General features: G+C 40.3%; 16 protein-coding genes across 18 annotated transcripts in view; 8 read left to right on the forward strand and 8 right to left on the reverse strand.

Moving 5' to 3' along the window:
- Positions 1-2,410, forward strand: part of prkcab (protein kinase C, alpha, b) — a 90,603-nt gene extending 88,193 nt beyond the window's left edge. For both annotated transcript variants that reach the window (XM_030789861.1, XM_030789862.1), the window contains 2 exons: positions 698-838; positions 2,246-2,410. In XM_030789861.1, coding sequence (XP_030645721.1) covers positions 698-838; positions 2,246-2,410 — 306 coding nt within the window. The remainder of the gene's footprint in view (positions 1-697; positions 839-2,245) is intronic.
- Positions 2,411-12,363: 9,953 nt separating this feature from the next.
- cacng5b (calcium channel, voltage-dependent, gamma subunit 5b) lies at positions 12,364-15,615 on the forward strand. Its single transcript, XM_030790726.1, has 5 exons — positions 12,364-12,559; positions 13,797-13,883; positions 14,719-14,859; positions 15,016-15,161; positions 15,358-15,615. The coding sequence occupies exons 1-5, from the start codon at positions 12,364-12,366 to the stop codon at positions 15,613-15,615; spliced, it is 828 nt and encodes a 275-aa protein (XP_030646586.1).
- A 3,330-nt stretch (positions 15,616-18,945) lies between these two features.
- Positions 18,946-39,766, reverse strand: cyth3b (cytohesin 3b). Of its 2 annotated transcripts, XM_030789944.1 has the most exons (14): positions 39,745-39,766; positions 29,846-29,928; positions 29,322-29,386; positions 28,449-28,515; positions 28,110-28,228; positions 27,518-27,598; positions 26,973-27,085; positions 25,637-25,785; positions 24,862-24,973; positions 23,981-23,983; positions 21,376-21,452; positions 20,881-20,952; positions 20,613-20,767; positions 18,946-19,061 (listed from the first exon to the last, which is right to left on the reverse strand). In XM_030789944.1, the coding sequence occupies exons 1-14, from the start codon at positions 39,764-39,766 to the stop codon at positions 18,989-18,991; spliced, it is 1,191 nt and encodes a 396-aa protein (XP_030645804.1). In that variant the 3' UTR covers positions 18,946-18,988. The 2 variants fall into 2 exon arrangements, with proteins under 2 accessions (XP_030645804.1, XP_030645803.1); XM_030789943.1 differs by lacking the exon at positions 23,981-23,983.
- An 8,403-nt stretch (positions 39,767-48,169) lies between these two features.
- On the reverse strand, positions 48,170-49,667 carry smim10l3 (small integral membrane protein 10 like 3). The gene is made up of 2 exons (XM_030790861.1): positions 49,346-49,667; positions 48,170-48,827 (listed from the first exon to the last, which is right to left on the reverse strand). Exons 1-2 carry the CDS (start codon positions 49,523-49,525, stop codon positions 48,807-48,809), a joined length of 201 nt encoding a protein of 66 aa, XP_030646721.1. The 5' UTR covers positions 49,526-49,667; the 3' UTR covers positions 48,170-48,806.
- Positions 49,668-50,403: 736 nt separating this feature from the next.
- rac1b (Rac family small GTPase 1b) lies at positions 50,404-55,574 on the forward strand. The gene is made up of 6 exons (XM_030789797.1): positions 50,404-50,710; positions 52,409-52,480; positions 52,903-53,020; positions 53,194-53,256; positions 53,372-53,531; positions 53,935-55,574. Exons 1-6 carry the CDS (start codon positions 50,676-50,678, stop codon positions 54,063-54,065), a joined length of 579 nt encoding a protein of 192 aa, XP_030645657.1. The 5' UTR covers positions 50,404-50,675; the 3' UTR covers positions 54,066-55,574.
- A 411-nt stretch (positions 55,575-55,985) lies between these two features.
- whr1 (winged helix repair factor 1) lies at positions 55,986-57,611 on the reverse strand. Its single transcript, XM_030790813.1, has 6 exons — positions 57,312-57,611; positions 57,002-57,147; positions 56,635-56,870; positions 56,407-56,504; positions 56,158-56,305; positions 55,986-56,059 (listed from the first exon to the last, which is right to left on the reverse strand). Exons 1-6 carry the CDS (start codon positions 57,415-57,417, stop codon positions 56,014-56,016), a joined length of 780 nt encoding a protein of 259 aa, XP_030646673.1. The 5' UTR covers positions 57,418-57,611; the 3' UTR covers positions 55,986-56,013.
- A 2,859-nt stretch (positions 57,612-60,470) lies between these two features.
- Positions 60,471-62,957, forward strand: LOC115826005 (5-hydroxytryptamine receptor 3A-like). The gene is made up of 7 exons (XM_030789691.1): positions 60,471-60,540; positions 60,719-60,815; positions 60,922-61,091; positions 61,228-61,349; positions 61,907-62,117; positions 62,264-62,422; positions 62,566-62,957. Exons 1-7 carry the CDS (start codon positions 60,471-60,473, stop codon positions 62,955-62,957), a joined length of 1,221 nt encoding a protein of 406 aa, XP_030645551.1.
- Positions 62,958-63,536: 579 nt separating this feature from the next.
- Positions 63,537-71,308, reverse strand: LOC115826006 (exocyst complex component 7-like). Its single transcript, XM_030789692.1, has 14 exons — positions 71,261-71,308; positions 70,964-71,029; positions 70,422-70,606; positions 70,171-70,276; positions 69,635-69,848; positions 68,019-68,164; positions 67,406-67,504; positions 67,247-67,309; positions 65,920-65,983; positions 65,433-65,553; positions 64,928-64,991; positions 64,797-64,841; positions 64,151-64,284; positions 63,537-63,639 (listed from the first exon to the last, which is right to left on the reverse strand). The coding sequence occupies exons 1-14, from the start codon at positions 71,306-71,308 to the stop codon at positions 63,537-63,539; spliced, it is 1,458 nt and encodes a 485-aa protein (XP_030645552.1).
- A 358-nt stretch (positions 71,309-71,666) lies between these two features.
- On the reverse strand, positions 71,667-73,981 carry zgc:112148 (Golgi apparatus membrane protein TVP23 homolog B). Its single transcript, XM_030790217.1, has 7 exons — positions 73,944-73,981; positions 73,415-73,476; positions 73,092-73,236; positions 72,795-72,884; positions 72,458-72,583; positions 72,161-72,289; positions 71,667-72,063 (listed from the first exon to the last, which is right to left on the reverse strand). Exons 1-7 carry the CDS (start codon positions 73,953-73,955, stop codon positions 72,037-72,039), a joined length of 591 nt encoding a protein of 196 aa, XP_030646077.1. The 5' UTR covers positions 73,956-73,981; the 3' UTR covers positions 71,667-72,036.
- Positions 73,982-74,463: 482 nt separating this feature from the next.
- Positions 74,464-75,867, forward strand: amn (amnion associated transmembrane protein). The gene has a single exon (XM_030790986.1). It carries the CDS (start codon positions 74,464-74,466, stop codon positions 75,865-75,867), a length of 1,404 nt encoding a protein of 467 aa, XP_030646846.1.
- A 366-nt stretch (positions 75,868-76,233) lies between these two features.
- Positions 76,234-79,039, reverse strand: LOC115826228 (tripartite motif-containing protein 16). The gene is made up of 6 exons (XM_030789965.1): positions 78,606-79,039; positions 78,124-78,219; positions 77,580-77,813; positions 77,075-77,246; positions 76,886-76,981; positions 76,234-76,781 (listed from the first exon to the last, which is right to left on the reverse strand). Exons 1-6 carry the CDS (start codon positions 79,002-79,004, stop codon positions 76,240-76,242), a joined length of 1,539 nt encoding a protein of 512 aa, XP_030645825.1. The 5' UTR covers positions 79,005-79,039; the 3' UTR covers positions 76,234-76,239.
- A 2,857-nt stretch (positions 79,040-81,896) lies between these two features.
- ush1ga (Usher syndrome 1Ga (autosomal recessive)) lies at positions 81,897-87,403 on the reverse strand. Its single transcript, XM_030789966.1, has 3 exons — positions 87,240-87,403; positions 83,040-83,487; positions 81,897-82,703 (listed from the first exon to the last, which is right to left on the reverse strand). Exons 1-3 carry the CDS (start codon positions 87,401-87,403, stop codon positions 81,897-81,899), a joined length of 1,419 nt encoding a protein of 472 aa, XP_030645826.1.
- A 2,098-nt stretch (positions 87,404-89,501) lies between these two features.
- On the forward strand, positions 89,502-92,269 carry otop2 (otopetrin 2). The gene is made up of 6 exons (XM_030789693.1): positions 89,502-89,916; positions 90,107-90,243; positions 90,362-90,420; positions 90,773-90,903; positions 91,095-91,948; positions 92,099-92,269. The coding sequence occupies exons 1-6, from the start codon at positions 89,502-89,504 to the stop codon at positions 92,267-92,269; spliced, it is 1,767 nt and encodes a 588-aa protein (XP_030645553.1).
- Positions 92,270-94,633: 2,364 nt separating this feature from the next.
- hid1a (HID1 domain containing a) lies at positions 94,634-103,835 on the reverse strand. The gene is made up of 19 exons (XM_030789964.1): positions 103,759-103,835; positions 102,572-102,721; positions 101,731-101,901; positions 101,056-101,178; positions 100,319-100,425; positions 99,899-100,015; positions 99,584-99,791; positions 99,399-99,455; positions 99,149-99,289; positions 98,968-99,058; positions 98,572-98,723; positions 98,360-98,438; positions 97,997-98,161; positions 95,910-96,137; positions 95,678-95,829; positions 95,410-95,496; positions 95,220-95,311; positions 94,876-95,034; positions 94,634-94,697 (listed from the first exon to the last, which is right to left on the reverse strand). The coding sequence occupies exons 1-19, from the start codon at positions 103,822-103,824 to the stop codon at positions 94,634-94,636; spliced, it is 2,409 nt and encodes an 802-aa protein (XP_030645824.1). The 5' UTR covers positions 103,825-103,835.
- A 1,537-nt stretch (positions 103,836-105,372) lies between these two features.
- On the forward strand, positions 105,373-106,642 carry LOC115826230 (protein FAM104A). Its single transcript, XM_030789967.1, has 3 exons — positions 105,373-105,569; positions 105,766-105,880; positions 106,185-106,642. Exons 1-3 carry the CDS (start codon positions 105,553-105,555, stop codon positions 106,434-106,436), a joined length of 384 nt encoding a protein of 127 aa, XP_030645827.1. The 5' UTR covers positions 105,373-105,552; the 3' UTR covers positions 106,437-106,642.
- Positions 106,643-131,231: 24,589 nt separating this feature from the next.
- Positions 131,232-140,190, forward strand: part of bahcc1a (BAH domain and coiled-coil containing 1a) — a 56,336-nt gene continuing 47,377 nt past the window's right edge. Inside the window, exon 1 of the mRNA XM_030789963.1 lies at positions 131,232-131,403. Coding sequence (XP_030645823.1) covers positions 131,232-131,403 — 172 coding nt within the window. The remainder of the gene's footprint in view (positions 131,404-140,190) is intronic.

A 140,190-nucleotide genomic window follows, 5' to 3' on the forward strand; every position in this document is an offset into this window, starting at 1 on the left:
GTATTAGATTCAGCTTTCACACAGACCAAAAAGAAAAAAAGAGAGAAAAAGGAGGGAAAAAAGAAGGACAGTCTGGCTAATATTCATAAAACTTTTCAGTTATTCACAGGGGAAATGAGATTTCAATTTCAATTTACTGATAGGATTCCGTTTCATTTCAGAGGCCCCCGATGAACAGATATGAGATTTTAATAACACTGTCAGTTCAGTTAGCTGAAATGTCATCCTCAATAATGCTGTTGACACAGCTGAAAGGATCTCTCACAGTTTGCGCCATCGTTGTCAAACGAGGCAGCTGGGTTAGTTTTTTCCAAGCCTTTTTAGACGCACTGTAATATGGCCATTAGGTGAGTAATATCAGAGAATATTGACAAGAAAAAAGATTTACAAAATTGAACTAACTTACCCGCCTTGATAACTTCATGACACAAGTGTATTCTTTATGATTAAATAAACATCAAGTGAGTATAAGAGGCGAAGACAGAAAGGATATAATGGTCTCTCTCTTTCTCTTTCTCTTTCTCTCCTTTTCTTTTTTTTTCTTCTTCTTTTTTTTTGTTGCACCATAAACTCCTCAAACTCCTCCAACCATTATGCATGTATATATATATATATATATATATATATAAACACGAATATATACGGGCATAAACACAAATGCACACATACTTACACAAACACGCACACACACACACAGCTGATGACTAAGCACCCTTCTAAACGGTTGGGCTGTGGTCCAGAGGGTGAGAGGGACATCAGAGATCAAGCTTTCTTCCGTCGGATCGACTGGGAGAGACTCCAGAACCGCGAGATTCAGCCACCATTCAAACCCAAAGTGGTGAGTGTGTGTGTCTGTGCGTGTGTGTGTGTTTGAGTTAGTGTTAGTGCATAGACACGGAAGCATTTTCCATTAACAAAGCTGTGTGGATTAGTCAGAATTTAATTTGATTGACTATTTTTAAAATAGTCATTCAAATTTGATTGGATCTGAGTCATCATTCCGAAGACATTTTCAGTTCCCTATTGCATTTTTCCCCCCTGCTCTTGACTTGTTGCTTACATTATTCTGGGCTCAAGCAAAGACTCCCATGTGTGTTTTTAAACTCTTTTTGTGTATCTGATTTTAATGAGTTTCCAGTGAAGGGAGGTATAATTGCCCTCATCATTTTCAGAGACGAATGTCTTAAGACAGTAATCACTGTGGGGTAAGAAAGAATAAAAATAAAAAGGGCTATTCTCAGGAAAGGAAAATTTCTCATTGATGTGGATTAACAAGTGTTTCCTATGTCAGACCTACAACATCTTATCCATTCAAAGTGTAACTCAGGGTATAAGAATGACATCGTAGGTTGTACTTTTTGTATTTGAAGTTGTTTGTGAACATGAGGAATTTAAGTTTGCGAGCACATACATGGGTTTCTCTGATATCTTCCTCTGTACTCTTCTTGTTTTTTTTCACCTTTCCCCTCTGCTTTCGTCTCATTCTCTTGCTGTGGTCTATAATACACATCTAAAATAAGTAAGAAGACTCTCAGCTAAAAATAAATACAGACACACAAAATAAAGCTACTGTCATTACGTATCAGTCAGAGTGACTTGACTGACTTACTGAAAGCTGGCCATTGTAGAGTAGTACCTGGGGCCATAGCACTGTACACAAAGTGCTCCTAAGAGAGAGCTGAATGAGGCTTCCTTACACCAGCACCAGTGAGGATCTGATTCAATTTGCCCTCAGCCAACCTGACCTAAATGAGAAAAAAATACATAGGCTATTTAGAAACCTTCTGATGTTTCTGTATCAAATCCTGCTGCCCTATGGTGTGCACTTCCTCTTTCTCTGTCTCTCTCTCACACTGTGTGTGTGCGTGTGTGTGTGTGTGTGTATGTGCGTCTGATTCATCCCCTTCTGAGGCCACCCTGGCAAGTATGGGTCTGTGTGTATGGAATGGGAGGTTTAAAGACTCTGTGCTCTGCCTATGCAGGGGGTTTCTGTGCACTCCTCTGAAAGGGGTCCCAGCCGTGCACGGCAGGCCTGAAGCCATCGTCACAGCTGCTCCAAGCTTCAAAGACAGTCCTAAATATAACTCTTTATACATGAGCCTCACACAACCACTCCATTCACTGAATACACCTTCTATGTATAGTACATGGGCTTCTTACGTCAGCGTTGAAAGACAAAGACCTCAATGACAGGTATTCTCTCACAAATTCACTGTGTAACTGTGTTTTTTTGCTTTATTCACAGTGCGGGAAAGGAGCGGAAAACTTCGATAAGTTCTTCACACGTACGCAGCCCATGTTAACGCCCCCAGACCAACTGGTTATCGCCAACATTGACCAGAGCGAATTTGCCGGCTTCTCCTTCGTCAACCCTCAATTCCTTCACCCCTCTCTACACAGCGTGGTATGAGGAGACTGATGAAAGGTTGAAGGAGAAAACAAGAGTGCACTGGGATGCCCCAAACCCACCAAAAAACCAACCCAAAATCCCCCAAACCAGTCTGTGAACTCTCTCTCTCTCTAAATGTGTTTTAATTCCTTTTATCTGAACATATCTAAACGGAAGGAGACCAGGAATAGGCCTGTGTGGTTGGTCTGTTTAACAAAAACTTGCTCCCTGATATAGATGTATAGCACAAAAAATTCTGAGAATTCGAGCCAAATTGCATCAACACGTTCCTAAAAAAAAGAAAAACCTGAGACAGTTGCTTCGTTGTCCGTATTTTTTATAGATATATATATTGTCCCTCTGAACTTATTCCTCACACAGACATACTGGTGTGAGAGAGTCTCTGCCCCACTGATCCACCTGAGAGTGTTGCTTTCAGTGCGTGTTCAGACATGAGAGAGGTCTCCTCTCCCAGAGCCTGTATTCTATGTGTGAAGCATTCTGATACCAGTCTTTGTGCCCTCCTCTCTTTGTCTCTCCTATATACTGCCATTTCTAAACATACTAGACATGAAGATGTATTGATATACATATATCTATATATATTTATAAAATGAAAAATGGAATATCTGTTGTAATAGGAGTGCCAAAAAAAAAATACAGCATTGAAAGATTTTATATCTATCTCTGTATGCATATATTGGTTTCATAATTAAAACTCTGTAGGATTCCCTTTCTCCTGACTTGGAACCATTTGGCTTGCTTTTGCAGTTTGAGCAGGAAAATTCTTATCTGTCGTGGGATTAGTCACTGATTGTTAGTTTTGGATTTAAGTGGTTGTAAAGACCTAAAGACTATGTGAATAATAAGTGAAACCAGTTTGGAGGTGTAAACAGTAATGAAAAAAACAAGGCAAGAAATGAAAAGGTAATTTGTAATCCGGCATCGGAAGAGGCAGGACTCAGCGGTCCTTTCCATAAAATTTGGGCCCTTTAAGAGTGTTTAAATGGCACGTGGATGAAAAGGTTTTATCACATTGTTTAACAAACAGCGTGCATGTATATACTTAATAAAGAGTACAATCGTTAAAAAAAAAAAAAATTCTGTTTTGCATCTGATGGCCTTTAAACAAAGAGAATATCTTCACAGTTGCTGCGGAGCGAGAGCTGTCGTTAGACGTCAGAATGAAAGTGGATCTTTCTGTTTGAAATAATGCTAGTGCTGGTCCCAGATGCACAATGCAATGCTGTGTTGCATGTTAATTTCCAAGTGTACATTACAGTAGGATAACCGGTAGGTAGGTAGATCCTTTCGCTATCTAAAACCACTCTGGTGTTCTGAGACCAAGTGTTACATTATTTTCGGTCGTACATTCCGTCTTATGCTGTACGTTTGAAAGTTCTTTTCAAACAAATTGGTTGCATTTTTTTTTTTCTTGTTGATTTTAGTTTTAAAATATGTTCTGTTTTGTTTTCCTCTTATGTTTCGCTCTGTACCTTCTTCTCATATCAGTTAATATGTTTACTGTTAAACGTACACTATATTCATCTTTTTGTAAATACTGAAGAGGTTGTTTCAAAAAAACTTAAGTAACTGGCAGATTTTATACCAGGAACTGAATGTGCTTTTACTAACTTAGATGGTTGAAGATTTCTACATGTTTAGATGATCCCAAATGAAGATTAGTTTGGCAAAATATTTGATAGCTTTGGTATCAGCAAACTTGTAATATGTATTTCATGTATATCTAACCGCTACTTGTCTCTTTTTATTTATAATGTAATATTACTTCAGAAACAGTATCTAGGGTTGACTGTGATGTTTGAGTTGATTGAATGCATTCTTGCCTAGATCCTATCAGTGATTTGACATATATCTGTTTTGTTTTTTTGTTTTTTTGGGGTTTTTTTTTTGCTTTCACTGTGTGCATGTAAGGGTAGGCAACACAAAGCATGCAAAACCGTGTTGCATGATACAAAGATCCCGGGTCTCTTGCATGGAGTTACTGTGTCACGCCAAGTCAGATGCCTGTCCTGCCTTGATCTTTTGATCCGTTGCATTGTCATTTTTGTTCCCATTTCACGATTTCCTCAGATTGATGGATGGATGGAGAATTCGACTGAAAAATAGGCACACTCGATTTCCACACAGTGTTGCTGGTTTACCAGATTATCCTTCATTTTCAAATCTTAAAAATGTCCGTCTTCTATTGTGCCAAAAATCACACATGTTCTAAAGTATTACTACCAATGCTAGCATATAGATGAGCTATATTATGATATTCTCAGTCTGAAACAAAAGCCACTTTCATGATTCATCCCTTGAAATACCTCAGACAGACTAAAGGTCACACGCATGGTCTTTCCATTCCAGCGTTCTTCACTCGTGCCAAATCCATCAGTGGAATTTAAACTAATATAACAATCAGGTGCTCTATCAATGGATTTGGTCATTCTATAGAGTTAAAAGAAATGTATCAAAAGAGGATGTTTTTCTAGGTCTATTTTATGTCAGGATTTTGACAGGATTTTTTCTTAATTGAAAGAAAGCTACATTAGGTATAATTTTTCATATATTTTTCGAGGGCAAATTAAACCTGAGATGACTTAAGTTCAGAATTGCATTCTTCACAATGTATGATGAAGTCTGTCAGAAGAATTCTACTAAAATAGAGCAGGAGGGGGTCGTATGTATTTATATAACAGCCTTGCATCCTCTGCTCATGTCTGTACAAAGTGTCTCACATTGAGAGTCTATGGGAATTGTTCAAATGTGTAGGAGCATCTCAGATAATGAATGCCTACAGAGTCGTTGGGTGAGTGAGTATTTTAAGTTGATGAGAGATTAATTTAGAGTGATATATTACAGGGGGGGAAAATATTTCAAGCGCTGTTCCAAAAACCTTCCCAGTACACATTTCAGAGTCTACGTTTATAGAATTTAAAAGATTATCATCTTAAACGGGATGAATTTGATCAAACATACTCCTGATGTTATGAACTGGTACGTGGAGTCTAAGAGAAGTCAATGGGTTAGTTCATATCATGCCACTTTCTCTCTCATTGCTTTTCTTCACCAGGTTTTGCAAGAGTATGTCTCTGTGTTTGTTGTAAAAGATACTGTGTATAAATAAATGTATGAAAATGGTTCTATTGTCTGTCTGCGTTCATTTAGACCCTTTGTTTCAACAGGTTTGTCCTTCCTGAAGTTTGTGTTTCCATTGGACTATTTTTTAAGTCAAAGTCACAGACAGCCTGTGATCGTAAGACAGTCTGAGGAAAGGCTCCATAATGAGAAGGCAGATGTCTTTTTTAGAAAAACTGACTCCATTTTACGTCCATTTCACTTTTTTTTTTTACTTTGTTTTACCTCATGCATTCTTGATGTGGCCCCTGGCCTATGCTGAAAGTGGCAGTTGTCTGTCTTTTGTAAAGTCTCTCTCTGTTAAAAACAATTTCTTCATCCTCTTTATGTACTTTACATCTTGATTTTTTTTTTTTTTTCTTAAGCTTAGTTTTAAGCCAAATCAGTTCCCTGTCATTTTAGAATGGGTCTTTTTTTTTTTTTTATCCCTGTCTGAGAAAACTGCTCAGCATTCATGGCGCTAGTGCAAGCATTAACAGAGCAGAATGGGAGACAGAGCTTAAAGTGAGTTTTAATATCAGCCTCCAGAGCAGACAATCAGTCTTCCCCCTATCTGCCCTCTTGCACTCCAATTATTCTTGATTCAGAACTGCGCAGAAATATTGATCCTATGAGAAGGTTTTTAACCACTGAATATAAACCAGACTTTTTATTTTAATTCTTCGTAGGCTAGTGGTAACGTTTCCAGTCCAGACCTACGATGTTGCTTGTCGAGGACAAGGATCATCAATGACGAGAATGTTGTGGAGGGCAACCATTCACCATCTTTATCATTCATAACCCAAACCATTATAACATCAATACTCTATCGATCTCCTGTGTCACTGTGTATTTATCTTGCTCTTATCCTCCCTTTTCATGTCCTTTTCAGGGTTGATAAGTCTTCAGTGACCTGAGTGCATGATAGTTCAGTGATGCTCAGAGGATTGGTATAGCTGACTGTAATACCCAGCTGATCCGTCCAAATATTAGACTGGAACATACGACTGGGTAATGCTTGTTTCTCTCAACCATAGCTACTCACCAAAGCACATCAGTGATTTTTTTCTTTTTCTTTTTTTTTTTTTACACTTTAATAATTATAATAATAACAATAATAATGATAATAATAGTAATAATACTAATACATTTTATTTATAGAGCACTTTTCAAGGTACTCAACGACACTTTACATGCAAAATAATCATAAGAAACAATGCAATAAAAAAAATATATAACGCTCAACATTAATCACACATCAAAAACAGTTCTGAAGAGATGTGTTTTGAGAGGTGATTTGATCATGGACAGATTGGTAAAGTCTGGGATGTGTTTGGGGAGGGAATTCCAGAGGGAGGGAGAAACTATGGAGAAAGCTCTGTTGACCCAGGTCCTGTATGGTACCGACAGGAGTTTGGCATCAGGGGAGCGGATGGTTCAAGAAGGAGTGTGAAGATGGAGCAGGTTGGTGAAGTAGAAGGGGGCCTGGTTAATGGAGGGCTTTGTAAGTGAAGGGAAGAACTTTGAAATGTATCTGTTGAGAGACAGGAAGCCAGTGAAGCTTCTTGTGGACAGGGGTGATGTGGTCACGGGAGCAGGACTGAGTGAGCAGGCGTACAGCAGAGTTCTGGATGTACTGGAGTTTTGTTTAGGACTTTGGATGATGTACCATAAATGGACAGAGGCAATTTAGTTTGAGGAAATTGGCTCGCATCCGTGATTTAATATCAGTGATGCAGCTGATCAGAGTGGAGTGGGTTGCAGTGGTGATGGATTTGGTAGAGATGTAGAGCTGGACGTCGTCAGCATAGTAGTGGAAGTGGAGACCATGACGATGTTTGATGTTACCAAGGAGGAGCATGTAGAGGATGAGTAGAGGAGGACCAAGCACCAAACCCTGGGGGATGCCTTGGGACAAAGAAGCAATGGAGGAGGTGCAGTTGTTGATGCTAATGAACTGTTGTCTATTTGTAAGATATGATCTTAGCCAGGATAGGGCAGTACCAGTGATGTTAAGTGATTTTGGCCAGCTGATTTTGACTGAAGTGCCTAAGTGAACAATGGAAAATGCTAGTTATGAGTAGGGCAGTGGAAACCATGAACATCATAACATAAAAGTAAAGATGTATCAAAATGTTTCTGTTGTTTGGTTTCTTTTTGAGAATGTTAATGTGTTCATTTCTGCAATTAAGAAAATGCATAACATCATTCATATTTTAACACTGTCAGGTGTTCTGTTAATATTAGCCACGTGTCAGTATTCTTGTTAAAAGACTTTAGACCATCTCAGTACATGGCAGCATAGTGCTTGCAACATCTGAGAGCACTTAGAGCCTCCTGTCTCTGTGTTGTTTTCAGAATTCACCAATAGCAAAAAAAAAAAAAAAAAAGAAAGAAAACAGAGACACTGCTAAATGGAAATGTTCACTCCAAAAAAATACCAGGTTGTTCCTTGGACAAAACCAAACTATTTTCTTGTATTTTCAGACCACATATAGTTTTCACGCAGTGGGTCCACATCAAGAAAATCTACCATTTTTGAACAAAACATTCAGTTGATAATGCTAGCTAGACGAGATCTGCTGGAGCATGACAAGCTATTCTGATGAAGTATGACAATGGAGAAGAATGGACAACTGGGGAGGCAATTGGTAGAAAAATGTAGATTACAGTTTCTGATCCCTTTTAAGTGAAACACACCTGTATCTACAATCCGTACTTAAAATGAAAGCTATGCAGTCTTTTTTTTTTTTTGGTCAGTGTTTTCTATGAACATCTGTTTAGCTTGCTAATTTACACATGTTCAGTTAACGCGTGGACAGTAAAATTAAATTTAACTCAGCATTGTCCAGCACCAATCAGACAGAGACAGTAGAAATGCTCTAACAGAAATCTTTTGAGAACTTTTAGCATAAATTCTATCGCAATAGTTTATCCTTATGTTATCTGTTTTAGATCTAATAGCCCTCAAGCTCCATGTGCATAACTTTACCTACCAGATGTCCCTTTCCACCAAGGCAGCAAGCTACCTCAAAAGAAACTATGAAGACAATGTGGTTCACATAGCATTATACATCTAACTTTGGAAAGATCTAATTTGCCTTATCAGTTCTCAGTTGAACTCTCACTTGATTAGACCAAAAGATTTAGGAGGTGCAAATTGAAATGTTTAGTGAACCAGAGAATGCCATGGAGAGTCCAATTATCCAAAGCAGCTTAGCTATTCACATTTAAGACCCAGCCAATACAGATTTAAGATTCTATTCTAAATGTCCCTTTATTAATTAGAAAGGGAAGGTCTTTGGTAGTTTTTCTAGATGTACTGATGCTATAAAACAGTTATTGAATAGAACATTTATATTCATCGGCCAAACCAATGATTACTGCAGCTAATGTAATTCTACAAGTGTTTAAAATTTACATGTGTCGACTTGGTGCATGAATGGGGTTTAGAAAATTTGATTTATAATGCCAGTCTTGAACATATTATGTGAGGCACTGTCAGCCTTCTCTAACAACATACTGTAACACGCGTACCATGTGACAAGTTCCGAGACGTGATTTAGGCTCTAGGCGTCCGTAGAGCGCTGCGTGCCACAGCACTAAGAAGGGAGAGCGAAGTACCGAACGTATTCTCTGAGCATAAAATGAGGCTTTTAAAAATCTTTATGTCGCGAAGCCGCTTGGTCTGACAAGGATCCTTCACAGACAGCGCACCTGCATGCCAATTGGAACGCGCTCTTCGCTTTGGCACTTTGAAAAAAAAATAACGTTCGACACGGCAAATCTGGTTCCATTCAACATCTGGAGGAGCCACTGAGCGCGGCTACAGTTGACGGACTTTGCATCTGCTTGTCAAAGGTAAAAAGAAATCGTGAGAGTGTATGAACGGAGAATAGCCTTCTTTTGTACGCATTTATTGGATGCCACATGTAGTTCATTTCACGGACAACTCTTCTTATAACTCAGGTAAAAGTCAGGTTATAACGTCTGTAAAAGCTACATAATTACTCTTTTGAAAATGTGATATTTTTTAGAGAAAGAAAGAGATTCGGGACGACTGAGCTGTGTATACATGTCTCAGGAACTACGCAACTGTATATATGATATGCATTTTAATGCACGCACGGACGCACGCACTAGAATGGGTCAAACAATAAGAATATTAATGAGCAATATAGTTATGAAGGAGAAACAGTTTCTTAATGAGAATAAAATAAACAAAAGGGGGGAAAAACGCTGTTGAACAACAGTTACTCAGTCCAGAGGAAAGGTTTGGTCAAAACTATATCCTACAAATTATCATCAGGGAATGCACTACCTGATGACTTTTATTCTTTTCGATCCGTGGCATACGTTCATCTATCCGCTGTCTCTTCTGTCTAAAAAAAAAAGCCTCTTTTTGGCACCATTTCAAAGGACCCTTACGCTCTTCTGACCATTACCAAATGTACACACTGAGCCAGTATTTATCTCTCATGAATACGTATATGGCATAAGCTTTACATTCATCTGTTTAAGCTGTTTTATGCAGGTTTCATATACATTCTACCTGTACTTTGAATAGGTTCTTCTCTTGTTACATACTGCGAGAGGAGAATACCATGGCTCTTCCCCTTGAGTTTATGTCAAAGTCACTCGGCATCATTCAACGCTTTCAATCATTTCCTTATTCAGAGATTCTGTATTGAAATGATCAGTGATAAACATTGGCATTTCATAGTTACATCTCCAGTATTTATTTTGGAAACCAGTTGTATCATCAATAATATTATCCCTTCCTTTGGTACCAGTAATATCAGTAAGTGTCAGTAAATACAGTAAATAGGAGGGAAAGCGTAGGGACAACAAGAGAAATAGAAAAGAAGGGAAAAATAGAGAAGGCAGGGTAATGCACCCGTCACACATAAGATGGATAAAGGAGTGGAAATGTGTGATACAAGAATATTTAAATTATAATTAATGGAAAAGACATGTAGATCACAGTAGAAATTCTCTCTTCCATTAGGTTATGATGGTCCTCGCTGTGTCTCAATCAGTAAATCAGTGTATCTTTTCTCTCTCCTTCTCTCTGTGGAGTAGTATTGTCTTATCATGATACACTGAAGAATTCCTCCCCATTCACATCTTTCATTTAAAATGCACATGCAAACCTTAGCAGGTTACTGGTTATGTCCCGGAATATAGCAGACATGATGTGCGTGAAAAGCACTCCACCTAGATAAATGCAGCAAACTCCGATTAAAGCGCTTCACAGTCTAATCCCAGTTAAAAAGCTCTGTCAGTCTCTGTTGGTGCCCCCTAGTGTGACATTTCAGTGGCCATCACTTGGGATCGTAACAGTGAGGAAGTGAGTCCATAATCTTTCTGCTCAGTGAGGAACGCGTGCTCACCGCGTTGATTAACCAGAGAGAGGAGAGGAGTACCCCTCATTAAAGATCATGAATTATTCAGCTTTAGTTAGCATAACTCTCTTTCCTTCTCTCTCTCGCTCTCGCTCTCTCTCTCTCTCACACACACACACACACACACACACACACACACACACACACACACACAGGTAAGAGTGCATTAACATCATGTGGCAGCTCACAGTTATTATCACTGTGGAGGAGTGAATCATACATGCAAACACACTCACAACTCTACAAATTTACTTGTTCACACTCTGTAAATGTCAAAGCTACTGCGTAAGTGTGGTAATGGTGTGAGGCAGAATGATTTACCTGAGAATTCAGGAGAGGATTTAATAATGTTGAGATAAAACTGTACTTGCATCATTTGAAGCTCTAAAAGGCAGACAGTGCTGGTTTTTTTTTTTTGTTTGTTTGTCTTTTGTTTTTTGAGACTGGAAATAAGTGATTGCAATTTTTTCTTTTTTTTTTTTTTGAGAAATTGTTCTAGAGGGCTTGTGTGCAACACAATCAAACTCACTGCATCAACATTCTCCCTGTAACCTCGTACTGGCACAATTAAATAATGCACAGTTGTTGAAAAATAGACTTGATTGCGACACAGACAATTTTAAAATTGCTTCATTCAGTTAGATAGAGAATGTAAAGAGCTATCGATCTGTTTGGTCTGTAGAGCGTCTGCAGGTGGTTTCTCTGTTTTTCCTTTTTTTTTCTTTTCTCTTTTTTTTTTTTTTTGGAAAAAAGGGAGTTGTTATTGCTGTGCCCAATCAATGCGCTTGCACTAAGTTGAATAGAGTACGTGTTGTTTGTTTATCTGAGAAGCTAGCTCTTTATGCTGTAGCCATTAATAAAGTCTTTCAGGGTAGAAAAGAGGCACGTACAGAACACCAGCACATGTTACCACCCAGATGCACTATAGAAAATCAGAGGGCTTCATTATTGCCCACTCGGCTGGCTGTGCCTGTTTGTGTGTGTTTGTGTGTTAGAGTGCATATGTGTATCAGAGCAGTGGAGAGAGATAGAAGAAAAAGAAAGGGGGGGCGGGGGGGGGGGGGCAGGGGCTTTGCTGCTGCTGAGTTTTCCGTTTCCTCCCTCACATGAATAGGGACCCTAAATGCAAAAGCCCCCGCTGCTCTGACATTGTCAGCTCTTCCTGTATTGTTTGGACCACATCTGTGCAGCGCTGTGTGCACAGCTCCTCAACTCAGCACGAATCACAAACAGGATATGCATTTCTATGTGTCTCACATCTTTATGATCCAATATATATGACTCATCATCCAGTCTGAAAAAGAACCAATTCAGTTCTCTTGCCCTTTCAAACCAGTCCGTCTAAAAGCGCTGTGGATACTCAATTATATAAAACAATTAAGGATTGCTGTGTACGTTTCAGGTTGTATCCGTAGAGAGGGCGCCCCCTGCTGGATTCTGATTGTTATGAGCACGTGTGGGAGAAAGGCTTTGACCCTACTGAGCAGTGTGTTTGCGGTGTGTGGCCTGGGTTTACTGGGCATCGCCGTCAGCACTGACTACTGGCTGTACCTGGAGGAAGGGGTCATTCAGCCGCTGAACCAGAGCACCGATATACGTATGTCCCTCCATTCTGGGCTCTGGAGGGTCTGTTTCCTGGCAGGTGAGCTCTTGGACATTTCCATCAATCTGCTGTGTGTTCGTATCTTTAGAATATAACCGACCGACTGTGGCAGATGAGCATTGTTGTATTGTAGTGAGTAGTTTGTCCTGTGTCCAGTGTGTTTTCGGTGTACTCAACTGTGCTTCCTTTTTTAACTTCATTTGAATTAATAGAGTGTGCTCCTTTCTATCCTATTCTATTCTATTCTATTCTATTCTATTCCAATCTGATCCTTCACTCTGGCCATTACTTAAAATATCTTCCAGATGTAACTGCTATACAAGCTTTAATATTCCACAAAGATGTAAAAATGTTCTAACTTCATCCAAATCCCAGCCTCTGACATTGCCATGGTGATAGCTGTCAGAGATCAGGATGCAGCGAGTGCATGTAAGACCACAGTGCTAATGAAGGGTTGTCTTCTAGTCTTCTGTTGTTGCTAAAGAGAGAGAGCTTTAGAGGGAGGGCATGATCACATCTCCTGTCATGTCTGCGTGTGGAGGCGGGGGATTGATTATCATGCTATATTGTGAACTGTTACAGCTCTGATATTAAAATAAATAAATAAATAAATAAAAAGCCGTGAATACACACAGGTTGCCTCAGTGCTTAAACATATTGTGGACTGAACTGTGTAAATTTGATTATGGGGGGGATGGATTAGGCTCTGTAGGAGTTGAAGACACACATTAGCTGTCTGTGATGATGAGATTGTGTGAGAGTGAGCGTGTTTGCACATTTTCTCTAACTGTTAGCGCAGGTACACTAGCTGTAGATTATTTCTCAGGAATGTATTAAGGAAATTACTGTTTTTAACACGAGTGTCTTGTGTCATGTGTATTGTGTGAAGTGTGTATGTGTGCTTTTATGCATATGTCCAGATTCCAATGTGCGTGCGCGTGTGTGTGTGTGTGAGCGTGTGTGTATCTCTCTCTCTCTCTCTCTCTCTCTCTCACTCTCTCTCTCTCTCTCACTCTGTGTGTGTGTGTGTATGTGTGTGTGTGCGCGCGCACGTGTGTGTGTGTGTGAGCGTGTGTGTATCTCTCTCTCTCTCTCTCTCACTCTCTCTCTCTCTCTCACTCTGTGAGTGTGTGTGTATGTGTGTGTGTGTATGTGTGCTTGTGTGTGTGAAGTTGTTATCATTCTCTGATGATCCTGTGGGTGTTGGCTCATACTGACTGTATCTGTTTTTGTGACTCAGTGTGAGTGTAACTCTGATCATCTCTCTCTCTAACAGGAGAGGAGACAGGACGTTGTTTCACCATAGAATATGTCATGCCCCTCAACATGCAGCTGACTAGTGAATCCACCGTCAGCATGCTGAGTGAGTTACCACATCAATTCACACCAAGAAGCCAATTAAAAAGTAGTCAGATTTCATACTGCCTGCAGTGAGAGAATGGAGCAAAAACTTGGGTGGACTTGATATTGATTTTTGTGGTCGTCATTAATTTTAGGACGAAAAAACCTGACCTGTCTGAGTCTAAGACAGATAGAAAGCTTTAGAATCTGGAGTCTTACATCTCTTTTGAACATGACTAAGTATTGTCCTCTTGTGGCCAAAAAGCAAAGCACACTTCAATTTTTCTCCCCAAATGACTTTTTATGAAAGTGAAAACCAACTCAAAAGAGTGAAAGAATGAAAATAACCCAAAATATAATAACTGGAGGGAGCTCTCTGACTTCAGTTTCTTAAACACTTAACTTTTGCCCTTGGAACTTTTTTTTTAAATTAAACTCTGTAATAAATCAGTCCCTTGGAATTAAATATGCCACTCTAATTAATTAGAGATGAGTCACTACCTCTGCTGTTTTCATACTTACTCAAAAGACGATCAAGTCAAAGTAGTATTGAATTTATCTGTGTACTAAGGAAAAGCTTTATTGCCTTACTCAAAGCTTTATTGAACAATGACTTTGTCAAAGCTTTATTGATCATCCTTTTGGGGTGCATTTGTATTTGGGGGCTCTCTGTTCTGTCAAACTCCACAACCATATTTTTCTTCGCAATACTTTCAGTTGTTTAGGGTTTAAATGTTGTATCCCATGACGCCACTTCATTAATTTCATTCAAAATATTGTTATACAGACTTCAAAATAAGGGTCTTCTAGATACCTGGAAGTTGACCTCTGTGACCGCTGTTTACCTCTTTACCCAGAAATGATCCGATCTGCCACGCCCTTTCCTCTGGTCAGTCTTTTCTTCATGTTTATTGGCTTTGTGCTCAACAATATAGGGCACGTACGCCCTCACCGCACTATCCTGGCTTTTGTTTCTGGAATCTTCTTCATCCTCTCAGGTACTCCTCATCCTCATACTGCCTCAGTAATGTGACAAATCTTGCCCCTGTCCACTGTTCTCTCTTATCCCCCTTCTTTCTCTCTCTCTCTCTCTCTCTCTCTCTCTCTCTCTCTCTCTCTTTCTGTCTCTCTGTCTCTCTGTCTCTCTCTAACAGGTCTGTCTCTGGTAGTTGGCCTGGTTCTCTACATATCCAGTATTAATGATGAAATGTTGAACAGGACCAAAACCAGTGAGGCCTTTTTCAGCTATAAATATGGCTGGTCCTTTGCATTCGCTGCCATTTCATTTCTGCTCACTGAGGTAAGAGTAAATTCTGTCACCGTCATATCCTCCCATGGTAGTTTCTTACTAGAAATGTAAAAACTATATTTTACGATGTAAAAACTATATTTTAACCTGAATCTAATGGGAAAGAAGATCAATTAAAAGTGTTAAAATCCATGAGCTTAATTTCTTTTGCTCTCACAGTGATACTTCGTGTCCTCTCTTTTCCCAGAGTGCAGGGGTAATGTCCGTTTATCTGTTCATGAAGCGTTATACTGCGGAGGAGATGTATCAGCCCCACCCCAGTTTTTACCGACCGCGCCTCAGTAACTGCTCCGACTACTCCGGTCAGTTCCTTCACCCAGAGGCCTGGACGCGGGGTCGCAGCCCCTCTGACATCTCCAGTGACACCTCCCTGCAGATGAGTGCCAGCTACCCTGCACTGCTCAAGTGTCCGGACTACGATCAGGTGTCCTCTTCCCCCTGCTGAGAGGCTGAAGACGGTTTTGATTGGGGCTGTAGCTAGAATGACTGGGGTCACGGTACGGGTTAAAGAGGATCTCTTTTGCCTTATGGAAGAGGAATGTGTTGGGAGTCTATAGTTTTTCTTTAGCGTTCAGTGGTATTGCAGTGTGTTCAGTTTGGATTGGTTAAAGCTCGTGGTGTCACATTTTCCAGCAGGTGGCAGCAAAGTGTTTTGTAACATACTGATTCAATTTTGTCAATTTATATATTTAAATAAACGGGCACACAAAATCTTAAGAGTGACAGAGATGCGTGCATTTTATCCTGACATACGGAGCTGGGTGATTAAAGCAACTGTTAATCTTCATGATAATTATTTAAGAAGACAATAAATCAAGTACGTTAAAATATCATTGTTTTTAATCTGAGATAATATATCATGTACTAGCCTGTTAGAGAGACTGTGCTTAAATAGTGTAAATATGAGCTTTTGATTGAGGGTCTTACCTCATTACATAATCGGTGAGAGATTAGGGATTGATTACGTATTCGGAGCGGAACGGATTATGTTTGGTAATAGTTTATCCTGCTAGTGGTGTCTGAGCTGTCAATGTAAATAACTTTGGCCTTAAGTGCTGAAAACATTGCGATACATATAGTCATTTAAAATATCTCACATCCTCAGAATTCAGGAGGAAGTCATTGCTTAGGGGATTTTCTATAAAGTTATCTGGACGGTTATGTCATTCTAATATGTTCATGTAGCATGTGCTTTTCAGTGACTGTTAAAACGTTGAGATAACTTCTACAAATCTATCATATACACTCACAGCAGGGTCACAATGGGTCTGAGTGAATGCCCATTCATGTGTGCAGTACCTTTAGCCCTTTTCGATAGAAAATCACCCAGAATGCCACACAACAGTGCACATGTTGAAAACTGTACATGATATTAATAAAATGTGATATTGCATAGAAATAAAACGTGATCATAGACGCTCTATGAGTGTAGGTGTTACCGGTGCTCGTAATGCTTTGTGAGGTATGGACATTTACTGTCTTAAGTTCTGCTTTCAACACAACTTCTCTGTGCTGATACTTATCTAGGTCACGTTGCTTCTTTATCTTGGTACTTATGTGATCTATGCCAAAACTACGTCTAGCAAAGGGAATCTATTTACGTCTGTGTCTAGTGTGCATACTTCAAAGTTGAAAAAATGTTGCGTGTCTAAAATATTGCTTTTGTCGTTTCTTTTTCATAATTGTTGTATATTTTGTAAATGTATTTGGTAAATATGATACATGGTCCATCTTATGAGCTGTTGTATGAACAGTTTTGTATCTACAGTCATTTTCATTCATTACATACGACGGTATGTATAACATACACATATTTTTGAGAATAAATATGGTATCATACCTGACGTGTGTTTTCATCATGACGCTAATGAGAGACAGATCATGCTAACAATGCTCACTGTCGGAGCTCTTGTATGGTTTCAAGGAAAAACAGGTTTTGACAGATCAGTAGCTTTGGCCATGATTTAACCAGAACCTGTTTGTGCCTTTTATCTACAAGATCAAAAGAGCTCTCCCCCAAGTAAGATTGGAAATTTTTCATTTATAACCGCTAGGGGGAGCAGTCTTGCCTTAACGTTCATCAATAGCCCACTTCTCTCCTGTTTCTCTAGGCATATTCTCATAGATTTTTACCTTTCTCACATATAAGCCTTAAACTGTATATGTGTCAATCAAACTGTATTTACACTAAATCACAAACAGGAGATTGTGATGCACAGTGTGTAAAAAATGCACCCAACAGCCAGTATGTATGCCTTATGAATGCTTTATGCAATTATACTTGGTGTACAAGATAACCAATAGCTTTTACAGACATATAAAAGTTAATGTATAGCCCTATAGGGCGCTTGAAGGTAATATTCTGCCCTTGGTCAGGGACTTTATTTTACAATCACATATAAACCGCCACTGGTTACGAAGAGAAAAATAAATACATCACTTTATCCATTCTAAATCGCCGCCATCATGGTCAGTATCACCCTCATCTTCATCATCATTGTCATCAAACTATCTGTTGGAAATGAAACTTCCCTGACAGTATATTACCTCGGTAATGTTTAAGGCTCGTGATGTGAAGACCCCAAACTTACAGTTATACACACTGTAACCAGTAGGCTTATATGCTGTAGATAATACATACACAAAAAGACAAATGTTTTACATTATTTACACATAACTTAACTCTATAGTTTAACAATTATGGATAGAATATAACCATTTCACAGAGAAAATAAATATAAAAAAGATATTCAATTATATTTGTAAGGGAACACAAAAGCAAGCAATATTTTTTAGGGTTTTGTTTTGTTTGTTTGTTTGTTTTTTGATAACAGAAAAATGCATACATATCACATCAAACACACAGACCCTAACTGTAGATGTCGTTGTCTACGCGTCAGAGCTTTTAATGAAAGAGAAAAAGCTTACATTGCCTGGTACCCTCTGATAACTAAAATTTTAAAAGGGTGCATATTATAGTTCCTCTGGCTAGATTATCTGTTCAAACAATTGTATGAAATCAGTCCAGCTGACTCAAGACTGCCACATAGTGTTCAAATCATCTTTACATTTACATTTATTCAAGCTTTTTTTTTTTCTTTTTCTATTTTTATGCTGTAGCTTTACAGAACAACTGGCACCAGTGAAGAAACATCTAGCACCATAGTGAGATGATGGTATTGTTCGTTTAATGCAGCCATGACACGGCAGCGGCAACCTTGGCCTCCAATCAGAGCTGGAAGCCCGCTGCTCTTTTCAGCCTTTAATGAGCATGAATAGACCTTAATACATTTGAATGTAATGGTTTTCATCGCTTAGGTCTGTAAAAAGAAAAAAGAGTCGCAATGCGTCATCTTCGACCGTCACGTGACTGATCCACGAATACGTACTCACACCCATGCAAGTGCAAAAGAACGAGCGCAGCTGTGCTTTTCACCTCATAGAAAACACACACGGGGAGGAAAAGAAAGCGAGAGGGGAGAATGGGAGGAGGGGGGGGGCTATAAACATAAAGGGGTATGGGGGGGGGTGTAAGAAAACACATGGAAATAATCTGAAGTGCTATGGGAGAAAAGAGGAACGGAGTCCCGTGTGTCACAGTTATCTTTTCTCTGCCCGTAGCTCAGTGTCGTCCCACAAGTCCCACAGCGGATGTGGGCGTTTGGGGGTCTGAAGGGGTCTCCCAGGACAGTGTGTGTGTGTGTGCGTGTGTGTGTGTGTGTGTGTGTATGTGTGTGCGTGTGCGTGTGTATGTCAGCACGCACGCAAGACCTGGCAGGCGGAGTCAGGAAGGTCAATGCAGGAGGGGTAAGGATCTCTCACTTCTTGTTGGCGATGCGTCTCTTTCTGGTGGCCAGCATGTCGTAGAAGGGATCCCGGCTGATGCTGGCTCTGGAGAACCCAATTAAAGAGAAATGAAATAAATAATGAGCAAGAAGGGAAACTTCAGCATCTTTGATATGGAAATGTGAGCACATTTATACAAACCCCTGCCTTAACTAGATCAAAAAGAAGTTTGTTCAGTGACCTAGTTTGGTTTCCATGGTTTCTGAAGCAAACCCCCCACCCGCTCAACATTGCCCCCCCCCCTTTTCTCCGCCTCTGGTCCCTCCCTATGAGTTTGTGTAGAATTTTTCTCTAAACTCCAAATATCTGCCAAAATGCAAACTCTCACCTATTGAAGACTGCCCTGGTTTATGTGTTTGAATTTATGACTAAAAAAAAAAAAGAAATTCATACCTCTGAATAAATATTCATTTTATAACTGTGGAACAGCTCTGGAGAAGAGAGAATGCTCACTACAAAGAGACTGAGTCACAAGCTCTCTGGAGCTGCTTCAGAGTGCGGTTTCACGGGCAAAAATCCTGTTAGCTTGAAGCACACAGAGAGGAGAGCGCAACCCCCCACTGCGGATTTCTCTCACTCGTTTTGCATCCCTCCTTTTACAGGACAAGGGATGAGAAGGCTGGGGAAGGGTGAGAAATTTCAAAAATCATCCACTTCGGAAGTTTTAAGACCCATTTGCAAAGTCTCCCAAACCAGAGCACCTAATGTTTGGGGCGAGACAATGCAAAGCATGATGTCTCAAAGTCGCGCGTAAGCACGCGTGTTCAGAGGAACGTTTAGTTTCCAGTGTGATACTTAGGAAAACATTTATATGAACATATCAGACCAATTCAAGCAGAACACCGCGCTAGCTATGCGGCTGAAATAGTCGTTCACAATCAGCATCCAAATGATTATGAAGCTTTGTGTTAGGACTTTGTTTCTTATGAAAGGCACGTACATACGCAGAAGTGACAAAATGAGTGCTGTTTGTTTCAAGGTCATAACACACGAACACAGATATAGTGGGAGTGTAACCGTTGCCTTTTGGGTGTCGTTGGGCACGATTTCGATAAAAAAAAAAACCCTTTTCATCTGACCGAGTGCTCCCGCGTTTCTCTGAGAGAGAGATAACACGCGCGCCGAGAGCCGTTAGCTCCAGCTAGATTAGGGGGAAAATGGCGGTCGGGCTTGGGTCGGTTCGGCGTCGCCTCTCCTGCTTCTGTTGGCAGCGCTAGCTCCCTGCCCAGGGGGGGACTATAAGCAGAGACTAATCCGTCCGATCACGCTGCACCGTGAAAACGTGGAGCGTGAGGAGGAGGGAGAACCGTGTTCCAGATATGTGATGAGACTGCTGTTTCCACAGCGGAGAGATGTGTGCTGAACCAGCATCCACGCCAGCTCTGATAAAGTCATCCTAAACTTCAACGACGCAAACTGACACCAGAACCTCACGCCGCACCGTACAACGACGTCTAACTCTCATGCACGCTTAATACGATTATTGCACGGCAGAATGAGTCATCGCAGTGGTCCATAAGTAGGACATCAGATAAGAGCATAAAGAGTACGTTTGCTTTAAGAGGAAGCCCGACGTGCTTGGGCAGAGAGCCTTACTTGATTGATTTGATCCATTCTTCTTTCTCCTCTGGTGTTGGAGCCGATATCCTGTAGACTACGTGGTTCCCCTCCACCACCCGACCGTCGGCCTCCGTTTTACACGCCTTGATAACCTGGCCTTTGTGGTTCGGGTTGTAGAGCTCAAAACAGTTCTGGTTGAGAGAAAGAAGGAGGAAGAGGACTGCATTACGGCTCAAGAGGCATGTGGTACGGTGCATATTTTTGAGGGTTTGAGAAAGAATGAAATACATCATGAATAACTCACAGGTTTCCTTGGCTCCTCCACTTCTCTGATACTGAGGTTCTCCAAAGGAATGATCCCACGTGGCTCCTTGTCCTGTGATGGATGACAAGAGGTCGACTTTAAGTCGGAATACATCCCGAATACAGTCTCTGTGGCCGAGTACCTCAACACCACACATGGCTTTTTAACAAGTAACACAAGTGCTGAGCAAATGATACTGCCAGTAGAGAAAAAAAACTTTTTAGAGCAGTACAGCTTTTGTGCGTATAAGGCTTTACATGCACTTATAATTTTTTATAACAAGGTTTGTTATTAGCAAGTATAACTTTGTAATGCTCCTTTATTGAGTTATCACCTTAACTTATAAACGAAAAAACAGTGAGGTCATTCAAACTTGTGAATGCAGATTTAAGTATTAACAACCATTTAAATTGGAGCTACAGTTATAGGCATGGCTCAATGTAGAGAAGCTGTTAAAAAATTTCAAAGATGAAATAAAACATCACAAGTACTTACTGTTGTGTATTCAAAATAATACAAGCAGTTGTCAGTCAAAATAAACCATCTTCTCTTCCAGGTTTTCACTCTTCCTCCTGAAGAGGATGGAAAGAATACACTTGCATTACTGAAAAAGTCACATACTCACTGACAGAAGTTCAAACATTACAAAAGCACAGATGGTCAACAGCAATAGACTATAACCAATGCTAATACATGATACTGCATAGGCAAGTCCACAGAAATTAGCATTAGCATTTTCTTATTCTCCTACAGATGAACTTCCTAAAATTGTATTGACTCCTGTCAGAGAGAAAATGTGTCATTTTAAAATGCATGAGAAAGCAATTACAAAGCAGTATGAGATTCCAAGAGCCTGAGAGACCCATCCACTAAGAACCAAACATGGCACCTCCAGTTCACAAATTATATACGTATGGAAAACAATATCTTTCATTCTATGTTCCAGTGTATGGTGTGTACCAAATACACAGAGTGGGCATGTGCAAAGTACAACTCAAAATGTGTTTAGCAAAATTCCACTCCAGGGCACACAAGCAAAAAACAGAAATGGCTTGCAGTCATGCTGCTGCAATGGGAGGACTTTGTTTGGAGATGTCAAAGTGAACTTGGATCACAAAGCGAACCTGGCTGGTTGTCTTACTAGAAGCAGCAATGCAGATGAAGCTGACCCCCAGCTCTGTAAGCAGCATGATGCTCTGGTTATGCCCAAATGGTATGGTGTTTTCCATTACAAATGGAAAGAGCTTACGAAAGCTGTTAAATTAATGTGGGAATTTGGAATCATGATCAAATAGAACAGCACCTTTATAGACCTTGTCTCAACTTGACCCATAGAAAATCTATTAACCATTAACAACCATTGCCACACCCAGTTCCGTAAAACAGTCACACACACATATACACACACACACCAATTCACACTCACACAAAGAGAGAGACAAGCCCAATTCATCACTGCATATTTACTGTGTACCAAAGAGGCGCACTAACTCATCATGAGCCGTATTTGCCATCGTGGCATTTTTAGTGCTGATAACTGGAGTAAAGCTGTCTCTGGCCTGTTTGTGCTCAGTTCCTCTTATAAACTGCAGTTGGGGCAACACTGCTGCAGGCTTCTCTCTCCCACTCACTTTTTTGTTCATTTCATTGAAGCCACAGTCCCAGAGCAGCCTGGGTAAACACAGCAAAACGCTCACCATTAGGTACCAAAGCATTATACATACGGAGAAGAGCTGGAGCCACAGCACAAATTATCACTAATCCAGTAATAACCTATTAAACGAATCATTTACACCGAGATTTAGGGCCAAAGCACATCAAATCACCATGGTGGTATGGTGGAAAGGAGGAAGTACAAGAAATACACCAAACCGGGGGGGGGGGCAAAAGAAAGCTGCCATGGGACGTGAAAACTGCACAGAGTTGCGGAGGTGAAAGTTTAAAGCCACGCTTTCAGGTAGAACAGGAAGGATTCCACAGTGAGAGCATCCCCACAGCTCAGGGCCAGTCATCGTGACACACTACCGGTAATTAATGTTGGGCAATCCAGCTCTCATGCTGTACCCTGTTTGTTCACATGCCCGCAGGACAGAGAAATAAGCTCAATAAGTGTAGCCGTTTGAGTGATCCATTACTGTTTGACTCCTCTGATGTGAAAAGCCCTTGCCATGACTGTCCAGTGAGTGGTTTCTTGGATATGAATGCTAACATTGTGATAGGACTCCTCTGGAGCTACTCACTTCACTTCGCAAAGATGAACTATGGAATGCCTGAGTTGGCTGATTTTACATGTCTTGGTTGGTTTGACTTGGCTGGTTTAATCAGCGGTTTGGGAAGGGGTTTCTTTATATTCACTGAATGATGAAGATATGTCTAGCTGTTTTACCCTTCTTCTTACTGACAATACACATACTCACATTAGCTGTTCTGCATTTCTTTTCACCAATTATTTCCACTCGAGACTACCAACATTTAATGTGCATTCATGCTAGTATGTCCTTCAGGGTTTACTTTTCGTGGGTCAAATTAAAATCATTACAGTAAAGAACCCCCTGCTGTAAAGTCCCTAAGGGAAAGCAAGGTACAACAATGTAATCATTCTCTGTATTACACACATAAAGGCCTTCAGTGTGTGTGTGTGTGTGTGTGTGTATGTATGTGAGTGTGTGTGTGTGTATGTGTGTGAGTGTGTGTGTGTGTGTGTGTGCGTGTGCATGCATGTGCGTATGCGTGCATGTGTGTGTGTGCGTGTGCATGTGTGTGTGTGTGTGTGCATGTGTGTGTGTGTGCATGTGTGTGTGTGTGTGTACAAGACTACAGAGACATTACATCGTGCAAGAGGAATGTTCTGGTCTGAGCCAAACAATATGAGCGAGGTGTGAGACACACGTGCAGCCAGCAGACCCCTGACCTCTGACCCTGACAGGCAACTGGGGGTGAGGGCACTACGCAGTTCTTTTTTACTGGTCCATGGGAAGAAAAAAAAAGAAAGAAAGCTGGCAAAAGCAGTGCTCGTCTGAAACGAGAGGAAGGAATGACAAGGCCAGCCGATGGGAGGTGGAGGCAGGGGTGGATGATGGTGCTGTCCAGCATTACCTACCTCCTGGCGCAGAATAAGTAGAAACAGCCAGTCACAGAACAGAAAGATGAAGTCATAGGGCACAGGGTATAAGGAAAACAAGAAGGAACATTTAACGACAATACAGCAAGCCAAGCCAGCCCAACCATACAAACAAAACACACCACAGCTAGAACTGAAATTACAAACACACAATGTCGGGGGGGGGAGTGGAGGGGCGCACGGGGGGTAGGGGCGCCATTAACAACACATGTAAACACATCATTAACCCAAACAGAGCAACCATGCAATATGCATAAAATCTACTGGAAAGGCGCTTGGATACTGTAGTCCGAAACCATTAAATAAACACGTCTGACAGATCACCGCTAGGACTGTGATGCTCTGCTTTGGTCATGCATAACTCTAGGAGGGATGACATTTGAAGACCTCCGACAACCAGCGAGAGAGATGCTAAAACAAGTTTACAGGCGATAATTCAAAAACACACTTTAAAAATGTCTCTCATCTGGAACTCAACATTCGGGTTGCAAATTCACCTGTACAATATTTAAGCAAAGTCCCTATCTGCCAAGCCATCAACAGTTTTTTTTCTTATATTAATTTTGCATTCAATTTCAAAATGATTTACAGCAAGAATGTTTCATGGAGTGAAGAAAAGCATTACTGTCACAGTTTACAGTCACACCACCCTCTGAGTGAGAAAACCCACTGCTTTCCTCCGGTGTTCAGCCGTGCTAATGATACCGCGCTCCATCTTTAGAGCGAGAAACACAACGGATGGAGCGAGGGACAGACATAAAGTGAGAAAACTGAGAGAAAAAAAAAGCCAGAAAAGAAGCAGAGGATGTGAAATGTTCAAGGTGACGTTATCTGTTGCTTTCTCCACTCTCACCACTGACCTAGCTTCAGCAGCCAGCCCTCCCTGTCCGGATTGAAGAAGGTGTGGGTGAGGTCGTTACCGTCGTCCTCCGGGATTTTAAAGGGTTCGCTCTTAATGCTCTCGTACAAATTCTATTTTAAAAAAAAAAAAAGTCACAGAGAAAGGACAAACGGAGAGAACTCACATTAGTGCTCATCACACTTGCAAATGAGTACACACACTTATGTCTTCAAATATTTATCACACTCCTATGGCTTCTGGTGCATAAAACATGACCTACTCAAGAGTCTATTTTCAATGCCCTTAAATGGAACATGAGTCAAATGAGCACAGACTCTGAGGTCCCACCATCCGAGACTAAGCACAGCATTCCGAGGGAGGAGCTGATAGTCCCGTAATTCACCTATCAAAGATCGATCTCGAGTAAAAAGTGCCCTTCGAAATGACAAACGTGTTACACGTTGTAACGGGACCGTACTTAGAACGCTTTGAGAGCGCCCTGGTAAAAGAGTGAGCGGGCATCACAATCTTCAAATATTCTAATGATGTTGGGAGAAATGTTATTCTGAAACTTTCCATTCTCAATATTCTCAATGTTCTGGGCATTTTCCCAGAGCTGAAAATTATTAGCTGGAAAGTCCCAAAACTTTAAGATGCCTGCAGCCAAATGAACTCTGAATACTTCAAACTAATGAAGGCTCCTCTGAAGGGGAAGGAAGCAATGAAGAGAAGAACGTGCTGTTAGCATTCTTTGCGAGCTGGATTCAGAGACGGTCAATGCTATGAGGTCATACCCTGAGCAGTTCCTCAGGCAGGTCTCCTCCGTCGTTTATTCCTCTGTTCATGGAGATGAAGCGCTCGACGGCGGGCTTGTCCCGGACGTTTGGGTTGTGCAGGCTGGTGTTGAGCATGATGATGGCGAAGGACAGGACGTAGCATGTGTCTGAAACAGAGAAAGAGAGAAAGAAACGTGCTTTCTTTGGCTCTGAATGAACCAGATGACCGATGCCACAGTCAGGTGGTTATGCTCTGTCGACACAGTACTCAGCTCATATCTACCTGATACGTTATTCTTACCCTACTGTTCAAATAGTAGCAGCTTTCCCATGCCTGGAAACTGGGACATGAAGCGTATTTATGTAAAACAACATGCTGTGGTATGGCTAGCAAATACATCTCATGTCATTTGTTTAGTGCTGTAATAAACATGTCAAGGGGGTGTGTGTGTGTGTGCGAGTGTGTGTGTGTGTGTGTGTGTGTGTGTGTGTTGTGTGTGTTTATGTGACCTGGTGTAGTGCTTCTGTGCTGACAGGAGAGTGGGCGCTGACACTCTGGAGTGAGGAGTGAAGGTAGGCGGAAAAAGGAAAACATGCTCTCTCTTGTTTATAATGGCTCTAACACAGGAAAGAGAGGCATTTCATGTTGTAAATAAATCAATGCACTGTACTCTTCACAAATACACTGTCTCTCCCTCTAGGTGCATATATGTGTGTGTCAGTGTGTGTGTGTGTGTAACAGCTTGGTGTCTTCCAGGCTCGCTCTCTCTCTCTCTCTCTCTCTCTCTCTCTTGCTCTCTCTCTCTCTCTCTCTCTCTCTGCACATTGTCCTTCCCTGCCTGTCTAAGAGCTTAAAAATTTAACATGGATATCACCGAGTGAATGTGTGCATTTATATATCAGTGTGTGTACATGCGTTTGCGTGTGTGTTTGCATACATGATCCGTGCACAAAGACAATTAACCAGTCTTCCACACGCATAGTGGGAAAAGCATGCGACACATGCATGTGTGGCATGTGAATGCAGCGGCAAATCTACCACTGAGCAATCAATTTCATTATCCTAGACGCCACAAGGCAATTAAAGAGAACAGATCTGTCAACAGGAGCCATATTCAGCTGAACAGACAGCCTTTGGAAAGAGCTGAGTAAGGAATGATAACAACACAGGACCATACAAATCAGCCGTATTCTTTACATTTAGAGGAGGATAAACAGGGCATTTATATGACCTTAACCCAATATAGCTGCGGCCAATGGGATCTGGCATTGGTCAGATAAGACAGAGCTAAGTGAGATGCTCGTAGCTCATTAGAGTGGCGTCCGCCCATCCCTTATCGTTAAAGCATCTGACCTGTAGACTGGAAGACTCCTGGGTTGCACTGGCAGTATCGTGAAGCAAACGCTTCCATCATACGATCGATCTTCTGGGCCTCACCAGGGAGTCTGAAGCTCCACAGAAACTGTCTGTGCAGGGAAACATGGGCGACAAACACCAGGTATCATTGTAAACTGAATCATCCATAGCGTGCTAGGAGTTAAGGGGTGGGGTAATTATGACTGGGCAAAAACCAAGACTTTTGTAACGTGTTTTACGCAAACTAAATTCAAATTAATTTAGCAGAAGTTTCTCAGACAATGGTTATTCATACACCTGAACCAAATTGCAAACTAAAACTGAATCTCCAGTCAAAATCCAATTTAGCCTAGGTCTAGTCTAATGAAGTAGTCAATGTCTAATTAGCCAGTATGGTAAAATCCTTTTTTTAAATCCTCATCACAATCAACATCATTTAAATGTTGCATGTTTGTTAAAATGTCCGTAAGACACGTGACATTCACTGAATCTCTACTCTAAATGAAGTTCTCGAAATGGAAAATATTCAGAACCATATTCACCTCAGCGCTTGGACGAGATTGAGATCTGCAAATTCGTGAAGTTCCACAAAAGCTTGGAGAACTTTGATGTTGAAATCATCCCTGAGGACAAAACAAAAAAACAAAACAAAACAAAAAAAAAAACAAATAAAACTTTCAACATGCTTTTCTTTCCAAATTTAATTGATCATTTATCTTCTCAAACAAGAACCAAAAACACCACTGACATCACGATCCTACTAACAGAGACTGTCTTTCAACAAAAGATACTGTGTAAACTAGACTTTATAGGCAAAGATCCAAACCACAGACACGGAACGAGTGAATGAGAGATGTTTGCACTCAGAACTATGCAGTATGAACGCTTGTTGTTTTGACAGTTATGTCCCATGAGGTGATTCTTTGTGCTTCAGGAAGATAAGAAACACATGTTGTGCAGGGAACTTTTTTTTTTTTTCACTGTCATGCAGTCCCGTCGTTATACTGCTCAATAAATTCAGACAATCAATTTCCGGAGGATTCCACAGTCTGATGCCCTGAATGCACGTCCTGTAGGAGGGATGGACAGAAAAAAAGCGCAAAATACAACCGAGGGGGATAAAGGAAAGTTTACCGTTCTCCTAAATAATCTCCAATGACTGTTTTGTTCAAGCCCTCTCCTTTGTAGAGAAACTGTGCTATATCTTCAGGAGTGTTCTGCAAGAGGTCATTCTCCAGAAGAAACTGGATTCCCTAAAAGTAGTTCAGGACAAGGTTATTTTGGGATATTGTAAAGAGAGTTTCAGGTTCATGTTTTAAATAAACGGGCGAATACAGAGTTACTATCATATCAACATAATTCCATATTCATGTTGCTTCTAGAAGCTTCCACTTGACTGAATACCATGTCTCAATGCTCTCATTATTCAAAATTTGTGAATTTATCAGAGAAATTTGTAAACGCTGTTCTTGCCTTTTTGGGATCCATGTTGAATTTCTTTCTACCCATTGCAATCTGCTTATTTCTCTGTGTCGTTTTGCTGTAATTTGACATTAAAAAGGAAAAGTTACAATCAAACACTGTTAAGTTAAATGAATCATTTCACATCGTTACATAAAGCAGAATCAGTTCAACAAATGGGTTACATGCTTCCAGCTGCTTAAAGCAAGCACATTAAAAAACACCATTGTGTTAAACCACCTTAGAATTAGAATGATTTAAGTTACTTTACATCTATTTCATAATGGGTTTATCATTCAAATTACACTTAAAGTACAATTTCATTTCAATCTTTAGGAACTACTTTTGAAGTTGTTTCCCACATATAGTCAGAGAGTACTAGCTACTGGTTATAATTTAGCAAAAAGTGCTATAATCCATTTTCAATTTTTTTTCCAGAGAAACTGCTTGAAAATACCTAAGCCTTCATGATCACAGAATAAGAGATGAATCAAAATAACACAGCAGCTTTACATTTTTAACCCACATTGACCTTATTTTCATCAACTGTGTATATAGCATGAAAAACATAGACATGCCTCTCCTCAACTGGCTTATAACTTAACAGCTGCCCTGACACAAACAGGACATACTCCCTCTTCCTCTCCAATAGCAATCTCTATCAGAGCAAATGACATACTGCCAATGCCTGAGTTAGCCAGGTTTACAGTCTGAATGCTCGTCAAAGCTAAAGGAAAGCATTCAGTAAATCAGGTGTGCCACTGAGCGGGAAACACTGTCTTTAAATGGGCCGTTAGCAAAAGCTAACACATTTCTGCGCTGGTTTTTCAACGTCCTGTGTGCTGTGCTGTCGGCCTAGCGAAAAAACGACAATGGTAAAGTCACCTCTCCCCGACGCAGGTCAGCTGTTCAATCTCTGTCATCACTTCCGCAATCTCAAATTTCAACCTCTGCCAAAGACAAAAGGAAAAATGGCTTATCTGAGCTGTCAGATTTTCATATTGAATGTTGTGTAAGTGTGACACCATAGTATGAAGGAGATGAGGCACCAAATACCTTTTTTTTTTAACATCAGTGAGCGTTTTTTTAATATCAGTGAGCGTTTTTTTTTTAATATCAGTGTCCTGTGCTCTTGATTTTGCCTTACAGCTATAAAAAAATGATCTTGGATTCATGAATCTATCCCTTAAATATGTTGATTCAATAAACTAATCAAAGGCAAATATATATATACCAACAACAACCCATATACAGAAGAACGTTTACGAACTGTGGGGGGGGGAGCAACAGAAATGTAGAGAAAGGAGGAGAAACAGAGAGATCGGGGCAGGGAGAGAGAGAGTTAAAAGAGTGAGAAAGAGAGATGTGAGCAGAAAATTTAAATAGCGCGTTGTTATTCTTAAACTCACCTCAATGTCATCCAGCAACTCTTTTTTCCTGCGTCGTATGTTCGACAGTTCATCTCTCTCCTCTAAGGAAAGGTCCTCAGGAACTGAAAAACACCACAGGAAGGATGGCTTTAAATATAAATGTATAGGCTGAAGATTCACTTTGTCATGATACAGGCTTTCAAGAGTTCATTCTGGCAGTGATGAGAACTCCTCTGGTACATTTATATCACCATTAAAACAACAAAGATCATTCCAGATTCAATTAACTTGAGAAGAGGTGTTTTCATTCCCATCAATTTTACAGGCCTCCTGTTTTCCATACACATCTGGTAAAATGAATAGAACATTACATTTTATTCAGTCACAAGTCTTCAAGCTGGGTCATCTTCTACATTTGCAGTTATTTCCACCATGCAGATAAACTGGCTGTCTGCCAAGTTTGTTTTTTTTTGTTTTTTTTTTCACAGGACAGGATATTGAGTGCACGGTTCGTGTAAAGCTCACGGAGCGAACACAGACATATCTTTATATCTCAGACAAGACCCCCCCCCCCCCTCCTTCCCTCCCTCCCTCCCTCCCTCCCTCCCTCGCCCTCTCTCACACTCTGTAACTATGACACAGCTGTCATACAGAACAAGAGAAACCTCTGCACTAGGCTCCCTCAAGATGGTTCAGACCTTCTACATCAGGCGGAGGAAGTAGGTCACTTTTACATTTAGCTATGGCAGATTTCTCTTCTCCTCTGCCTCATGTATCCATTGCCTTGGAAGCAAAGTCCCAGCTGAATCACTCCACTAAGCTGCTTTACAACTCATCTTTTTTTTTTTTTTTCTTCCGTCGTCAATAACGAGGGAGCTTTTTTTGGCAAAACATTATGACACAGATATGGAACCATTAATTCCAGCATGATAAGCTTTTCAAAAGCTGTGAATCCAGGACACACATCCAATGCACCGAACAGACGAGAAACAGAACATCTGATGAACTTCCTGCGAAATGAATTCGGCACAAAATGAACGTATCGATCCAAAAGAAAGAAAAAAAAAGCTGACCGGACTTCCGGTCAGCGTAGCTGTCCCATAGTGGCCTGTGGATACTGAATGGACTCAGCGAATAAAGCACCAATTGTTATATTGTCTCCCTTACCCTCAGGCAACCTACGTCTGCTGGGCACAGCGATGTGCAAACCCTCCTACACCATCCTAAAGAATTCACTGGCCAAAAGAATGACTTAAATGTCAATGACTACCAGCCACTCACAACCCTCCTTCTGTTTGTTTGCAAGCACACAAGCAAAGGAGACGCAGGGGAAATTTGATGTCATTGTGTGTGGGCCATCTAATGCGCTAAAAATGACCAGAGTAAACAAAGTGAAAAGGGCAGACTAGTGGACACTGACGCTGAACTGCCCACAAAAACGTCAGTAATAATCTGCCGCGCCATTACCTCATACCTCACGGCGCACGTACATTAGAGCCCCAATCATAGAGACCGCTTAGGGTACGCATCATTCGTTTCGGGTAAAGAGGAACCAGACCGGAGCAGACGACAGAGAGCGACCGGATTTAAGATCCACGCCTCAGAATGTCCCCCCCCCCCCTTTGCGCACAGCTGATCTACGCTCTGATATGTCACAATCAAATCAGCGTGGCCCTGTGAGATTACCAAACTCGCCACTGATAAATCCACAGTCCAGACTTCGGGAAAACAACATGCAAATCGTTTCTTTCATCCACCTAGCCGTTCTCTCTGTAACCGTAAGACTTTAAAAGCAGATGGAAATACACTGTGAAAAGGTGAAATTATTCCTCTCAGGACTTAATCGGAATCTCACCAAAAGAATTTCCGACTTCTTACGGCTTAGCTCTGCTGACTGAGTCGGCTTGAACCAAGAGCCATGTCTTGTGACTGTTTAGGCTGCTTAAAGCTTGCATAATGCATTCCTGGCTTTGGGTGCTGATATTTAATTCCAAGCCTTGCTCAGTGGCACTAAAACACCTTAGCATGTCAATCTCTGAAGCAAGAACCGACAAGGACAGTGATGGAGACCACAAATAATATAGACAAGCATTGACAAATCACTTCTACCGCTAATTATTACGTCAGCTTCAAATAATTATCATGTCGCCTTTGATGGCATGTCCTGTTGCACAAAGCCGAGTCAGACATACTAAGTTAAGCATGCTAAGGAGGAGTGGGAGCAAACTAGGAGATTTAGAGGTTTGAGGTTTAGATGAAAAGGAGCGGAGCCCTGAGCAGACACAGGTAACAGGCAGCGAGGAGAGTTCTGACAGACTTCCCGGTATCCCAAAGCTTTCCCTAATATGACAATGGAAAAGGTGTCTAATCTGCACTGATTAGTATGACATGCTCCTTGTTACAATAGTAACCATACAAACATAGGCAGGGCTAGATAGAGTCCAAGTCACCACCGCATTACACAAGTGGACAGGCTCATACAAGATGCTGACCTTCCAATGCCTCCACTTATGAAACTCCCAAATACCGCACAATCACTACATTAACTTAACAGAACAGAGTAGTAGTTTTTGTCAGTATCTATAAACATAATACATACCAAAGCTTCCAGTTCATTTATGGCTGTTCTGTCTGGGCTGCATGGTGGATGCTCCATTCAGTGAAAACCATGAGGAACAGCTATAAAACTGCCCTTGACATTGCCCTGATTTTGGCAGATATGTTACCCTCAGAGGTGAAGGTGTCATTAGGTGAGATTTGAATGTTTTTCCTTCACACACCACCTCCTCGACTCCTCTGGTGTGACGCCGCTGTCAAAAGGGCACTGAGTTTGCATAGTTTGCATACCTGCGGCGACTCCTAAGTCAGGTAAAACCGGTCTCTCTGTCTCCATCCTGGAGCAAAATATAGCTACTCATAAAATAAATGTTACATCCAAAAACATTCAAGGTTACGTTTGTTCTGATGTGGATCAGGGGTCCCATTAGAGGCCCAATTGGAGATTTTAATAAGCTTAGTGCCCAGACAGTGAAGACAGTGCACATTCAATGGGCAGCAAGGCCACCAAAATGATCTCACAGAAACGAGGAAAGGGCCTAAAGTCCTATAACTTTAATGAGTCCTAAGTAGTCCCTAAAGTTACGCTTCACTGGAAGCCAGGGGTTAGCAGACCGTTCCGTGCCTCAGTCTACTAGACTTATCACAACTTTACGAGATAGTGTCAGTCTTATATCTGCTCCCGTTTAAGCATGTCATAGTTTTCATAACTTTTTGAATTTTCTCATTTTGTTTTAGCAGTAGCAGCATTACGTCATACGAAAAAAATCGTGAACCATGCTTAGCTACAATGGATTTGTTTATTCAGCATTTAGCACAGTCCATCTGTTTCTGATGCAGGATGTGGCATGGTAACTATTTTAAGCTGCTTCATACCATACCGTGAACTTATTGAAAAGAGAAGACGCGCTTTTGAAGATGCACATGAGCCTAGCCATTATTACAAGACGTCTGCAGAACGCATTAGTCTGGAAAAGTCATCCGACAAGAAAAACTTGTTATTGTACTTTGACTTACCCTTCCCCCCCCCCTCTCCCCCACCCTTATTAAAAACAGATTTTTTTTCTTAAGGAATATCAATGGCATGATTTTGAGGATTTGTAGTCTAACTGATTTTAACCACAGAGAGTAACAGTTATTTCAACCAGGGTGAAGGGCAAATATTTTTTTTGTGAATATGGTGGTAATATTCAATGGTATGTAATTCCATAGGTCTATATCCTTGTTATGTCTACAACTACCACTTAATAAATTCTTGAAATGTGTCTGATCTTATTCTAGTTTTAAAATGTCAAAATAAAACAGAGAAGCCCATATTGTTCATGTAGTCCAGTCCAAGGAACTGAATCCAAGTTCTCTATACCGAGAGTTCCCACTCACCAGTAATCAGACACAAAGCCCTATTCATGTAGGGCTGATTTCACACATATACAGACACACACACACACACGCACACACACACGCACACGTATGCACGCCTGTGCCCACTGCTAATATGAATTTAAAGGAAAAGCTTCCTCTTCCTTTTCAGATGAAAAAAGAAAAAATCCCAAACGGATCTATTTTTAGTTCATCGTGTGTCATGCTCCCTTTACAAATTAGATTAGTAGTTTTGGCAGAAGCGCTTTGCTGTTTTTCTTTTTCTCTTAATTAGAAGGCTGACTGCAATAAGGTCACATTTGATTTCTCGTGTTGACTTTACTCTCACTTGTAACTAATTTCCTGCCACAATATTAATAATGACAACTACCAGTGTCACTATATAGCACATATTTTCCTCAACATACCGTCATGATCATTATCATTCAGCTTGGCCTGAGGAGAGGGTCTTATCTGATCATGCTAACATCTATCCAAAAACTTTGCATGAGGGAAAAGAACAAACAAGCAACTTTTCTAGCTTTGAAAGACAAAGTCTTACTGTGTGGATAGGATGGAAACTATGAAATTGGATAAAGTATGCTGGTTCAGCCAGAGAATTTCTCTTAAAAGTACATCAGCCAATGTCTGATTCAAATGGAAGGAAGGCAGCAACATATTGACCAATGGTAACAACAACAAAAAAAAAAACCCTCAAGCTGCAGCATAGGGTTTCAAATCTTCAGTCTGGCTTATCCACGGCCAGAGAGAGAGAGAGACAGAGACAGAGACAGAGAGAGAGAGACAGACAGACAGACAGAGAGAGAGACAGAGAGGTTTTTTGATAAGATGCTGAATTTATCAAGGATACGGAAAGAGAGAGGACTCAAATTGTTTTGAACTACACCACTCTGAGATCCCCCGTTCGATGACTCATTCAGGAAATTAGTTTAGAGCCTGATTCCAGCCGTCTGATAGAGAGGCGTGTATGAGCCAAAGAGGGCCGCTGCAGCCCTGACAGGGCTGTTTATATTGGACCTGGCCAGGCCAGACACCGCATCTGGGAATGAGCAGTGGAGAGGAGGGGGCTGCCCCTCGTCAAGTACTGCTCCACACTCTTTGTTGTATGTGAAAAGAGAGCAACATGGGGAAAAAATTTGAAAATGAAGCAATGATTGCTTTATTATGGATAGAACGTAGGCGTTGAAACTCAGGCATCCGGTCCCCTTCGGGTCTTCATTGTTTCTCAAGACATTTTCTAATTATTGTCTTACTTGCTAGGGGGACTTTGTGGATACTTAAGCATAGAACTCCTCCGCGTGTTTTCCTGAAATTTCTCAGGGACTCCAGATGTAGTGACACACCATGTGAAGACCAGTGTTACTGTGTAGTCCAGCTGCGAGGACGTGAGGGATGCCACGTTGATTGTAAGCAAAAGAAACACTGAACCAGTTTGGTTTATATTTTAAGTGGGATATGTTGCGGCTGGAAGAAAAAACCTGAGACGCTGAAAGACAACGTGTTAATTGCTGTGTGACAGCAAAATTAATCATACATACCAGACACCGTGTGACATATTTCTAACCCCCCCCCCCCCACATGGAATTAATGTGACAATCACACATCACCAGCCACTTTTACATCCTTTTTAAAGCATTACTGCTAATTTTAATGCGGGATGATATGCATATCTTTGTTTTATATGCAAGCCTTATGGCTTATAACAGAAGAGTTTATAACAGAACAGTCAATGTGTAGACTGAAATAGCAGTCATAGGGTGCTCATATGGACTTTGGTGATTTTTGAGGGTTTAGATCAGACAGTAAAATAAAGTGGTAACAGACCTCGTTAGCTATACAGAGAATTGACAGACTGTCAACGTCCCCAACCTTTTAAATTGCGTTCCATCCCTAAAATAAGAGAGGTTTCATCTCCCCTGTGTTGCTTAGGATCCCACAAATAGCTTGACCAATCAGCAGAAGTAATTTCATACTGCAAGGATCCCATTTGTCATTTTCAATAAAAGCCTGATATGGAAAATGAAAGCAGTGTAGTTTTACATTCAAGACGTAAAAATGCCAGCACCAATTAATCAGGTGAACAGAATGAAGTAAAATAAATCAAGCAATTGATTTTCCTTTCTCTTTTTTTATTTTCATATTACCGAAAGCAACGATTTCTCAGGATCAGGAGGACTGAAACGTTCTGCTATTTTGACAAAGCAAATCAAAAAATGACGGTTCTTCATATACACTGTGAACACTGCAGTTAGTATTGTAACAAATCTTTTGCTTCCAGACTATTATTCTTCTGTTTAGGTGTCATTATTTAAGCTCTGTCTGTAAACATAACTATAGACCTCTGTGACAACAGGGCTTACGACAGTTTATACATTACAGAGAAAATTACAATATGGTATCCAGACTGTAATCCCTTAAAGGTTAACTTATTGATTTCACACCCACATAAACACATGTGCAATAATTGTGCATTGATATTTATGGGATTAGGCCATTGTCAGCCACGGGACTAGCGCCAAATGCTTGAGTGGACAGGCCAATGTGATGTGACAAAGGTGAAACTCATGATTAACTTACTGTACAAACAGAGCCTCCAAACTCTGTTTGCAACCCCCGACGCCCTAAGGCCAAACTGACAATGTTCTTCTAGAGCTGTGTCCCACTTAACTGTATACACCTTACAATAGCCATCAGTCCTGTGTGTTATTCAAGTCTGTGAATTCACTAAGAATGAATGTCTTTCAGTCACGGCCTTGGTGTGTTTGACTTTTTCTGTATCCATTATGACTCTGAGAATGTCACTCTACTACCTCATCACTCACTTTGACAGCACATCAGTTGAAACGACCTAACCCTGGTAAAGTTAAAAAATAAGAAAAATATTCTCTATAAACCAGAATGCTTATCAACTCACTGATACATTTTTTTTTCATTTTCAAGAGAGTACAGAAGGATCTGAAAAGAAAAGATGATATAGATCTTATATTTTTTTCAGGTTTGACAGTCAACAAGAGGACAGGTAATGTTCTCTTTCGATCCCTTTCAATAAACTACCTCCACTCATTGGACACTGACAGCTAGAGAAGCACCGTCTCTTTAATCCATTGATTGTCATCCATCCCTCAAAGTTTATCTCACCCGTTTGTTGGAGTCAAGCCACGGCTTCCAGCGGCCCATAATCCTCCCTACACACCCCCACTGAGATTAAGCGCCATCTCATCCCAGCCCGCCAGAGTAGGAAAAACGTGAGACACACACAGCTGTGCGGTGATCCCCTCCACTAACCTACTTTGAGTGGTACTATATAGAACGTGACTGCAGTGTCCGTTTGGCTTAAAGCAAACACACGCACGCACACAGACACCCACAAACAGACACCCACGTACACACACACACACACACACACACACACACATCTGGCGGTTTATATGGAGCTTTTTGTTGAATGACTGACCTGGAGTTGGATACAGAGCATTTGTGCCAACACATAAATCTACATACTACAGGAGAATTGCTGCTGAAACAATAATTGTCTAATTATTATAATAAGATGTCTCAGCGGATCTCTCTCTCTCTCTCTCTCTCTCTCCCTCTCTCTCCCTCTATCGTGCATTGTCAACAGAAACTACATGACATGAAACAAACAGAATCAAACACTGACATACAAGCCCAAAACGTTGCATGGAGCACACTACACATTGGAGTAACTATGACTCTTCATCCATTTATGATAAAGAATCAGTCATATCATTTGCATTAAGACTGTTGTCTAATTAGTGGCATTTCTTAACAGACTGACTTTGTATGTAACTTTTTAACTTTTTATATATAAACTTGTATGAGCCTTACAGTTTTTTACATGTCTTACATTGGGTAAATTGTTTCCGAATGAAACAGATAAGGAGAGAACACATATTGCAATGTGGCCATATTCACTTAGTCTACCCTCACTGATGTTTAGACAGGCAGATGGCATCTTCTACAAACTTTCAGAATTAATCATTTTCTAAGGAGTTCTTTTTATTTTATAGTAACGTGATCATTTGAATAACCTTTTCGTGAGGATAGAGATAGGAAATTCTTGTACAAAGCCAATGACTGAGTGGAACCAAATGTCCCAGGACTGGGGATACACCTTTTTCCTGCATCTTCAGCAGGTTGGACAATTCGTGATTGGTTACATAACTGTCTGTACCCTGCCTTTTCCCCTAACCTCCACCTCCTCTTCCCTTTCCCAAAAGCCAATGAAAAGAATCCCTCAGAGATAAGAAAAAAAAAGAGAGAGAGAGAGAGAGAGAGAGAGAGAGAAGGAAAAACAGACAGGGGTGAGTGTCTCTTTGCAAAGAATTCTTTTTACCACATGACCTTCCACTCTAGAGACTATACACAGGGACTGACTTCCCTTTATTACCGACCAAAAAATAGCCTTCAGTTTGACTCACACCTAAAATTGCCAAATCTGGAGGACCATTTGACTGAATGTGTTTCCACTTTAGTCCTTCTCAGCTTTTCATCCTGTATTTTGCATTTCTAATTGAAACAGACACCAGGTCGAATATTTCAAAGAACTTAAAAAAAAAAACCCACTCAAAAATCAGAAGCAACGAAGCTACAGTTGTACAAAAAAAAAAAAGGTTGCAAAAGCCTTTTACGAAGGGAAAGGAAAACATCTCGTTAGTCCAGAACTCACAAAAAATGAGCCCCATGTGTGTGGGTTTACGCTGAAGAACAGAGCTTTCATTTATGAGGAGAGTGGGCTACTTTTGCTGCCTTGATCAAGTCACTGTGCACATACTTTCAGTTCTACTACCTCAAAGGTAAATGCTTTAAAATCGAGTACTGTGTAGGACTTAGGTTTTCAACCCGTTCTCTGTTACCACTTAAGGTCATTGGTTATTACTCTGTAATCCTAGATGACCTTTGCACAACAAGGACTGGTTCATGAGGTCAACTTTCAAATCAGTGTCTTGTCCTAATAAGACCACTCCAAAACAGTGCTTGTCATTGTACTCCACAACATTTTACTATACAATAGTGAAACTGTGTAGGAGTCAAAACAAAGGTAGATTCACAGTTATGGAGATGATTCATTGTTGGGTGATTTGAAGTATCTCCACTATGCAAAGCTGGCTAAAGCGCTTCACACTGCAGACAGCATCGACTGGTCTGGCTGGTAGCCCTCCAGCTGTAAAGTGGGTTGGCCAGTTCACACACTGCTGTTACTGACGCTTCACCTCACACCAATTAAATTCCCAATAGCAAATGCTGTCCTGAACATCACCTCACTGTAGTTTAACCCACTGAAACGACTTTCTTTCAGTTTTGTCAGGGTTTAAATGTCTAATGAATGACAAATATGATATGCAAAAACAAAACACAACTGTTCATTTCTCTTAAAAAGAATCTTAGTTTTGTGAGGACATGACGCATGACCAGTACATCTAATCAGTACAGGACCAGCCCTCCTCAACAGCACCCAAGATGGCTATCTCTTTATGCCTTCAAAAAGATTTCACCCTAAACGGAAAAGTGGGTCATTACATTTGTTAAAGTAACAAAAACTGAACAAACAGCCACACACAACTCCAGAGATGAGTTCAGCATGAGATGGCATCCCCTTCTAAAAACAGAATAATCCAAACATTTACACGGCTCACACTTCACTCTATAAGACATGGACCTGGGAAAAAAAAACATATTTCTTTCACCTATTAGGCAATCTGCATTAAAGCACAACCGTGAGGGTGAGCAAAGGATGAAAAGTAAAGTAGACGGTTTTCCTTGTGAATACATGTTGTGGTCTGTGGCAGGCATAGGGTGCAACAGCAACCATATGTCGAATGTTTTGGGTCAGTACATCACCACCATTGCACCACATCAAAGTCCATCTCTGTTTCATATCACAAATGACACGGTATTTTTAATTGCCTTATTCGACAATAATGTTTTTGTTTCCGTTAATAATAACTACTGCCTTTTCCCACTGCGTCGATACAATCTACGCCTTCCGTCTTCAGCTTGCATTTCCTGTGAGAATGAGTTTTCTTGTTGAATGTACATGCTCAGCAGAGTTATATCTGATCTGGTTACTTATGACTCTCTGCTGGTTGAATGAATTAAACAAATACTGACCATTTGTCACCTGTCACAGTTCCACATGAGCAAATCAATAACTTATGAGTAACGAACATTGTTGTGGTCAATAGCACAAAATCCACGGCTTGGCCTCTCTGGTCACCGGTCACGAGAAAACATCAAAATCTCCTGTAGCTGAGTGTTCTATCTCTGAATCCCAACTGACAGCCAGCATAATCTTCTATCAAACCCCATGCAGGGGGGAGCACACCATTGATTACTGTACTACAGCAGGGAGTCCGTCAGCTACATTAGACGCGGTATGTCATAGACCAGAGCTGACTGAGAGCGGTCTCTCCCCATCACAGAGAAACTAATCCAGCCTGGCTGCAGTGCCATGGCTACAGTGGTTAGCATCATCCCAGGCCTGATCTCCCATTGTGACAGACCACACAATTCAAAGTCACCCCACACTGTGTGTCTGACTGAGAGACAGCGTAGGACATAATTCAAACCCCGAGGAGGAACCGGTAATGGGGCGATGATCACGTGTGATGATTTCGTGCATAGGTTTTTACAGTGTAACATCTTTTTAGATTGCATCAACTGGTTTTCAGCTGTTTGAGGGCCAATGGTAAATTCAAGGTGATATTTGAGTGAGACAGATTTACTACAGTTGACTCACAGTAAAGTGTCATCTCTACAGCTGTTTCTGACTCTTGTCATACTGCCCTTAAGGGCCAAGAGAGAATAGACAGTCTCCACTGGTGGGCATCACAAGACCATATGCCAGTCTGCGCTAACATTTCCATTCACTTAAACAGAGGGGTACAATGAGACCACTGTGCTTGCTCCACCAGAACAAAAATATACATAGTGTAGCTGCAAGCAGAAAGCATGAAGTCAGAGGGAATCACACCACACAAGGCATATCCAAATATCTTCAAATCAGGATTCAGGGGCATTAGATACAGTGGGAACTAAAAACGTATGCAAATTCGTTTCTGTAAGAGTTCATATATAGTGCTTCTTCTTTACCACAGCTCACAGAATTTGAAAAACAAGACACTCACACAGAAACTATATATGCATCACACTCTGAGCAAAGAAGAAGGATGAAACAAGTCCCAGCTCTCGCTTTCACACAAAATATTATCGGCAAGCAGTCAGATTTTCTGAAATTGTGCCAACTCACAGTCCTTACATAGCTGAATACTGTCTAGAGAGCTAAATAACTTGTCTTTAACTGGCTCTGTATCGTAACACTTAATTAATTGCATACTTCAACTCTGCTCCTTCACTTTCCGGTCGTACCTGTTGCAAATTAAACTAAATACAGCAGTGAGTTTACCTGCAGTTGCCTTCAAATATTGTGGTAAGGCTGACTATGGTGAATGATCAACAATCTGATTGCTTATGCTATGCAAACAGTCAAAAGATAAAATTTAGGTCATCAAACATTCTGTCTTGCACCTCACAAACACCTCAAGCACACAACTTATCATTACTGGTTTCTGTGATTGTTATAGGGAAGAGATGTTTCCGCAGCGAAAGTGTAGCTTCACTTTTGCTTATAAGATCAGAGGCCATGCACTTTTTCATGTTTTTGCTAAAATAATGTGCAACAGTATGAGTGTAGCAATACATGGGACCAGGATCAACACAGAAACGTAGGAAAACTTAACAAGAATAGTAGAGATTCTAGTGCACGTGATTTTTTTTTTTATCGAAACAAGACACTATAGCAATATACATACATATATATTAGTATCTAATAATTTGTCACATACTACAGCCAACTTTAATGCAACATGGACCACCAAGGGTATCCCTCTCAAAGCCTGTACAGTCCCCATTCACAATCTGTCATAATTAGCTCTCCAGGCAGACCCAACAAATACATATAAATGTAGGCCTCCACAATTTTCTACAATAGTAAAACATCACGTGAACCACCATTGAAATATCAAACGTTGATGTGATCGTTCAATTTAAGCTCAATTTTTGCATATTTGTTGCACTATATGAGTACACATTTAGCCTGTGTGTTAAAAACGCAAAATACTGTGGTGTCTTACCTTGATTATCCTCGTCCATCGTTTCTGTTCAATGCAAAACGTTCAGTCGTATGAAAATGACGAAGTATGACTGAAATGCCCCGTGCACAAATATTGTTTTTTGGACTGATGGTTTATATTGACGGCTGCATTTAGAGATGGGTTGTCACAGACAGATGCGGCCAGTCTCTCGGAATACTCTGAGCGTGAACTGATAATGTGTCACGTGGCTGTTCTCGTATTTATCCTACATTAATGCATTTCTGAAACCACAGCAGGGCACGCTATAATGCCGTTCTTTCCAAGTCCTCAATATCATCCGACGAAATTTACGTCCTCTCTATCCGTGCTGACACTCGCATCTGTGCGTCGCCGCTGCCCCAGACAGACAGCTTCCACCACACGTCATCACATTCTGCCCCGCCCTTACGCGACCACCACTACCTGCTATCACGTGACTTAACGCTGTTTAATATTGAGTTACAGCCAAAAGATTTATTATTGTTTTCCTTTTTTTCCAATAAAAGAACAGATGGATCAGACTTGCATATTTACTGTACAGAAGAAATATGCGTATCCTCGAGGTGCACCGCTTAATATAATCAATAAAATCTAAACAAACTGCTCAGATAACTTCAAAATATTTTAAAACCCATTGTTTTAAGGTTTGTACCGCCAAATCTTGGTGTGAGCGCGAATGGGTGCGTGAAAGTGAAGAGTGAGAGATGATCGAAAGTGAACTAGAGGCTGTTGTTTGAAGTAAGTTAACTATACAGTCGAAGACTCTGACCACTCAGTAGAAGAAAACGTAACATCACAGAGGTCCATTGCTCTTCTGGAGAAGACAAATCGCGTAAGAAAGTTATGCCTACAGGCGTGCATGAAAAGAACGAAAATATGAGCTCGAAGCTGATGGCAGTTGGTGAAGGGCAAACACTATGCCTGTGTTTCTACACACGGATTCAATTATGGCATTCCTGCCTCACAGGCAAGGGGGGCTACCCTTTTCTCCTTTACACATTACTCCAATACACAAGTATGAAAACGACCGTATTGATATCATCCTTCACTTTATTTATTTATTTATTTATCAATATCTATTCGAATCTCCACGGAAAGCATTACCTTGTCCAGTGTTTGCATATTTATGAACAGACAACAAACAGACGTACAAACAACATTAATGCATTTTGAAATTAAAATGTGTCTGTGCCAAATGCTGCATGTTATTTTCCCCGTTTACTGAGTATACATTGTGAATGAAATCTGAAACAGATGTAAAACTGCGAGTGCTGAGAAAGTCCAACTCAAAAATACCTTTGACTCAAAATCTGCTTGCAATGATCGTCCTTAATTCTGCAGATTAAATGAAAGGGATAGTCAAATTATCAAAGTGACATCAGCATAATTACACTGTAATAACACTAAGATTCAGTTTATTACCACAGAGACTTCAGTGATATATCTCCAAGAACTGTGTTGTATGCCTGCCAACCAATGAAGTTAAAACATCTTTTACATCCAGACTTTTACTCGCCTTCGCAGTTATGAACTGGATACAGACTGACATTTAGAAATATTTGTTTTTATTTCAGTTCAGCATTAGATGAAATCCAAAATCGTGGTTGATCCAGATGTTGAATTATAGAAATGTTTCTACTGATTATTTTCTCCAAAAATGGAGAAAAGGTCTCCAGACTAGATCCTGTGAGACTGTGAAATATGTGTGTGTTGGTGTGTAGAGTGGGAGTTTTATGGGCAGAGAGTGAACGAGGGGGGAACACATGGGGAGTTGGGGGGGCCTCCAGTTTGGGGGAGGATTTCCTGTTCTGGGAGCAGATGTCCAATCCAGTCCAGGAAACCCACTGTTTTCTTAGTTTTCACTGCTCAGTTTATTGGGTGGGATACTTTATACAAAAAAAAAAAAAAAAAAGGCAGATTCAACCGGAGAAAGTCTTAGCAAGCTCTTACTTGAATATCACAAAGCTCCACGCAGAAAATAGGTCATATGCTTAATCTTGGTACAAATGTGAATGGACATATAGACCCTGCACAACTGTCCATTTCTCTCAGCCATGCACAGCTTTTGGTGAAGTGATGCATGATTGATTAAGACTCTCTAATTGCATCAAATGAAATGTACATCCCTCTCTCTCTCTTTCTTGCTCTCTCTCTCTCCCTCCCTCTGTCTCTCTCTCTCTCTCACACACACACACACACACTCACACATGCACTTATTGAGTCTTGCTGTCCATTTATCTTGCTAAGAAAATGTATTCATAAGGTATACCATTAAATATCTCTTTACAGAAGGCTAAGTCATTGATAAGATGAAGAAGCCATTTGAATATAAAGACTAAACTCATCTAGTTAAGGAGCTTTCATGCTCTATATGATCTTGAAAAGATTTGCTGTTACAGCTAGTATTAACATTTCAGATGATGACTACAATCATCCTGTCAATGGAAATAAAACCTATTGTTATCTTTTTAGAGATTCTTCATCGTGAGCTATATTGTTAGCCCCACAAGGCTGACCTTAAAGCAAAAAGCAAAATGCATATTTGTGCATTTTCTGTATGGCTGGCTGAAGCTATGCCAGGATGCACTTAGTGTCCCACCGGAGGCGGGTTCCCCCAGGGTAGCATATGTCTGGCAGATTATGGCATCAGTCAGAAGAGATGGCAGCATGCTGACCGAGTTCACGTGGCCTGATTGAGCAGTCAGATAACCAAATTTTTATATGCTCCAGTCTCCCCATCCAACCCAGAGGCCAGGTTACCCTTCCCCCAGCCCAAAAGCAATAGGCCACCTCTGGAATCAACCACACAAAAGAAACCACAACCCCATTTCAAACAGAATGCATGGCAAATTCTGGCAATATGTTTTAATAGATCATTTCATTTTTGATGCTATGAGACACTGCCTTAAAAGCAAATTCTAAAAGTAGCCTGAGAGTATCAATTCATATCAATTCAGTACTGTACAGTCAGTACCAAACATCAAATGAAGGGATAATTCCTGTAAACATCGTTTTATGTCTTTCACCAGCATGGAAACGTTGTCCATTCAATAAAGTTCATCTCAATTTAGATCCTCCAGAACAACAGATATATCTTTGATAGTATAGACCCAGTCCCATGAATGTCAGTTAAGAGTGTATGGAGCAGAAAAATATGACCAAGAGTTTCATCCAATTCCCCATGTCAGACACATTTATTTAGAGTGTGAACCTCCTCTGTGAGAAGGAGGAAAAAGGGTGCGAGGGGAGCATCCTGTTACGATATGAGAGCTGAGGGATGGGACAGCCCAGGGTCAGAGGAAGCAATGCGCTTCAGGACATCCTCTCTAAACATTTTTCATTTTCAACCAACTCAACCACCATTTCCATTTTAAAACTGACTGGAATGGGCCCTCTGCTTTCTCAGTGGCTCGGGCCATAAGAGAACGGCGATGAGGGGTTTCCAGTTTACCGGTAAACGTGGGCTTTTAGGTTACCAACCAAACACCCATCAGAGAGATTTGAATAAGAGTGTAGATACTCAGGGATTCTTTGTCTTATTTGAGCCTCTGCAGCAATCTATCAGTACTGTTACACCATCTCTATCAAAATCCTGAAAATAGCTCTCTTTTTTTTTTTTTGATAGAGGCTAATAAAGATGCAGTCTTACTACAAAAACTCATATCTCATATACAATATCAAACAAACAAACAAAATTATTTCCCCCTGAGTCAAAATGCATTTTTTCTGTCCACATACAGTATTTGTGTCTGTCTGATCTATTAATATCTGAGGAAACTGTGGAACCACATCATAACCAGATGATGCAGTTTGTCTGTGCATAGAGCTCAGACCATATGAGTCACCTTTACATTTGACAGCGCGTCTACTCATGTGGCTGAGCCGTGTTAAACTGTGTAACTGACAAATGCCCTCCAGAAGTGCCTATATTCAGAACATAAGCCACAGATGACTGGGTGCACGGCACAGCAGCAAAATCAAGTAATTGTGTGATTGTACCTAAAATGGACTATTGTGTTATTGTGACGTTTGTTGTGGCAATAAGTGGAATTTTCGAAAACAGTGTGTTACCATTGGTTAAGACACTGGTATGGTAAGGAGTATTTAGGAGGATGTAGAAATGAACAGAATCTTTTGTTGAAGTGCAAGTAATCTTGGTTCCGTTGATGATAAGACATGCGAGTGTTTTCAGCACCCAGTTACCTTCTGTCACATTCACCAGCAGTAGATATTTACTGTTTTGTACTCTGAGATCTGTCAGAAATGTTTAGAGAGACAGATATTTCTACTTCTATGTTAAGCTGGTTGTTGAAGTCAACATAATCCAAGGGATCATGGGAAATTTTTAGCTTAAACTGATGCACTGCGACCTCAGTAAATGGATTCGGGCATGATTACATTTTCTGTGATTAATACATTTCATCATGGATTGAGTCAACGTTGTGAGTATTATTTTTCAAAAAAAAAAAGTTCTCTCCCTTTCTCTCTCACATTAAAAAAAAAAAAAAGAATAAATGTCTGATACCACCAAATCCTGCATCAAATTGTAGCCTAATCCCATACATTTGTGTTTGTTTTAAAATTGGTGTTAAAATAATGTTGTCAAGGGGCTGAAGACAATGTAATGACCGTGAAATCATAACCACTTATTACATTACATACATGGAAGTTCACTTGACACAGCCTCAAATGACTCATGTTCTCCATAAAAAAGGTCAATTATCACACCGCTGTGGACATGGAGAGACAGCATATGGATACTTACTGTAGTGTGCACATACTCTTGCACACAAGATGCACCTGTGTGCCTCTGAGAATCCACACGTTAAAAATGCATCACTCAGCTCCTATTTTTTACCAGGAGGCATGAGTAAACAAAGCAAACACATTCTGTGTTACAACTGAAAACAGCTCTGCGTAGCAAAGATAATCTCTCCATTTCAGCCCTCTATTTTAAGAGTAAATGTTGGCTTGTTGTAGAAGATAAAGTAGATAAAATATCTTATCCATAATTTATCTCTCTGTTTCTACCATTCCCAGTTTTAACCCTATTAAGCCATTTTTATTTGGTAAATCGCCTCACATATAAATCCTCTTTTTGAGAAGGAGCAGAAAAATGTGCATGTGTGGTGGGGGCTGTCATACGGAGCATTAGAGAGTTGCCTTAGCAACACATTATTCTATAGTAGCATGTTATTTAAAACGCTGGTTATGGGGTTGCTGTATATGTCAAGTTCAGAGTGTAATTGTCAGCAGTTTGTAATACTCAAGGAAGAGTGAGGAAGCAGGAGAGAAACGGGTGATCCACAATTTAAAATCCACCTAAATCACACTTTTAAAAACAAATTAGAGCACAATGGTCAATTCTAAGGGAAAGCAGAAGATGACGTAACACTGAGCTGGACTGGGGTTACTCTAACATCCTGCTTATACACCTTGTCAAATTGATGCATTTTTGTTGAATGAATGTGTAAACAGTGCAAGTAGATGTAATAATTACGTGAAATAAAACATACAGAACTAGGCCTTGCATTCTAGCAATCATCAGAATATTTTCTCTACACTGCCTCTTTGTCCTTCCCTGCTAGTGCTGTCATTTAATAGGGTTGTTTCAGGGGTGTGCCACTACTCCCCCCATGTGGCCAAACATGGAATCACAGCTGAGCAATTGTTCTCAAACAAAGGACAAGATTTCACCATTTGTTATCAACTCTGACAATGTGTCCCACACATCAGAAAAGTTCCTACCCTCTGCTTGTGGCCCTTATGCATGGATGAATGTCTGATTAGAGACAGGGATAGGGTTGGGGGTAGAGTTTAGGTTTACAGTTCACTACTATAGTAAACTAGCCAAAAAAAATGGACTTTTCAGCATGTTAACATATTTACAGGTATGATTTTTTTCCCCCTCCAAGTAACATTTTATTGTCTCAAAGCTTGAAGTATATTACATTCATCATATCTTCTACTCAAAGAATATTTAATAAAATCCACAGATTTATTGGGCCTACTGAAAAAAAACACAGATAAGAAGAAATCATACAATACACAAAATAGTTGACAAATTTATAAGGTTTTGTAAGGGTTTTAAAATGTAACATTAACCACTATGTTGGCTTTGATGTCATGGCAACTGCAAGGGTCTGTCATGTCAAAAATATAAATTATATATTTCATTACTGAGCCTCTTGCTTGCATGTCAGGAAACATACAACACAATGAGAACCAGACTACATGCCCAGTCAGGGTGACATTCCATACATAGTCAACATAATTTAAGCAAGGTTGAGAAACCAGCTGAACATAGGTGACCAGAAAAAAAAAACCTTGTACCTTGAGGTGTTTGTTTTCCTTACAAAATTAATAATTAACATTGTACATAACCCCACTCACAGATCCTGCTAAATGCTCCCCTAGAGAGCAGCTGAGGAGCCGTGAATATGTCCAGAAATCTCCAGAAAATTCTATAAACTTTAATGCTCCAGTTTGTCCCCTTAGAGATAAGAACAAAGGAAAGAGCATCATTATTTTCCAGATCTGAAAATTCCAAAAGCATGCCATGAACCTTCATTTCTTCAGCTCAGTCCTGGTAGGGAATCTGTCAGCTTCTCTGCCCACGACACTTCATGAAAATCCAGTTTCACTAGAGTAGATTCTTTTCACAACACAGTGGACAAACATCTCTGACATCAACAGAAAGAAGCAGTGAGAGTTGACAGGTCAGACATCCATGTGATGTTGATCACTGTGGAGGATCATAATGTTGTCTTTGTATTTACAAAGAGCATCTGTCAAAGTGGCCTTCTTCATAGTCCCTTGACCCTTGCTGTGAGCAAGCCGACATTCCATTGTCTGTAATTAAATTAGTTGGGAAGAACCAAGTCTTGAGATGTGATGGTTCATTTTGCTTATTAGTGTATTTCAATGTGAACCTATAAAACAACAATGGGAGAAAGACGTGTGGAGATTAGGCAACATGAATCGTTTACAAAATGTTTTGACGTGAAATTAATGACAAAAGCAGCTAATACAAGAATCCCTAGCTGACTTTGTTTAATTTATTCGTTTACATAATCTTTTTTTCTCAGTCTTATCGAAGCAGATGCAGATTGCCTCATAGCAACTGGCTAAAGCTTTTTTATTTATATGTGACGCTAAGAGATACTAACGTTAGTATCTTACTGGTTGACTACATTACAGCCGTTGTAATCATTCGATCTAACAACACAAGCCAGTCACTAATTAAGTTTAGTTTTCTGTGACTATTCTGGTTCCTGTCACTTAACACCAACTAGTCCTACAGATGACTTCGCTGCCACCAGCAAGCACACACGTCATCTTAGGGCTTTAGCTGGCAATCATATTGGATTGGCTGGAACCCATCACTAAGAAAAGTATTTTGATGGTGTGTACCCAAAATAGAGTTTCGACATGTGACAATGGCCTTTACCTGTAACCGCACATTGAACATCATAGATGCAATAAGGTAGAGGTATGGAAATCTGATTCGTAGTCTCCACGCAAGATCAAAAAATATCAACAAAGTCCTCGTTAAACCCTTAGAAAACACCCCGTAAGTCCGACCAGCAGTCCCCGAAAACCGGAACACTAAGTACGACAGTCCCGCCATAAGACACTGTCTATCCACACTGTCTTCCCAATGACTGAAACTAGCAGTTAAGATAGTCGACGTTTATCATATGATCATGTTTTATGCCGATTTCATTCCTAAAATTCCCTAATCCAGGCATAGGTGAAATCATACTCCACCCCGTACACCGCTTTCCCCCGTTCACTAGTCCGGAGCTATAATGGTGAGGCTCACGGATGTCACCATCAACTTCCTGTAACGGCAATATTGTCAGAAATAATCATGCTTTTATTCAGCTGATTGCCTAAAAATGCCATTATTTAGGGAAATAGATGTAAATGGCTTTGTACATAGAATTTTTTTAATATGCAGAAATTTTTTATTGATTCTTGTATAGCACTGATTGAATGTGATTCCGTCATAAAATAAACATTTTGCTTGCCCGGTCTTCGTCTACAAATAAATATATACTTCTGTCTTTATTCATACATGCACAGAAAAAAAAATCATGCACATAATTTATTGACAAGAAAGAAAATCTGGCACACACAAAATAGGGGTGGAAATAACCCGCCTTCAGTAATAAGCAGTTAAATACAAATATGCTATATCTACCAGTACTGTATTATCATTGTTCCAAAGGGCTAACTAAAAAAAAAACAACTTACTTCTTGTGTATTTCAAACATATTGTATATGATGATTTGGAATCACTGGAGACTCAAATGTAAGCATTGGTTCTATATGAAGATAATATTGCTTGTGTCTTTGCTTTTGTTTGTTTCTTTGTTTTGTTTTTGATAATATAGCTTTTTAAACGTCACCATTAGTGACTTTTCTATTGGAAAGTTCAAACCGGATACAGACAAATACTGCTCTGACTGGTTCCTTTCTTTGGGTGGTGGCTGCTTACTTTCTGTTCCTCAGTTTGTCCCAAGTCGCCAAACGTGGGAATGCCAGAAGGAAGTGAAAATATTTTGACCCACATAATAGCTGACGCTTTGAAATAGCTGTGTTGTTTATCTAATTTTTGTATATTTTCTTATTACTTCGTTTATCTACTACAATATCTTGGAACTAACTAAGAAGACAGCAACGTTCAAGCCATCAATAGCAATAGTTGTCCTCGCTAACAAGCCATTAGCTTGTAAACGCACTCAGTCGAAAACGCCTCAAGATTTTACGGACCAATGCAGGCCATAAAGTGTGTGGTTGTTGGGGACGGGTAAGTCTACTTTCAAGTGTTTACTCATATCGCTACACAGTACGTTACGTCTTCAAACATACTGTCGAATAGATAAAAGTTATCATAATAAAATATCAGTAGTTTTGGGCACTGTGCGTGGCGTATCGATAGCTGGGTGGCTAGCAAGCTATCATGCTAACGTTTGCCGGATAGCTCTTATTGTCACAATTCTTCGAATGGACTAAATAGTTACAAACCGTGTTGTGTGGTTCTCGTGAAGTATTAACAGATATTGTGTGAAGAACTTGACTGTTGATATTTTCCATTTACCCAATGACTCGTAAAATAGTGAGCCATACTTAACGAACTTTCACTTCTAGGGAGCTACGCTATCTTTTCAATGGTTAGCTAACCAAAGTTTGGCCAACACGGTTAGTTAGCTTTCAGGTAACAAATACAGCCTGCGGTCATGGAGGACTGAAACGGACCATTGCAGAGCCACTGAAATGTTACATTTCAGAATACAAAATTAACTAACATTTCTCCCACATATAACTAGATAATATGTTTATATATTCTGCTTTAATATGGTATATGTTCGCCTTATCTACTTTTTTTGTAATTCTCTCACTTTGTCGTTTTACAACGTGCATGCTGTTTTAGATACTTCGAAACAGTCTGCGTACAGCTGATTGCCCTTAATAATTTTAATCTAAAACTGTTTTTCCCCTCCAAAAAAAAAAAATTTATGAGTTGCCAGAGTGTTTTTCTAATGCGACCAGTTATACACTTGCTGCCATAACAGAACACTGGAGCGTGTTATAGTAACAGTGATATTGCGACGCTAATATTCAACAAAGTGCAGTCCGACATGTACCTCATCAACTTCTGACTCTTTGTTTCATTGGTAATAATAACCACAAGAATTCAATGCAACGTTTGGCTTTCTGAAAGTAGACCCAGTAATGCTAAGAAATTAGGGTCACATTTAAATACATCATAAGTCATTTCCTGTTGAGTGACTTGCTTTATTCATCCACTTCCCCTTGATACGATTGTCTGTTTTATGAGCACTTAAGTTGAGACAGTGGAATTAGCCTACCTGAAACTCTTAGTCACTGACATTTGTAGATTCCACCTGTGACCACTAGTCACAAGCATCATGCTGTTAAGTTATGATTCTCAATGTACTCACTTTTAATGCTCAGTTTCTAAGTCTGCTGGCAGTGTCTTTTGATGATTGTATGACTCCACCCTGACGTTTTGATGGCGCAATAGAGAAGCAGTGTTTGGGCAGATTTCGGGATAGTCCACTTGGCAGGATACATACTGTGTGGGAGTGGAGGCAGTGGGTGTGGTGGTCTAGTGTCACTGGCTGGGTGACTGCTGAAGTTTGTTCGGTTGTCTTTGTGTTGGATTTAGATAGATATATATGTTTTTACCTCATCACCATGGCTTCAGACTTTTATTGTAACAGACTTTTATTGAACTATGTATGGTTATCTTAGATCAGATGGAAAAGTCACGCTGATTGCTACTGGCTTATTTCAGTTCTGTAATCAGGTGTCAATTCTTGTCCTCGGGCCAAAAAAAATGTTAATTAACTATTGTTGTTTACCAGAGAGACACTCTTCTGACGCAACCAACAAACCGGTTTTTGATAGCTTATCTGCAAATAACTTTGAAAAGCTTTTGTCTTGTTAACAATGTTTCCTTTATCCTTTCTTTTCTTTCCAGAGCTGTCGGTAAGACATGCTTACTGATCAGTTACACCACCAATGCGTTCCCTGGAGAGTACATCCCCACAGTGTAAGTCCACAACTACATCATCACTCCCTGAAGAAAACAACAATAGATAAATCTTCCTGATTTGCATTACTTTCAGACCCATAAAACCCATAATGGAACAGGATCTATTTAAATGGGAGGAAGAATAGTCACCTCATCCTGCAGGGAGATTTTTATTGTTGTTCTTGTTGTTTTCCTCTAACAAAAATACAGAAAGTTCTTACCTCTTGCTACTAAATCCAGCAAAAACCCGATCTCATGCTTCATAGTGCTTCAGATGTAGCAATTCCATGAACTGGTTTTAAAACTGGTTCCAGGTGAAGTTGATTTGAAACAGAGCCAGACTCTAAGATGCAGTGTGAATCCGTATAACTTAGATTGTATTTGGTTCCTATGTTTTTTTTGCCAATATTTTTACTCAAGAGCTTTCTGAAATTTTATAGGTTTGACAACTACTCTGCAAATGTAATGGTGGATGGCAAACCAGTGAATCTTGGACTGTGGGATACAGCAGGACAGGAGGACTACGACAGGCTTCGTCCTCTGTCCTATCCTCAGACGGTAATGTGAATATTATGGTCATTTGGACCGATGAGCCTAACCTATCCCTCTTTCAATATAACATTTGTGTAGTGATGCATACATACCTGTATATATGTATGGTGATGAGGAAACAATCTCATTTGAAAAGGAAATTTTCAGCAATATAACGTGGCTGCTTCTCTCACTCTCAGGATGTGTTCCTCATCTGCTTCTCTCTGGTGAGCCCTGCCTCCTTTGAAAATGTTCGTGCAAAGGTAAGACCCACACGAGGCTCATATCGTATGATCATATATTGTTTTTATGACTAGCCGTTTAGTCGTATGCTACAAAGTCGTCACGTACACGTGTGCGTAATCTGTTCCTTTACAGTGGTATCCGGAAGTCAGACACCACTGTCCAAACACTCCAATCATCCTGGTGGGCACTAAGCTGGACTTGAGAGATGATAAAGACACTATTGAGAAGCTGAAGGAGAAGAAACTCACTCCAATTACCTATCCTCAGGGCTTAGCCATGGCTAAAGAGATTGGTAGGCACTTATATTCTCACATTTGAGGTGCTCCGTAGTGGTGTGGTTTCAGGTGATTCATTGCATAGGATATCATAGGTAGACTTCTGTCATAGAACGAATAATTCGTCTGTTTGCATATAGTTGGCAAGTGACATGTCTGTTCATTGTGATTGAATAAAGTTAAAATATATTTTTCTTTTGAAGTGCTGTCCATTTTACCATAAATAACACTTGCTTTTTAATGAAATTAGAGAGAGAACATGTCTTCAATGTTGTGAAATTTACATATACTCTGAGGAAGAAAACCTGTTTTAATGCCAACCTGTGGTTAACTGACTCAGATCTTCATCTCAGATGGAGTGAAGCTTTGAGTGATGAGACATTCAGTAATAAAACATGTTCTGTATGTCCCCCTTTGCAGGAGCTGTGAAGTATTTGGAGTGCTCCGCCCTGACACAGCGTGGCCTTAAGACAGTATTTGATGAGGCCATCAGAGCAGTCCTGTGCCCTCCCCCTGTCAAAAAGAGGAGGAGAAAGTGCTCCCTGCTGTAGACTGTGGGAAAAAGATTTTCTGTGATCTGAGCTGTGTTGGAGGGAAAGAAATAGGAAATGAAACAGTGTTTTCATTCTGATTTCCAACCCCCCTCCTTTATTGTAACTACCAGTGCAAGTTTATATCTCCACAAAACTGAAATTAACAGTAGATTTAGGAATGGGAATGATTTTGCCCCCAAACCTTTCCTTTTACACAGACAGATGCATACTTAAGTTTAGAACTCCTGCGGCCTTTTTTTTGAAAGTAGTTTTGTGCTTTTAGGAAAAGTTGAAAACTCTCTAAAACAAGTTCCCTTCCATTGAGAGCCCGTAATGTTTGTTTACAGTCTTTTTTTGAGTGGAATGAAGATCTTGCCAAATAACACTATGATAAGCAGAAGTTTTAGATACAAATTCCTTGCTTTTTCTTTTGGTTGGCAGTAACAGCTGGCAGCCCCAGGAAATAACAATATAGAACCGTCAAGATGGGTAAAACTACATTATGCAGCAATGACAACATCCCTGAATGAGGTTAAGAGAAGTTTTTGTCATCTTTGAATGATCAGAAATGTGTTGTTCATGTTAATGGAGGAATGAGTTCACCACTACATACCTGTATTACTTTATGATCATGTTTTTGTGTGTACGATCATAACGTTTCTCGGTCAGTAAACTCTAAAATGAGCGAGACCTGAACAACTCTACCAATTTTACTACTACCACACTAAACTACTGTGCTTCTCAATAACGGAGATAGTATATCAGTATTTGAATCGAGGGCCCAGCACATCTCCCTTTTTGGACCAGAGATCTAAGGTCTCTGAAATAATGTCTGTTTCAGTTCCTAAAATCTCCACACCATTCCTGAGTACCAAATACTCTCAACCCAGGTCGTCTGAAATCTGTTTGACGTATGGAACCATGAGTGTATATCAAAGTCTGTGTAGGGGCATGAGGACTGTAACAGTGCTAATGGTCTTCGGGCATTTATAATGGACCCTTTACCTAGCCATATCATTAATCATTTGTTTTTTGGTTTTGTTTTGTTTTTTGTGTGTGTGTGCGTGCGTGTGAATAGCACATTATCTCCAGACTAGCAATGTTACAAACTAAGAAATGGCAAATGACTACTGTCAAGGAGAACACTACATACAGATAACGTGTTATAATGAAGTAATATCCTCTTGCTCTTTTTAAAATTGTTTCCCAATATAGTCCTATTTTTAAACTAACATTACACATCTCCTATGTATGCTAATACACCACTTTATTTCACTTCCAACGTAGCTTTTCTATTTGACTCAGAGAGCACACAGTGCAACATACTGACAATTCAGTTTTTTTTTTCCTGCATATCTATGTACTTATTGGAGCCACCGTCTCAAGACACAAGTACAGAATGTGCATTTTGCCATCATGTTTTAAGCAATGTTTATTATAGCCTATGTTGTAACCCTGTTTTTAGGGGTAATGGTTATTTCACTTGTTTTACAGATCTGAGAAGGAAAGAAAATAAATTCAGTTTAAGCGGAAATGGTGTCTGTGTCCTGCTTTACCCCTACTTGTTTCTCCTAAATGACCTGAGTCACTCAAACATCAACAAGTATCAGTCTTTGACCAACAAAAACTAGTAACAAGAAAATAAAACAGGAGGAAAGGCCAAAAATTAACAATTTGTCATCTGGTTTTATTATTGGCAGTTTTGAAACAAGAAAAAAGTGCCACTTTGTGCCACAAGCATTTGTGAAAATGTATCCTTTCAGCTCTCACATTTCCTGCCACTTTGCAAACATGTAACAAACATTTGGCAAAAGTTAAATAATCCTTTTGCCCTATAAAAAAAACAACAGGGCAGGTTGACTTTCATTTCACATAAGGCAATAAATAAATACATTTCTTTAGCTCCTTGGAGTAAGCAATTCTATACAGTTCAAGGTGTCAGTAATGAGGTCTTCAACTCGTCTGCTCAGCTGTCGACGAAACGTAACAACATTCCTGAAGTCGTTGGTATGCTGCAAGAAATATGAAATGATAAAATTAACAACAGCACTTGGTTTTTACTTAAAAAATGAATTAATAAACAAAAATGTGCAAAATGATATAATCATACCATTCTACTAACTCAGCCCCAACAATATCATGTACATGATATTTCATTGGGAATTTCACTTGAGAGGTAGTCTTGCGTTCTTCCAAATCTGTCTTCAAGATTTCACCGTATTTGGACTTCTTGACCATGCCAAGAACAGCTTTGCGTCCTATCATAAGATAAACCAGATATAAGTATTTATTTATTTTCTTGTTTGATTATCTGTTTAAATTGCCCTGCGCTTCATTCTGTTTCTGCACTGTAACATACCCTGCATGAAGTACTTTGTGAATTTGCCGGAGTTTGGTATGGAGAGCCACCAGCTGCCAGCGTCTCTCACAGTCAACACTCCTGACTTCACTAGATGCCTACAAGACACAAAGAAACTTCCAATCTTTATGACCGTTCAAAGTGAGAGACCTTCCTATGCGAAGTTTCAAACACATTTAAACATGTTGGGGTGCAAGCGAAAAAAGTGGCTCTGCTCTTCATTCTTACGTTATTTCAGAATCTGTGAAGAGGAATTCCTTCAGCATTTTGTCCTTGTTGAAGCTCAGGTCAGGGCAGAATGGCAGTACTTTATCCAGAAACTTTTCCACAGTTCCCATAGTCTCTTTGCCAACCTGGCCTGCCAGGACTCTAGTCCTGTAGTCCTCAGCAAACACCACTCCAAAGACATCAGAGTCGAAACCAAACTGGAACATAAGTAGGTTTCCTTGATCTCTAAAATCACTCTGGCAACAAAGAGAAATTCCATGTTGTTAATAAAAAAAACACAAAAGTCCACGAAAGAATCAATTCTGTGCTTCCATTCAGGTCTATCTGATAAAATTCAAATATGAGTAAGCCCGATCTTCAAACTTACCAACTGCTTATCAACCAAGGTTTTGTCACTATGTAAGCTGTATAGTTGATGTTTAAGAACTATTGGTGGCAGCGTGTCGTTGAACAATTTTCGAGGAAACAAAGTCATCAGGTACTGCAAGTTAGCCTTAATGTCCGGCATTCCATCTGGTTAAAGGGGGAAAGGGTTTAGTCAGTTTAAGGAGTCTGTAATATATTAGCAGTTGAAATCTAACGCAGAACAGTTAGTGCGAAGTCGGTATGGGAAGTTAAACCGAGGTGTGAGTTAGACGGTCTTTGCTGAATTTAGCAAATACAATTGGTTAACTTACCTTGGGCCTCTCCATTTTCTGGGTTTCCGAATAGACTGTCAGCCCCAAATCTTCGTTTTTTCACTTTGACAAATGTGTCTGAAACTAGCGCTCTTTTCCTGTTCATCGCTGCGACAAGGAAAAATACACGAAACTGTTTTTAATCATATGCTCTCTTCAATAAGCTAACGGTTAATTAACTTAACGGAAGAGACAACACTGGTACACCAGCACTTGTGGTCGGCAAAACGAAGGACTGCCAGCGAGGACGACAGTAATTAATTTGTCCTAATATAACTTATGGGTGTACTTCAATTATGAAAATTCACCGAGACTTGTCAGCACAACAAACGATTCAACTAGGTACTAGTTCATTTAGAGAAAGAGCAAAACTCTTCTTCGAGTGGTGTATGAAAGTGTGCATTCTTAACCCTGATACTCGGTTCTGCCCTCTATTGACCGCTTTGCTTTACCACAGCATACAGAGCCTGGAAAAATTGTTACGTGAGTGAGTCAATATGCTTACCTGAGAGTCCTATTATTTGAATATTAGCCAAATACTAATTGGCTCTTAACTGAACTATCTAAACTATCTGAATTGAAACTCTCTCCAAGAGCAATTGAGTTCTGAAAGGATTTAATTCCACATGAATGCAAACATCTGAACATGACAAGTTATATGCATGGCACATGTACTGATAAAGAAAAGTCTTCTTCCTGTGTACCACGATGGGATCTGTGTTTCAGTGAAACAAATTTGATCTGAAGTAGGCTTAAAGCCACTCTTTAAAATCTCCATTAAACCAGTTGAGTTATTAATCAGCTCCATATTCATGCAAGTATGATATGTGTTGAATTAAAGATGAAAAAAATGAGCAGTTTTCAATATTAGCTATATCCTGATTTGTTTTAAGCATGACCTGTTCTTACAACCAGTTTTAATTGATTTGTTAAATATTAGTTAAATTCAAATCTGCCAAGCTTATAAACATTTAGCGATATTTCTACACTTGATCACACCCAGGTAAAGCACAACAAGAAAATTCCACCATCTGTAATGTTGTATTCAAGGCTAACGGCTTCAAACTAATTATCAGATTTTTCTCAATTGACAATTTCTAGCCAATGGTTTTTAGAAGAAATAATTATTTCATATAAAATACTCCTGCAATCCCTTCAACGACTTGGAGTAATTAGCATTCAATATTACAATATTTCAAATACAAAAATTTCTCACCCTGGTTTGCTGGAATATGTACACACCTTTTGACATGTCTTCAACAGCTAAAAATGAAATTTAAGAAACATCATCTTCACATAGAATAAAACCAAGAGAGTACCTTTGACCTTAGCTTAGCACAGAGAGCAGCTAAAGGAGAACTGCAGCAACTGTGCAGTTTATTTGAAGTAATGGCACAATCTGTAGAAATCAACCCAGTGCTGCATTTTTGGGGTGTTTGGCATGGACCAGCATTATTGTGCTTTCTGTCAGCTTGTAAAGTTTCTAGAGGCAAAGGGGTGTCTGACTCCCCTATTGCTAGATGAGGAAACCCAATAAACTGGCCACCATGTGTATTTATGGGGGATGCATGACCATAACCCACCCAGTTCTGTTATAGATCCTGTACATATCATAACATGTATATCAGTAAATTGTCTCCTTTATTGGACATTTAAAACAGTTGTGACATGTTAGCTGTTCTACAAGAGCAAAAGGAGGGTTTTTAATGACTATCCTTTTTTTTTTTTTTTTTACTAAGTTTTTCTAATTTAACAAAACATTTCTAAGGCAGAGGACAAAAAGAAAACATTTGTCTTGGCTCTGTCCTGTATACCAAATATATATTTAAGGGTAGTCCGATTCATAACCTAAGTAAAACACGTGATTATAATGTGTCGTAGCATGACATTATGAATGGTTGAATGTACAGGTTGTGTTAATTACTTATCAGACAAAACTTCATCAGACACATCGGCCAAAATGTCAAATATGCCGAATCTCACTTATAGAGAATTGTAATGTAAGTTTCTCCTTTATTATACATGGCTCACAAAACATTGCAGGATGAAAATACATCAGCGGTAAATAATCTGGCAAACTGATCAGACGGATCAAAAGGTACCGTGTCCAGCTGGGCAATTTGAGCCGTCTAGTTACTTATCTATTATCAGGCTGTCAAAACAAGTTGAAGGTTCCAGTATTGTTCCCTGCAGTATTACATATCAGGATTTAGAAGTGACTCAGACGCAGCTGAAACTGGCTGTGAGTATGTGTCCTCATACCTCTTTTGTGATCAGGTATAGCATGGCCGCCTTTTCAGATTTCCAGCAGGTGGTGATTCCCAAAGCAAATGATTTTGTGTTTATGTTTCTACAAGCATGAATTGAATGCTATATTGAACCCAGTGTCTGTGGAGACAACAATAAGTTAAACATAAACAGAGCTTTAGATCATGTTTATGCTTCGCCATAGGCAATTTCAGCACAAAATAAACTTCAGTTTAATCCCACCTTCAAATTTTGAACCACTTTAAAAGTAGTGCATATGACAGAGATCCCTGATGCCTTTGCCTAACAGCGGACTAAAGAAGTGGACCAGAAAGTTCTTGACATTCATGTTATATGCTATGGAAAACAAATAATAGATCCACTTTTATTTTATGGTAGTAGCTGCTGCTTATTCTTTGCCGTTTGACAGTACTTCTGCAGAAGATGACAAAAGCAGGACTCCTACTTCTTTTCCTGACTGGTTAGTACCTCGCTTTTCCAAACACCGTTTCACCGAAGTTATATAAATAACTGGTAATTTGTATGTTTTGTTTTGAAAGATGAGATTTTGAGCTGAGATAAAATCTGATACTAATGGTTCTGATCATACAGCGTCAGTCCAGTGTGAAAACATAACATCAAACGGATCAAGTTCAGCCTGTACGACCCGTCGGTGCCTGGCCCATGAGTTCATCAAAAAGGAGTTACTCAGACCGCCGCAGCCTCCTAAGTGTGCTGTAGATGTGAACTTGACGTCCATCCTTTACGAAACGTTGTCTGTTGTAAGCCTTGTATCCTGGAGAAACAAGACTAATTAATAAAACCTGTTTTTAATAGTTTGACTTTCATTGCAGTTTAGGATCCATGTGACCACGTGTTAATTATTTGTTCTGTCTCATTTTTTTCCGATAAATGCGCAAATCTAACTTTCATAAAGGATACAAAACAACTGCGTTTCTCAAGCCGCCTCACCATCACAATGGTAAGTATCTAACTGAGTTCAGTGTAATTACTTATTCACGTCAGACTACCAGTATGTATAACAGACCAAAGCAATAAGAATAACGTGCCAAAATAAAATGAAATGAGATCAAATAAACACAGTGGATGATACAAGGCAAATTACCACTGTTGATTTTGTTTTGGATAGAACTGGACAGACCCAGATCTGACATGGAATGTAACAAAATACAAGTTTCGAGAGCTCATGCTGCCCGCCGATAAAATCTGGACTCCACAGCTCAGTGTGGACAATGCGTATGTAGCCTTCAACATCAAGCTCGAAACTCTCGAATTTCTTTTCCGTTAATATTAATAGGCCTATATGTAGTAAGCGCAACACGGTTTCTCTTTGTCCACACAGGATCAACACAGAAATAAAGCCTCTTTCCTCTGATCTAATGGTATACAACGATGGCACTGTCGAACATTCTGTTGTCATGTTCACCACGGTGATATGTGAAATCAGCCTCTACACCTACCCTTTCGTGCAGGACAGCTGTGTAGTCGCTCTTAACGGCTGGCAGCATCGTTGTAAGCAAATGTCTCTGAAATGAAGAATCTAATCCTACAACGATATACATCAGTATTTAATAGTTCAAGACACGTGCTCTGTATTTTTTAGCTACCAAGTTTATTTATTTAATATTTTAACATTGTTTTGATTAAGGGTGTGGACTTCGTGTCCGCTTTGGAAATGTGAGCACAACAGGATCTAGCCACGGAGAATGGAAGACCATAGATGTGGCCCTTACCCAGATGCGTGGCAGAGGAGACCGTAACTTCCTTTCCGTAAATCAGAATTCAAATTAATATTATCAGCAATGAGAGTGAAGTAAATCATTTATCTGTAATAGTGCAACAGAGCAATTTTTGAAAGGCTCCCATACATTGCAAGGCATAACTCTACACGCGTAACGTGATGCATATGTTAGAGCCAGATTTTGGCGGTTCTTCTGTAATCTCAATAAATCCGATGCGTACTGGGAGATTTTTGAAGACCGCTGTACGTCTTTCCCATGATTGTAATTTTATCTGGCTGGAATGGAATGCTCACATGAATGTGCTCAAATTGCTAGTTGCAATTCGCCCGTTACATCAATGAGTTATAGTTGGTCTCATTAACGGACTGTTGTGTTTACAAAAAAAATGAAAGGGGGCGGAAGAGGCTTCCATGTTTGGTAACAAACATTGTATGTTCTGGCTGTAAATTGTATATTGCAACATATTGATATAGTTGGTGCAAATGAGGCACTATTTCCCACTGAGTCATATCCTGTCCTTACGATTTGTTTAAGAAACACAGTTCTTTGACACAGGTCATACTGGTTTAACCTCTTATCTTTCAGGTTACTGTGACCATCAACCCTTTTGGCCCAACTGTTACCCTGATCTTGCCAAGCATACTAATCATGATTGCTGACCTTATCAGCTTTGCACTTCCATCACTCGGTGGTGAGCGCAACAGCTTCAAGGTCACCTTGGTGTTAAGTTTCACTATGTTTCTCCTCATCCTCACCGATCACCTCCCAGACGATGGACGCTGTAGCCCATTGCTCCGTGAGTATTCTGTTTAGCAATACTGACCACTGCATCAAAATTCAACACATCAGACACATTATTATCCTACAGTTACACGTAATGACATCGTGTTATATAATAAGATGTAACACCACTGTTGTTTCTGTTTCTATCATATTTTGAAGGGTATCATTTTTGCTTTTGCCTGGTCTCTCTGGTTGTGAGCATGTTGCTGTCTATGCTCAGCACACGTATAGCCGATGATGGCTCTTTAGTACCCAGCAGGTGTATTAAATCCAGGAGAGAAAAGAAAAATCGAAAAGACAGTTTGGACCATGAAAGAGGTGAAGAGAGCAAACAACGTTATATACTCACCTTAACTCTAACCTTACATGAAACTCATATCTCTAAACCCATAAATAATTCTAAAACAATATGAATATTTATCTGAGTTTTAATTTGAGTGTTTTGTCTTCTCTTTGACCAGACGCCATCTCAAGTGTCACAGTCACCAAATCTGCAGAGTCCATACTAAACGACGCAGCTATCAAGAGAATCACAGCCTTTGTGGAGAACATGGAGGAAGAGTTGAGGGAAAAAGACGCCAGGCAGAGTTTGGCTAATACAGTGGATAAATTCTGCTTCTGGGGTTTCTTTATCCTTTATGTCATTTATTCTATTTGTATCATTAGTTATGCACAAGCAGATTTCTGTAAAGTCAATAATCTTGAGTTCTGGGAAACAGATTTCTGGGAGTCAGGGGAGTACTTCAATGAGAGCAATTACAATGACAGCTACTACTACTATGACTACTACTATTGGTACGACCAAGGGTACTATCCCAGTTATCTGAATCAAACACAAAATTATACAGAATAGACAGATTTTGTTTGGGGTTTTTTTTTGCATTTATGTTTCCCAACAACTGTGATGTCTTTGACATAAAACTTAATTCAGATATTGTAATTTTAGATTTCACATGCAAGCAATCCTTTGACTTTTTTAATCTGAACATGTTTGTTTTAGTAACCAAACCGCAGTTAAACAAATTCTGTATCATACAACAGAATGATGATGGACGATGAAATGAAACCGCTCTGACCTGCCGTACAGACAATGCATAAATGTGGTTTTAACTTTTAAGGTGATAAAGTGAACTCACTATCTTCACTTTATGTATGATTACGGGTGGAAGAATGAGAGAAGTTAGTGATATCCATTTACATCTGTGTGCAGCTTGTACAGTTTTCTGAATTTCTTGTAAATTGACTCATTAAAAAACTTGCTGAAATACCTCAGACTGAACAGTATCTGATTTGCGTTTATGTGAGTCATAGACGCCACACCCGCAGTAACATTCCTCTTTCTCAGTCTCATTTCACGACAAGGACAAATGTGGTAAAGCTTGTGAAACAGAAGGGAACAGACTCATGGAGAGGCAATAATGGCAGTGCCTCTTTAGGCCGAGAGGTCAAACAGCTGACCAATCATGTCCTCTACTTGTTCTGGAGAATACTTGTGGTACTTCTCAGGGTGCTTGGTGAAGGTCACATGGCCATATCTGTCAAAAGCACGACATTTTTTTTTAAAAAAACTTTTGTTAACAACTGTCATGCTCTGTATTCCAGCTTCTTAGATATGATATAATCATTATTGAGGTAAAAACTACCTTAACATTTTTTAAACTGTATCAAATTAAACATCAAATTAAACTGTAGCTACACAGTGTGTACAAAACAAATGATTTTCCTTTTCAGAACGTGACACATTTTATTTAATGCAATGTATAATATTGCATATTTCTGTTTCAGTTTCTGTTGCTTCAAATGTAACGTCTATAAACACACACGACACTTATCCTTATGAAAAACCCTATACACATCCCACTTCCATCTCACATTTTCCTTACGGCCCCCCGGTCCTGATGTCTCCCTGTGCACTCACTGAGTGTACTGAGTGTCTGGCTCCCACTTAAACCCTTAACAGGCTTTTAACTGAGGGCTAGGATAAACCCTACACAAGGGAAAGCTAAGAAGTCTAACTGAAAGACAGGAGGAGTCCTTCTCTATCACCTCTCCAGAAAAGTGCGGTAATCCTGACAAATGCTGCTTTTCAAGGTATGAAGGAGGACATCTCGTTGCTCCTGGTCTGGCATGGCCCACACCTTCTGAGTCCTACACATCCCTTCCAGGCCATCATTAAAACGCTGAATTAAAGGCAGACAAACAAAGAGAAGAGCGTAGCGTCTTGGGCAAGGTCTACTTTAATTGGTAGCGACAAATGATTTGCCGCATTCATGTAATTTTAGGTTGTGAACAGAACCGTGTCCTTTCCTACTCTAAAAGCATGGAGAAAACCAGTTTGACCTCGAATTTATCTTTAATGTGCTCATGGAAAAAAACAGTTTTACCTCAAATTTATCCTTAATGTGCTCATGGAGAAAACCAGTTTTACCCTGAACTTTTCTTTAATGTGCTCATGGAGAAAACCAGTTTTACCGTGAACTTTTCTTTAATGTGCTCATGGAGAAAACCAGTTTTACCCTGAACTTTTCTTTAATGTGCTCATGGTGAAAACCAGTTTTACCCTGAACTTTTCTTTAATGTGCTTATGGAGAAAACCAGTTTTACCTTGAACTTTTCTTTAATGTGCTCACGGTGAAAACCAGTTTTACCCTGAACTTTTCTTTAATGTGCTTATGGAGAAAACCAGTTTTACCTTGAACTTTTCTTTAATGTGCTCATGCTCTTCTCCTTCTTTCAGCTGAAACAAAAGCAATGAAAAAATATTCTCGTGACCACTGGATTGTCTGAGGAACAATTTCACTGAGCCTAAGTATTGAGCCTCACCTTATTGCCCTGTTGTGTGGTTGACATGTTATTGTCCATCAGACACTGTGCCACTTTCACCCAGCTACACACACACACGCACACACACACACATACATACACATAAATACATAACAGATAAACTTAATGTGAGTGCCCAAAGTTTAATTTGGCAAACAAACTCAGTCAAACTTCAAAAGTATATCTTTCTTTCGAAGATCTTTCAATTCTATTTCAGCCCTCTCCGTCCTCATACCTCTGTAGGTATATCTGCTTCTGTTTATCGATTAGACCTCTAAGTTTGTCCGTAAGTTCAGTGGCAGACTTCTCCTCATGCATATGGGACCTGGGGGTAAATGACCTAGTGAAGAATCCTGTTCTCTGACAATGTTTCTGCTTAATGAAAAAGAGGCCATTCTTCTCTGACTGAACCACTTAACAACATGTCAAATAACAACGCGAGGGTTACTATATCTTCAGTAACCATGATTTAGTCACAAAAAGTGGGTGTTTGTAAATTGCTTACACAGGAGTAGATTTGAGCATGTAGTTATAATTGTTGAGGAGGAAGACGGTTCGGAGAACAGGGTCCTTGTATGTTCTGGCTTTGTTCTGAATGGCCTGTATGAGGTTGTCCAGTGCTTTACCTAACACATCAAATCAAAGCCATTTCAACACACAGGCTCTGAAATGAGACACCAAACAATGTACGGTCCTGAGGCAAAACGTCTGATTATAGGAGGTCACCCTTTAAGAGATCAGTGAAACCTTGGCATCATTCCTACATTAGAGCTGACTGAATAGAGCTTGAACTTACATGTGACTAGAATCAAAGGGTCATTGCTGGACTCATTTTTGGAAGCTGATAATAGAGAAAGAACATATTCCAACTCCATGTCATATATATGTGTTATATGCTTGCAGCTATTTTTTTTTTATGTGTCACAACATTAAGAGAATTTTAGTATATGGGTTATACCATCAATAAGAGCAATCAAAAAAGCTACTTTCACCTTCAGGTGGAGTTGAAGATTTAGGTCTCTCTTGTGCCAGCAGCTGAGACAGAAAGAGAATAACCTGCGAGTAGAAAAACGAACAAAAGATAAAAGTGATAAAAAGACATCTATCAATCACCAATGCTGCAGAAACACAGTCAACACATAGTTCTAAACTGTAAAGGCAGTGGAAACCCAAAGCACATTTCCATTCAAATGTTAAAGGAAAGCAGGGATGCACCGACCATGACTTTTCCTGGCCGATGCCCACTGCCGTTTTCTTTGCTTTTTTTTTTAGCAACAGACAAGAAAGAACGAAAGAAAGAAAGAACACATGAATAAGATGTTTATTTTCTCTTTAACAGGCCAATCTGGCCTAAAACAAAAAAATATCTGTAGCCATGTGGAATTAGAGGCAACAACTGCATATTAAGCGCAACGAGCAAAACAAAGATGCTACGTACATGTAGCATCAGTGGTTGTTTTTTTTTTTTAAATCATATTGCTAATTTCAAGATGTAAAGCAAAAAAAAAAACAGAATGGTCTGACTGTAGCCTTGTGACATTACATGAAATCAAAATAAATAAAATTATTTAAAACATTTCAAAATGTTACATCAAATCAACTTTAGTGCAATGAGTAAAACATAAAGATGCTACCGCAGTTGTTTTTTTAAATGAAATGATGTCAGTGTCATTTTGAGAGAAAATAAAATGACAATCCTACACTGAGCTATATTGCCCTTAGCTGGCACTGCTCAGTACTTTATTTATGGCTTCTCTTTTCCTCCTTTGCAGATATTACAGATTACAATCTTAATGCCCTGTTCGCAGACTTCCTAATATTTCCAGACAAATGTCATTTTGGGAAATGATTCCAATGCAGCTTGTGTGCATGTAGTGTACGCTTCCGGAACACAGATTGGCTGAAATAAACAAAAAAAACCTGGACCAGGCGTTTTTTGCTCCTAACACGCGATTGATGGCCAGTCGACCGATGCATCTCTGAAGGAGAGGTTCGCAAATTTTTACAGGTGTATTTCTATGGTTGTGTGAAAACCGCAGCGTAAAGAAGTATATGAGGTCAAAGATAGACTTCTTCCCTTTGTTTCCATCAAAGATGCTGTCTGTTAGAGCCTTAAAACTCAGCCATCACAACCAGTGGAATATATCAAATCCTCCATCTAAAAGTTAAGAGCATGATGGTGAAAAGATAAAAAACTGGCATACAGTTATCTACACCCTTAAGTAACCTTACACATTCTACACAGAACATTGTACCCGACACATATACAATGAACAAACTTAAATAAACAGTGGTATCATAAATTCAGCAGTCACGTACATTGCTGGTGGACTCATGGACAGTGCCATCCACAGGCAGGTTACTCTCCTTGTCTGCAAATTGCTACAACACAATAAGGTTAATACACCAAGGCCATTACACTAACTAACCGCTGCTTTAAAGCTGTCAAAGACTAATTTTAAAAAAGGAGTATTTTACCTTGATGTGATCAGCATACATTTCCAAACCTTTAGCAGCCACCTTCTCCATGGAGGTAACGAGAGATGGAAGCATTCTCTTTGTATTGCTGGTTGTGTACTGACGGGACATAAGTGACATTGCATCATATTAAAAAGGGATCCAGAAATTTGTCCCAGTGATTTCCCTGTAATAAATTTCATCTGATAATAATACTGTCGAAGAGAATAGAGGGGACACAGAGATATGGAAATGACATGTCTGACATATGCACCGACATCGGTTATAATGATTAACCTGAGCAGTGCTTGTTTAGTGGGGTGGAGGGACGTTACCTGAAGCGCACTGTCTAATGCCGGTTTGTTTTTTTTGAGGAATTTTATGACACGGAGGATTGTTAAGACAGTATTGAACTCATGCCGGACGATGGCTTGTCTGACTGCTGAGAAGATGCTCTCTCCCTCTTGTATCAGAGTCTTCATACCCTCCTACAAGGCCGCGAAGAGGAAAGACCGACAGACGGGTAGAGTGAGAAACTTTGTCACAGCACAACTGTTGACTAAAGTCATGGCATTTCTCTCTGTAATATTTCTCTTGCTACCGAATGAAAAACTAGTGAAGAAGGCATATTAACCTGAATGAGACAGTCATAGACTTTCTCCCAGTAAACATGTGGAAAAACTTTCGATAGCGTGGTGAATTCCATTTCGGCCAGAACGCAAAAAGCATCGACGCTCTGGTAGAAAGTTCCGGACTCAACGTTGAGCAGATCCTCTTTCCCTTTCAACACATGAGAAACACAGGAACATACTGAGAACTTCAGAACCTCACTGCCCCTAGTGTAACTCTCTTCTCTGGTCAATCAAATCACAGCTAAAGCAAATAACAGAAATAGCCTGATATATAAGAAATGATGGAGACCTGGTCTCTTGGTTTTCCTGCTGAGTGAGTCCTTGTGCTTGTCTTGACTGGAGAGACATGAGAGGGTCTCAGATGAGAATTTGCACTTTTTCAAATGATCTCTGAAATCTTTTAACGAATGCTCCAGTTGTCTTGAGCGAATATGTGAATACAAGCTCAGGAGGTCTGGGACAAACACACACAAACAGAAAAAAAAAAAAAAAAAAAAAGCACAACAATACAAAAAATAGAACCATAGTCTTGTTGAGTGTTAATTAAACAAACAAACAAACAGCTACGGCCATGTGGCTAGCTGTGAATATGACACTATTTCACCACTGGTTCAACTCAAAGTTACGATCGGAGTTTGTTTATAAAAAAAGTAAGTAGATAAGTGAAACATCAAGATACATTTCAGAGTACCATATACAAATAGCACTTTAAACAGAAACATCACTGTGTCAAATTTCTAAAGTAGTATAGTCTACTGGACTACAGTCAAATCACTAATTTGCCATTTGAGCCGTAGCGTTGTGAATCACATTACAGTTTGTATAAAATGAACATTTATCTGATATGGATTCATGTAAATTTTTAATAATCAGCCAGATACAGAATAAACATTCACACTAGGTACAAGAAACCAAAGTTTGAAATTAAACCAGTGCAGACCCAAACCACTACGCACATGTGAAAGTGCCCTAAGATTCTCTAGAGTTTCACACTCACTTGTCTAAATGATAGTGTATGAGGATGTCTAAACTAAACTAAAATAAATTATTATTTAATAAGTATACACTCACTGAAGCCAATGTGGGGTCTAACTTTGCCAAACCCCGGGAGGGGTTCTTGTAAGACATTGAGCGAGCGCGTTTTGAGCCTGTTGTGTACTGGCAATGTAGCCACCCTGGTTAGGGACCCGGCTGTACTCAGCAGCCTTAGGGAGCCTCTAGATGGCTCTCTGTCCAATGAAAGAGCCCTCTGATGAACACTGCTGCTCAAATGTCCACTCCATTTCCCAGCGAGAGCGAGATCCTCTTCACTCTTCCCCTCTGTACACAGACAAGACGATTTTCAATTGAAAAACTACAAAGATTTTGAAATAATCAGTGTTTTGTCAACAGTTTACATGATTACATTTTTTCATTGTTGTTGTTTGCATTATGATTCTCCCTTTTAACTGCACATTTAAAAGGCATCAACACCATCCTCTTGTTATTTACAATGAGTTTGTCCATTTGACAAACCTTTATGTTGCCATATCTATGATATGCACTGTGTTTGTGATACAGACAGGGATGGAGTGTATTATCCAGTGAGTCACAATGACACAGACAGCGACTGAAGTACCCTGATGGCAGTTGTTTTCCAGTAGCCAGGCTGAGATACTGGTGACATCGTAGATCACAGAAGAGGGGAAAATATCCACACTTCTGTTTTCCAGCAGTGTGCCAGTGTCAATAAGGGTTAGTATGTCGACAGGTGGGACAGGCCTGCTGTGACGCAGCAACAAAGCCTGTACCTCTGACTGGAGCAGGTCCTTTCCCCTCTCAAACCGCACTCTCTACAGGCAAATGATCTAGAGTCAGTGTGTGGCTCATCATCTGTTGATTTATGAAGCGCTGAAAACACAATGTTTCTGCATTTACCATCTAAAGCAAGTCACCGTATAAGATCCAAATAAGAAAAATCCAAAATGTCCCCGTATAAGAAAAATCCAAAATGTCCCCGTATAAGAAAAATCCAAAATGTCCCATCTTCATCTGTTCCTATTTGTATGTTGATGTTTCTTTCAGGTCAGCATAACTTTAAAACAAACAACCTCAAAAGTGCTGTTATGGCAAAAATATGACTACTACAGAAATTCCAGACTGTTGATACAGTACCAGTGTTTTGAGCTCTGGACCATCAGGGTTGTTTTCCTGGAAGTACTCCTCCGACCTTCTGATCTGATCCAAACAGGCCAGATACTCTCCTAGCCTGCCTGTAGGACTGAGATCGCATACTAAACCATATTAACATCTAAAAATCACCACATTAATATCTTGTCGTACGTGAATAGTTAAGAATTATTGACTGATGCGTTCTGCTGAAGACTCAGATCAATTCTGAATGGGCAATTCGATATCGATCTTACCCCTGTGCAATGGTCCTGTCAGTCTCCCTTATAACCTGGTAGTGATAAATCACTTGGTCCAGGCATATCAAGGTCTCATCCACATTCAGCTTCACATTATGAAGAATTTGGGTCTGTTGGTGAACCGGGATGAGGGAATTCTCAAGGCGCTCTAATCGGCTCTCACATGAGGAGAGGACAGATTCCTGTAGGACCAAGCTTTAGCGTGTCACAGTGCTATTTCTATTATACTACAGTGTTTGAATACTGCAACCAAACAAGACAGTCACAGCATGGTCACTCATTTCTATTCAATGCGTCCCAACAAACCTAGAATCCTCCATCACAAACACCTCCAAATTTGACATGACCACTCCATTACAACACTTAAGAGTCCATTTCCAAAAGAGCAGTAAAACGAAGGGGCTTTTCAGTACGGGCTACCATGGCTGCTAAAACAGGTTGGAACATAATTATTGCACATTCTAGAGTCCGGGCTAGATTCATAAGATCTGTGAGCCAGTACATCAGCAGTCAGTGGGCTGGATGTTGTGTTAGCTTACCAGTCTACTAGTTAGTTGATCATTTCTCTGAAGGCTACCACGTATAACAGACGTAAAATCTTGTTCCTTGAATGAAATGTTGGAAAGTTGACGTTTAAGACAAGAATCTGAACACAAATTACCTAATTATTTTCATTAGAGAGCTAAATGAAACTATTTTAACTTGCCTCAAAATAGACGATGGAAGAGATTAGTTAAGCATTTGTTAGCATGTTATTTGCTGTCGAGATAAATGAAGATATCCAAGAAGGCTAACGCTCAAAGCCTCCATGGAGGTTGCAGCTAAAATCGCCTGACCTGTTTTAGTTTTGCTTCTATTTCATCTTTGTGGGATCTTCCAGCCATCATCTTTAAATGCGTTCTTTTAAAGTCCAAATACGTAGGAAAACGCTCTTTCCTTGTGCTTGCCCCTGCGAACATTTGTACTTATCTTAGTCTCATTCGTCATGGCGGGAAACCTTGATATTATGTTGGTTACTTCAAAGTAGTTAAATGAGAATGCAGCTACCACTATGCCGTTATGCCATGGGTTTTTTTCAGCGGTTCGCGTTCGTGGCGGTTTATGACACTGTGATGGAAAAGTAAAACAACTCAGACCCCTCAGACTAACTTAGAAGTTGGAGGTACTTGAGGAAAATAACTGACAAAAAGGTTGGGAAACCTTGCTCTAAGTAAAATTGAAAAATTCGACGGGAATTGTAGTGTATTTTAATTAAAATATATCATCCTTCAACAATACAATTCCATACTTGTGCAAACCATACCAACAATTTATGACCAAGGATTTGCCATTAAATTAAACATTAAAATTAGAGAAAGAATCCAACAGAAAAATGTACAAAGTGTTTGGAAGTCAATATTCTCATTACATGACAAACAAACAAACAAACAAAAACCACTATACAGAGGAAATACAGTTTAAATGAAAACATTCTTCTTCAACCAGTAGCTAAAAAATAAAATACAGTTCAACGGCACCCATGAATCACGGCCCTTTTACTGTCACTACATATCTGACTAAAAAAAAAAAAATCAGCCGCCCTGACACCTGTTCATCAGTAGGCATGGTTGTTTTAAGGTCCCTCTGGTTTTCTCATTGCCTGAAAGAAAATAAATCATATTAGATGAATGTAGAAATGAAGTTTCCCATGTTCATTTCGTATTCTCTTCATAATGGCACAGACACAGATACTATACCTGCTTAAACAGCTGTAGGCCAAGGTAGTTTGTGGCCATAGCCTTAAGGTTGGTTGCACCACCCACTTTACATCGCACATAACCGTATAGGTTGGCCCACTGCAAAGCCATCCCCATAATGACAACTGCCTGCAGGACACAAATGTGATACCAGTTTGGCAATATTAGGGGAAAAGAAATAGTAAACAACTGAAAATAAACAACAACTTTTCTTTCTGAAGAAAAATGAACAACATGAAGGTTTATCTTGTTCTGTTTGTTGGACTACATGATACTAGGGTGAATTTAAAGACTCACCAGCCATTTGATCTTGAAAGAGAAGAGAGTAGTAAACACAAAGAATACCCATAAGATAGGACAAACAATAAGGCCCAACCAAAAAATCCGAGACTCAGAGTTTGAGACCACATGTTTACTGGAGTCCTACGGAGAGAAACATTGACATTATTCACCTTGCATGCCACGGTACAGAATGTTGTGTTATCTCACGCAAAAATCTGATTTTCACTCACAAAACATACAGGAAATTACAAAGCAGTTTCTCAACTTAGTAAGAACTAATGGTGATTTTTAAAAGGCTGGCCTATGAAATACTATATGTTAGTGTAATATTATATAATAATATTATACTAACCTTCCTGGCCTCAAACACCCAGTGGCTCTTTCCATCTTCATCAACCTGATTCCACCATCTAAGGCCCACCAGCAGCCTACCAGTCACATTCTAATGAAACACACATGACAAGGAGAAAAATGCATTAATGTTAACAGCCACACGAACACATGTTGCTCCTCCTCATCTTTGTCATCTTCATAGTAATAGCAATCATAATCAATTTCACTGAACGCCCTCAATATATCAAGTAAGATATCACACATATGAGGTAGGTGCCCATGTGTACTAGAGTGCCCTCCAAGAAGCTTAACCCACCTTGACAGTCCAGAAGTCACATGACAAGAGGAGAATGATGGTGACCATACAGCCGATAAAGCTACTGCTCAACAGGTCACATAAAAGATAGACTATGATGGCAGTTACGCGAAAGAAAAGATGGAAAAAAGTGGCCAAGGGATGCCTGAAAGATTAACAAGTAACACAAGAGGAGTTCATATAAAACTAGTACTTACTTACATTAAAATCACATGCACGAATTAAATGTAACAAAAAAAACCACATTACATTCTTCAGTATGATAAAGATTTCTGTATATTCTTTGAATAACGTGCTCTTTAAATCTTCAGTTACAAACTCACTTGATTTTTAATTTCCTTTGACTGAATGCATTCTCATCCTCATCGAAGAGTGGCACGTCACCCTGGGAATTCAGTTATAACAAATGTTTCGCAGAATTACCAACATTTTTTGAGACATACACTCTGACAAAACTGTAATGTACGAAATTTTCTTGTTTCAACATTAAAAACTTTTGTGCACTGTCTTGCAATGATGACCGCAAACAAAATCCTGCACTTTTGACTGATCAGTTCTGCCTCTTATTAAACATTTTTACGCGTGCCCCAACACCGTCACAACAGAGAACCGTCTGCAACTTTGTTATGCCACTGAAACAAACATGTCATGAAAGCAGACTTTCTATAGGTTTGACCAATTTACTTTAAACTACATCACTGTTTGCCTCCATGACAGTAAAGGTCCGTCTGTTGAAGGAATATAGTGCTTAACATAATACCACTGACGAAAGATGTTAAGCACATTCAACAGTGAGGAAAAATAACGCTGTAAGCTGTTTTAGATGACTTTTTAGAAATCTAAAAAACTCACCTCTCTCGACATGTTGTACAGACTCGTCACACTTCCTGGTGACGTGTATGTAAACATAGAAACCCTTTTTCTGCCTGAAGGACCCAAGTATTTTTGTTTTTCAACGATCGCTTTAACATCCTATAAGGGACACACTGCCATCTATTGTATGGAATGTGAATGTAAGAAGCGGTAGCGAGAGGATGAATGGTCTGTGTCAGAGCCATATAAACAGCCAGAAAACTCATAAACAAACGAATAAACAGTCATTCAAGATTTCTCCAGTTTCCTTTATTCATAAAGAAAACATGTAATTCGGTGTAACTTTGTACTTTCTGAATGATAATAACAAAAAATGAATACATGTATGTTTACACAGAAATTTCTGAGTGACTTCGCCTTAGTAAATCTTTTACTGACCAAATTGCTGTCGTGAATTCTCACCAATTGAGAGCTTGAACATTCATGTGACAGTCACATAGTCAGGACCGATCAAAGGTAACTGCCAGTGTCTTTCCTCTTATCCTCATAAACACTTACAATGGCTCACACACAACTCATACTTTTTTGGGTCTGTATTCTTGGCTCTACTAATGCCTTGTACAAGCGATGGATTCCAGACACCAACTTTGAAAATGCAACAAACTGGGTTGGCGGTGTGGTGCCATGTGGAAACGACTATGTGCAGTTTCCAGCCCAAAGAAAAGTGTCTGTATATGTGAGTACTGCGCACACTGCGTCTGGGATGTACTTGCCAGTGGACGGGGAGTTGATTTTGGCCTCAGGAGCTGGCTTTGCTGTCGGAAATGGTCAGGATCCTGGTTGCGGAACAGGTGCCACGGTCACCTTCAAAGACTCTGATTCTCTGCAATGGTTTGATCCGGCTTTGTGGCAGTCAGCCTCCTCTTCTGATGACCTGGAGAAAGGCAGCTTTCTCTTCTCGGTCCACGAAGACAGCGTTCCTTGCCATTTTGATGATGTGGTATTCCGTGAAGGCTCGTCATTTCGAGTGGACATTTCATCTGATCAGAAGATTGTTCCGGTAAAGAGTGTGTCTATTATGGGTAAGAAATTCAGAAGCAACTCTGAGTTCACCCAGTACCTATCCTCCCACTCTGGCCAGCTACAGTTTCATGGTTCCTCGTCACTTAATGTTATGGGCTCAACATGCAATGACTTGACTGGCTGTGAGTGTGGAAACTCTGCCAACCATGACAGGATCTGTCAACATGTGACATGTCCCCATTTGGAATGTCACAAACCCCTGAGCCCCACGGGTCACTGCTGTCAGATTTGTGGTGCCATCATTAACATCAAATACTCTGAGAGCTTCAATCTCGAAACATACTGTCAACGACTGCAACACGTATTCCTTGGACTGTCCAAGTACCACCTTATTCAGCTAGGCCTCTCTAAAGTGTCTCAGACCCAAAGATTACTGGGGATAATGCCTTTCGGAACAGTCTCAAAAATCCAGGTGACAATCCTGGATCAGGGCACAGGTTCAAACAGTGGAAAATTGGCAGCAGAACTTGCACGTGATATAATGAATGATGCAAAGGCCAACGGGGCTCATCTTGGCATAGAGGAGACGGAGATCCAGGCATCGTCAGACAGCAGTGGCAATTCCGGAGTGATAGCCGGAGCAGTGGTGGGGAGCTTGTTAGTGGTGATTTGCATGGTTCTTTTTGGGTTCCTCCTCAGACGGGGCATTATCAGGGTACCCAGCATACCTTCTTTGAGTACTTGGAAGAGAAATAGTTTGGTTGGAGAGCTGGGTGGCCCTCTGGACCGTGGCTTCGACAACCCCATGTTTGATAAGCCAAATATGATGCCTGAGATCCCTGAGCTGTATGGGACTGACAGTATGAACTCTATCACCATGACACAATCGGGTGTACACTTTGTAAACCCTGCATATGATGAAACTGAATTCCAAGCTTAAAGTTTTACTGCCTTCCTATTTGTTTTACTGCCAGTTAATTGACAGCATGTTTAAAATGATTATTTGCAATTTAGGAATGAGTAGGTTTAATGAATCAAAGAAGTTTGTTAGAAATGTCACGAAAGAACAATCATCGAGACAGTTTTGATCTGCTTATTTGTCTTTGATTTTTGACTACAGAAAACACAGTTCATGAAACAATGAACAGAACAGAAACAATGCATGCTGTTTTTAGTTCACACAAAATAAGACTCCAATAAATCTTTTGACTGACATGTATTCTTTGCAGTGTGATTCTTGAAGTTATAAAAGACAAAGTTTGATAGAGGTCAGTTCAATAGTTTGCAAGCACACCAAAGAATCACAGACATGTCAGTCATCTCCAGGGATTACTAAAGCAACCACATTGTCCTTCTTGGACAGCCAGAATGCAGGGTAAAGTGGTTCTAGAAAATTAGTGGTATACTGATAGAGTAGAACCATGGGTGTAGCTACACCATAGAAGGTTAACACACCCTTCTCATAGTCCACATAGACTCCAATCCTGGTAAACTCTCCCACTTCAAGAGGGATTTCCACGTCAGCATGCCATGTGGAGAGACCGCGACCCTCTCTTCCCAAACACCAGGAGAAACTGTTGCCTGTGATGCAGCTGCTGCTCTTATCACCCTTGCGGTCAATGCTCTTGTAGGTGAGTCCCACATAAGCTCCATCGCCACTCAGGTCTACCTCAAAGTAATGCCGACCCAGGTAGAGACTCTCTAAGGCTAACACCTGACGCCAGTACTCAAATCGCTCAGCTGTGTCTGGATAGCTATGCTGCCAGGGAGTGGTGTTGGTCACCTTCTTATTGTTGTCAGTGAGTCTCAGAAACTTGTGCGTTGAGTCTGGATTGAAGCTCAGAATGCTGGCATCTGGATGAAACATACAAAATAAAAACCGCTCAAATGATGCTCAGATGACATAAATAAATTTTGAAACATGAAGAATATATTTTAGACTGGAATGGATAGATTACACTTAAGGAAATCTTCTCTTGTCTCAGGTTCAGGTTCAATCACGTGGTGGTTTGTTGCAGCTTTGGAATGAACCATCATTTTAATGCTCAGTTTCTCTGTGGTAAAAAGAGAATGGTAATTTTGATAGAGAGTTTGTTCACCCATATATTTTTGTCACATAAAGCCCCTTTACCCAATCCTTTACTTACCTGTTTCATAGAGCTCTTTGAGTTGAATGTTGTATTTTGAGAAAAGTTGGTCACACAGTTCCTGGGCTGATTCTGTGACAAAGCGGCTGAAGGTGGAGAGATGGTCAATGAGGCTAATGTACACACCTGGCAAACCGACATCCACTGGAGCCTTCTTCCACTCTGAGTATTCCTGAAATGGTCAATATGGTGAGTCAAAGCACTCATTTATCCTCTTTTCCTGCAACTAGATTTAGAGTACCTCTTTGCATTCAAATACAAATCACTTTCTGTACTCTCCACAAAGTCCTTATATATTTTTGAGATTAATTGATTGTATGAAGTACAGAAGTCTGCTCACTGTGCCTTCAAGCCCTTTCTGAATTGTGTCAACAAATCATATCAGACATAACTGGGTGACCGAAATGACAAATACATATATCTGTGATTGCCAAAACAGTATTAGATAAAAGCCCAGACTGACTGATAAGCTCAGCTATATGCGTGTCCTTCTCACACCACTGACCTGTATGAAGTCCATGTCATTTTTGGTCACAGACAACCTCTCCACTTGCGTCAGGATTTTCTTCAGTTCGGTGATCTTCCGTTCCAGGTGGGCCCGAATTCCCTCTGCTTGGCTCAGAGCCTGTCTGTGCTCCACTTCCAGGACATCCAACGCCTCCTTACGGGCATTCTCCATGGCTGCCTGCAGCTCTGAGAATTGTTTTTCGATCACAGCACGTACGTCAACCACGGAGGCCTGCAGAGAGGGGAGGGGGAGAGGGAGAGGGAGAGGGAGAGGGAGAGCGAGAGAGAGAGAGAGAGAGAGAGACACACACACACACAATTTAAAATTCTTCAAGGAACATGTTACTCTATGTGACACAAAAAAAGTAGCTGAAAAAGCAACAAATTAGAAAAGGGACAAGCTTATTTCAATTCAGAGTAGGTGAACTGTTCCAAATATGGTCTGACTTCATGTGAAAAAAACCCCACTAAAACTCTGCCAGCTCTGGGATATGACACAGTTATAAAGTAACCGGTATGTACTGGTGACATGTGAGACCCACCTCAATGGAAGCTGTGTTGCTCTGCAACTTGCTGATAGCATGCTCTGCTGATGACATTGTCTTAACCATTTCTCTGTGTTTCCGCTGTAGCTCTTCCTTTAGATAAAACATACAGCAATATTTTTAGACAGCCTTTTCAGCAAGGCCTTGGCCGGTGCTTTTATTTAACCACACACAAGTGTGTAGGAAAGGTTACTTTCAAGGTGGAATGCAAAACAAATATAAAACAAAAAACAGGCGCTGCAGTGAACCATCTGTTCTCTAAACAGTTTTTTGTTCTCTTTTGTTCTCTAAACAGTTTTTTCTCTAAACAGACTTTTTTTGTGTGTGTGGGCTTCACTTTTCCTCTATTAACCACCCAAGATGCTATTGTTCTTACTTTGCTTTCTTTAAATTTGACAGCTTCTGTCAGACCTACTAGGTATAAGCCCATTAAACCAAAGCTGATCCAGTTCTAACTGTTAGCTTTTCAGAACACAGACCTCTATCTGTTTTCGTGCATTTCCTGCAGTTACAGTGGGGTGTCCTCGGTGGTCCTCCTCCTGGCAGCCCAGGCAGACACAACGACTGTCCGTCAAACAGAAGAGCCCCAGGGGAAGTCTGTGGTGGTCACATATGCGCACCTCCATATCCTGCAGGGGCTCCACCAGCCGGTGGGTCTGAAACTTACTGTTTTCCAGGTGTGGTCGAAGGTGAGCCTCACAGTATGACACCTGACAAGTGAGACAGGACTTAATGGCCTTGGAGGGGCTTTCTATGCAGGAATCGCACAGCACCTCCTCTGGACCCTGATCTCCAGGAACTGGAGAGCTGTCCTCTTGGGGATCTGTAGGTTCCTCAGAGACCTTGAAATCTTTCAAATCATCCTTAGACACAGCCATGTCTTTGTTCTGAACTGTCTGGTTGGGCTCCTTCTCCTTTGTCTCCATCTCAGTTAGCTGTATGTTGTCTTTACGTTTTTTGAGATGAAAAGTAGTAGTGCTAATAGGTAAGCGCCACTGGTATGTGTGCTTTGTCCGTCTCTTGAATCCTTTGTGTGTAATAGTGGTGATATGAAGAGCTGGTTCCTGTTCCTTCTTTATCTTAATCCCCTTCCTAGGTCTCTTACATAATCTGGAATGTTTGAAGGGTACCACACCCTTTATTTGTTTGTGAAAGTCAGCAGAGAACGCCTTTCTCTTTTCTTTCCTGTCCTCGATGTAGGGAGGAAGCAACAAGGAAAAACCGCATGGACAAAAGAGATTAAGTGAACAGAGCCTTCAAGAGAAATTCAGCTAAATATCATAACTAGGACAGAAGGTTAGTTCATTTTTTCCACTTTGTTTTATTTTGAATGGGGGTGTTTTTGTTTATAAATTTGAAATGATATAAATATAAGACATTGAACTTGTGGACAAAAGAATATAAAACATAAAAGGACAAATATTATGTTTCTGTCATCATGCTTTCAGTAGGTCACCACAGAAACCATGTCGTCGCTTTGTTGGCCCGGTCTTATTATCAAGACCTGTGTTTACTCTCACATTGCTCCTGTAATGCTTGTCCTTGTTTTTCAGTCCTGGTCAGAACAAATGCTTCTGTTATAAGGGCTATGTCTATGATAGAGAAATGAACCTTATCTTTGGGGTTGTGACATCATACTTCTGACACTGTTTTCTGCAGATTACTTTGTGTCTTCCTCACCAGTTGATCTGCACTAACTCAAATAACTGAAGACACTCATGTATGACACTACTTCTGAACTCACATTAAGTTAATTTCTTCTATTAAGTCAAATTGCTTTAAATAAACATTTACAAACTGTATTATGACCATACTACCAAAAGTGGTAAAAAGCTGTGGAAGGTTACTTAATCACTTTTGTAGATTATGAGCACAAATAATTAAATACAGTAGTCTTTTGAGTAGGCTACTTATACCTTTATTCAAGTTCAGGTTTTTAAAAATATTGGCCTCTTAATTGACATCCACCTCTGAAAACAACATAGACCACATAAATGATTTTGCTGTCAAATACAACAAACACTGACAGATTTTACATAAATAAAGAAAATCCAGATTATTCTGTAAATTAGTAATTTATTCTCTTAAATCATGATTACCAACAAAATAATATATGTGCATATTAAAAAAAATGATTCACACATTTTCAGTGATGGCAATTACTGAGACTTTATGAACTGTTGTGGATAGACCAGAGAAATAAATATAGAGGGAAGACTTAACTGCATAAAAACATGCTGTTTAAAAAAAAGGAAAAGAAAAAAAAGAAATCAACGTCAAGTTTTCAGTGAAATCCTGTACAGCGAACAAACAGCGTGTTCAAACATTTTGTGAAATCCATTCATGAATGCTGAAAAAATGTGTATGAGGTTGACTGGTACTCAGTGTCAGTGTAAGAAACAAAGGTCAGAGAGGTTACATTAGGTACCATAGCACACTAACATGATCTATAGTTTAATGTACAGGAACATGACATAAAACAAAATTAATAATGTGACATAGCAGTATAAAAACATTATGGCCTATATAATGTATGGCCTAACACATGTAAACAAATGAAAAGTTTCAGGTTTTAAGTCTATTATAGTAAAATATGTTTCACTTCCCTGATTATGAAAAACTCACTTGGATCTTTTCACATCCCTAAATAACTTATCCCTAACTGTGGATGATATTTCTCTCGTTCTCCGCTCTTTAGCACCACACTATTCAGCATAATACACTAGCAACTACATTTTTTACTAAACAACTGCATGACAATTGTACAAAAGGTTCTCTTACTGAAGAAAAATGACTCCCTTATGTTTTAGCATATCTCCAGCTGGTTTTCATGTAGTGTCAAGTGCTACCACAGGCTGTAGTGGCTGTATCTATGTATGCCAAAAAAAAAAAAAAAGCATAAATCACAAACATCCATATAATGCACACATTTACCATGTCTTAATGACATTTAAAAACGCACAGGCACCAGGATCAAAGGCACTGGCACACAAACCCCATAGGGGCAAACAAAGTCTACTGGTCTGAGAGGGCAGGTGATGGAGTAGGACCTCACACTGGGCTCTTAGGTCTGACTTGCTATACAGCACAAGGCAAATATTTACTGAATGACTGTCTTGTCAGCTTCACGGGTTGAATGGTCAGAGTTAGTCACAGCATGACTTGCAAAACAGTATTACCAAATGCTTCAGAATCCACTGTATTATTTGTCTGGGTTCTGAGAAAAATAAAATGCCATTTGGCAGAGGCACAGAAGTTCCAATTCATTCCTTTATGTCAATGTTGTCTCTGTTCTCTACCTGAGCCAGGTACCGAGAGATGCAGCCTGTCATTTGTCTCACCAAATGGACAGATCAATTCTTCTAGCATGTCCATGACCTCAGACTGGACAGAATGGGTGATGGTGGTCGAGAAAGTCCTTATGCTATCTGTAAAGCAAAATAAAATGTCTTATTGTGCTACTGTTTTTCAAATACTGAAAATGAGAGATGAATCAAAACTGCTGTGCATCAGTAAAAAGAGATGTCAAAATGACCAATGTTACGATTTTAAAAAATCATTAATTCTTTCTTTTCTGAAGTAAATAATTGTTTTAAATCTATTTGGAGAAGATGATACTTTTCATATAAAACTGAATTAGTGAATTTGTGTCGTAAAATTCTACAATTTGCACAACTTAATATAAATATATTGTCAGATATTTTTTTTTAAATTAAATCTCTTATTTATCTCCTGTGAGATCATTTAGACACAAGGAGCAGAATTCCTACTCACAGTTCCGTGTCCTCCATGCTGTCTGGATCCTCAATCGTCTCCAGTCGTCTCTTACAGGCATCCATGATCTTCTTACGCGGCCCCAGGGGAATATGAATCCCTTTGAGATCATTATCAGAGCACAGGAGCAGTGCTTCCAGGTCAATCTTTTCCCTTCTGAAGACAGGGATGAACTCATTCATGCTCTGCGTGGCCAGAAACACCTCCAGGGGACTGCTCTCTGGCTCATCATCATCATCCAGCCCAAGCTCCACCTCATCCCAGGGCAACTCCTGCATGTTACGCTCCTGTAGGCTGTGGGCACTACCGATGCTATCCTCGTCCAGGCTGGGCGAACGCTGCAGCCGACTGCGCAAGCGCACCTTCGGAGCTTTGTCGCTACCCGCCAGGCTGCCCTCGTCTCGTGGACCGATGCCAAACAGTCCGCCGCTAACGTAGTTTCGGCGGAAAACCATGGTGCCGAGACCAGGGCGATTAAAGAGCGAGTCATGGCCTGAGTCCGTACTGATCTCTGAGTAATCGACGTCTTGTCCGTGAAGGTCTGGCTCACTGATGGCACGCGAGATGACGTCGTCATTGTCTCCGGGGAACATGTCGCGGATGTTGCGCCTTGAACGGTCTTTGGGGTTCACGTAGGTTCCTTGTTTCAGGAACATGACGTCGTTGCCCAGCTGCAGGCCAGAGAGGGAGCGCACGCTCTTTCTCCCATCTTCGTAGATTTTGAAGGTCCCATCGCCCTGCTTCTTTTTCTCCAGCTTTTTCTGGATCTTGGTCTTGCCCCTGGCTGTGGCATGAAGAGTAGCCTGAAGCAACAGAGAACACACAGACTCGCTGAACACAGCAATGCATAGGTGGAGTGCGGACCCTCTTAATAGTACATTTACATTCTATCAAGTCGGCAAACACCTGATTCAACTACGCAAAGACTTTGTGATTGGCGGAATCCACTAAATTTGAGCTAGTAATGTTAATATTTAAATAAAGATATTCAGTCAGTAGGTTCAAAGGGAACACTGAATGCTTTGATTGGGTTTTACATGCGTGTTAACTGACTTTCCACTAGAACTGCAGATACTCTCCCTGATCAATTGTCCATTCTGCACATTATAAATGATTGTTAAAACATAGACGTGGCTGACTTGGGAGTATGGCACGCTTATGGTGGCAGTGTTGAAATGGCGCAGCTTGCGGCTCATGGTGCTGCTGGCGTAGCTGGAGAAGCTCATGGCATCAGATACGGAGGCTTCCTCCCTATGGAACTTGCGCTCCATACGGCGATGATGTTTCCGCTGCAGTTTAACACAGTCCTTGATGCGCCGCTCGGCATCGCGGAAGGCCCGATCTTTCAGCTTGCTGACCAGTTTAGGGTTGAGGGCTGTCTGCTTTGCAGCTATGGAGTCAAGATAGCGTACGCAGTCCATGTGGTTCTTGGTGGCTGCCATATCCAACGGTGTGTGGTAGTCATTGTCCAGACACCAGATGTTGGCACCAAATGACACCAGGAAGGACAGGCAGTTGAGATGTCCATTGGCAGCAGCTAGGTGGAGTGGTGTGTTTCCCCATATGTCACACTTATCTGGATTCCCCCTGAAATGAGACAAATAGGGGCAATCAGAGGAAAATGTCAACAAGTGTAGAAAAAACTTCAACAAGATCCATGGTCTGTCACAAACGAAAAATGATAATGAACAGGGGTGTATAAAGTACAATTAAAAGTACTCTTGCTAAAAAAGTACTCTACATAGAGTTAAACTGACAACTGTTTTGTAAACTGTAAATGAGTGACTATTTTACTCTTACCTAAATATTTTTCAGGAGGGATACTTTTACTCTACTTGGAGTACTTTTTTTTTTATTAACAGTACTTGTACTTTATACACTCCTGATAATGAAGATAAAAGATGAATGATTAATAATGCAAAGATGATAATGACATGTCACTAGACTGAAACCACTCTGAAATATAAGCAGGATCATTTGGGTTTGATAGAATAACATGAGTTCATAAGTAAGACTGTCAGGTGTAAGCTGAAACAGGTAAGCCCTCATGATGCTGGCCCAAAATGGTCATATGCACAGACGCAAGTCCATGATTTTTTGATTATGTTTTCAGCACTGACCTGTCATCCATGCCCTGTTCACTGGATGACAATACATTATTCATGAATTATATTTCAGCTGCAGGTGCCCCAACAGGATAATGTACAATTTTATCTCTAATTCCACATGGCTGAAAATAGATAACAGCACCACATAAGTGATGAATATGTGGTATCCTTGAATGGACATTTTTAAGTACCAATCTGAATCCATTCAGTCTGACTGCGTATCCTGAACGGTTAACAACCTCATGACCTTTGGGTCATCTCCACTGAAGTTGCAGGAGTGCAGCAGGTTGGTAATATGATCTGCTGCCCATATATGAGGTAACTCTTCGAGTATAATCTTTCAGGGAAGACCAGATGAGTTGCACCATGTGGTCTTAGTGATGTCACACAGAATTCCATCAGTCGACGAGTGCTTAACAAAGCACAAATGTATACAATACCATACATATTTTTACATTTATAAAAATATATAATTATGTATGGTTATAGCCAAAAACATGAATATTGTAGTTTATGAAGTGCTGGTGAAAGCACATTTGTGTAAAAATTTGCAGACTTCAAAGATATGTGGAATTTAAAAAGTCTTCTCATAAGATTTCCTGTCAGTTATATGATTGACTGACAAGTATAAAATGAATTAGGTCTGACTTCATGAGGGCAGCCTAATGTCTATCCTTCCAAAATAAATAAAAATGACTTACTTTTGAGTGAGTAGCGTACATGGTGCTATATGGTTCCTATATGTACAGTGCATGGTTTCCTGTAAGTACTCACTGTCTTATTTTCTAAGTGACAATTCAGTCACTATACATGTTAAACTGTAACTACTGCACTGTTTAAATGTAAACCCACAATGTTAAGGTTATATGAATGTCATGCATGACTCAACAAACACTATCGTTGACACTCCAGTTCAGTCTGAATTTCACATTTACAAACAAAGCATTTCTTTTGCTTACATGCCACTGAATATGAGGTCTTTGGTATAGCATATACGTTTCCTGAATTCCCTGTGTTCTGTGGCAGAGGTGCACTGGTAAGCCTGATTAATTTTTGATGGGCTGCAGGTGAAGCCTTGCAGTAGTACATTATTGATGGCTAAAGCTGCAAGGTTTTCACAGATAGTAGAAAAGCTATGTGCCATACTGGGAGTCAAAAGCATTGGGATTATCACCTGCAAACTATTCTGACCCTGATTTCCCCTTACTCTCTTACAAACATTAACTACCCTGTGAAAGGTATGGTTCGTGTCATGTGCAGGGCAGCATGAGAGAAAACCCCGGCATGTCAAGTTGATTTAGTTTAACTCGGTGCTTTTGCTACAGACTCTCAGATGAACATCCTCTTGAGAAAATGAATTACAAAGTTGAAAGTGCCTTTGAATGAGTTCAAATATAATGTGATAAATATGATGTGATATGATTTTTCAAATTGACAAAAAGCAGAAGGGGTGGGGGGTGGGGGTGGGGGGGATGTGAACCCATATAGTTTAGAACGCAACAAAACGCTACGGTCCAGTCAAAGTACCATGAACCTGAAAAATCTGGCATCTGTATATGAGTCTGTAGCTGGGGTTTGTCCTCACTACACAAAGACATACACCATCAGCCCAGCGGGTGTCGATAATGAAGATTACTGACAACAGTGACACAAGTCCCATGTTTCACTTCTTTTTTTCCACTTCTCCTTTATTTCTTTTCTTTTTCCTTTTTTTTTTTGCACATGTAGTTCCATCCTTTTTTTTCCGGGTGGTGGTGGAATGGCTGAGAAGGGACTGGGAGAATTCAATGACTTAGGTACAAAATCATATTAAAAAATAAAAAAATAAAATCAGGTAGCTGCCATCCACCAGAGCATTCCCTTATCTTATGGGGACATTGCCAGTTTTCACTTTGCTTGCTCTGAGAAAAGACAGATTGTGCTATAAAACTCTAAGGCCGTCAGCATATATCTTTCTCAAATATCTCTCGGCTGCTAACAGATGTGTGATCCGTGAACTAGAGATAAATGTGTATCGTTAACACCATGATACAAATCAAAATGCTGATTTGTACAATTATGGCACGTATCTCACCTCACTATTTATCACTGGGAAGGATGTGTTCTCCTCTGTCCCCGTGTGCACCGCAAACGCCCTTTGTATAGGCTAAATAAAGTAGGCTTTAATTGTGGGAAACGATGTAATCGGTAGGCAACAGCGTTTTTTGTACGCGGTTTCATTCCGCATGCACTTTCCATGTATAAAAAACAGGAATATACGAATACCAGGGAATTAAATGCACATACTGAAACTGCCACTTTCTTGTGTAAATGTGTCTTATTTCTGAACAGGTCACGGTAGGTTTGCTGTGTATGTGACTGTGCCATAGAATGTGACTTGTGACCAGAGATCTCACATATTAATGCAGCTACACATTTATGCAGTTTCAAATTTTGAAGTTTTGCCAATTAACCTCTCTCATAATGGGCCTGTCTCTTAATAACGAGGAAAACAGGTCAACCAGAAAGACTATGAAATGTGCTTTTGTGTGCCCGCTCTCTCGGTTGAGGGATGAAAACGTCCCTTTCTTTCTCCCATTAAAACAGATTAACAAAATAAAACGGTGGTACGTATGTGAATATACAGTATACGGCGAAACAACCTGTAGCCTACATAAACGTGTCAAGTTGACGTATAGCCCGAATAGAGGGCAGTTCTCGATTTGGGAATGGGAAGACATATTTACGGATTCTATATGATGGTTTTGCAAGATGCTATAAAACTGTTTTACATAAGAGCAAATACACCCAGTTTCAGCGGATGGGAACTGTTCTGATAATTGAAACTGAACTTTTCTCTCTTTTGTCATGCTCCTTGTTCTGTATTCAGCATGTATTTGCTATGGCCTTATTAATTAAACCCACCACATACAGGGAGAGAGTTTTATCCTTGCGTTTTCAAGGCGAAAACGATGAACTCTAATTGCTCGTGCCATCACTGTCATTAACCGTAGCCCTAAGGCCTACTTTGTAGTCGTTACTGAACTATGGGAAACTACAGGAACTTCATTACAGTTGCATTTGGGATGACCTTGCTTAATACCCTCACGGTTTACTGTTACTCGCTATCCCCTTACTGTTGTTGAGAAGGAATGCAGAAGATGGGAAAAATCATCTGCTATCTTGGAAAGTAACAGCGTATTGACCAAAGGCAGTGAAATACCTCCTGGCAAACTTGTTTAAGAAACTCACCCCCTCCCTACGATAAGTCGTAGCGCCTCCAAGTTGCCGTGATAGGCGGCCCATAGTGTCGGTGTCATTCCATCTTCGTCTGGAGCGTTTAAGTCCTTCCGCGTTGCCTCTTTCAACAAGTCAAGGTAGCCATCTCGTGCTGCCTTGTGATATTTGTCATTCATGATGATTTCGGACCTCAGCCCCCATTCTTTTAGTTTGTTATTAGTCTGGTGCAGTGGGTGGGAAAGTCAGTCCTCCGCTGATAGCAGTAAGACACATTCCGAGCCCAACAAAGTCAACACATCAACCGGTGGCGCGGTTTCCACGGACACCCGAACTGCTCGTTAGAGAGGGAGTGGTTTAGGAAAAAAAATCACCTCACGGTTCAAGACAATAACTGTGTGTTCATGCAGAACAGAAAGTCTACAAGGGTATCAATAAAGGCGCAGAAAAACAAAATGTATTCAAAGCTTATTCACTGGTAATGTTTTCTGAGGGTATTTTCCAAAGGCATTCCTTTTATTTCATTATTTGTATGTAAACCTAATGTGTAACCTCTGTTTTCATCACTAACATGCGGGTGGCTGTGAACACGTTTAAATGTGTAAATTGGTTATTTGATATTCAGTTTATTAATGACTACTCGTTAGTTTCCAAAGCATTACACGTGTGGTAACACGTATAAAGGCTGAAAGTAATAAAATAATTTTTAAAATCGGACAAAATCAAACTGGAGTGTTAGTTATATCAGATAAGATGCTTATCATATATAGGGGCATATCAAAGTTTTCTCATAGTTATGCTAGCATTCTTGGAATACAGAGAACCTGTGATCTCACAATCAATACTTCACTTAAAGAGAATTCTAGGAAAGAAATAAAGAGACAAAATATTATTTAGTCACATTATAGGCTAATTGGTCAAAAACCACAGAAATGCTTTCAAACTGCTCAGTCATCAAATGTTAAACTCTCAGCAAGGTTAGTTGATAGTTTTTATATGTTATATTGTGCAAGTTACAATGCATAGTTGCATAGTGGACAATGCATAGTCCATCATAATTCGTTAGATAAGGCAATCATATCTAATTGCCTGTACAATGGTTCATGTAGTGTTTCCACTGGAGTTAAACGAGTCTCATTTGTTATTCTCAGGATGTTCAAGTGCAGAAACACAGTTAATATGGTGGGAGAGTTGTCAGATGCTTATTTATTTATTTTTTTCACGGCCAGTTTATGACATTGTGGTTTCATATCTTGTTCACGTAACTTTGTGGTTACTGTAAATCAAAGTGCCACTGGTGTGCTATAAAAGCCATGCGGGGACAACACTCTCCACCACTGAAGAACTTCCCTCGCACAACTCTTCAGGTAAGTTCACTGGCAAAGCTGTATGTAGCATTATGTGCAGACATACTTCTCATATCCTGCAATACTTTACAATACAGAAGGCTTTATCACTGAGGGTCTTTTCATTGGATTTGTTTAGTTAACTGCAACGCCAGGCCAAAGGAGTAGTAGTATTGTTAAATTCACGGCTATGCACCGAGAATTGTTTGAACACAGATGAACAGCCTATTATATGAGAAGAGACGCAACATATTTAATGGGAGGTTGAGCTATAACCCTGTAAGAAGAGGAGTGAAATTTATTCAGTATTGTGGATGTAAGTTCACAGAAAAAAACTGTGATCTATCTCTCAACTTCGGTGAAAAGGATTTTTTTTTTTTAACTGAGAAACAGCCTAATATTTATTTATGACTCAGACCTACAGCTGGTTTATTTGTTCGATCATTTACATCATTACGGTGTAGAATAGAATCCCAGAGAAACCGTATCCATCAAATACTGTTATCAGTGTAGTGTATCCCCATTGGTTGGAGTTGGTCCAATGCAAGCAAGATGAATTTAAGCATGTTGGCCCATGATAACTGTTCGAGCTTTCATGATTTGCTGTCAGTTTGTAAAACTACAGTGCTTTTGTGAAGCTGTCAGATGTGGGTTATAAGGAAGATTAGGTAATGTGCTGCTAGTGAGGAAGGTTTACAGATGATTGACTGACTGGATCCAGACATATATCAGTTCTGAACAGCAAAAATTAAAAAGAAAAAAAAGAAGTTTCTACGTATATTTGTATTCACTGGAATACTGTCCTCAGTGATATCCATTATAGGGTGGTCACTTATAAGAATCCTCCTTCCACTTGGAATCTCAAATTTGAGTCAAAGAGAAGAACAAATTATTCTGAAGACACTCCGAGGTGTTTGAGGTGAGACTAACCATGGTTTTATCTCTGGGACTTTCCTCTGAATCCAGCAAGATGACTACAGAGGACAAAGTAGAAGCTAAAGAGACCCATGCCTCCGCCCTCCACGACAGTGTCCGGGCAGAGATCTCAAGACGCATGCCCAGCATAGCGTTATCCATCGGAGGGTGCACCGTACACGAGAAGGGTCGGAACTGGGGAAGGCTTCTATCTGGGCTCATCGCTGTCAATGTTATCATTCTGGGCTCTGCCCTTGTGAGTGGCAGTGTCTTCAATAAGGTGGCTATCACACCTACCCATCTGCAGATCTTCCTCACAGTTCTCATCATCCTCACCACCATCTGGATGCTCTACTATTCAGCCTACACCTCTCGGGAAGACCATGCCGTGCTCTACAAAGATGGACACGCTGGCCCTATCTGGCTCCGAGGTAAGACTGATTTGCTTCATCAAAATTTACCTCAGAATTGTACAAGAATGGCCATAAAGTCTGTGAAATTCTTCATAAATGTCTTGTCAAATAGAATGTCTGACAGCATGAAAATCAAGCATGAGTTCTGATATATATTTTTTTTCTGCAATAATATGTATTTGCTTATTATTTGTATTTATTTAACCAGGCGGACTAGTGTTATTTGGGCTGTGCAGTCTTATCATGGATGTCTTTAAGATTGCTAACTACGTGGGTTATCTTCACTGTGAGTCTGCTGTGAAGATCATCTTTCCCTCTGTACAGGCTGTGTTTATGCTTGTTCAGGTATGATATTACTACTACACTTCCAGCACTCAAAGTACAGAAAATAACTACAGTTATGTGAGCAAAGTATGGATGTAATATGGATTTTCTTAATGTTCTGTTCTTTATGGAATTTCAGACATACTTTCTCTGGATTCATGCAAAAGATTGTGTACAGCTACAAAGGAACATTACACGGTATGCAGAGCTGTCTTGATCTACTTGCAAATTTTTCATAGAATCTGAATGATCTAAACATTGGATATAAAGCAATGTGAAAATGTCACAATGACATAGCTGGTAATCTGTGCCTAACTGAGTAGCGCCCCAGTGTACAGCAAGCAGGAATATAATAACTGGTTTGTTCGATTTTTTCTTTTTTTTTTGAAACCTAAAACTCAGACTTGATTCTTGGGCGACACATACAACGAACAAAAAGGGACATGTTACTCATACCTGTTTTAATGTTGTATAATACTTTGCTTAGTCTTCCGCTGTTTATCTGCCCCTTTGTCACTGTCGCTCTCTCTCTCCTCTACTCTTTGTACAGCTGTGGTTTGATGCTGACCTTGTCCACTAACCTAATGTTGTGGATGACGGCAGTTACAGAGGAGTCCCTGCACCAGACAGTGGTTCCCAACACTAACCATTCTGTAGCTCCTCGCACCATGGCTATAAAAGGTAACCTGAGGAGTTTACAGAAAAGAGTCTGTCTGTTTCGATTTCTCTTCAGTAATTTGTTGTTCAAGAACAGACTTCTGAATTTTAATGTTTTTTGAATTTCCATTGTACTTCAGTTTCATAGATCCCCATGTACAGTTCAACGAGCTGTCAACCCTAACTCAGTTGTTTTTTCTTTTTTTTTTTTTCAGCCGGTGGTGGAAACAGTGAGTGTGAGTGCAGTCATACAGCTTGTGGCATTTTTGAACAGGCATACTACTACCTCTACCCTTTCAACATTGAGTACAGCCTCTTTGCCTCAGCCATGGCTTATGTCATGTGGAAAAATGTGGGTCGCCTCGTTGATCAACATAACCACTACCCTCACCTCCGTTTCAGACTGCAGGACGTGCTGGTCGGACCGGCACTTGGGCTGATTGTTATAGTGGTGGGTCTGGCAACATTTGTGGTGTATGAGGTGGATGTGACAGCTCACGACGAAGGGAAGCGAATCAGGGCATTGACAATGCATTACATCACAACCCTGGTGGTTATTATACTCATGTCAATTGCCACGATAGCAGGTTGCATCATCTACCGGTTGGACCAGAGGGATCACGTATCAGGCAAGAACCCCACCCGACGCCTCGACGTGGGTCTTCTCTGTGGAGCCTCCATAGGCCAATTTCTTATCTGCTATTTCACCGTAGTGGCTGTGGTGGCATCAGGGGTGATGGGTCACCTTAGTGCTCTGAACTTAGTTTGTTCCCTATTCACTATCATCCAGCTGGGTGTCCAGAACGTCTTTATCATCGAGGGCCTCCACAGAGAACCATTCCATGAAACAAATGATGACTCTGTCTTCTCCAATGCTGTTGCTGTGAACTCTCATGAAAGCGCATCTCACAAGCCTTCAGATATAATAGGAGAGACAAAGTCAAACATTTATGTTATAACAGACACAACCCACAACCATGGACACACTCAAGCCCAGCCACATCAACTCACCTGGAAAAGAAGATTACTCAAAGAGATCTGTGCCTTCCTGCTGCTCAGCAACGTCACCGTAAGTTCCCTTTGCATTCTCGTAGAATTCAGAATAGAGGTTAATGTGAAGGGAGTTGGTCTTGCCTTTTCATTGTTACTGCTGTATCTCAGCGGGTTTTTATTGTGAAGGATTTAGAGTCTGACATCATAAATGTATTTACGTTCACAGCTTTGGATCATTCCAGCTTTTGGTGCCCGTCCCCAGTTTGATGATCCCATTGGAGTAGAGATTTACAACTATAACACGTGGGTAGCGGTGGTGAATATTGGACTACCTTTTGGGATTTTCTACCGAATGCACTCAGTGGCCAGTCTTTTTGAGGTCTACTTAACTTCCTGAATGCCTTTTTTCATGTGAAACTACATGGCCATGATATTACAATCACTGTATAAATACATACTGTACTTAACAGTACCTTTTTATAATTGTTTTAAAGATTGTCTTTTATCTTCCAAAACAATGCCATTTAGTGTAGAATAGCATTCATGTGAGCAGGTACACTGATTAATGATATACTAACATAACACACACACATTGGGACAGTTCTCTGATGAGTATTTACTGATTTTTGGCTGAATTGTAAATTAAGATAAGCTAAGGTTGCTGAGAGCCGAGACTGCCAGTGATGTACTGAGTACTTTATCTGGGCTTAACATTGTGGTAAATGCATGGTGCCAACACTGGCATAATGTCCAATGCCACAGAACACAGACTGTGAATATCTGGTCTAAAAGGAACTACTATGGGAAAACTATGAGAAATACTATGAGAATACTTTGGGAAGTACTATGAAATACTTTGGGAACACTGAATCCAAGAGACCTATATGCAGGATTTCACCTGTGAGGTGAAATTAATGAATAAACTAGAAAAATAACCAAATGTCCTGGAGGAATGACTGCAGTATCAGGGATGAGAATGTATGAGTTGAGTTTCAGCTTTTGTTTGTGCCATTCCAGAAAAGTTTATCCAGTGTGTGAGAAATACATGCAAACATACCTCATTTTCCACATCATAACCTTTTTTTGTTTCTTCTTCTTTTTTGTTTCTTCTTTTGCTTTGATATATATGATATATATTCTGATATATCTACTGTCAACTGTGAATGTGTTTGTAAGTATGAGAAGTATGTCTTTTCATTTTCAGGATATGTTCTTTAATAAAGAATTATGATCATATGAATTTTGTGTGATGGATATAATCAACACAAATGATCTCATAAAAGACTCCCAACATGGGATCCAAGATCTGTATCTTCCCCAACAACTGATAGCCATAAATCAGTGAAGATATTAATTCATAAAAGAGTCTGTATGTTCTCAAATGTACCTTTAAATGACTTTTTAAATGGCAGCTGAATTATGCAGCAAGAACCCTCACCCATATTCATACAGGAGATTCACGTTTTCAGTGAATATTTAACTTTGTTTCAGCATTCCCACCAGGCCAGTAAATTGAAACATTCTTCCTCTTTCCATCTCAGCTTTTATGGTTGCTTAATTTTTTTATTATGCTGATACAAAGAGCACATGAAGTCCCCTGTCAAAGCAAAGTGTTCTGTTGAGGACATTATTTATTTGACCCATATTTAAAAGTGATGGGAAGAGTGTCATGATTTAATGACCAGTAACAGCCACTGGTTCCGATCATCTGTGAAATAAACACTTCAAAAGATGTTTGAGATCAGATATGAATATTTTATGATAGCGTTTCATATATTAAGACAGAAATACTACTGTAAACATCAAGCATTGTATTTACACATTGGGCGCCATATTAACAAAACTGATATACAGACAAAAATATACGTATACAGGTACATCATAATTTATTTTCATCTAACATGTAGCAAATGACAAGTGCTAAAATGCTAATAGTCAAACTGGGTTGGAATACTGAAACAATCTTTTTTTGTTTTCATTTGGTCTCCATTCTCTGTCCTTTCATCACTGACTCAAAGCGTACTTAAAATGTCATTTTTCTGTTTCTGGCAAAAAAGAAAAAAATGATATCCATCATTCAAACAAAACAATAAAAGTACTAACACCATATGAAAGAGGGCAGACTTATAGCTTACACAAAAAATACGTTCTAATAATTTTATGTAAAAGCTTACACAATGCTGTCCTCTTGTGGTAGTTCCATTGCAATACTTAGTCCCACATTGACACAAGCACATCAATGCCAAAGAAGAAATTAGAGACCATATGAAGTTCTCAGACTCACAATCTTTGCATCAAAATAAAATGTATGTCCTGTACATATTCGTAAACATATTATATTAAGCATTTACATTAAACCCACAGTACAGAGAATCAATCGGTACAAACTCTTGTACAGTCTTGATAGTCTAAGCTATAGGACATTCTGTCGTCCAGCTATCTAAGAGTTGTAAGACTGATTTATAGCTAGCTTAATCTGGCATATACAAACCAGCTTCATCAAGTGGTCCATTAGTGCCAGGCCATGTGATGTCATGGCCGCAGAAACAGTATCCAGGTCTCCGGCATGTGAAATTTAACACTCTACACTACATTTCCCATCGTACCTCTACAAACTAAGGAAATTGAGGAAGCAGGATAAATATGATGATGAGACAGGCTGAGGACTGATGACTGTATGGGTGCCAGAGTGGGAGGAGTTAAGGACAGAGGTACCACCCACTCTCTTTTTCAGTCCATAGAGGAACACTTGACCTTTTGCCTACATCCTCTGGATCTCGAACAGACGCACATCCGTATCATACCAGATTGGAGGGTCCACATTTCTATTGCAAAACAACAAACCTCACTTAGTCCATGCACATTCACTTTTAATGCCACCAAAAACAGAATTATTTGTACACTACAATAAACAACTATGATTTTAATAGATGCTAAGATTGGTAAGGAACTAAATTTGAATAAGCACTCCCATGCTAGATTGCAAGTCAAAGATGCACTCACCGCAGATAGACCACTCCCCACATATACGTGCGGAACCACATGGCAGTGCCTGCATTGGCCTGGTACTTTCTGATGAGGATTGGGTGTGGCACAGGCAGCAAACCCACTAGTGTGCCATGCTGCAGGAACTTGAGTATCTCTGATTCATCTGTCAGTCCCCTTGAGAAACACAAATACTGACATAAGACTTAAAGACAGAGACACTCAGAGACAAACAGACATAAAGGGACAGACAGAAAGAAAGGCAGAAAGAAAGAAAGAAAGAAAGAAAGAAAGAAAGAAAGAAAGAAAGAAAGAAAGAAAGAAAGAAAGAAAGAAAGAAAGAAAGATCAATGTTGTCTTACTTGTCAATGCAGATCTTCTCAACCTGTGGGACCAGCACCTGTAGGAGGCGCATTATGGTCTGCAGAGGGAGTTTGCTCTTCCAAGAGAGAACCTTCATGAGAGAAGAGACAGTGGACATCAGATCCATACTGTATAGACCACTGGGCTGAAACTGTTCAAGTTTGGGTTGGCTACACAACAGCTACTCACCCATTCTGGTGTGGGGTTCCAGTATGTCACAGATGATGTGCTGGACAGACGCCTTCTCTCCATCTCTGCCTCCGTGTAGAACACATCCTGTTCAAAGAGAGAAATATTCTGCTAAAATGAATAGACACACAAAGAAGCATTAGGTAACAACTGTGTAAACATCACATGATGGCACTGAATTACTGCTGATCTTCCTAAGCAAAAATTGCACTTAAAAGCTAAAAAGCTTACACAAACTGGCTAATGGGAGATTCTCTGCTTGCCTTACCTCATTATCTCTCCCAGAGTTGGACTCTGTATCGCTTGCTCCTCCCATACTACTGTGTTCTAACACAGGAGTAAGTGGTGAGTCTGTCTGTGGTACGGTAACCATTGTCCCGTCCTCTGACACCTGGGATTTTTCTGTCAGTTTGTCAATTCCTAGAGAGAGACCAACCAAAGTGGGTGAGTGAGTGGGAGCCATTTAAACTACAACATAAACTAACAGGTGGGAGACATACCTGGCATGGCCACTAAGCTGGCCTTGAGTGTGCCTGGTTCTGCAGGCAAGGCTGGCCGAGAACCTTCCATAGAAACAGTCTCCTGAGAGCTGGTGCGAGAGATGGCATCCGGTGACTTCTTCTTTCTTTGTAGAGCCTTTTGTATGGACGTGTGGTCTGTGGGCAGGTTGGCAAGCTGGTGAAACACATTGCGTTTGCGAATGATGGCATACACCAGGTTGCAGTTGCCTGGGAACGGAGTGAACAAAAGAACAAAGAAGAATAAATATACATATGCAATAAAAGCATGTGGAAAAGAGTCATAGTATGGAAACTAGAAAGTGTAGTGACCAGATGTCCACAGTTAAATTGCCCACACCACAGGAGAGCTATAAATCTACATCTGATTGTACCAGACATGCCATTTATCACAAGAGGCAAGACAGACCCTAATGGCAGCTGCTGACTGATCAAAGCAACCCTGTGCTGATAAGTTCCATTTTCCTTAACAAAAGAATTGACACCTACAGTGTGTTAATGCTGGATCAATATCAAAAACCTGGATGGTGGAGGCAAAGACGCAGAGACTGTACTTATGTCTCATTCAAATCATGTTACTCAAGAAAATTCCACACTGCATATGGAACTGTAAAGTCAAATTTAATTTCACTCTGGACCTTTGTTCTTTTGCAGTGCTGATCATGATATGAAAATCACTGTAATTATCACTGTAAGTCCATGCCTTGAACCAAGCCTAGACTGCTTTGTTTTTTATTGATTGCTAAATTCACTTTTTCTAATTTTTCCGCAATTTCCTTTCTTCTGCTGATCACTGAAAATTCACCTATCCAAAGTTTTTCCGAATTCATGAAATCCCTGATCAAAATACTGTTGATTTTTATACTATATATTGTTGTGGACAAAGGCATCTGCTAAATGAACAAAACAGCAAATAAAATGACTAAATTACTAATGAAACAGGTCCTCTGAAGTTTAACTCTCCAATGAGGAACCGTTATGCTTTGTGAATAATCTTGCCATTTCACACTGTCCTAAGTTCAAGAGGACACTGAGAAAAACTGTGACACCTCTCACCTTGCAACTTTAACAGCCTATCATCAGTGCTAGAACAGTTTTCTTTCCTTACGTAATATTCCCCCATTGTACCGGGAAAAAAGTACAAGAATGGAAGCTTCTACTGTACGTTCAAGGAATTGTGGTTACCGAACCTGGTGCCGTGTTTCCCGAACAACTATACGAGGAGTCAGTATTGGGGTCCTCTCCAACTGCTCGAAGGCACCAAAGGCTTTGCATATTACAAAACTCCAAAACTACACCGAAGCCAAGCCCACTGTTATTGTCTAGTCCTAGAAATTCCTGTCACAGAGCCACTTCACCTGCAACCTCTGAGTCTGTAGATTTCAAACAGACCCTATTCATTCATCTGTCCCCCTAACCTCAAAGAGTGAGTCCCATCCATCATCAGCCAAGTGTAAGCCTAGCCAATCAGTGTTCTCCACAGCATTTGGCATGATAATTAGTTACCTTCTCTGATAACGTCACTACTGTAGTTAGAATAAACTCGCTGGACAGTCATGACTAATAGGCCTGTTTTACGACTAAGATTCTTCTTTTCCTCTTTGCATGGTACCATTCTGACTATGCCTGGTAGTTTAACGGAGCAGTTTGCACTTTGCCTGAATTAATACAGCTCTTACCGTTCCCACATTTAATCATGTTTGTCTTTACTATATACAGCCTGTCTCATCATCACACGTATCCTGCTTCCTCAGTTTCCTTAGTTTGTATTACACTGTCTTCTTTATTTGATCATTAGTATTAAACTTAATTATATTCTATCCTGCTTGTTTCTCTTGTCACAACTGAGCTGTACCACCTTTCAAGACTACACAAGCTCCTTCAGATCCTACTTATTCCTAAATTTTATTTGAGCTACTATTGATGTAATCTGTCCATTTCAATTGACTGGTGTCTCTAATTATTTAAGTAAATAATTATCATTGGTTCATTTGTAATTAATTGATAAGATTAGGATCACTTCATCCAAAATAATAAACAGTCTGAAGGACAGAAAACAAGGATTTTACCATCAAACTGGTACTGAATGATATTGTTGAAGGTCTCCAGCAGGAAGAAGACAAGATGGTGGTTCTGGGAGGCAGAGAAGAGGAACCAGTTTGTGGAGAAGGCCTCCAGAAGGTGCAGGAGTTTATTAGCTGCCACCATGGACAGACTCTTCAGGTAAGGAGACACTACAGGATCAAAGCAGAGACAGAACTTAATTTATATGCATCTCTTAGACATCTTTAAAACCAGCCACAACCCTAGAAAAACTCAAATGATTCTGTATACCTATAGGTACACTTTCTCTCTGGCACTGTAATACAGCAGACCAATGAATTTTATAATGTACAAATATCAGTTGTTAAATGACAGTCTGTGGTACTCACCATTCACTACAATGGTGAGCAGGCAGTCGTAGAGTGGCTGTAAACGTTGGTGTCCACTAGTGATAATTTTGTGGAAAACCTGAAGGTACAAAAGAAATTTACACTGGACTCCCAGGAAAGGACACACGTTGGCATACAAACGCTAACTCATGATGAAACCTGTTTCAACGACAACTTCAACTTTGTGAAAAGCACCAGAGACGTAGGCTTACTATGATGAGCAGGTCAGCGTGGGTGCCTGTGAACACTGGGATATCCATGGGGACATGTATGGAGTAGGGCTTATTTAAACGCACGCCAAAGTTTCTCTCCCCACTCAGCAGCAGCAGGATGAAGACACCAATATGCATGAGGCCCACGCGGGCTACAATAAATTACAACAGGGAGTGATTCACAGACACTTAAGATGTAGATAAGTAAAATACACACACACACCCCCACACGTCTGCACACTCAACTGCATGTATACACAGTAGGAGAGCAGTAGGAGGACAAGTAGTTAATGCGTACTCAGTACGTTAAGAGCCGAAAATTGACCGTGTAGATTACATATATGCACACAATCAAGAACTCCCCTTGACATTAGCCCAAATTCTGCGTCCACTCACACTGATCTGCCCTGGCGTCATTCAGGTAGTAGAGGATAGGCACCAAAATGTCCAACACATCACTGCTCTTCAGCACAAAGAACAGGAATTTCTGAATTGGAAGGAGACAGAAAGGAGTTGATGATCCAACAGTGAGATGTAATGTTACCTTGGACTAAAATGAAAGGTTCTAATCACTTACTTTGTTAAAGTCACAGAGTTTCCAAAAGAGTACGAGCAGTTCTTGGTGGAATTGGATCTTTTTGGTGGAGTTGGGCAGGTATGTTTGAGTAAGAGGGTTTGTCAGTAGCCGAGCAAGGCCTTTAAGCACAAAGTCATAATCCTGAAAAGGTCAAGAATAACCGACATATAAAAAGATTACTCACCAAACAAATGATTGATGGATTACTCATTCATAAACTCAAAACTACTAGGTTGTTTTAGACCCTTACCTCTTCCCTGTGGATTCTAGACAGGTAGTTCACAAACAGGTTATCTGGGCCAGCAGACTGAAAAAAGGAAAAAAATAAACCCCACAAAAACCTAAAATAAGCAACTTAATAAATCATTGTGATTAACCTCCACATAATTCATGATTCTCAGTGGTGATTATAGGGGGGGGGGTGCATTCTCTTACATCCTGTTCGTCAATGCTGGCAGGAGATGGAGCGCGATGGGGTGGGCCACCCTCATGCTCCAGGGTGACTATGAGGATTTGCACAGCCTGCTCCACCAGCTGCTCCCGGTAGTCGGAGAAGAGCAGGTGGTTGTAGGGGATACCGTACCCCACAGGGTCATATGCACACACTACATTAAGCAGTGAAGTAAACAGGGGTAGGGCATGCCTGAGGACACAGTGCAAAAAGTTAACATTTACACTGTATAGAGACATATACATACACTTGTGTGTAAATGCGTACATGCATGTGTGTTTATGTGTGGCTTTCCTCACCTGTTCTCTGTGGAGCAAAAGAAGGTCACCCATGGGTTGAGGATCGTGTTATCAGAGGATGGAGGCAGGTACATAGCCTCAGAGAAACACGTTAAAAGCAGCCTCAAAAGCTCAGTTCTGTACAAATTCCAAAGAGACCAGGCTCAATCAACAACAGACAGCTAAGCCTCTCAAAACACTTAACCACAAGCAATTACAAACACAAATATAGGAACAACAGACAACACAATCGCAATGATATAATAATAGAAGAATATACACATATACTGCAAAACAAATGAGGTGAAATATATACAGGCTAAAACCTCACACAAACAACTGAATAGATAAGCATATGTAAAATACATAGAAAGTCAAAGCAACAATAACAGACAACAGTCAACAAACACTGGATCAGCAAAGAGCCACCCACTCACTAACCTGTTGAGGTCATGGATGTAGTTGAGTGGGGGGGACTGGGCAAAGCCCACCCCAGCCTCCCAGATGTACTCACAGCTATCTAAAGTCTGCATGTCCTCCACAGAGTCCTGTACATTAAAGCATGTGATATTATTCTCGGCGGTCAGAGAGAGTGAGGAACAAAATCACTCTCAAAATTTGTATTTTACTGTGATTTTCCTCATGGTGACTTAGGAATGATACAGTCCCAAATATAACATTTATTTTAAATTCAGCATGCCTCATATGATTTTACTATATGTACATCAAACTGTGTCATAACGTGATGGGTTTTTTTTTTTGCCAAAAGGAATGATTCACCATTGTGTCTGCACCCTGTCATCAAACAACTTTTACACCATCTCTCAAAATAGAAACGAGGAGGAAGTAAAAAGAAAAATGCACTTCCAAGCTTTAGAAATGTCGACAGAGCATTCCACAAAGAAACACACATTCTATGTCAGCCAGCAGAGGGACAGGCTAGTCCACATCTACTCTGGTTCTAGAACTGACTAACAGGACAGGTTAGTGTAACACAGCAGGAACAAGGAAAAGGTTTTGTTTTGACCTTTATACACAGAGAGAGAGAGAGAGAGAGAGAGAGAGAGAGAAAGATGCAGCAGCAAATAATGATTACATATGGGGTAATGTACATGACTGAGACAGGAGACACCAGGAACAGACAGTTTCAGTATAGACTTGCAGTAATGAAGACTCACTGGGCCTCCTCTCTTGTGACTCTGCACGGTGAAGTCAGGGCAAAAGAGTAGATCTGCTATAGCCAGCAGTAGAGACTCTGCAAGCGGTCGTGCTCCATCGTCATCATCATCCATCTCATCCATCTATCAGGTAGACAGAGTGAGAGAGAGAAAACAAACTCAGCAAACAAAAACTGCTCCCAGTAAGTCCGCGCCAGCAACATGAACTGGACATGAGAAAATCAACTGTGGTTCCCGTTGAATGTTTGTATCTACCGCCAGAACACATCAAGTTTATATGACGTATTCATCTTAAATAATGATTTGCCTCTGTTTTGCGGTCACAATGGAAAAATTACGCCTTAGACTGGAATGAGGAAACTATTGTTTTAGACCACTGAGCTGTTACACCTCTCAGTTAAAACCTCCATGGACACGAATATGGAGACGTGCTGAGCTGTAGTTTGACTGAGGTTATTTAATGCAAGCCCTTGACTTTTCCTCCCACACTTTAGTGTATCCTGTGCAGTGCTAGAATGTAACTGTCAAATTCAGGCTGCAAAACAACCAACTTATTATTTCATGTGGAAGACTGAGGCAAAGCTTCCCATTACTGAAGCTTGATTTGTCATAACACAGGCTAGTTCTACTCTGTTCTGTATCTCCACCCAAAAAAAGACACTGCAATCCTCCTACCCCTGCTCTTCCAGCTCCTGGTACAGTGGACCAGAAGAACCCTCTCCAGTCCTGGTCCTCAAAGATGTAGGGCAGGATACGGGTGAGCATACGGGTGCAGTTCAAGACAATCTGCTTCTCCCTTTCAGAGGGACAGCCAGATTCTGCTCCCTGGACCAGCTTCTCCACAGCCTGAGGAACAGCCATGCATTATCAAATACATACATTCTCAACCCACACACACACACACACACACACACACACATACACACACACACCCTCATTCTATTTTACAGGGTGCTGCATAATGTCAAGAGGTGAAACATTAGAGAGATAAAACAGGATTTCACAAGCCTTTTAAAAATAGAGGAATGCTAAACCAGAGACCCCATCCTTAAACAAATACATTAAGTGCACTAGGTAAATTGGCACCGCACAGCTTGAAAGATGTCACAGATGGTACGCCTCAGCAAAAGCTCTGGGCTCTGTTTTGTTCTTCTCTTCAATATCATATTAGTCTCAGCACTGACGACATTACATTAATTTGTTTTCCTTTCTGATAGGAGGTTTGTAAAGGAAGTGGAGAACTGGAGGCAGGAAGGGGAAAGGACCCTGCCTCTTTCCTGCTCATTTTAACAGTATACTCTGGGTTTCGACTGACCAAAGTAATCTCTATATGACTCATATGAGAAGAACCAAGTTTACTGATAATGTTGAAGCAATTTCAACTCATACTTCCAGATCTCCTGTACTCTGTGTTTATCTGTAACCAGTGATATGCTGATGTGGGGCTTAATACTGGCAGGCTTGTGAAATGTCAAAATTGATTAACTCAAGATTTAGGTGAAGTTGTGAGTAATACCTTGTAACAGAGGGTTGCAAGATTGGAAGGGGACTCCTCTCGTACTGCACGTATTTCCGCTGCTGGCACAAGGGCAAAAACATCCTGTACTGTTGTGGCTGTATCTGCCCAGAACTGGTCCCAGAAAGCATCGTCTGTGGCCTCCACAGGCTGTGTGAGAGAGCAATGGCTGAACTACGTTTTGCAGAGACCTTGTGCAAACATTCCCCACAGAGACCATGGGTCTTCTGTATCCAAGACACCGGTAAATTCAAGAGTGCAAATGCGTCATAGCACTGACAGTTCATTTCTCTCACTTTCACGGGGCAACTGAAAATAAACACGACGCGTCTTACTACTAATGACTGAAAACAACAAATACATTGCACTAAAAATTTCAAGTCAGAAAGATGCAACGTATTCTAGTACTGGAGCATACTTATTTACAAAAGGGGGTATAATTACATTGGACGACGCGCTCACACCAGGCCACCACGAACACCTGTCGCTCTTGGAGACGGCGAATGATCGAATATGCGTCATCAGCCCATGTGGGACATGCTAAAATCTGTGCCGCTTGGCTTTAATGTTATTTTTGTTTATCCCAGAATAGCGATTTTTATTAGCACGCATGTAGCTTCGGTGGTTTGAAATTGAGCTGATAATTCGTCATGTTGCGTTGACAAATGAGCATGTATAACTAACATCTTTCCATAACGCGGTTGTGGGGTAAAAGGACAGCATAATTTCAAGTCAGTCGAATTTCAAGCAGAGCAGAATTATTAATGAAATTACTTATGCACTTTAAGACATGAAATACGAGACAAATCGGTCACACGAATTATCATTCGTGTTTTGTCAATAAATTACAATGATCAGAAACCCATCTGTAAGAGATGTCGCTCTTCATAAAGCCAACACAAACAGAATCAAAACAAATCAACCAATGACAACACCTCAAATGCAGAACGCACACCTGTCAGTGTTTAAGCATGTATATTACGTAAATCTTCAAAACAATTAATAAATGAGATAAAAACCATTTCTTTGAAATTTAATTTGTGAGTCATGCGCTCACTGCATCTCATCTCATCCTTGATGTTGCTGCACCATCTGATTCGCTTTTTCCGTCGTCGCAGCTTGTCTGCATCTGAAGCCCATAAAAAAGGAAACGTTAAATGAAAAAGGATATTTTAAATAACCTCTACCTGTGTTTTGGTTGTAAGCTGTATGACGGCTTTCCTAAAATTCAGTTTGGAGTCCGTATTGCCCATTCTTATTTTTTTCTCCTGTGATACGTCGCCACTGCCATGAATCCCATCTAATCCCTCTTCACCTCCTCCCTCGGTTGTGTCATTTGCGGAGGCGGTGGATGATGGTGTACTGCCAGAAACTTCCGGGTTCCTGGCGCAAATGGTATTTGGTAAAAGACAATATGTATAATACTAAGTAGAATATATTCAAATTTACACCGTATTAGACACTTGCAGTTCGATAAAGCAGGTAGAGCCTATTGTTGTAAAAATTGCCTCTGACGGTTAGGTATAACAAATACACTTATGGTTACTGAAGTTGAGCTTTTTATGAACATCTATGTCTATTATGTACTGTTATAATTCTGACAGTTTTGATTGTCCCTTATCAGCAATTAGTTTTGACTGAATAACATGTACTGCAAAATATATCAAAAGGGGTATTGATAGAGGGTCTTAATAGGCCTGTAATTAATAGGGCTACTAATAAGTCTATACAGCGTAACAGTGACATCCTGAGGGAAACCATGGAAAGGACAGACTCTTGCTTTCTCGAAAAGACATAAGTTATATTTGAAATAGCAGTACTTGCTTTCATTTATCTGACTCCCTTCACTTTTATTCACCGACTAAAATCAGTGTAGTTTGCTTGTTTCCTGGTTAAATAAACAAAGACAACTGAATTAAAATTTGTTTGGGGTAGAGGACTGAAATAATGATGATGATGAACCTGTAAGGATCAAGCTGGAAAAGGCTTCAGGACTTACTTTGTCATGAAATGCAACTCTGCATAATGCAAATGATCCAGTGCTGTTCATTTACAGTTAATTTTAGAAGACACCAAGAAGAGTCACAAATATGTGAGCTGCCCTCCGAAATCATTAAGGAATACAATACAAATAGCAAAGGAGGAGTCTCTCTCTCTCTCTCTCCCACCACACAAAAAAACACACACACACACACAAAATCTGGTTCAAACCATGCAATGCACACCGGAAACACTGGGGGTTTTAGACCGTGACGCTATTCTTTACAGCCAATCTGGTTGCCCCTTTTAAGACTCACGCTTGTGACAGCGCATGCGTTGTAGTATGTAAATAGTACTTTGAGCAAAAGCTAACTAGCTGCTGAGATATACTCCCACTTGGTCTAGAATACCGGCGAATTTTATAACGTAATTTTAGAGCGAGTGGGGATTAATGAAGCAGTTGGGAGACTGATTATACAAAGTTTATGGAGTATTACCTGCGTTAACGGTAGTTTCGTTGACTGTATAATACTTAGGAAGATAGTAAGCTGGCTAACTTGGTGTTCCGTTAGCCAGTGGAGCTAACAGAATTATGAGAGTACAGAGCTAAGCTTGGCTAGTTTCCTGGAAAGCTGTGTCGGTGGATTGAAGTGTTAGCTTTTCTGCGTTTAAGTAGTCGGTTTTCCTGAGGTGAACGATTCAGTTGGCTTGATCAGTCCACGTGCCTGGTTAATTTTTGTTCTCTGATAACAGTACATAGTAAGTTTGGTCCATTTGTTAAGCTAAGGGAGGTTCATTTTCTTTGGCCATGTCCAGGCGTCAGCAGTAGCTAGTTTAATGCTGCCGGTCAACAAATTATTATCAAAAAAGACCTGTGCTAGTTCGGAAGAAAGATTTGGAGCACACAATAAGATTCCCGAGGGTGATCGCCCTGAAATAAATCTGTGTACTAGATAATAGTTTTCTTTGTCACAGCACTTTGACAAATCAACCGTGCAGAGATGCTAACCGAAAACAGGTGAGTCATTTGTTCATTTGATTGCATTTCTCTTGGCGAATGTTGGAGCTTTCTGTTCGTTCACCTTGACGCATAATCGTTGCAACTAAAACGAAGTTTATGGAATTGTACAAATAGATCTGTTAATTCGCTGTCAAACGAATAGCCACATTCCAGATGTCACAACATATACATTTGCGTGTGTAACCCCTTACAGAAAACGTCAACGCTGTCAAGGCGATGAAGAGGATGGGCAGCTGATGCCGCGAGCCAAAAGATCAAGCACTGGTCACCTGCCTTCAGAGGTAGGCCGAGATGCGTGGGATTCCGAGGTAAGAATTTATGAAGGAGAACAGTGTTTTCACACTGCAGTTTTAGTAGTGTCTCTGCTTTGATATGTTGTCATAATGTCGTGGGGTTATGAGATGTTCAGTAATACTTTATGTAAATTATTACGGATCGTGATGGATCTTCAGCACACATATTTTATTAGCCCAAAAGTGTGTTCTGATGTAAAACTTACTTGTGTCTCAATTTGTAACTGTTTTAATACCAGTCAATTTGTAATATCAGACTGATGCATAAAGAGGCTGAATTGGTTGTTCTGTTATTCAGTATTATTGTCCACTTCTCCAGTCTTCCAGCAGTGACAGCAGTGGGATCAGTAGTCCTGAGCATGTTGCAGGAGGGAGCAACAGCAGCAGTCAGTGTGCCGTAGATAACATGGGGGCCCTCAATGCCCATAGCCCCTGCAGTCCTCTTAACACGACCCAGTCCACGGAGCAGTCAGGTCCAATGAGCCTCGTCTCCTACCACCAAATCAACCGGGTCCTGAGAGAAGCCCACTTCCACAGCTTGCAAAGCAGGGGCCAATCCAGAGACAGGTGATCTACCCAGACCTGTTTGCCTCGATTGGGCATGAAATGATATTACCATCGGCCTGCTAAAGGTCCCTTACCATTCCTCAGAAGACAGGGTCAGAGGTCAAAGACTTCATTGATTTCATTTTCATTCAACTCTGTCCCTCACTATCTAGTTTTCTTTGCATTTTAGAGCTCTCATCATACTGGTGTGTTTTTTGGAGAAAGAAAAATATTCTTGGTACTGTATACTTGCTGACTAATCAGAGCACAGAAGTGTTCGTGTTGTAAGCAATAACAGCTTAACGATAATGCAACATCTTGTGACATTCACTGTGTAAACTTTTTGTAACAGATTGGTTTTCACTAAAAATGAGAGCTTCATTGTGAAAGACTTACATGGATCTGCACTTGGAATATATATTTTTTGTTTTGTTGTCAAAATCTAATGTAGAGAAAACAGAAATTTTGCAATGCACTTGTGAGTGAGAGGAACAAGAGGGTTATTAATCAAACCTCAGATCCATGTAGGACATAAACAACAATCCAACAGCACAAACCTCAGAAAATACTGATGAGCTTTGTGTAAAGTGATCACCAGGGGCACAGACTACTGTCCAGTGATCCCCTCCCTGACGCTGGCTCCATAACTGGTGCCGTGGCTACTGCTGGCCCACTGTGGAAATGTGTTTGGTGTGATGTTTTGAATTCAGATGCATTTTAAAGATGTCGATTATTTTTATGATGCTGTTTTTGTATCGACAGATTTGCATTACATTTTACATTTAAGTCACCTACATTTTAAAATAAAGATAGATGTTATTAAGCACCTTTTTTGTCCCCTGCTTTATTCAATGTATAAATTCTCACAGAAATGTTTCAGTCCGATAGATATTTATACCTTTCATCTCTTGAAAACCTCAGTCGATTGCTGTAGTCTGTGGGCCCCCAAAATTGTACAAGTAGCTGAAAAAACATGAAAGAAAGGAAATCCTTTTTAAAGCAGAGTCGTGTGAGCATGATGAATTACTCCTCATACACTGGGCAGCACATTAATGAGGTATGACCTGTGTGTGAGGGAGGAGTAAGAAAAGGTTGCCTTAATTAGAGCGCTACACGTCTTTGTCTTGTCACTTGCGAGGTGTAACAGATTACACATATTAATGCTCCTCCCATAAGCCCCTCCACTCCACTGTGTGTGCTCATTACTGAATCCTTTAGAATGCTCAGGCCTCCCCATAGGTGGACAGGCATGACAGATGCATCTATAATGACACAAGAGTGGAGGATTAACATGCTAACAAAGATATCATTTCTCTGAAAAAAGACCCCCCCCCCCCCCCCCCCCCCCATTTTTGAAGGTTTTGAAATCCCAGTGTTTTTGCAGATTTTTGCAGATGTAATCCCTCGTACCTTTAAAAGGTTGCCTGTTCAATAAGTATTGATGTTTTTAGTTGGCTTAAAAGCATGTGCGCACAGTGACTTTTGAGGTCATTGAACAGACATACATAACCACAAAGTCTTATAAAGTAGACAATAAATTGAGCTCAGAAGTTTGGTTCTTTACTTGTGCATTAGCTAAATGCAATATACTACTTTTCAATCTGGCATTTGCCATCATTTAATTTAACTCTGACAATAAGACAGTTACCCACTACAACAATAGGTCTCTTTACAACTGGCACAAACAAAACAAATTATGTCATTAAAAGATTTCAGTCCTCTTGTCTAAAAGATTACCTCAAGGGACATGCTATCCACAAGATAAAGTTTATTTTAGAAAACAAGATTGCATTCCATTTGGTTTCAGGCCTTTCTGGTTAGACACTTATGAGTTTAAACACGCGACTAAGGGTCCTGTTTAGAAGCTTGGGTCAGTAATATGAAAAGTAATTAAATTCAAAACATAATGAACTTCGTTCATGGAGCAGGACAGTTTTATGGAATAAGTCTGATTGAAAGAATCTATGCTGATAAACAGCGATGTGATTTGCAAGTCTGGGAAAGATATGGAATAGCCACTGGAAAAACATGTTGGAGGGTACTCAGAGAATCTGTATGGCTGTCTGTCTATAGGTAATGGTGACCATGGTGACCCCTGTCAGGTCTTGAGACACCAGTCACACTGTAATATCACAATGATGCCAGTGTTAAAAAAGGACACTAAGTGCAAATGAAATTTAAAAAAGACAATGAACAAAAGAGAGTGATGTAACGATGTTTGAAAGAGGCAGATTTTCATATGAATAGGTACACTCATGACATAATTGTTCACTTGAGGTTGTGAATAACATTTCATTTTTTATCAATATGTGCAGCTTCATACAACCATCAACAGATGGCAGCAGATTCACAATAGGCCAGAAGGGAAGCCCCTATACACATCACTTTGGAGAATTCATTCAGAGGGATCATTTCCAATGGTGAAATATTTTGAGTTTTTCTTGAATACTAAGCATAAGCCTTTGTCCATATCACACCTGAGTTGCGATAAATGCAATCAAAATAGCCTTATGAAGTTATCATCAATCAGTGTCATCCTGTGAACACACACACATTCTGCCATGCAGTGTGAGCGCTCGTATGGTATCTTTAGACGTTGCTGGAAGGTGTGCACACTCTGGTGTTTCTTGTGGTGTGAATGATGAATGGTTTGTACCAGTTGTGCAGGGAGGCAGCATAGAGTTAAAAGGACTGTCCTTGTTCTGGTATCTGAGTGTGCGCATACATTGTTTTATTTTTACCATCACTATCACTAAAATCTGGGTTAGATTCAAGGCCTCATGGTCCTTGTCCTCTCTGAAAAAAAGAAGGAAAAAAAAAAGAAGAAAACTGGAATACATTTCAGTACAAGTATTGGGAAAGGTACAGTCTGACCAGTATAAAATTGGCTTGCTTGTAAATCAGCTGACTCCTGTGGAAGGGGACGGATGATTTTTTTTTTTCTTGGGAATGCATTTCTGTTTGCTTTTTCCATTCATTTTTAATCTGCAACTAGTGTTTTGTACAAAATGTACTGTCAAACAAAAGCAAAGGTCTTGTTTAATTTTAAACTTTTAGGGGAAGTATTTTGACAAAATATCAAGAACGTTCAAATAATATAGGCATCATCTTTCAGATTCATTTTTGTATACTTTTTTGACTGTGTTATTGCAAAGAAAATTATTCTCACTGGTTTGCTTATCCTTGACAATCCCAGGTAAACCTTGGAATACAGGGACACCAGTACCAAAGGACAGTGTTAATGAGAAATCCCAGCTTGTCACACACAGTACTCTGTGCATTCTCTGCTCTCTATGCCAGAGTTGGTTGCCTGGGCATCTGTTGACTGGCATGGGCTTGGTGTTATACTGGCACAGATAGTGTTGGTCCTCCGTCATTAGCCAACACCAACATCTGTTCTGCTCCACCATGGAAATAAACTTAGCCCTCTAGGCCCCCTCCAGCCCTCAATCAGTGGAGTTAATGACCAACCAGTCTTGTTATTAGAGTCTTATTGCTTGAGCTGAGTTTCATCCACAGAAAACAGGAATGCTCCAGAAAAGAACAGAGAGGGGTGGATGGGGTTAGTGGTGGTGGGGGGGGGGGGGGGGGGGGGGGGGGGGGGGGGGGGCATTGCTCTTTTGGGCTAATTTGTTGAGGATTGGATATAAAGTTGACTGTTAGGTTAAAAACATTAACATATCTGGAGCTTGGTCTTTGATACTTCACAGAACAGATCATTTAATGTTGTTGTTTTTTTTCGGTCCACAGTGGGAGACATTCTAAACATATTATGACATGGGAGAAGACATACAGTTAATGTGAGTTTTCTGGTTCATTGGACATTACAGTGCTCTGAGGACTCAGTAACACCCATGTAACAGTTCCCTCTGTAAAGTCCACCTCATTCTTTCTCCTCCCTCTTTTAACTCTTTCAAAACAACCACCTCCCCCCTCCTCTCTTAAGCTTAGAGATCAGACACTTCAGTGAACTACCAGCAGGAGAGCCTGTGATTCAGGATGAGAAAGAAAGAAAGAAAGAAAGAGAGAGAGACAGAGAGAGGAGGAGGAGTCTGGACTTCATATACTATTTCAGACGCCTAGACTGTCGCCATGTCTCCCTCATGGTTAAGTAAAGAAAGCAAACATTTTCCCCCGCGCTTTCTATAGAGTTTCTTCGGGAGTCAGTGTGTTTTGCAGGCAGGAAAGCTGTAGCTCTATCAGCGTGTCACACTGTGCTGGACTGACTGTCAGCTCTTTATGGGCACCCCATTCAGTCCCACACAATATGCAGCACAGACAATCTACAGCCGACTATTTTCTTTTCTGTGTAAAAAGCCACGGTCAAGGCTCCCCACTAATGAACGCCCTCCGTAGAGTGCAATGTTGAAAGGCCTCAATCATTTTCACCTAAAGAAAAACAGAACTTAAGTATTTTTGGCCACGCATGCTTTGCATTGTACTTGTGAAGGATGGTCTTGTAGGAATGACTGATCTGTTTTTAGATCTTGAGAGTTTAATAAGTGTTTTTGCTTTAGTCTTTTTTCCCTTTTTCTCCCCCTCCCACTCTGGAATGCCCAGTGAACCGTGACCTTGTAGGCGTCCCTCTGTCACACTGTAGCCAACTCTAGCACATACGTGAAGGCAATCACTCATTTTCCACACTACGGCCAGCAAATTCGCATTAGATCAACTCATTTACTTGAGTTACGTGAATTTTGAATCCTTCTCTCATTTTCAATGAATCATTATAACCATGACCGATCAGTCTGCAAACACAAGTGTGACGGTCCCCGAAAACGTAGTCCTACCTCTTGCGGGGCTTCACAGTCTCAACCAGACAGAGACGCTGTGTAAACTTACTGTGTGGGACCCTGCTTTGGCACACAATGGTCCGTCTACAATACCAGCATGCTGCAGCCAATATCTGAACGCATTCCTGTTTTACGTTGACCGGTCCTACTGCGGTTCTTGCAGGTCCTATGGAAATCGGGTACTAACACTTATCTGGACCCATCGAGAAATGGCCTGCGTCACTGGTATCTTTCATCGGAGGAGGAGGAGTCATATGCTACCTCTCTCATCAGTGCTTCATATCAGCTGCCGCAGAGGTGCAATTTGTTGCATTTGGACCATAACTGTCAGGAAGAGATATGCTCTCTCTTAAATAGCTGCCCATAATCCTTTCCACTCCCCATATTATCCTAATTGAACCCATGGGCTGCCAACACCATCAATAGCTGAGCTCATCTCCAAATTAATAAAACATAGGCCCCAAACGCATGCCTTCATCACGGCTTAATGCCGCATGGATGCCAGGCCTCAGAGCGTCACTGATTGTCTTGTCTGAGCAGGATAGAGAAGTTGCACAATAAAAGAATATCATTTTCTCTTCAAATAGTCGCCTGAATTTCTGTTATCTCCACTTTGAGAATCCCCTAAGTCCCAGAGAGTGCTTTTATGCAGAAGACCTTGAACATGTGAGTTTCCTGTGGCGTTGATAATGGAAACCCACTGCGGTTTGTCTTAAAAACCTCGTCTCGCCTGCTCTATACGCGCACTCTACTCACAGTCTGTGGTCCCGGAGCTTTGTCCAGGTGAAAATGGTTCAAAATGAAAAGGCTCAAGTAGGAACTCAAAGACATTACCATTGCAGGATACAACATGTATTTTCATGTCCTTTAAGGATTTCCAATGAGGTGTGTAAGACACATGCGTACCATTAGATTTAACCGTTAATAGCATCAGCACTTTGCTTATTTTTCTAAGGCTGTGTGTCCCTGCCAGCATGGAGTGGGAGAGAACAGGAGTGGGGGTTATGATTACAATAAAAGTGTGGTTTTAATGAAAACAACTTCAAATGGAGGCAAAGCAAGCAGCGTGTAGCAGTTATTAAATACATTTATCATGTCTGTTAACAGTTACTCAAGTTTCTCTTGCTATTTACTGCCCTCATTCCTTTCCACTGTTTTACCTTTTTGTGAAAAGAACTGCAAACACATACACACACCAACACACACACACACACACACACACACACACACACATACACACAGAGCATGCAATCTTCAGTCACAAGCCCTCCTTCTTATTATTCTGTGCTGTAAAGTGTCTTTTCATTTCAACAGAAAGGGAAACTCTTGTTTTGACATCCTCTCAGCTTTTTGGCTCCCTACTCTTCTCGCTAAAGAGAAGCAGGTCTCATGGCCTTGATCCTACACACACAGACAAGCAAGGTTCCTTCAACAGCTACACAAGATAGAAGGCCTTGAGTGAACCAAAGATCTCTTTGCTGTTCAATGTCCCATTTTATTGCACGGCATGCACTGATAAAGGAAGAAAAGACTTTGGCATGCAAAGACAGGAATGCCATTAAAGCAGTCAATACAATGACAAAACTATGGGTTCCCAAGGCTGGAATTTCACAATGAATGTTTTCTGTGGACCTCATAACGAGAGTTTGACAATGACTGAGCTGCCTATACTTTACCATACAGACTCATACAACGAGGACTGAAACGTTTCAGAAATATATATCTTTTAGGCAATATCTATGATTACTATGATTTCAGCAAAGAATGACAACACGCAAGACACACAAAATTGAATTCAGAAGAGGTGTATTGCACAGATTCTAACATGTTGTCCCATTTTGCAGTGGAGGAGTAATCACCTAACCCATGAGAGAGAGAGAACGAGAGAGAGAGAGAGAGAGAGAGAGAGAGAGAGAGAGAGAGAGAAAATAATAAAAAACGAAGAAGTCTCAGCACAATGCGGAGAAAAAAGCACACTCTTTCATCCGGAGCACTCAGCAGAGCGTCGGACAAATTTAAGAGTGCGGTGTACTTTGCTGTGACTGACAAGCCTGCGATGATCTCATTACAGTGCTGACCTACATAGAGCCTGTAGGCCTGATTCTACAGAATACGCTAAATTACTGCGAGAGGGTGATAAGCCGGGATCTGAAATAACACTAGCTAGAGGTGCAAACCCCGACGGCTGGTTTTGCACCTCCGCAGCTTCACTTGAGTCTTGTTTTCGTTCACAACAGTGCTGTGGCTTATAGAGTCTGTGCATCTGTTTGCAGAGCTATAGTAATTTCAGCTAAGTACGCTTTAAATTTATTCTGCTTTACTCAGTATTCAGATCTGACATACAGAAGAGTCGTTCGAGATGAGTTGGATCTGTTAATTGTCCTGCATGTGGACTAACCATTTAGGGAGATACATTTAATTTATTCATTCTTTCAGATTAATTTGATTCCTGAACAAACCGAGTTTGCCACAACCTAAAGACACTAAAGGCAAAACATTCTGTGTACTTTCTGGGCAAACAAATATTTACACATTATCATAACGCTGCTTGTGACACCCTAAAATTAGCCAGTGTAAGAGAATAGGAAGTGTAATTGAAGTTTGCCACCATAATAAACATTTGCTCCTTCAGTAAAACTCGCTCGTTGTCATTGTAGAAATACGTAAAACGTGGGACCCAGAGAACATTAACTTGAGGATTTACAACCATCGTATATTCAAGTGGAGTGCTACTAAACCGAGTCCTCTGGCGGTGATAGTTTTTGCTGCCTCCGTCTCGCTCTGTTGGTTTTCTCCCCTGTTGCTCGAGAGTGCCTACAATTCCCTTCTCTTTATTTTCATTGGCATTTAAAGAGCTCAGCGCTCCCTTCAATGTGCTTATTCAATACCTTAGCTTTTCGTCGTGCCCGCTCTCTCTCTCTCTCTCACACACACACATATGAGCGCGCGCAAGAAATCGCGTGCTTTCCTAGGACAGCGAGCAGGCCCTGATTCTGTCGCTTAATGCCACAGCACTCAGAGACCCACAGAGCACAGACGTATTCACAGTCTCTGGACGTTTCTCTTTGACAGCGCTCGTCACTCAGGGGGTATTAATTGATCGGCTTGGTTTACATTACCCTTCAAGTCCTGCCTTTGGTCCCAGCTTTATGAAGGTTTGTGATTCTGGGCTATTCAGACCTCATTTTTCACTCGAAGCTTTGCTCAGCAGTACAGCTCTCTCTCTCTCTCTCTCTCTCTCTCTCTCTCTCTCTCTCTCTCTCTCTCTCTCTCTCTCTCTCTCTCAATGACCTGTGCATTTAGGCTATGTCATGTATGTATAACTGGAACTCATTCAAAGACATTATAATAATGCTAACACAAGAACAACCATCATAATAATGATAGCTCTTGTCATTGTTTCCAATATTACCATTGCTGTATTATTAATTACTGAGGAAAAATAGATTGAAAATTGAAGAACTTATAAACTGAGAACAAGTACAACTGTTTGACACGTTATTTGTCTTTTTCCTTTTTTCCAAGTAAATTTAATTTATTTTGTTGTCTCTGTCTGTCTGTCCGTCTCTCTCTCTCTCTCTCTCACACACACACACACAAAGAGAGAGAGAGAGAGAGAGAGAGTACACACACATCTGCCACAGCTGGAACTGTGGACACATCTGTGCAGTCCCAGGTGCAGTCAGAGCCAGCCACTGTCTCCTTTAGTATGGACTGTGGCCTTCATTTTTCCATGCCTGTTTGATTCTGCCTATGGCAAGGAGCCATGACCCCTCCCTCACGCTTCATGTTCAGATACAATGTTGCGTTGTGCATGGCTGCTAGAAGCAAATATCTGCCCAAATCAAATCTTTTTCCATCTCTCAGACATACGATCTGTCTTTGGGTCTGATCTTTTGTCCATCACCCGGATTTCACGATCCTCTCAGACTCCCGCACTGTCTCGGCCTCGGCAGTAACATCAAGTCACAGTTCACTGCCATTTCTATAAATGAGGAGGGCAGAGTCTCTCCCTTCAGTGAACTTCACATTTGAAATGAAAGGCAGAGAGGTATCGACCTCACTCAGATGGATGCCGGTGCCACAGAGAGGAGTACACACACATATACACACACACACACACACACACACACACACACACACACACAACTGCTATAAAGTCTCCCTCAAAACTCTTAGTTGACATGGTCACTCTACAGACTGCCCTGAGCAGACTCTGCATAGTGAGACGAGAAAACCAAGTCCCACATCCCCATAGTAATATCAGAGAGATGGAGAGAGACACACAGTCAGTTACAGTTGATGATATAGTGTGGGTTAGGGCTTGCTGGTTGGTGTGGGCAGTAGCCTTAACAGCATCTCATATTACTGCCTGTTCCTCTACATCACATTTCTCCTCTCCTTTATTGATTCAATATTCACTCTCCTCATTAATTCTCATCCCTCTCATTCCATCATTCCTCTCCTTCTCCTTCTCCCTCTCCCTCTCTCTCTCTCTCTGTTTCTTTTTCTTTTCCCTGAGCTGTCTGGCTATCTCCTGTTTCTCCATCAGTCCACCTTCCACAGGCCCTAATGGCTCCTCATCTGTCAGACCGGCAGTCAGAAGTCCAATATAACCTCCACATTAGATATACTGTAATGTGAAAACACAGAGCACATACACTCAGGCAGGTTTAGAAGCATCTTATGGTGTGTTACACATTCAAATGAAATATTCACAAAGTTGCCCTCAAGAAAGCATCTATAGAAGTAGGGTAATGGTAATTATGTGAACACATTTTACATTACGGTTCTAATTTTGAATATTTTTGTACATAAACAGCATTGCAAAGGTCGTAATTATTTTCCATTAAAATGCATTGCACATTGCTAATGCACTAATGGACTGTAGATACTCTTAAAAGGAGAAGACTAAAAGGTTAAACCATACATTTGAGGAACACATTGTGTGTTAGCGGAGAGAGAAAATTGTTAACACTTCTTGCTACGTGCTCGCAATATGTTTCTGGCAAGAATTATTTCACAGTAAACAATGTGTTATCCATTATTTGAGATTAAAATGAGGAAAATGACAACCATATGATAATGAATGGCAAATAATTGTTTAAAAGACTTTGAAATAACTCATTAAATATCGCTAAGATGCCTTTGGACTCGGCCAGTACTAACAAATACTTCTGATAGATGATCTTTATCTTGTGTGGTCCCACCCAGCGATCATGTCTGCTGACTCCCTCAACCTTTCATTAGATACATTAGGAAATTCATTTAAAGATATCTGCCCTTGACTTGGCCAGTCAAAACAAAGGAAAGTTGTTACTCTAGGTCAGTTTCCTTGAAGTCTTTCATTTTAATGGCTGGGCTTTTTACAGCCAAAGCAGTTGTTTCTGTCTACCTCACCGGTCTGTCGAGAGTCATCTCTGATGGTTATACTGGTTACACACATACTGTGCATTCATGTTTTTATATTTTTATTGATAATATGTCTTACTGGTGTATGCTGTTTTGTCTGACAGAAACAAAGTCTTTCAGACCTGTTTTTTTTTTACAGCAACACAACTGATATGTAAAAGGTTTCCTTTCTTAAGCTGCTCCATGAAAATTTTGATTCCTAACATGATCTGTTTTTAGCAAAAGTAATGGTTTTATTCTAACTTTTGTTTCCCTACAGAGGAGAGAAGTCTTCTGACAAAGCGAGCCACTTCCCCTGGCTGACAGATTGTGCATTTGGTTTTAATTGAGCCCATTTACATCCTGCACAAATGGAAAGCACATGGAAAACTCTCCACCTGGTTTTGATCAGCTACTGAGTTTTTAGTGGAGACACATATCCAGTGCCAGAGAGAGAGAGAGAGAGGGAGGAGGGGGGAGTCTTTGAATTCATTCTGTCCAATTTTCATCAAAAACTTAATGTCAATGATTATTATAATTGACAGTGTACCAGTATTACATTATCATTTGAAAGATAGGAGATATGAGGCATCATGCAAATGATCTTTTTTTCCCTTTCACCACTAGAGGGAGTCCCACCCCCTACACTGTTGAGGAATGGCCATCTCCTTGTAAATGAAATTTACATAGCAATGCAACGATATGCTTAACCCTTCACTGACTCCAATAATCTCTTACTGCTGACGTATGCAACTGTACTTTTCAGATGCCAGTTATTACCTAGGTTTCCTCAAAAGTGTTTTGATCCAAACAAAAGTGACCAGCACAGTGTTATTAGCTTCTGTAGAAGTGTTTGTTGTGACTGCTGGTCTTTTGGACCTTGGGAAAGCTGCTCCACCCCCCAACCCCCCCATCCCCACCCTCCGAAAATCTCCAAACCTGTGAGGAGCAAAGCATTATGGTCATTGTAGTACTGTGCAGATTTTGAGCAGGTGTGTATAAAATGATGAGTGAATATAGAGTCAAAAGCTGCAGAGAAAAAAAAAAAGTCATACATGTTTGATGGTTCTGAGCATAAAAGCTCCAAACACATAAGTTTCACAATTCCTGACAGTATTTGACAGCATGTGGTTGTGCTCTTGCGTTGTGTCTGCGTAAAGTCCGTTTCTGACGAGCGTGAAGAAATTCGACGGAAGCGAGGAGTAGATATCATTCTGACCTTCAGTGAGTAAGTCCAACACCCCAATCTCCATCCCCCCTCTTTCCAACTCTCCACATCTGGTTTGACCATCCACACCCCCAACCCCCGCTAGCCACCCCCGCCTGCACCTCATCAATCCTCGGTGTCATCGTTACCACAGTCTCCGTTATTGCCAAAGTAAGCCGTGACATGTAGACGTGAATATGATGAATGGATTTTTCCGGACAGGAAACGACGGTTGAAGAGACACCCTACCCTCTCTCATCTCCGTGGCCATTTTTCACTTTCTTTCTCCTGCCATGTCTTCCACCCTGTCTGTCCCTTAAGTCTGTGTGTGCCAAAATATCATCCACCACACATATAAGAAAAAACCCCATAGTCAGACCCTTTTTTTTTCTGCTTAAAGTGAGGTTTATGTGAAGACAAGGATGAAACTCTGTGCCCGCAAGTCTCCACCAGTGATGTCTTAAATTCTTTCACAGGGTGGTTTGATGATGGCCTGTACAAATCTATAGTGAAGAAAACCACCAAATCATAGCTTCGCTTTTTTATCTATCCTAATTTTGGAATCACGAATCAATGACGTGGGGCGACCAGGTCACGCAAGACGAGCAAAAAAACGTTTTGCGACACCGTTTGGACACCACCCAGCCATCTTCCCAAATACAACAGAACTGTGTGAAGTATCGAGTCGAGTGTTATTCATGCCAAAGTATGAAAATAGACAACCCCTTTATATCAAGTCGAGACTTGTCCAGTCTGCTCTGAAGGAGAACTGTAAAACAGACTGAGAGTATAGCCTTACATTTGTGTTGTTGTGATGTATCCTCCACTAAAGCAACAGCACTCCCCCCCCCCCCTCCTCTTCACTGCCCTCCAGAGTCTCTGCTACACTCAGCCATCTATAAAAGCAAAAAAAAAAAAAAAAAAAAAAGCTTGTAACCAAGACTCATGCTATGCCAGTGAACAAACGAGCTTTCGAAAATACATCGTAATGAGCTAATAGCTTTATTGATCTGATGTGTTTTTTTGCACAGTAACACATACGCTGAGCGCCGTGTTGATAATGGGCCTAAGTGATTTGGACCTATATTTCATTGTCTTAGTGTTATGTGTATGTGTGTGTGCATGTGTGTGTGCGTGTTTGTGTGAGTGGGTGTGAGCATACGTAGCAGAGTCTCTTTACCACTAATTTTTCTAATGTTTTAATGTTCCATTTAGGAAGATTTCAGGAGTCGTTGTTCTCTGGACAATCTGAAAGCATTTCATTGTCAGGTCCACCCATTCTATGCCATTTTACCCTGAACAATACAGGCCATTGAACGCTATGAGTTGTTGTGGTTTATTGGCTGTTGATCTCTGTGGGGTGATTCTTATATTGTTCAGCAACACACACACACACAGACAACCTCACACACACCCCATTACTATAATCATGACAAACATGAGTATCAGTGCAGCGTAATCCTATGACATTATCATATATTGTGCTCCAGCTATTGTACCATTTAAGAATTTGACTAGCTTGTGCTCTTACCATGTAACTCACTTGACTATTCAAGGGGAATTTTTCTGCTTATAGCAGACCATACAGTCTGTCTTTTTTTTCTCTCTCTCTCTCTCTCCAATTCTGGTCTATATTTTAGAAAGCGTGTTCTTGAGTGTAAGAAGTTCAGATCCACCACAATCGGCTGGCATATGTATCCATTTGAATCTCTTTTTCATTAGGCCGACCAGTGAAGCACATGCTTGTCTGGGTGTGCCTGCAGGGCAGCGTGGTGGATATTCAGGAGACTTAAGCCTCCTTTGTTTGTGGAAGTACTGAGTCTTCAGAGGACATCACCCCTCCTCCCTCCTTAGAGAAATAATAAGATGGTTTTCTCTTGCTTCATAAAACAGTTTTTTGGGGGGGGGGGCTGATATAACAAAGAAGAAAGCACATTAAATTAATTTCTCCACTGTCATAAATGTCATCAGCAAAAAAAAAAAAAAAAAATGTTCTACATGTTCTGAACGTTTGTAATTTGGCCATATTAAGGAACTATTATGAGCCACACACATTGACACAGAGAGGGAGAGAGAGAGAGAAAGAGAGAGGAGAAAGAGAGAGAGAAAGCATCTTATTTAATGCTGTATAATGTACTTGGAATGCTTAATGATTTTAATTAGGAAGCTGCTGTAGGAGTCAACATGGTTGTCAGGAGCCAATTAAAACGTAGTGCTGATCAAACAGCCTGGCCTCCCTCGGTAGGGACCTCCCCTCGCTGGGCTCTGCCTCTGCACTACTGTGCTTCTCACTCCTACACTGGGCCAGAACAGAGCAGAGCTTTAGCTGAGACGGGTACAATGCACGCTGTTCAACAACCACAATGAGAGGCAACAAAATCCCTTCCAATGACCTCACAGTGGGCCGTGTCTCCCTGATAGGAGGTTAGAAGCCAGCAAGGGCATGCCATGCCACAGCTGTAAATATACAGTATGGGGCTTGTGTGTGGGGGTGTGTGTGTGTGTGTGTGTGTGCATGTGTGTTCTCTCTGAACCTTGACCCCACGCTCCGCCGTAATGTGCGTCCCGTAGAAGGAGAGGAACTTACTTATGCGAGGTTACTGTGTTTGAATAGTAATGGTTCCTTTCTCATTTTAGCTGCTTTCTCCATGTGTTTCTTTGCCCAAACTCACAGAGATTTTGCAAAATGACACATTTGCTGTTAAAATGTTCTTAGGGAAAGAGAAGTCAGAATTGACATTTAACAATTATACGGATTTACTGTCGTTCATATATCAAAGGGAAGGTGACATAAACACAGAAAATCACTGCTCCATTACCAGACCATCCCCATTTGCATCTGTTTGAAAGAGACTGAATTTACACAGACAGTGATGTGGTTCAATATGCATGTCCTTCCTCCTCATAAACATACTACATGAATGAAGACTTGTCCTCGCTGCCTAGTGCCTGGGCCCTCACCAAAGCTTCCCATTTTACCCTCTTAATAATAACCCACATTACCATGCTTTCTAGTTCATACTATAACAAAGTGATCCATCTCTCTCTTTAGATGTCCGAACCCACACACACACACACACACACACACACACACACACACACACACACACGCACACACGCACACACACGCACACACACACACATACAAAGTATTACTGTTCTGAAATGACATCAAGAGGGTTCCACTTCCATTTCCCTCGTTGGTGTCACTTTTTTTTTTTCATTTCTCTTTCTCTTACATTTCTCTACCCCCCCCCCCCCCCCCCCCCCCCCTCCACTCCCACCCTCTTTCTGACTCTCTCTGTCCTTGGTGATTAATGATGTTAATGAGCATGTGCTACTGCTGGTTCCTCTACACATTGTTCTCTTTCCTTTGGACCGTCTTAGCCTCATGTCATGTCCTGTGGGTGTCAGACAGAGAGAAAAGGATTCATCCAACAAACAGGCCTCTCTCTCTCTCTCTCTCTCTCTCTCTCTTTCCCTCCCTTTCCCCCTCTGCCTCTCTTCATATGAAACTGGCAGTATTACCTGTAGCACATGACATAAATGTCTCCAAAGGTCTACCCAAATATAAATGAATTTCAAAATTATGAAACAAAGAAAGACATTATTATGCCCTTTTTAAACGGTCTTAACATTTAGTGAGCATAAAAAAAAAATGGAGTTCATTTAATTGTATTTCTATAAATTTTCATGATGGAATGATTAATTTATTGCCACAAAATGTTACCTTTGATAGTGAATTTACAGTTAAAAGCACAGGCCTTGTGAAACTATTTTAAGTACAAATTCACTTGTACGCTAATTACACTTCGCAAACGGATAAAAACGGAAAATATCTTCGTTTAAGACAGCTTTTATTTCTTTGTTATTGAAATCTCATGTCTAACACTGCACCCCTGCATCAACAGGAAATGTCTCTGCTGCTGATTTCTTTAAAATGTTAAAAACATGAAATTCCTATTTACCCCCTGCTTTTCTGCAGCTTTTCTCTGATGGACATTGCAGTCACAATAATGTGTTGTTTTGCAGTGTGCATTAAGTTTACTGCTACATCTTGTTCTGTTAATCAACTTGTTGATAAGGATAATATAGGGCAAAGCAATACTTGATTGAACAGAAAACACGCATTCATGGTGCCACCTGCGTACCACCGGTTCAACCATCCTTCTGAATAAGATATTCCATCAGCAGTGGATAATAACATGGTTTTTAAACATCTTTTTTTTTTTTTGCTTTGAAAATAATTTTGTGTGTATGGTTGCGTGTGTGTGTGTGAGTGTGTTTGTGTATGTGTGTGTGCAGGTTTATTTTCTGAACTTTGTGGGGGAAAGGGGATCAAAAGGGAATAACTGTCTATCTCAACAGACAGTGAATGGGTTACTCACGTACTCTGTGGTCATCGAATTTACACTTACAATGTGACAAATTGAATTTGTGGATGTTCAAAAGGTTGAAGATGAGACTGTTGTGTGCATTCTGGACTAAGCTGTACCTCTTGTGAACTCAGATATAGGCAAATTACGTCTTGGTGTCTCAGTTCATGTTACTTTCTAGAACGTAAAGGGGGCAAACAATTAATGTGAAGATAGCTATTTGGCTTTGTCCAACCTTGTTAAGTCCAGAGGGCAAACTCATTCATGTGATTAGGACTACAGAGTTACACATGAGCATGTTGTAGGAAAGACAGAAGTTATTTGACAGGGTTTCTCTGTGACAGTCTCTGGACAAATAGTTCCCCTCTGAACCAACACAAGAATGAGCATTTTAAGAATTATCATGCTTTTTTTTTTTAACAATATAACCATCCAGATAGCACAAATCTAACATTCCCAAAAGGACAGAAATCTATTAGATCAAGTGTGAAGTCTAGTAAACAAACTAATAAAGCCCTGTGTCATATGCGTGAGATGGAGTGGCAGGTCCACCCCTGAAAAAAAAAAAAAAAAAGCTGTTGCATAGGAAAGATTCAAGAAAAACATGATGACATAAACATTATGAGTCTGAAAATCTATTAGTCACTGCCTGAGCTAATACTCTAACTAAGCAGACTGCTCCTCTGAAAAGAGAGATACATGAGAGAGGCAGCAAGAGAGAGAGAGAGAGAGAGAGAGAGAGAGAGGCAGTGAGAGAGAGAGGGAAGCAGTGAGAGAGAGAGAGAAGCAGTGAGAGAGAGAGAGAGAGAGAGGCAGTGAGAGAGAGAGAGAGTCAGTGAGAGAGAGAGAGAGAGAGAGAGAGAGGAAATTAATCCAAGAGCTACATTTTACCGTGTCCACGTTACATGGGTGAAACAACTCGGTGGAATAGAATCCATCAAAAAATTAGAATAATGCCAACAACTTAAAAAAAAACCCAACAACTTATTTTTCTAAAACCAGTTGTAGTCGGTTTAAAAACAAACAGGGCACAAACAAACAGGGGGGAAAAAAAACATGTTCTGCTAGAAAAAGTGAGAAAAAACCTAAACTCCGAGACTGTGAATCACATTAGTTGCTTAATGATAATCAGTATATTATGTTTTAAACAATGGCAGAATTTGTGGCTTCTATAATACATTTTTTTTTTAAAAAATCAGTGCTATTATGTTTGTACAAATTGTTACCCACATCCTTATATGACAGATCCTGTAAAATGAAACAAAAATGCTTAAACAAACCCTTAAAATAAAATAGTATTTAGACGACAATTAAAAGCGCATTGACGAGTGAACAAATACATTAAATGGACAAGCACCTTTGTAAGGCAGGACTGCATTAGCAGTAGTCACACAAATGGGTTTAACACTTGAGCTGTTTCACTGAAATATTCTGTTCTGTTCTCTTCATTCAGAGAGATACAAAACAATTATCAATGCAGAGGAGAAAAAAAAACAGTGATTTGTTTGAATGCAGGTTAAATTAACGTCGACGTAGATCCAAAACCCCAGATCTATCAATGCGTGTGAAAAAAAAAAAAAAAAGTCAATTTAGCTCCTGTGTTTTAAATAAAATGTTGTACATTATATATTTCCTCTTCTGTAAACTCTACTTCACAATTACAAAACAACATCACATGAAGTGCGTGTCAGGCTTAGATGCTCTCAGACTCCCAATTCATGCTTTCACCCCCAAGCCATTATGTGTTTGAACTCATTCACTCTAACTGCTCACAAAATTGTGAATTTTTACTCTTTAAGTTACAATGTGATCATGATCAATTTGTCATTTCTGTAAAACTCGTCATCTGGTCTTTGCCAAATGAGCCAGAAATTCAGTTTTGGAAACTGGTCAAGGAATTAGTGAAACAAATAACATGCTCCAGCTATTTTCCCCAGAAAGATGAGAATATATGTAAGTCAGCAAGGTACATTGGGCGTAATCAGTGGGCATCCTATATTCGCTTAAGTTCATTCTCATTAACACCTCAGAGTTAGCTGAGATAAAGTTGAGGTAAAAACACGCAACTGATTAATCTAATAAGAACAAGTTTTGGAGTGTTGCATGTCACATGCTATTCTGCCGGTAGGAATTGTGTGGATTTGTCAGTTATATTGGGCATCTGGTTTAAATAAGGGCAAGCTTAGGTTTCATTGTCTGTAAATTGCACAAGTAATTCTTTATTCATCTCAGTACACTCTGCAAACATACATGGAAACTGAAAACGTGATTAACCGAACAAAATAAAACATGAAACTGTTCAGTTACACAATGATACGTAGACTTTAGAGAAAATTCAAAATCTTTATTTTGTAGTGTTTGTACTGGGCTATGTAAATAACTTGTATGAAAAGTAACTGACGGTTAACAGATCATATTTTTTATCATATTTGTAAAGACCTAAAAAACAGCCCCCCAATAAAAGTATTTTTTGGATTGTGTTTTAGTGTCAAATTGAACTGATTGTTTAAAACATACGATCTGGGTACGACTAGGCGCTGTAAGAACATGCAGCGAAGGCTCAGATGAAATCACCCTCTCTCTGAATGAAAGCCGTATCAGTTCTGATCATTTAGTCATGGTGTGATGTAGAGAGGGGAAAAAAACCCCAATAATAATCTATAGAATTCAGCTGTATGTTGAGACTGCATTGGACATTAGGGAAAAAAAAAACCAAGGCCCAGATCTGGCAGGCCCTGCTGTCCTCTAGGTTGAGGGTTGAAACAGCGACAAAGGGCCTATTCCGATTGCTGGACGTGGGTGGGAGAGAGGAGAGTGTCAATCAGAGACGCTTCATTGATCAGGGACAATCCCCTTTGTTGGACTAGCCCGTTTCAAAAGAAATCAGTCACTCTGCATTAATTATCACTGTGGCCCGCCATAGGGTAGCTCACGCTGGCACACGGTCAGAAGAGAAAGAAAAGACGTTCATAATGTGTGTATGTGTGTGTACACGTGTGTGTGTGTGTGTGTGTGTGTGTGTGAGTGTGTGTGTGTGTCTTTAACTCCAGAAAGGAACCCCCACACCCCCAACACACAGACACAATTCACACGTGTCAATGTTGCAGACCTCCCAGCAAAATTTAAAATTTCAGGTTCAGGGACTAGATTATTCATTTAGATACGTAATTCTTAATTGCTGTTTTTAGCTCACTGGTTCTGACAAACACAGAGATTTTATTCCGTCATTCAGCTGTAGGAATGCTTTAGAGCATTGGGAACACTGTTTGCAATACAGCGCTGTTTACAGGAAACAGCAGAAAAAGCTGCATATGACAGCTACACAAAAGATGATTTGCCATTTAAGATGGGTTCACAATCATGTTTGAAATAATTGGTCTCAATATAAATGAAGAACTTAATCAAATCACTTCTCAGTCCAGCTGTCCAGTAATATCTGGAAATAGTGACACAAAATGGCCAAAGGCTCAAGATCCAACTGTGAATCATTCATATATTACACAAAGACTCGGCAAATATTCTTTTCAAAACGGCGACCCATTATTTCTTTATATATATATATATAAATAACATACAGTACATGTAAAAAAAAATTCACAGACAAAAGACAGATCGTGATGTCTCCCATTTTGAGGTAAATATAAATTCTGATAAAGTATCGATATTTTAACATTAACATTAACAAAATCATGTATGTTAAATAAATGAATTCGTGGCAATAGTTTATCATAATTTATATCCATAAGCTAGGCCTACATTACCATAAAAACAGTAACAGCAGCCCCAAAACAGAACTTTGAGCGCAATGTGGAAGAAATTGCAATCACTGAAAATCATAGGTAGCTTGAACTCCTACTCAAGTGTGGGAAATTATGTGAACGCAGACAATGTAACAATCCCAGGAAGACACAACACTCAGAAGACCTCGCAGTATAGTTTTGTTAATTTATTGTTTTATTTGATATTACATTACATTCGCTAATTAAAACACTTGTGTGTTGAAAATCCGTCTTAATTCACTAAAGGCAGATATGAAAGCATAGCGTTAACAGTTATTGCTTTACCGATAATGTCGTTATTTACAACAAGCTCTTTAAAGTAATCTCAGTGAGTTTAAGATTCGATAAAGAAAGGTGAATCGTCGTTACATCACATAGGCTACAAATTCATTCTGATTGATCTGTGTGCGGGTTAAAGTAAGGACGGTTTTCTAAACGGTCAGACCTTCTGTGTTTCCATTCGACATATCCATTTCTTTTCCCGAGCCACGTTGCTTAATATTCGCTGTAATCCGCGTGGTGTTTCGCAGTCCTTACCCTCCGTCGTTTTCTGCTACGGATAATGACGATGCATTTAAATAAACAATCTAACATATTTCTTCGTAATAAAAGAAGTCATTTCCCTACTTTCTCATGTTCCCATTGCTTCTCGATAAACAGGTATGACTCGAGGGCCAAAAGGGTCCGCCTTATGGTGCGCCTTGAGACAGTCCCCTTATCTTCTTTCATCATCTAACCCAGGGACGCCTTGAAACCGCAGGGCCAGTTATTGCTTTTTTTTTTCAGACAGCCCAATGCGGACTGGCTAGCAGCCAATCAGAGTCTTGTTTACACTGTGTGAGTGACAATACTCTGGCAACATGCCAACCAATCAAAACCTGAACTGAGTAGAACCCATTTTTAAAACTGGTAGGTATAGTTAGAGCGAAATGTTGAGCTGTTTTGAATTCAGAAGGTTGGTCATTCATATGCTACATTTAAATCTGCAGAGTTCAAATAATGTTGAGTCAACCGCAAGTAAACTTATATAATTATATAAAACATAAAAATAAAAGTAATAAGCCAAACGAAGGTTACCAGCACCCTAAGTAACAAGCATAAAACACCATACCCTACTCACAATGGGCTCACATACACACCCCACCACACACCGTGTTACTCACAGGCAAGAACAGAAGATGACCTGGTGTACCTAAGCATTTATATAAAATTTGCAACTGCCTGTTTCATCTGAAGTTGTGAGTCTGGCCATAGCCTATATCTTGCATACATGTGTAAGGAGAGGATAAGGTTGAGGTGTGGTTATGGGCATTGTGCTGTCCAGTGCGCAAAGATTTTTTTAAATTAAATTGGTAAATCATTTAAAAAATGAAAAGCTTACTTCTCGACATATTCAGAGTATGCCTATTAAAATATTTTAGTTCTGAAAACATAGTAAAACAGAGTAAGATGCATTCAATATTTTAAAGTTATTTTTGTACACATACACATACGCACACGTACTTCGTTTTTGTGTGTGTTTTGGTGTTTTTAATATTTGAATTAATTTTTTATTGTTTACATTTCTACAATTTTGTATTTTTTTTAATATAGCACATGGGCCTACATGATTTGTCAGCTGCTATATCTGTTGTTCAGCTGTTGTTTCTAAGCACTGAATTTAAAATCATTTTGTGCATTGTAGTTTTAATATTTTAATTTTTAAAATATCACTGTCTTACTCATTTTTAATATTTTCAATATTGAATACACAATGAATGAATACGCTAACTACACACCAGTTACATAATAAAAATCACGAAAAAGATGTATAGCAAATGAACTTAAACAGGACCAAAATATAAAGAAACATGTTCATCGTTTTCATATGAACGTTTGTAGACTAATATTACAGCAGCCTTTAAACATAACCTATTATGTTTCTCAAATTTGCCGCCTATCTCATTGTACGCTCTGCCTGCCAATATACTATTGGCCGTTGATATAGGCCAATCAACGCATTGTGTGTCCCCGAGCGAGCGGCCCGAGCTTATTAGTATGCAGGTATCTGACCAATGAGCGAGAGTGTTGACTCTCTCTGGGTTGAGAGGCATGAGTTGCATTGGGAGACAGAATCGCCGTTTGGAGACTGAGCTTGTACTCCGTGGCCTAGAAGCCCGAAGCCCGGTGCTCGTAGACGATCGGGCGACAACGACTGCATACACTCAAATGGAAATCTAGGATTGAACCATAGCAACATGATTTTTGAAATGAGCCTCATTCTTCATCCTTTTCTTTAATTCTCAAATTAAAATTATTTATTGTTATGCAAGGATTTAACATACCAGTAAGTAATTCGTCATTTTTTTTCTGTCAGTGATTAACATTTGCATTTATTCTCCGCGATATTCTAAAGACACATTTCCAAGGAAAACAGCTGTTAATTAAGGGAAAGCACAAGTGCGAAAATATATTATTTGCACTGTGTTTTGTGCTGATAAATATACATTTACTTTAAGTCTAATTACCTCGTATATGCAATTGGTATAGGCTATATTACCATGGCATATCCACTAATTTGGTGTGTATAATAATTTTAAGGCATAGCGAAATAGTCTACATTAGAAATATGTAAGGCTACAATATTATTATTATTATTATAATGACTATTATTATTATTATTATTAGTCGAGTAGTGGAAATAGTAATAGTATTGATCTAAAGAACTGCATTAATCTAAGTAAAAACTGTAATTAAAATAGGTATCGCAATGTATGCGCTTTTGTAAATTTGTAATGATTAAAGAATTGGTTCATTAAATGGATTTGAAACCGACTCAGTAAACTGGTAGTTTTGTCCTGAGCCTTTTGAATTGCAATTAACAGTTTTGATTACATGATTTGATTTTCAGTTATAGATCTTAAGCGATATGGCTGTCCTTGTACTGATCAGTACTCATTTGGTATTGTAAGCGGTGGCGTATTTTTTTTAAATCGACATGAGTCGAGAAAAGCACAAAGAGGGTTTTATGATGGAACGAGAGTCCCGTCGGAGAGCAGTCCCGCCCGATCAGCATTGTTGTGGATGGGCGCCTCTCGCGCAGCATGAACCAACCTATAAAAAATAATTTGATTTATCATCTGCGTTCTTGCGTTCGACTAGAATCTGAAAACTAAATAACCGTTTGAATTATAGCTTTTGACAATACTAGCACCTTGAAATAGAGACAGTTTTTTCTCTTTTTTGAGTATTTCACGCTAAGCTTTGTTATACGAAAAAACCTTTGCTACAGTTAAAAGAATACACTGCCTTCCGTAATGGTGTAAAATACCCTGTCTTATGTCTCGTTGTACTGTCTTTAAGTAAAGCATCGCGCAGTGCCTTGAAGCGAAAAATCAACGTTTTATTCGACTGCGTGTGAGAGCTTAGGAAGGCTTGTTTATTTCGCGTCTGTAGCTACGGTAATGGCTGACAGAGAACGGGGTCTCGTAGGGAGACAAAGGCAGCTTGCGTTTCGGCCCATAACCTTGTCTACTTCGTACGGATATTTTACCCTCCGATATGCAAAAACTCAGTGCGCTTCAGCGTAGGACTGCAATATTTCCATTTACTTATTTTTTAAAATTTGAGAAAATGCACCCTTACATGATAGTGGTTGTAAATTATGGCAGTTTTTCTCCCTTTGTAGCTGGCATCTCCGTAGCCTTTATAGTACATGAAAGGTTTATCCAAGGTAGAGGAACTGTAAGACAGTAAGGGTTTGTAGGTGCACTGATGGCTTTCCTTGGTCCAACCTTCTGAATGACTTTCGTTTTTTGTATTATGTATTAGACTCATGTATTGTATTTTGTGTCTGTATACTAAAACTGTTCGTACAGCAGCGATTTAAACTTTTAAATCAGAACACAATTGATGAGGCAAATATCGACACACACACACACACACACACACACACATACAGAGAGGGAGAGGGAGAGAGCGAGCTAATATTTACAGAGAATATATTACAGTCCTTGCTTCTTTTGATTTCTGGCAACAATGAAACAGGCCGAATTCCACTGATAGATTCTACTGATATTGCTCGCGTTATCAGTGACCTCAGCATTGATTACCACAAATTATAGAATTTTTCCAGAGGAAGTTGAACAGGGACTGCTTAATAACTGGATAGTAATGATTTAATATTAGTGTTATGATTTATGCTCATGATATTTAAAATATTTTGAGACTGTATGCAAATGTTCTGTTTTTGACATAATATTTGAAAAATTTGAGTGAATATTTGAGTGGCTTCACTGTGGATGCGTTCAGCAGAAGTAGCCAACTGCAGTGTACCTGACACCAAGTTAAGGATTACTAGTTAAGCAACTTGATTTTTTAATTGCCCTTAAAATACCACAAATGCAATTGTTAATATTATTATTTTTACTATTATTATTATGATTCTAAAATACCTCACAAATCAGTTTAGAGCACGAAAGAGCCCTAATACCTGTAGGCTGTCAAATTCGCAAGGTAAAATAAATGGGGAAAAAAACGACCAACAGATGATTGACATGGAGAGTACAGGCCAATATGTTAATTCAAAAGACGGATCAATAATGTGGGAATTGGCGTTGTTCTGTCAGCACGTCACATAGTCTTAACACTGCATGACTCATTCAGACCTGCTCTTGCCATTTTTAACCTTTTTAATATGAAAGGGGTGCATTGTAATCAGCCTCTTCACATAGCATTTCAAAGAGGGCCTATATTCTTCACTCTCTCTTTCCCCTCTTAAGCAATAAAATGAGTCCGTTCACAACACACTGATAACACCGGTTCATTTTCCAGTTTGATTAATCGTAAAGTACGATTTTCTTTACGAAATAATTAATGGTCCTTTGCCTCACGCATAACTTTTTGAAATGTTAAAACATGAATTTGCTTTATGTTGCATTGTCTATTGTAACACTTACCAATAAGGACAATAATATTACTTTACATGCATCAGCCCACTGTAATATTCGCGGAATGCAATGATAGCCTACATAATGTAGCCTACTGTTCTATTGTTATACTTACTCAGCGTGATCATTTGAGACGTTTGTCATTGTTTACTAGCCAAATGGTAAACATCTCTCCTGTCTGTCTCCTTTGTAGAAAAGATGATTGGGGGCTACCATTTTGGCTGCAAAGCCGAACTTCCTGCTAAATGCGACACTTAGACCAACGGAGAAGGATTATTATTCTATGGGTTTCATTTGATTCTCCTTGTCTACCCGTCGGATATTGGATTATTCAGTATTCATCAGAATGGAAGGCCGGGATTTCGCTGCTCCAGCACATCTCCTCTCAGAGCGGGGCGCTTTGGTACATCGTGCCGCCTCTCGGATAACCTCTTCCGGACACAGTTCTGTTCAGCATGCTGGTCATTTCCCTCCAGGAAAATATTACCCATCGCACATACCAATGGCTACGCATTCAGGTTTGTTTAATTTATTTGATCATTAGGGCATTAACTGAGAAATGTATTTACTGAGGCTCTTCTGTTGTCAGTTAGATTTCAGTCACATCTTCTAGGGCATAACGCACAAACGAGTCAGGAAAAGATAATACCAATCAGTGCTTTACACTAAATTGACCACACAAAAGGACTAACGCCACGAATTGTTGCTGAGTTAAAATTTATTTACTTTGTAACTAATTATTTTTCGAACTATTTTCATGTCCGTTTACATTCCAAACAGTAAAGGTGTTATTAACCTACGTAGTCCATAGGCAATTGGGATAATATACCCTACTGCATTGTTGAAATTTTGTCAGGTTGAAGGTTGCATTTAAGGTATTTAACAAAAATGTCTGTTTAGCCCAAATATGTTTATATCTTTGCAATTGTTTATAAGTGTTAATGATGCAACTTTTATTTTGTTTTTAATTTGTACGCGGTCTTATTTTTTTTTATCCCACATTCTGATACGTCTCATTGATCCAAGGTGACAAGTCAGTAGGCCTCAGAGTAATTTCTGAATGTACAGTTGTGAGTATTACCTGAACAAAAGCTTGGGCGTTCTACATTGTTCACAGATGTGCGCATGTCCTTGAGGACCGTAAGGGGTGATCGAGTGCAGGCAAGGAAGTGGCTGGGCACTGACTTCAGCCCAGTGTAATACTAGAAAATCCTCTTTCTATATTGGGCAGTGATGTGTCGGGGTGCGAATGTGTTCGCAGTACATGCGTAAGGTTTATCATGCAGTTCCAGTATCCAGCTAAAGCAGAATCCAGACTACTGCATGTATTCATGCATTGATGCGCATTTGACACCGTTATGAAAAGGGCCTCTATAGCTCTACTGTACATTGTGAATAAGCTACCCTAGAAAAACACACAGTCTGTTTTCTATAGTACAATAAAACGTGAATAACACCTTTCTATAAATGTCGATGAAAATATGGTGATTCATCTAATGAATACAGCATTTGACATACTCTGCGAATTATGCGCGGATATTCATCGCCTTTGTTGCCCATCAGACTCAGTTCTATCTGATACTGATATTGTTAATTTCTGCTCAGTGCTCTTGTATGATTGAAATAAGTTTTTCAGTGTTTAGGCGAATAAGTGTTTGAAACAACATGCTTGATGACTGTTAGAATGCAAAAGCTTCACATCTCTTTCTTTCTCTCATCATTGTCTAAGGCTATATTTAGGCCTCTGCTCAAACGAATGCCTCACGTAGGCTACTCTGTAGGCCTAACTGCATCTTCTCCTCCGCTCGTTTCTTTCTGTTGTATTGTATTGTCATTGCATATTTGCAATGGCTGAGGTATAGAGAGTCCTCACGTGCCATTATTCTGTGAAAGTGTGCCTGCAACAGGTTTGGGTAAGTATTATATAAGCTGTTAAAAGGCAATATTACCCTACAATACAGTAAACCAAAACCCTTTAAGAGATTATATGATCAGGTAGTTATTTATATTTTCCGACAGCACAGCTGCATGCAAATTGATTTCTAATAAGACAATGTTGTTGAGCAAATATTACTGTAAGACTGCGAAAGTGGTAATATAGAGAAGTGTAAACGAACTGTTGTTTTTGTCAAAGTGAATAGAACAAAAAGAACACTAAAATAGTCTTTATGGTCACTGTCTAGTTGGGCCGAAATTTAAAATGTAAATAATGCTGAGCAGATCGCAAGCCGTTTTTCCTAAAGCATATCTAACGCAATACACTATACCTATCATGTAAGAATACTTTTATGTTGTTGTTGCTACTGGTGGAGGTTGTAGTGTCTGTGTAAATTACAAATGACAGAATTTAGGCAAAATGCTAGCTAAGGGGTAGCCTACAGGTGCGTAGCTAACCGGATGTGGCATATCTTTTGTTGTTCAGCCATGGCCATGTAGACCTGCCCTCAAATGTCATCACTGTTCAATGAGCAAGACAGGTGGGTTATTGTTCTTAAGGATAAAAATCACCACCCCCTTTAATGCTTTACGACTGCCGGAAATGTTTTTATTTTTGTCTCGTCTCAATTACTACGTTTTCTCGATTCACGGTGAGACCAACCGTTACATTGTCACATCTATTTGATGCGGAAGGTTGCATGACGTTAAAATGCCCGATGCTTTTTAGAGTCGCTAAGAAAAATGATACGTATGATTGTGTTATAAATGGAGAAGAGAAGCCTCGCACACCTGAGAAATCTCAGGCTCAGGTGCGCGTGGAAAGCGAATACGTGTGCTAAAAAGAGGAGAGGCTTTCACACACTGGCACAACGCTCAAGTGCTACTGGCAGATGATGCAGGTTGAGAATAAACCACTTAAAATTGTACATTTCATTGTGGAAAACAAACCTCACGAAGTGCAAATAAGATTTTTAGAAATTTCGGTGGTGTTTAGCAAAGCATTTATACAGTATCACCAACCAAACCAGTTCTGCGGCTGCCTTCTCTTGTTGACGATGTGCAGACGGCTTGTTATTGTCCCTTCAAGTCTACAGCTCAGCACCCACTGTCAAAGCGGGAGACGTTCGCCGAGTTTGTCGAGTCCTCCTGTCCCGCTCCTTTTCCCCCTGGGGAGTAACTACCGCTCTATTTGGCATTAATACTTTACAAAGAGCATGAATATTTCAAGACGAATGTAAAAATGCATCCAGTTGGAGGTTTGTAGCTTGGCTTCATGAAAGGCCTTGTGTAGCGTCCCCATGCGTTTATTATTCAGCGTCTTTCGGACACTACCGAAAAGTTGGCGGAGACAATGACCGCTGTTGCAACAGACTCTTGCTGGCTTTGTAACAGTGCCGTTCCTCAAATGTTACGACATATCTGAGAGGAACCGACTTTTGGTTCTTCTGAATGATTTTGTGTGCTGTTCCTGCGGTATTATTCGGTCCTCAGTAAGCCTGGCAGGCGGCAGATGCACCGATGGTGCTGAGATTGCTTGATGGCTCCTCATAAATATAAGCTAGTATTTATAGGCCATTATCGACGTCCACCAGCGCGAAGCCAGACATTTTATTTACATGTGTAAGATGCTGTCTGCGATCTTAGCGCAGAAGCCGTAGTTTGGTATCGGCCTACTTCACTTAAAGCTATAGAGTACACTCTCACACTCCAAAAATTAACAGCTGATTAACATTTGTGATTTTCTTCGCTTTGTATTTAAATACAGTGAAACATTCATTATTGCACTGTTAGTATTTTCTGATCTTTCACCTGATAACAGTAGATTGGGTACGGGCATGATTTTAGTCATTCTATACTTACAGTTGCAGCACTGTACAGTGATCATCTTTCTTTGCATATTAATCTAACAGCAAAAAAAGCATTATTGTTATTGTGGTTCACACTCTTATTCCTAATTTCCAGAGTTTTCCTCTGCTCTTTTTAACTCCTGACCCATAACACCGTTCTCCAGTCCAGCTCTTGTCCCGTTGCAGCAGGAAGGTCCTTGTGACTTGGGAGGTTAAGGGCTTCCTGCTGCCCCAACTCTCCCACCTCAGGTCCATTGTTGCCTAAGGCAGTTTTGTGTGTGTTTTACGGCATGTTGTGTAAAGATAAAAAACACACCCTCCTCTTCTTTTATTGTCCTCTGGTAGGATGTCCCTGTCAGTCCCCTGGTTTTTATATCCTGGCTGGATATCCGAGCCGCTTCCCTCTTCAAAGGTTAGCTTCGCTGCCTGCCTGTTTCCCTCTCTTTTTTTTTCCTTTCTCCCTTTTTTACTCAGAGAAGGAATAAATAACTTTGTGTTTGAGTGAATTTCTCAAAGCTGGAATAGTTTGGGATGTAAAGGGACTGGTATCAAAGACTAACAGATTGATAAAAGTGTGTGTTTTTGGTAAACGGCTAGTCTTTGTGAGTGGGTGAAGGGTATTGGAGAAGAGATGATATCGGTTGGTTCGGCAGTTTCCAACTATTGTTTCACTCTGGATAGGTTTAAACTGTAAATCATTCGAATCAATAACTATTTTCAGATGAATTAAAACTTGAATAAAAATTTCAGGAATTATCCCTGAGTAATTGTATAGACATCACAAGAGGGAGAGGTAGACGGATGAATTGTTTACTCACATCACAAAAAATTGAGAGAAGAAATGATGTATTTTTTATTTTCAGTCATTTTGAATTTAAAGTAAAAACTCAGGAGTCAGATGAAGTTGAGGATACTGTTTTTGTTATTTCAGTCGTAATGATTGATAGTGCAGTCGTCTAACTCTTTTGTGAGGTTTTTTTTCTTCTGAAAAGAAGACAAGACCACAGAGCAGACATGATGTCAACAGTAGAGACTTGTTCTCATGGATGCCTCTCCTGTGGCATATATCGCCCGGCTGAAACCAACACCTGGCCAGCCATCCGCACCGCCAAACCACTCGCCTTGGAAATCTCCGTAATACCTCCAGTTTGCCTCTCCTGTCATTCCATCAGGGCCCCGAATAACCTGTTATCATATAAATCAAACAAGCCGCGCTATGCGTTGCGTCCATTAATGTGATTTTCATACAGTTATGAAAATCTCTTTAGAGAAATGAGCCTAGCTCGCAGTGAGGGTGGTAGTACTGGGGAGGTTTTGTTTGTTGACTGTGTCAGTAGTGCAGGGCTTTGTAGGGAAGTCTGGCTAGAGTTTGTGCATGTGGTCACTGTGTAGACTCTCCAGAACGCCCGCCAACTGCCCTACAGTGTGGCACTGCTCCATCTAGCCCTCACCCTCATCCACATCCAGGGCCAAAATGAGCAGGGTAGACAAACACAAAAGAGTCAGAGGCAGCCCGGGCAATACCTTCCTGTATCACATTTCAAGTCTTAGATTTCAAAACCCTGACCCGTCTATTTTTACACCTCGTCGTCTGTGGAAGCTCCAAGTTGAATGAAATTGCTTGTGTGGCTTGAGGAAAAAAAAAAAAAAAAAAAAGCAAAGGCAGCATAAACAAAGGAGATGTTTAGATAACTTGCAAGTAGGTGAACTGTGATGTCCTCTTGCTCTTTCTCTTCCTCTCTCTCTCTCTGCTTGTCTGTGTTTTAGGGGTGTGTGTTCTGGCTCAACCCCTCTCTCTCTCTCTCTCTCTCTCTCTCTCTCTCTCTCTCTCTCTCTCTCCCTCCCTTGTGTATCAGGCTGTTTCTCATCAGGCAGCCTTAGGCTAACGGCCGAGTGCGGCTGCGTTGCATGTGACAGCTGTTAGACATTATTAACGGCTCAAGCAGAAAATCCAGATTACTTGTTTTTAATTTCAATTTTATTATTGTAATCTTTCAGAGAAAGGAGCAGAAAAAGCCGTTGTTGTGTTTTGGTCTGAGGCGGATTTGGAGTTTGAGTGGAGGCGTGGCGTGAGTCTGGTGTGTGGGACATGGGAGGCTCGAAGTGCCCATGGCTGTCTAGAAGCTCCCGGCAGGTGCATTATTGACCTCTCATGTGCCTGACTCTCCCCGCTGACCTGGTCTGTCTTTCAGTCCCAACGGGCACCTACGGGCCCCTAGGGCTTTAATTATGATTATTACACTCCTCTTAATGATGCTAAAAACAACAATCACAACGAGAACAATAAATGACATTAAAAAAGAAAATGGAGTTATTTTATGGGGCATCCAGCGCTCAACATCCTCACAGTTTGAATAGCCTCCCCTCCAAAGACAAAGTGCTTATATGATCCATAAATCTGTACTGACTCTCCAAGTAGTGGGTGCTAGTTGAATCCAAGATATCTAAAATAATAGGCAACTATTCTGACATTGTCACCAGAACAGCTGGCTACACACATACGTATGCGCATGCACATGCACGTGCACGCACACACACGCACACACACGCACACACACACACACAGAGCACCAAACAATGAAATGCGCTAAATATATGCAGCGTTCTTCCATTAAATATACATGCAGCATGCTTCTCGAGAAGGTGTCAGGCCTTTTGTGAGAAAACAAAGATTAGCCTCAGAAATTCCATTTTAATCAGCCTCCTGGGACTGCGCTACCAGCTGCCTGAGCCTCAAGCCGAGTGGGACTTGTTGCACTTGTGCATGCGTCTGAAAATTTTTTTTTTTTTTTCGGCTCCATTTTCTCAGACATTGATTAAAACAAATCTCTCCTGCCTTCTGCTTTTTAGCCTGTTTTGTGACAATCAGTCAAGTGCTATTACGGTCACATTACCTATTTTTGATAGCTGTGTTTCAATTTTTTTTTTTTTGTGCTTCTCTCTTGTTCTCTTCATTTACATCCTCTCCTCATCCTTGCCTGTTTTGACCACTAGGCTACACTGCCTCTTCTCTTCTCTTTCTCTCTCTCTCTCTCTCTCTCTCTCTCTCTCTCTCTCATCTGCTCTCGCTCTCTCTCCATCTCCCTCCCTCTCTTTCTGGCCCCTGATATGTAGGACAGACAGTGTGTGCTGTCCTGAGTGGCAGATGTTCTCTGGTCTGCTCTGGTTGGTTCACGCCCTGCGTGGTCTTTGCTCTAGCCCTGGTGAACAGACACTGGACTCCAGCCTCCGCAGTCTAACCCTGAGCCTAAGACTAGACCCATTTCTTTCTGTTTGTTTAATTATAGTTACCAACTCTATTTATAAAAAGCACAGCTTCAAATTTTCAACATTCTCCCTGAGATATACTGGGAAAAAATAACTAAAAGTACAGGCTGTGTTTTGTTGTCATACAAAGCAGCAACAGAATTTCAAGACTAGAGCATGTCTCCAGTGTATTCTTGTCTCTCTCTCTCTCTCTCTCTGTGTGTGTGTGTCTGTGAGTGAGAGTGAGTAAGTGAGAGTGAGTGAGAGAGGTGGTGTGTCTGCCTGTATTTAGACACACATAAGCTCTTTTTACTCTAAAAGTTGGCTTAAAAAAGTTGACTTTCTGGCATTTTTCCATTATAGGCATGTTCTTTTCCAGTAATACAAGGCAAGAAAATGTGAGCCAGTCTTACACTAAAGTCCAACATCATTTATGAGAAAAAAAGGGTTTTTTTTTTTTCTTTTTCTTTTCCTTTTTTTTTTTGGAAGGGGATTAGCATTGTTTAAAATCTATCCAATATTAGTGAGACAGGAGCGGCCCAGGAGTTAATCCCCTGCTCCACGGCAGGAGTAATGGAGCTCCCCTGGGGCCAGGGAGGAGCAGGAGCTCCTATTCTGGATTTATGGGTTTTTGGGGTGGGGGGGGGGGGGGGGGTGGAGGGGTAGGGGGTGAGGAGGAGGTGGGGTAGCAGGTGAGGGCCGTCGATGGGCTTGCCCGGGCCGGCAAAAATTCACCCTTCCTCCATCCCAACCTGCTCTGGCAGGTGCTTCCAGTATTTGACTATGGGCTTAAGGTTAGAATATCTTATATACAACAGCAACCAGGTGTCAACATTCTCTACAGCCCCTGCTCTCTCTCTCTCTCTCTCTCTCTCTCTCTCTCACACACACACACACACACACACAAACACACACACACCACCACCACCACCACCATCACTCCCTACCACTATTCACTCATGGCAGGGAAATTAATTGGCCATGAATATGTAAGGTATATGGTCGGTTAAAGGTGTGCTGTCTGGGTGAGGCATGTTTTAAAGCAGTGTAATGATAGCTCCATTGTGTTGACGTTGAGGTGGGGTGCTTAGTGTTTGGGGCTGCGTCTTGAGAATGATTGGTTGAGGGTAGGTTCTGATTAATAGCCAAGAATGCTTTGAAGTGACACCCAAGTGCATAGTTGCAGAGGATAATAGTAAGTGTGGAGTGTTTTCACTTGCTCTGTCTTATTAACGTTTTTACTCTCTTTCTCTCTATCTCTCTCTCTCACTCTCTTTTTCAACATGCATCAGCGCTATACAGTTGTAATGTTATAATGATGGTTCTTGGTCACACAGTCACATTACATTTTGGTGTTCCTTTTGTTGGTCACTCATTCCTTTCTGTGCTTGTGTCCAGACTTGTGCTATTTTTGGCAGTAGAGGTACCTGGTAAAACCCATAGAGAGACAATGATTGAGAACTGTAAAGTGGAGGTCATGGAGCTGTCTCACTTTTTACATCTCCCCTTCTCTCCCCCTCTTTCACACACAATCACACACACACACACACACACATACACACACACACACACACACACACACAACATGATGACATGATAGCTTGGGGAGGAGAAGGAAAGTGCAATGGAGTTCACCTCTTTTTTAAAGTGAGAGAGGTAGCTAGAGTGACATCACCCATTGTCTCAGAGTGGTATGTTAGCAATACAAAAGCACATTGTTTCCCCTTTAAGATGTCTCTTAATTGTAGTGGGGTCAGGATATGATTACCTGTTGACTGATGTTCTAATGGAATATTATTTCTCTCTCTCTCTCTCTCTCTCTCTCTCTCTCTCTCCCTCTCTCTTTCTCTCTCTCTCTCTCTCTCTCTCTCTCTATCTATCCATCTTCTCTGACAGCAAAACCTGACAGCGAGTCTTTGGCCAGCCTTGTGCACAGAAGGGTGTGTGTGTGTGTGTTTAGTGTTTAGCATTGTTGATTTATAGTTTTATGGTGTCAGTTTGTTGTGATTGCAATATGTATGTGAGTCTTTTGCCACTGACTTAGCACACCTGTGTCTCTCTTCTCTGGAGGGTTTAGTTCACATACCTGCTCAGTAAGGAGGTGTGTGTGTGTGTGTGTGTGTGTGTGTGTGTGTACGTGTGTGAGACAGAGAGAGAGAGAGAGAGAGAGCATGTAGGGGCAGACTGCAGTAATCCTGACATGCCCCATGTATCCTCAAGCATTTTTCTGCACACAGCTGCAGTGGGGATGTTCCACTCAGTATTTCTGGTTAA

This window comes from Chanos chanos, chromosome 13 (genome assembly GCF_902362185.1).
Source record: "Chanos chanos chromosome 13, fChaCha1.1, whole genome shotgun sequence".
NCBI classification, from domain to species: domain Eukaryota; kingdom Metazoa; phylum Chordata; class Actinopteri; order Gonorynchiformes; family Chanidae; genus Chanos; species Chanos chanos.

What these genes read in the sequence shown, in the direction of transcription:
- LOC115826006 (XM_030789692.1), bottom strand. Translation starts at nt 71,308, where the DNA reads ATGGCTGGAAGATCCCACAAAGATGAAATAGAAGCAAAACTAAAACAG. An exon ending in TCCATGAGTCCACCAGCAAT is followed by an intron (nt 65,984 to 67,246) that starts GTACGTGACTGC and finishes TTCTACTCGCAG; the next exon opens with GTTATTCTCTTTCTGTCTCA. An exon ending in ATCTTCAACTCCACCTGAAG is followed by an intron (nt 65,554 to 65,919) that starts GTGAAAGTAGCT and finishes TTGATGTGTTAG; the next exon opens with GTAAAGCACTGGACAACCTC.
- hid1a (XM_030789964.1), bottom strand. Translation starts at nt 103,824, where the DNA reads ATGGGCAATACGGACTCCAAACTGAATTTTAGGAAAGCCGTCATACAG. An exon ending in TGACGCCAGGGCAGATCAGT is followed by an intron (nt 98,724 to 98,967) that starts GTGAGTGGACGC and finishes AATTTATTGTAG; the next exon opens with CCCGCGTGGGCCTCATGCAT. An exon ending in GCTCACCATTGTAGTGAATG is followed by an intron (nt 98,162 to 98,359) that starts GTGAGTACCACA and finishes TTGATCCTGTAG; the next exon opens with TGTCTCCTTACCTGAAGAGT.
- ush1ga (XM_030789966.1), bottom strand. Translation starts at nt 87,403, where the DNA reads ATGAATGACAAATATCACAAGGCAGCACGAGATGGCTACCTTGACTTG. An exon ending in CGACTTATCGTAGGGAGGGG is followed by an intron (nt 83,488 to 87,239) that starts GTGAGTTTCTTA and finishes GTCTCATTTCAG; the next exon opens with GGGGAATCCAGATAAGTGTG. An exon ending in TAAGCGTGCCATACTCCCAA is followed by an intron (nt 82,704 to 83,039) that starts GTCAGCCACGTC and finishes CTGTTGCTTCAG; the next exon opens with GCTACTCTTCATGCCACAGC.
- zgc:112148 (XM_030790217.1), bottom strand. An exon ending in GGGTGTTTGAGGCCAGGAAG is followed by an intron (nt 72,584 to 72,794) that starts GTTAGTATAATA and finishes TTCTCTCCGTAG; the next exon opens with GACTCCAGTAAACATGTGGT. An exon ending in GCCTACAGCTGTTTAAGCAG is followed by an intron (nt 72,064 to 72,160) that starts GTATAGTATCTG and finishes ATTTTCTTTCAG; the next exon opens with GCAATGAGAAAACCAGAGGG.
- whr1 (XM_030790813.1), bottom strand. Translation starts at nt 57,417, where the DNA reads ATGAACAGGAAAAGAGCGCTAGTTTCAGACACATTTGTCAAAGTGAAA. An exon ending in AGAAAATGGAGAGGCCCAAG is followed by an intron (nt 57,148 to 57,311) that starts GTAAGTTAACCA and finishes CCCTTTAACCAG; the next exon opens with ATGGAATGCCGGACATTAAG. An exon ending in GGGGCTGAGTTAGTAGAATG is followed by an intron (nt 56,060 to 56,157) that starts GTATGATTATAT and finishes TATTTCTTGCAG; the next exon opens with CATACCAACGACTTCAGGAA.
- rac1b (XM_030789797.1), top strand. Translation starts at nt 50,676, where the DNA reads ATGCAGGCCATAAAGTGTGTGGTTGTTGGGGACGG. An exon ending in TGTGTGGTTGTTGGGGACGG is followed by an intron (nt 50,711 to 52,408) that starts GTAAGTCTACTT and finishes TTTTCTTTCCAG; the next exon opens with AGCTGTCGGTAAGACATGCT. An exon ending in AGCCATGGCTAAAGAGATTG is followed by an intron (nt 53,532 to 53,934) that starts GTAGGCACTTAT and finishes CCCCCTTTGCAG; the next exon opens with GAGCTGTGAAGTATTTGGAG.
- cacng5b (XM_030790726.1), top strand. Translation starts at nt 12,364, where the DNA reads ATGAGCACGTGTGGGAGAAAGGCTTTGACCCTACTGAGCAGTGTGTTT. An exon ending in GAGGGTCTGTTTCCTGGCAG is followed by an intron (nt 12,560 to 13,796) that starts GTGAGCTCTTGG and finishes TCTCTCTAACAG; the next exon opens with GAGAGGAGACAGGACGTTGT. An exon ending in TTTCATTTCTGCTCACTGAG is followed by an intron (nt 15,162 to 15,357) that starts GTAAGAGTAAAT and finishes CTCTTTTCCCAG; the next exon opens with AGTGCAGGGGTAATGTCCGT.
- LOC115826228 (XM_030789965.1), bottom strand. Translation starts at nt 79,004, where the DNA reads ATGGCTGTGTCTAAGGATGATTTGAAAGATTTCAAGGTCTCTGAGGAA. An exon ending in ATGACATGGACTTCATACAG is followed by an intron (nt 77,247 to 77,579) that starts GTCAGTGGTGTG and finishes TGACCATTTCAG; the next exon opens with GAATACTCAGAGTGGAAGAA. An exon ending in AAGAGAAGATTTCCTTAAGT is followed by an intron (nt 76,782 to 76,885) that starts GTAATCTATCCA and finishes TGTTTCATCCAG; the next exon opens with ATGCCAGCATTCTGAGCTTC.
- smim10l3 (XM_030790861.1), bottom strand. Translation starts at nt 49,525, where the DNA reads ATGGCGGGACTGTCGTACTTAGTGTTCCGGTTTTCGGGGACTGCTGGT. An exon ending in TGTTCAATGTGCGGTTACAG is followed by an intron (nt 48,828 to 49,345) that starts GTAAAGGCCATT and finishes GTTGTTTTATAG; the next exon opens with GTTCACATTGAAATACACTA.
- cyth3b (XM_030789944.1), bottom strand. Translation starts at nt 39,766, where the DNA reads ATGCAAGCTGAAGACGGAAGGC. An exon ending in TGCCTGAGGAACTGCTCAGG is followed by an intron (nt 24,974 to 25,636) that starts GTATGACCTCAT and finishes TTTTTAAAATAG; the next exon opens with AATTTGTACGAGAGCATTAA. An exon ending in TGGAGGAGCCAAGGAAACCT is followed by an intron (nt 20,768 to 20,880) that starts GTGAGTTATTCA and finishes TCTCTCAACCAG; the next exon opens with AACTGTTTTGAGCTCTACAA.
- LOC115826005 (XM_030789691.1), top strand. Translation starts at nt 60,471, where the DNA reads ATGCGCAAATCTAACTTTCATAAAGGATACAAAACAACTGCGTTTCTC. An exon ending in GAGACCGTAACTTCCTTTCC is followed by an intron (nt 61,350 to 61,906) that starts GTAAATCAGAAT and finishes CTTATCTTTCAG; the next exon opens with GTTACTGTGACCATCAACCC. An exon ending in ACGCTGTAGCCCATTGCTCC is followed by an intron (nt 62,118 to 62,263) that starts GTGAGTATTCTG and finishes CATATTTTGAAG; the next exon opens with GGTATCATTTTTGCTTTTGC.
- amn (XM_030790986.1), top strand. Translation starts at nt 74,464, where the DNA reads ATGGCTCACACACAACTCATACTTTTTTGGGTCTGTATTCTTGGCTCT.
- otop2 (XM_030789693.1), top strand. Translation starts at nt 89,502, where the DNA reads ATGGTTTTATCTCTGGGACTTTCCTCTGAATCCAGCAAGATGACTACA. An exon ending in TGGCCCTATCTGGCTCCGAG is followed by an intron (nt 89,917 to 90,106) that starts GTAAGACTGATT and finishes TTATTTAACCAG; the next exon opens with GCGGACTAGTGTTATTTGGG. An exon ending in CTGTGTTTATGCTTGTTCAG is followed by an intron (nt 90,244 to 90,361) that starts GTATGATATTAC and finishes ATGGAATTTCAG; the next exon opens with ACATACTTTCTCTGGATTCA.
- LOC115826230 (XM_030789967.1), top strand. An exon ending in GAGATGCGTGGGATTCCGAG is followed by an intron (nt 105,881 to 106,184) that starts GTAAGAATTTAT and finishes CCACTTCTCCAG; the next exon opens with TCTTCCAGCAGTGACAGCAG.